Source organism: Budorcas taxicolor, chromosome 10 (assembly GCF_023091745.1).
Source record: "Budorcas taxicolor isolate Tak-1 chromosome 10, Takin1.1, whole genome shotgun sequence".
Taxonomy (NCBI): Eukaryota; Metazoa; Chordata; class Mammalia; order Artiodactyla; family Bovidae; genus Budorcas; species Budorcas taxicolor.
The window spans coordinates 23,268,047-23,387,250 of NC_068919.1; the positions used below are offsets into that span (position 1 = coordinate 23,268,047).

Sequence of the window (119,204 nt, forward strand, 5' to 3'; positions counted from 1 at the left end):
TGCTCTGAGGGACAAGAAATATTAATAACATTGGGACAGAAAGCTAAACGTCTTGAGCTCGGACATTAGAGCTCAGCGTCCTGAAAAGGTCCTTGGAATCATGCATCTATCTCCATCTAGGAAGACATTTCTCAATGCATCGGTTCTTCATATAGTAACTGATGACACGGATGGTATTCTCCTCATCCTCCTTGAACAATGGTCCTTAATCCTTATGCCCTCTGTGCCCGTGTTTGTAGGTGCTCTGCACCAAAGATGCTGAGACAGAGAGACACTAAGGATGCTGAGACAGAGAGAAAAGACAGAAGGGAAAGCAAACTATCTGGGGAGGACAAGAGTGGAGCTGGGTGATCCTGGCAGAAAAAGAGGAGTGAAGAGAAAAGAGCGTAAGGAACCGGGAAGGGAAGAGTTAACCGGGGTGGGAAGTGGGAAAGCAGTGTTTAGGGAGCTACATGGAAGAGGTTAAGGCTATAAGGCTATGATTCCCTGAATCCTTGACCACACGCACTCAACAAAGGATTATAAAATCAAGTTGTCTAAAGATGATGAAAATCTTTTTTTTTTTTTTTTTTTTTTTACTTTTCTGTGGAACATTGATGGAAAGCATAAACTTCCTTTCCTTGATAGCCAGAAAAGACCGCTGTTTCCAAATGACGCAGCCCCCTCTAGTGACTAAATAAATGAACTGCAGAGCTAAACTCCCACCGGATGCCAACCTTTTGAAATGTTTCTCAGACTGAAAGGGGAATATCCCTGGTGTTTCAGTCGGTAAAGAATCCATGTGTAGTGTAGGCAATGGGGGTTCGATCCCTGGATCAAGAATAGCCTCCTGAAAAGGAAATGGCTACCCACTCCAGTTTTTCCGATGAACCAGTGGATGTTGGCAGTTTGATCTCTGGTTCCTCTGCCTTTTCTAAAACCAGCTTGAACATCTGGAAGTTCACGGTTCACGTATTGCTGAAACCTGGCTTGGGGAATTTTGAGCATTACTTTACTAGCATGTGAGATGAGTGCAATTGTGTGGTAGTTTGAGCATTCTTTGCATTGCTTTTCTTTGATATTGGAATAAAAACTGACCTTTTCCAGTCCTGCGGCCACTGCAGAGTTTTCCAAATTTGCTGGCATATTGAGTGCAGCACTTTCACAGCATCATCTTTCAGGATTTGAAACAGCTCAACTGGAATTCCATCACCTCCACTAGCTTTGTCCGTAGTGATGCTTTCTAAGGCCCACTTGACTTCACATTCCAGGATGTCTGGCTCTAGGTGAGCGTGAGTGATCACATCTTCGTGATTATCCGGGTCATGAAGATCTTTTTAATACAGTTCTTCTGTGTATTCTTACCACCTCTTAATATCTTCTACTTCTGTTTGGTCCATACCATTTCTGTCCTTTATTGTGCCCATCTTTGCATGAAATATTCCCTTGGTATCTCTAATTTTCTTGAAGAGATCTCTAGTCTTTCCAATTTTATTGTTTTCCTCTATTTCTTTGTACTGATCACTGAGGAAGGCTTTCTTATCTCTCCTTGCTATTCTTTGGAACTCTGCATTCAGATGCTTATATCTTTCCTTTTCTCCTGTGCCTTTCACCTCTGTTCTTTTCACAGCTTTTTGTAAGGCCTCCTCAGACAACCATTTTGGTTTTTTGCATTTTTCTTGGGGATGGTCTTGATTCCTGTCTCCTGTACAATGTAACAAACCTCCGTCCATAGTTCATCAGGTACTCTGTCTATCAGATCTAGCCCCTTAAATCTATTTCTCACTTCCATTGTATAGTCATAAGGGATTTGATTTAGGTCATCAAAAAGCAAGAGAGTTCCAGAAAAACATTCATTTCTGCTTTATTGACTATGCCAAAGCCTTTGACTGTGTGGATCACAATAAACTGTGGAAAATTCTGAAAGAGATGGGAATACAAGACCACCTGACTTGCCTCTTGAGAAACCTGTATGCAGCTCAGGAAGCAACAGTTAGAAGTGGACATGGAACAACAGACTGGTTCCAAATAGGAAAAGGAGTACGTCAAGGCTGCATATTGTCACCCAGCTTATTTATTGTATATCCAGAATACATCATAAGAAATGCTGGGCTGGAAGAAGCACAAGCTGGAATCAAGATTGCCAGGAGAAATATCAACAACCTCACATATGCAGATGACACCACCCTTATGGCAGAAAGTAAAGAAGAATGAAAGAGCCTCTTGATGAAAGTGAAAAAGGGGAGTGACAAAGTTGGCTTAAAGCTCAACGTTCAGAAAACGAAGATCATGGCATCCGGGCCCATCACTTCATGGCAAATAGATGGGGAAACAGTCGAAACAGTGGCTGACTCTATTTTTCTAGGCTCCAAAATCAGATGGTGATTGTAGCCATGAAATTAAAGGACACTTACTCCTTAGAAGGAAAATTATGACCAGCCTAGACAGCATATTAAAAACCAGAAATATTACTTTGCCAATAAAGGTCCATCTAGTCAAGGCTATGGTTTTTCCAGTGGTCATGTATGGATGTGAGAGTTGGACTATAAAGAAAGCTGAGTGCCAAAGAATTGATGCTTCTGAACTGTGGTATTGGAGAAGACTCTTGAGAGTCCCTTGGACTGCAAGGAGTTCCAACCAGCCCATCCTAAAGGAAATCAGTCCTGGTTGTTCTTTGGAAGGACTGATTTTGAAGCTGAAACTCTAATACTTTGGCCACCTGATGCAAAAAGCTGACTCATTTGAAAAGACCCTGATGCTGGGAAAGATTGAGGGAAGGAGGAGAAGGGGACAACAGAGGATGAGATGGCTGAATGGCATCACCAACTCGATGGACATGGGTTTGGGTGGACTCTGGTAGTTGGTGATGGACAGGGAGGCCTGGCGTGCTGCAGTTCATGGGGTTGCAAAGAGTCGGACACAGCTGAGCAACTGAACTGAGCTGAACTGAACCCACTCCAGTATCCTGCCTGGGTAAATCCATGCACAGAAGAGTCTGGTGGGCTACAGTCCATGGTGTCCCAAGAGTTGGATTCGACTGAGATACACTCATCTTAGTTGCATGAGCTCTGTATTCATCTGTGTTTTCTTAGTTCTATACCACTCCACAAATTGTTTTCATCGTTTCTGGCTCCTTTCTTTGTCACACACCCTCAGTTGTTGACTTCTTTGTAGTTTTCCTTTTGTCTTTTATCTTCCCATATTTAAAGTTTATTCAGTGTTTATAAAGAGAGGTTGGTACACATAAAGCACTCAAGAGTTATCTGTTTTCTGAATGAGTAGATGAGTTGTTATTCATGAACTTAGTGAAAGAAGTTATACTGAACAACTCTTGAAATTATTCCGAAAGCAATCTTTCAATGCTATGGCAGTCAAGTTAAGAAAAAGACTCCAGCAGGATAAATAGAGGGTTATATTTGTGGACAAAATTCAAGAAGAGATAACAAACATTACAAGTCTAGGATGGAGGAAAATTAAACTGATGATATGGGAATAAATATTATTATATATTTATAATTAATAAATAATATTATTATATGGGAATAAATATTATTCCCATATAAATATTTAACAAATATTCATAAATATTCTTTGGTAGTTGTTGTGTGGTGGATCACACACACACAAGTCAACACCTACTACTACTGAAAATAGAAGAACTAAAATAAACTAATTTAAGCTATATAGGAATATATTATTTTACTATATTAGCAAAATGTAGGAAAAAAAATCATTTTTGTTTCTTGGTTTCTTTGACTTTATTGTTTAGAAGACTGTACTAAACATTTCAAAGTGACATTTTAAATAATAACGAAAACTGAAAAAAAAAGGAAACCAAAATATGGAGAATCTAAAAATAAGTTTTTTAGCCTATTGGCTCTTTTCAGAATTTTTAATTTTAGAAGATTATATCTTGACCATATGAGGTGAAGTGATCTTTCTTTGCTTGATGAAAACCAAAATAATGTACTTAATTTACTTTTAAAAAATCAAGAGACTTTGATGAAAGGCTAACGTCTCTGCATGACGAATACTCCCGACAATCCAAAAATAAAAGAGAAATTCCCAAATCTAATAAAGGGTATCAGTGAAAATATCAAAGTCAATATTACTCCCTGCAGGATCACAAACAAGACAGGTACTTCTATTTACTACTTCTATTCACTGTCCTAATGAAGGACCTGGGATCAAACCGAGGAAGGAAATAAGATATGTTAAATTTGAAAAGGAGAAGCAGAACTATTTTAATTTACAGATCGTAAGTTTATACATGTAGAAAATACAAAGTACCTCTGAACAAGCTGTTTAAGAGCTGGAACCTATTAGTGCACTGAAACAGTCACCAAACACAAAAATCAATTTTATTTCTAGATTCTAGCAAAAGCATTAGAAAATGCAATTAAAATGTCATTTATCGAATGCTTGGGAACTAATAAGGCATGCAAGACCTTTTCTTGATTCCTCTCCAGTAACTCTAAAATAGCTTTGATTTGAGAGATAAAAATCACATAGGAGATGAGAAATGTCCTCACTTCTGAGGTCTGGGGTAACTAACATAAATCATGGCCTGGTACTCAGTGGTGACCAGTCCTTGCCGCCTACAGACACTAATGTCATGAAAGACCACTTCCTAAGGCTGCTCAATGAAATAATGTTTTCAAAATCCCAAACAAGAGATTGGTACCACCTGTTTGGCTGTTCAACTAAATCTGTTCTCATATTGACAGGTATCCTAGCTCTGTTCTGGCTATTTCAGAACAGAAATAATTTCTGGCAGAATTAATTCCCTGTATCCACATTTTTCTTAACCCCATTAGTCATAGCTCTGGATTTGATGCTGGGCATTTAGGCCAATTAAGATAAAAAAGCTTTATGAAATAAAAGATAAAATTGTTATAAGCAGCCTTGCTTTCCAGGTGGCTCAGTGGTAGTAGAGTCTGCCTGCCAACCAGGTGGACTATTTTTATTTACACATCATACGTTTGTACCTGTAGAAAATCCCCCTGCATTGGGAAGATCCCCTAGAGAAGGGAGGGCCAAGCCACGCCAGTGTTCTTGCCTGGGAAATCCCATGGACGGGGGAGCCTGGCGGGCTACAGTCCACGGGGTCGCGAAGCGCTGGACACGACAGAGACTAAACAGCAGCAGCGATGCAGCCTCTACAACAGCCTCAACACTAACGACGGAAATGGGAGAGGACCTAGGTTACTGAAAGAAACCAGAGAGGACAAATAAAGAGGCTGCGGACCCAAAGACTCCGTATGCTGAGATGTCAATTGTCCTAAATGAATTCACAAATTCAACACAATCCCAATCAAATTACCTCAACCTCTTGTGATAGAAGCTATTCTATACCTTACGTGGACGTGCAAAGACCTAGAATAAGCCTTGAATAAGACAAAGAAAACAAGACTTGCATTTCCAGATTTCAAAATGTGTATGAAGCCCCAGTAATTAAGATAGAATGGTCTATTGGTATGAGGATAAAATAAAGAATTCAATAAACAGAATCAAGTCCAAAAAGAGGTCGTAATACATGTGCCATCAATTTTTTTTCTCTCTAAAAGTGCTTATGCAGCTCCACTGGGGGAAAGTTGGTCTTTCTAGGATAATAGCTAGAATAATTGGCTATTTGTATTTTTTGGAAGTAGCAGTGCTTTGTAGCTTTCTGTGTATAAGTTCTGTACATGTTTTCTTAGATTTATGCCTAAGGATTTAGGGTCTTTCTTGAGCCATTATAAATAGTATTATATTTTTAATTTAGGTATCCACATGTTTACTGATAGTATATAAAAATGCATTTTACTTTGTGTGTTTACCTTATATATCCTGAGACTTTCTGAACCCACTTACTAGTTGTAGGAGTTTTGAAGGGTATATTCTTTGGGATTTTCTACATAGATATAAAATAGTGGAAATTTGACTGCCTTTCTGGCTTAAAAGATTGTTTATATATTTATTTGCTTTACTGCACTGGCTACAACGTCCAGCACTGTGCTGAAGGAGAGTGATTGAAGTGGATATTCTCCCTTTGTTCCCTTCCTTAGGAACAGACAATCTGTGGGTTCCAGTTGTCCTCACAGTTCAAGTATGACTTTGTTTGTCACAGTGTGTCCATGCTTTTGTCCCCATCAGACTTTCCTTTACAAATGTTACCCTCAGTTCAGTTTTGTTCAGTTCAGTTGCTCAGCTGTGTCCGACTCTTTGCAACCCCATGAACTACAGTATGCCAGGCTTCCCTGTCCATCACCAACTCCCAGAGCTTACTCAAACTCATGTCCATTGAGTCAGTGATGCCATCCAACCATCTCATCCTCTGTCATCCCCTTCCCCTTCCACCTTCAATCTTTCCAGTTTCAGGGTCTTTTCCAATGAGTCAGTTCTTCGTACCTTGTGGCCAAATTATTGGAATTTCAGCTTCAGCATCAGTCCTTCCAATGAATATTCAGGACTGATTTCCTTTAGGATGAACTGGTTGAATCTCCTTGCAGTCCAAGGGACTCTCAAGAGTCTATCCAACACCACAGTTCAAAAGCATCAATGTTACTCTAAGCTGACTTAAAGCGAATTCAGGCTCAACACCAGATATAAAGATAACAGCTTTGTACAGACTCGTCCACCAGCTCTAGCCATTGCCTGAGTTCTAATCCCTAGAACTAACCTCTTATTCTACATCGCTCATGGTTCTGCTTTTCTGATTGCACCCTGACGCAAAGTCTAAGAGGAAACGATAAAGGAAATAGTTTTGATGGTGATTCCACACAACTAGACCCAGTTTTGTGATGAAGTAAAACTGCCAGTTTAAAATATTATGGGGCAAGTTTTCAAATTTAGACAACTTTACACATGTTCTGTACAGTTGATTTAAAGTCAAAAATTCAAGTGGAGAATATAGTAGTAGAAAATTACTCTGGACACCTGTTTCCAAATAACGTAGAAAGTGCCTTTAACTGGAACTAAATCTTCTGATCCAGACCACAACTTAAATAACCACAGGACTATCATTTCTTGTCTGGGTTCTGTGGGTGTGGATTTAAACTGGGGTCCTGCAGCAGGGGGGCTCTCTCTTACTAAGCTCCGGGGTTTTTGTACAGCTTTTCCTATTGCTTCAAGCACTGTGAGTCACGGAGAGCACAGAAGTACTTTGCAGAGTCTTCCAGTTGTAAGGCTGAAATGGTGAGGCTGATGGATTTATCTGCTTTCTTAAAGTTTACAGAGTAGCGGTCTTCCCTTGCATTTATCACTTCTGAACCCTGATGAATAATGTAAGTCATCTGTCCACTGGGAAGTTGCTTGTACCAATAAAGGTAGTAAGCGCTCCAACTTGTTTCATACCGACAATTCAGGGTGACTGACTGCCCCACTTGGCTGGATACATCTGACTGGTCTTGAGTAACTTTCTGGGCCACACAAGATCCTGTGGGAAAAAAAATCAGAAAACAAAGATGATACAATGAATAAAATAGTGTAGGAGTGATTTAGGATCCAAAGACAAAAAATTGATATCCTAAGACGCTTGCTTTTCCCCAACCCTCCTTTCCTCCCCAAGTCCCTGTGAAGCTCCACGTGCCTGTGTGCAGTCCTTTCGCCCTGAACACGCGCACCCATGCTTGCAAGCATCCCTACCAGAGAAGGTGAAGGCCAGGAGCACCCAGAGCAGACTGGAGAGCTGCATGAGGCACGGATTTTCCTGAACAGATGTGCTCAGTTCTGCCTCAAGCTGAGAGTTCAGTGTCTTTGAGTGCCCGGCAGCACATATAACACTACCCAGTACCCGTGTGACTCCCTGGAACAGGAAGTGGGGGCTGTCATGTTCATAGACCACGTGGTCTGTGCATGCATGGGAAAAAGTCTGGCTCACCACAGGCCTTTACTCTGTCTCCTTGTCTTTCCCTGGTCATTAAGTTAGGCAGATCCTGAAAGAAGGCATGAAAAAAGCAATCAGTATTAAAATTTGAATAGAGGAGAACTGAATATTAGACAAGTTGACATACATTGATAATTATTCAGCAAAATAGTTTTGCCATCCTGTTTCAGATATAATTTACTAAAGCCTATGAAACTTTCTGTAATCTGCTAACAGGTCGTTCATTTAGCCTATTCTTACTTTTCTCCATCCAGAATGTAATGACTCTTTTAAAAAACTTGCAGATCTTAGGCTTCTTGGTAAATGGAAATTTTATTCAAAATCATTAATGTATCTCTGTCTTTGTATTGAGTTTTGTGACTCTATTTAGGTTTCTCAATAAATAAAATTACTTCACCACGAAATGATCAAAAAAAGAAAATATCAGTCCATCTGACTTACAGAGTCTATTCAGTTTTAAATTTTGAATGAAATTATACAGGAATAAAATATTCTTTTGAAATTTGAAATTGAGTCTTATTTATTAGACTTTGAGGAAGATCAGGATATTCAGTCCTGTCCCCTCCACAACTAGAATTGCATTTATTAGACTGTGAGTCCTGGAATTGTCCTGATGTCACATTTTCTATGTCATTAGTCCAGTGTTCAGTCTCACTTGTTAGTGACTCATTATTTTTCTCTTTGTAAAATAAATTCAAAACAAGTATGCCAGATCTTTCTGTGACATAATGCTGTAATGTTCTCCTACGAAACCTGGTATCTACAGGCTTTAGACACCTTTTCGTTGTTGTTCACTCACTGAGTCGTGTCCAAACTTTGTGACCCCATGGACTGCAGCACCCCAGGCTGCACTGTGCTTCAGTATCTCCCAAAGTTGCTCTAATTCATGTCCACTGAGTCAATGATGCTGTCTATCCACCTCATCCTCTGCTGCTCCTTTCTCCTTTTGCCTTCAATCTTTCCCAGCATCAGAGTTTTTCCAAAGAGTTGGCTCTTCACATCAGGTGGCCAAAGTATTGGAGCTTCAGCTTCAGCATCAGTCCTCCAGTGAATATTCACGGTTGATTCTATTAGGACTGACTGGTTTGTCCTCCTTGCAGCCCAAGGGACTCTCAAGAGCTTTCTCCAGCCCCACAATTCAAAAGCATCAATTCTTCAGCATTCAGCCTTATTTGTGGTCCAGCTCTCACACCACACATGACAACTAGAAAAACTATAGCTTTGATTATACAGACCTTTGTCGGCAAAGTGATGTGTCTGCTTTTTAATATGCCATCTTAAGCTTCTTGGGAGCACAAATGTTTAAGAACCCGCCTGCAAATGCAGGAGACATAAGAGATGTGGATTCGATCCCTGGGTCAGGAAGCTCTCCTGGAGGAGGGCATGGCAACCCACTCCAGTATTCTTGCCTGGAAAATCTCATGGACAGAGGAGCCTGGAGGGCTACGGTTCATAGGGATGCAGAGCTGGACATGACTGAAGCGACTTAGCCCACCTCCAGGTTTGTCATATCTTTTCTTCCAAGGAGCAAGCATCTTTCAATTTCATGGCTTCAGTCACCATCCTAGGGATTTTGGAGCCCAAGAAAGTAACATCTGTCATTGCTTCTACTTTTCCCCTTCTATTTGCCATGAAGTGATGGGACCAGATGCCATGATGTCAGATTCCTGAATGTTGAGTTTCAGGCCAGTTTTTTCACTCTCCTCTTTCACACTCATCAAGAGGCCCTTTAGTTCCTCTTCACTTTCTCCCATAAGAGTGGTATCATCTGCATATCCAAGGTTTTTGAGATTTCTCCCAGCAATCTTGATTCCAGCTTGTGATTCATCCAGCCCAGCATTTTGCATGTTACACTCCGCATATAAGTTAAATAAGAGGACTGGCAATACAGCCTTGACGTACTGCTTTCCCAATTTGGAACCAGTCAGTTGTTCCACGTCCGGTTCTAACTGTTGCGCTTTGACCTGCATACAGGTTTCTCAGGAAACAAGTAAGGTGGGCTGGTATTTTCATCTCCTTAAGAATTTTCCAGTTTGTTGTTTTACACACAAAGTTTTTAGTGTAGTCAATGAAACAGAAGTAGATGCTTTTCTGGAATTCCTTTGCTTTCTGCATGATCCCATGGATGTTGGCAATTTGATCTCTGGTTCCTCTGCCTCTCTGAAACCCAGTTTGTATATCTGGAATTTCTTGGTTCACGTACTGCTGAAGGCTAGTTGAAGGATTTTAAGCATAATCTTTCTAGCATGTGAAATGAGCACAATTGCATAATAATTTGAACAATCTTTGGTATTGCCCTTCTTGGGACTGGAATGAATACTGACCTTTTCCAATCCTGTTCAAACACTTAGTATATGTTAATACCACAGAACTTAATGATTGAAGCTTTGTATACTATACATGATCGTGAAGTATGTATCTCTCAATCTTCCACTTGGTTTCATCATTTTCATAGATGAATTCATTTAAAAGAACCAAAAGCAAACAAACAAGTAGATAAAGAAGTATAGAAGTACAGTCTCTGTACAGTATTGTAAAGTAAAATAAAGTAAAATTTAAAAAATAGTAAATTTAAAAAAAGAAGTACAGTCTCCAAAACAGTGCCAGTTCTTAGAATTTAAGTCAAAAAGAACTCATTAATGAGTGGTACAGGGAGGAGAGTTTATATGAGGTTGAACCATCTATTCTGTCCCATTTGAACTCTGCGTTCAAATGCAGCTGATGTCCTGGTTTCTAATTATTTACAAGGAAGCAGGGGAGACCACAAATGCCCAGAGCAGTCTGGGGAACAGCAAGATAATACATGTATTATAGGTATCAGTATATTATATTTATCACATGTTTTATGTCCACCTTGTTATGCATAGTTGTGAAATTGATCACATTTGTAAATTCTTATTACCACCACTAAAATTAAGATACAGAACCATACCAGCACCTTAAAGAACTTGCTTTGCCAACCATTCCCACCTATGCAACCCTTGAAAACTGCTGATGCCTTAGTTTCCAATTATTTGTAACTAGGCAGAAGAGACCACAAAGACCCACAACTTGATATTCTAAAATATATATGTTAATATAATAATTACATGTACATACCAGGACATTTATATTGCCAAAATTTTCCTAAAATGCAGATCGCGATCTGATACCTCAGTTTTATATGCACCCTGGTTTTGATGCATAGCTCTGTGAAGCTTTATCACACGTATAGGCTTTTGTACCACCATTAAAATCATGACATAGAATTGTTCCATCTCTCTGAAGAAACCCTCTTTGCACACTCTCCTGAGGCCTGAAATTCTTTACAATCCAGGTCACTACTGATCTCCTTTCATCTCTGTATTTTGTCCTGTTGAGACTGTTGTATAAGTAGAATCACACTATGTATACAATCATAATAATCCAGTAAGTGTAATCATACACCATGTAGCCTCTGAGATAAATTTTTTTTTTTACTCAGCATAACATCCTGAGATCCATCTAGACTATTGCATATATCAATAATCATTTCCTTTTAATCACTACAGACTGTCCCCAACTTAATTTAGGATAATTCAATTTAGGATTTTTGACTTTACAGTAGTGAGAAAGTGGTATGCATTCAGTAGAAACCATACTTGGAATATTGAAATTTTATCTTTTCCTGGGCAGCAGCAGTGAGCTGAGCTCCTGGCCAGCCTCAAAATCATGAGTGTAAACAACCAACACATTTACAGCCATTTCATATCCATTTAACCATTCTGATTTTCACTTTCAGTACAGTACTCGACACATTCACAAGATTTTCATCATTTTAGTATAAAGTAGATTGTGTGAGACATTTTTTTCCCCAACTGTATGCTAATGTAAGTATTGGCCACATTTAAGGGAAGCTACTGCTTCCCTGATAGCTGAGTTGGTAAAGAATTTGCTGCAAAGCAGGAGACCCTGGTTTGATTCCTGGGTTAGGAAGTTCCTCTGCAGAAGGGATAGGCTACCCACTCCAGTATTCTTGGGCTTCCCTCGTGGCTCAGCTGGTTAAGAATCCACCTGCAATGCAGGAGACCTGTGTTCAATCCCTGGATTGGGAAGATGCCTTTGAGAAGGGAAAGGCTACCCACTCCATTAGTGGAGAATTCCATAGACAGTCCATAGGGTCGCAAAGAGTCGGACACGACTGAGCGACTTTCACTTTCAAGGGAAGCTAGGTTAAATATATTTGATGGGTTATCATTCAAAAATTTTTAATATAAATTTATTTATTTTAATTGGAGGTTAATTACTTTACAATATTGTATTGGTTTTGCCATACATCAACATGAATCCACCACGGGTATATACATGTTCTCCATCCTGAACCCCCCTGCCACCTCCCTCCTTCTTTTTTTTTTTTTTTAAGTATAGTTTCTTTACAATGTTAGTTTCTGCAGTGCAGCAAAGACAATCTGTTGTACATGTATACAATTATCTCCACTCTTTTTAGATTTCCTTCCCATATTAAATGAACTTTGGAATTACTATTGTTTCAACTTAAAATGATTTATTGCAAAATAACCCTACTGAAGTTGAGGAAGATGTATAAATAGTATTTCATTGTGTAATGTACTACAGGATATTTATCTGTTCATTCAGTGAAGATCACTGGTTAATTTCCAGTACTAATGTACATATTTTCGTGTGAACATAAAGTTTTCCTTTCTCAAGCATAAATACCCAGGAGTGTGATTGCTGGGTTGTTCAGTAAGTGAATATTTAAGTTTATGTGAAACTCTTGGATTGTTTTCTAGAATGACTGGGCCATTCACCCACCAGCAATGTATGAGTGATCCGATTTCTCTGCTTCCTTGCCAGAACTTGGTATTGTCAGTAATTTTCATTTTAGCCCTTATGATAGATGTGAATTGGTTTCTGTTTGTAATTTTAATTTGGATTTCCCTAATATAATTTTAGGGGTATATTCTTTGGATTTTCTACATAGATAATCATGTTACCAGCAAATAGTGGAAGCTTTACTTTTTCTTCCAACTCTATTAGATTGTTACATCTACTTTCTTTATTGCACTGGCTCCAACATTTAGCACTGTACTGAAGGAGTGACGAGAATGGACACTCTGGTTTTGTTCTCTTTATTAGAGAAAATCATAGTCTTTTACTAGTAAGAGTACCATTAGCTATTGAGGAGATTCCCCACTCTTCTTGTGTTGCTCAGAGTTTTCACCATAACTGACTACTTAATTTTTGCAAATCCTTTTTTTCTGACTAGATTAATATGATGGTATGATTTTTCTTTTCTACCTTGTTAATATGGTGAATTCCATCCATTGATTTTCAATATTAAAGAATCTTGCACCCTTGAAAGAAATTACATTTGTGCTCAGTATATTATTCATTTTATATATCAATGAATTTTACTTGCTAATATATTTTCAGAAATTTGTATCTGTCTTCAAGATAAAAGATATTTCCCTGTAATTTTTGGTTCTTTATGGTCTTGGTCTGATTTGGGTCTCAGGGTAATATTAGCCTCATAAAATGAGTGAAGAATTATTTTCTTCCTATTTTCTGCAAGAAATTGTGTATAATTCAATGTTTGACAGAATTATTCAGTGACACTGAGTTTGTGGATTTTCTTTAAATTAAAACTTCAATTTTTTCATAGACATCATGACTTCATCTATCTCTGGCCCTTGCTCTGAGGAGAGATGAAGAGAGACCGCTGGAGCCCACAGTGAGGTTTGGGGACAGACAGCAGGTGCTTCCAGAGCACTGTGCCTCTGCACAGAAGTAGGTTCCTGCATCTGAGAGCTGGGCAGCAGTGAGGTGCAGGGAGTTGTGCTGTCTGGACTCTCCAAACTGACCTGTCTGTCTCTGCTGCGTCTTCACTTCTCCACTCTTAGTTAATATCATCAAGAGGACAGGACTGCCCCCAGGCCTCTGCTTATACAACTGTAAGCTGCTTAAAATGCTTGAGGAATTGCAGTACATGGTGAAGTTCTCTCCTTCTTGCAGAAGCAAGAATTCAGGAAAATGCTTTATCTGTTGTCCATTCATTTCTGTTCAGAAAAGCAATGAGAAGTAACAGAGAAAGTCTCATTAGATGTTTATTCTCTCAGCTGTAATGGTCTCTTTCATTCTTCTTGTGTATTTTCTCCTTCTTTCCATGTTTCCTTCCCCAGCTCCCTCTATCTCCCACATTTTAGTTGTTATGTTTTTCTCAACATCCTGCTTTCAGTCAGAAAATCCCACTCCTACAGTTGCCTGCAGATAAGAGTCCTTTGTGCTGAATTTTTTGGGAGCAATCAGGGAAACCCCGAACTCACGTGATATTTGTATCCATAAGATCAACACTGGTGCTAACAGTAGCATCTCCCTTTTCTTCCTCTTCAGAAAGAGTTGCTGAATCTGCCTGCTCCTAAAAGGGTTTCCCTTGTATCAGCTTCTTCCAGACCTATAGAAATGTAGTCTATACTGCCTTTAGGAAAGAAAATAGAAAGGAGTGAGTACACTTTGAGACAGCCAATCAGACTTACTACCTTGTATATACCCACCCATCTCCCCCAGGGAGTGTCAATGTTTGCAGATGCTGCCCCTCTGTGACTGGATCAAAAATTGCTGATCCAGTAATACCTGGTAAACAGTGGTTACTCACACATTTGTTGAATGATAAATAAATATGTATGTTTGCATATGTGAGAATTTGAACCCAAATCTCCCAAAGAGCAATTTAAAAGTGCCCTTCCATGAATGTAAAGAGTCAGGAGTTACTTGTAGCTATCTAGAAATGCTACCTTTGGAAAACTGTGTGAGCCCCAGTAGCCCTATTTCTCCCATAACAAATCATCACAAATTCGATGGCTCCAAAAAACAAGAATCGGGTCCCCTCAACCTGGAGGGCAAAAGTCTGACAACAAGGTGTCAGCAGGAACATACTCCTTGCAAATGTTCTAGGAGAGACTCCTTCCTTGCCTCTTCTGGTTTCTGGTGGCTCTATGTGGTCCTTTGCTTGTGACTGCATACCTCCAGCCTCCTCCTCCATCGAGAAGACCTCACAAGGACTTCCTGGTGAGGAAGGAGATGCTTCTCACCTGTGTGTCTCTTAAAAGGACACTTGTCACTGGATTGAGGCCCCACCAAGACAATCCAGTATGATTGGACTTTGATATCCTTTGCTTAATTACATTTGAAAAGGTTCTTTGTTAAATTTAAGTTCACATTCACAGTTTCCATGGGTCAGGATGTGAATGTATCTTTCAGGGCCCGCCCTCCAACACACTATAGGGTCCTTAATGTCTTTGAAGTGTTGCCATGTAATTATATAAACAGTAGAAATCTCAAAACTTCTTTAAAGTCAAAAGTAAATCTGAATCTGAATTACTTTATATATAGAAACAGAAAGAGAAGCAGGTTTAGGATGTAACAAAAACTGAAGCTCAAAGAGTTTGGGTGATTAACTCAAGGTGAAATATCAGGTAATTGGCATAGTAAAAATTAGAACACTTATCTATCTGGTATGGAGCCTATGGTGTTTGGAATCTGTCATGCCCCTATGTTTGTGATATTCTGTAAATATTTTAAATGTCAGAATAATATATTTTAAAAATAATACGAGTTTTCTTGTTGATTTTTGTTCTTTTTTAAAAAATTTTTCTTGATGTCAATCATTTTTAACATCTTTATTGAATTTATAATATTACTTCTGAATTTTTTATGTTTTTGTTTTTTGGGGACAAGGGATATGGGGTCTTAGCTCCCTGAGCAAGTATCAAACCAGCATAGCACCCACTGCATTGGATAAGCACTTTAAAGACAATAAGATACTGTATTAAGATAGAGAGTTACTCTTGGAATAAGGAAAGGCCTGTGCTCTAAGTAAGGTATGGAGGGAGGGCTCCACTCTGACACTTACTCTGCAACACCAGGCAAGGTATTGAACCTCTCTCATGTTCAATTTCCATTTCTGTGAATAGTCAGTATCCTTCTGCTGGGCACTGGGCTCACATTGGCATTCATCGTCGCATTCACTTCTCCTAACAACCCTGCATGGTAGATACTATCAATATCCACACTGCAGATATGTGGGAACTGAAGCACAAAAATAATTAAGTGATACTCCCAAGATCACTCAACTAATGAGTGATAGATCTAGAAACATAATCCAAGTCTTCCATCTCAAGCACTGTTACATTGCCTCCCTAAAGTAGCGTGGACCCAACCTTGAAGGGTTAGGATAAGAAGTGAGTGACAACACACCTGAAAATCACCTTGCACAACACTTTCCATAGCATAGGCACTCAGTTACAGGCAATGCACAGAACGTTGAGGATCTGGGAGCCAAACTCTCAAATTGCAAAGGAGTCTATCCACAAGATAGAGCTTAATATTTTTTGAGGTATATTTGGCAGTTTAAATGGTAGATTTCATGTATTTTCATAAGTTTCCATGGTCTATCATGTTCTTCCTGTTCAGGGAAAATCAGTTCATTAGGGTGTTATATTGAGAGATTGAGATGTTGTTGTTGGAATGAATATACCAAAGCAGTGTTTGCTATGATTCTTTACTTTTTTCCCCATTTTTGAGTCTTGCCCCCATTCTCAGAATATTTCTATACTATATTACAAGAAAGGACAGAGCAGTAGAAACAATTTCACCTACCAGAAGAAGAAGGAAAAAACAAAACCAAAACAACCTTTTGTGCAATAATTCTGAGCTTCCTTTCCAAGGTAGCCTATTTCTTCCCAGTCAAAATCATCACATGCAAGATGTTACAAGAAAACATGAAGATACTTTTTGGCCAAAGGAAAAACAATACCCAGCTGTGGATGTGACTGGTGACAGAAGCAAGATCTGATGTTGTAAAGAGCAATATTGCATAGGAACCTGGAATGTCAGGTCCATGAATCAAGGCAAATTGGAAGTGGTCAAACAAGCGATGGCAAGTGTGAACATTGACATTCTAGGAATCAGCAAACTAAAATGGACTGGAATAGGTGAATTTAACTCAGATGACCATTATATCTACTACTGCAGGCAGGAATCCCTCAGAAGAAATGGAGTAGCCATCATGGTCAACAGAAGAGTCCGAAATGCTGTACTTGAATGCAATCTCAAAAACGACAGAATGATCTCTGTTCGTCTCCAAGGCAAACCATTCAATACAACAATTATCCAAGTCTATGCCCCAACCAGTAATGCTGAAGAAACTGAAGTTGAACAGCTTTATGAAGACCTACAAGACCTTTTAGAACTAACACCCAAAAAAGATGTCCTTTTCATTCTAGGGGACTGGAATGCAAAAGTAGGAAGTCAAGAAACACCTGGAGTAACAGGCAAATTTGGCCTTGGAATGCAGAATGAAGCAGGGCAAAGACTAATTGAGTTTTGTCAAGAAAATGCACTGGTCATAGCAAACACCCTCTTCCAACAACACAAGAGAAGACTCTACACATGGACATCACCAGATGGTCAACACCGAAATCAGATTGATTATATTCTTTGCAGCCAAAGATGGAGAAGCTCTATACAGTCAACAAAAACAAGAGCAGGAGTTGACTGTGGCTCAGATCATGAACTCCTTATTGCCAAATTCAGACTCAAATTGAAGAAAGTAGGGAAAACCGCTAGATCATTCAGGTATGACCTCAATCAAATCCCTTATGATTATACAGTGGAAGTGAGAAATAGATTTAAGGGCCTAGCTCTGATAGATAGAGTACCTGATGAACTATGGATGGAGGTTCCTGACATTGTAGAGGAGACAGGGATCAAACCATCCCCATGGAAAAGAAATGCAAAAAAGCAAAATGGCTGTCTGGGAGGCCTTACAAATAGCTGTGAAAAGAAGAGAAGCGAAAAGCAAAGGAGAAAAGGAAAGATATGAACATCTGAATGCAGAGTTCCAAAGAATAGCAAGAAGAGATAAGAAAGCCTTCTTCAGCGATCAATGCAAAGAAATAGAGGAAAACAACAGAATGGGAAAGACTAGAGATCTCGTCAAGAAAATTAGAGATACCAAGGGAACATTTCATGCAAAGATGGGCTCGATAAAAGACAGAAATCATATGGACCTAACAGAAGCAGAAGATCTTAAGAAGAGGTGGCAAGAATACACGGAAGAACTGTACAAAAAAGATCTTCACGACCCAGATAGTCATGATGATGTGATCACTAATCTAGAGCCAGACATCTTGGAATGTGAACTCAAGTGGGCCTTCGAAAGCATCACTACGAACAAAGCTAGTGGAGGTGATGGGATTCCAGTTGAGCTGTTTCAAATCCTGAAAGATGATGCTGTGAAAGTGCTGCACTCAATATGCCAGCAAATTTGGAAAACTCAGCTGTTGCCACAGGACTGGAAAAGGTCAGTTTTCATTCTAATTGTAAAGAAAGGCAACACCAAATAATGCTCAAACTACTGCACAGTTGCACTCATCTCACATGCTAGTAAAGGAATGTTCAAAATTCTCCAAGCCAGGCTTCAGCAATACGCGAACCATGAACTCCCTGATGTTCAGGCTGGTTTTAGAAAAGGCAGAGGAACCAGAGATCAAATTGCCAACATCCGCTGGATCATGGAAAAAGCAAGAGAGTTCCAGAAAAATATTTATTTCTGTTTTATTGACTATGCCAAAGCCTTTGATGGTGTGGATCACAAGAAACTGTGGAAAATCCTGAAAGAGATGGGAATACCAGACCACCTAACCTGCCTCTTGAGAAATCTGTATGCAGGTCAGGAAGCAACAGTTAGAACTGGACATGGAACAACAGACTGGTTCCAAATAGGAAAAGGAGTACGTCAAGGCTGTATATTGTCACCCTGCTTATTTAACTTCTATGCAGAGTACATCAGGAGAAACACTGGACTGGAAGAAGCACAAGCTGGAATCAAGATTGCCGAGAGAAATATCAATAACCTCAGATATGCAGATGACACCACCCTTATGGCAGAAAGTGAAGAGGAACTAAAAAGCCTCTTGATGAAAGTGAAAGAGGAGAGCGAAAAAGTTGGCTTAAAGCTCAACATTCAGAAAAGGAAGATCATGGCATCTGGTCCCTTCACTCCTTGTGAAATAGATGGGGAAACAGTGGAAACAGTGTCAGACTTTATTTTTTTGGGCTCCCAAATCACTGCAGATGGTGACTGCAGCCATGAAATTAAAAGACGCTTACTCCTTGGAAGAAAAGTTATGACCAACCTAGGTATTATATTCAAAAGCAGAGACATTACTTTGCCGACTAAGGTCTGTCTAGTCAAGGCTATGGTTTTTCCTTTGGTCACGTATGGATATGAAAGTTGGACTGTGAAGAAGGCTGAGCACTGAAGAACTGATGCTTTTGAACTGTGGTGTTGGATAAGACTCTTGAGAGTCCCTTGGACTGCAAGAAGATACAACCGGTCCATTCTGAAGGAGATCAACCCTGGGATTTCTTTGGAAGGAATGATGCTAAAGCTGAAGCTCCAGTACTTTGGCCACCTCATGCGAAGAGTTGACTCGTTGGAAAAGACTGTGATGCTGGGAGGGATTGGGGGCAGGAGAAGAAGGGGACGACCGAGGATGAGATGGCTGGATGGCATCACTGACTCGATGGACGTGAGTCTGAGTGAACTCCAGGAGTTGGTGATGGACAGGGAGGCCTGGCATCCTTCGATTCATGGGGTCGCAAAGAGTCGGACACGACTGAGTGACTGAACTGAGCTGAACTGAAATTTTGTTATTTGAAGTCAATCATTTTTACATCTGGTAGGCAAAGATTAAATACCAGCCAGTTTCCCCGAATCTTCTCTCTCCTGTGATTTCTGCATTGAGACTTTTCTGACTTTGGTTCAACAATGACAGCCCCCATTGTGACTAGCATGCATGCTTACATGCTTAGTCGCTCAGTCTTTGAAACCCTCTGGACTGTAGCCAGCCAGGCTCCTCAGTCCATGGGATTCCTCAGGTGCATGATACACGTGACTAGGCTTCCCCGCAGAGAAGGCAATGGCACCCCACTCCAGTATTCTTGCCCAGGAAATCCCATGGACAAAGGAGCCTGGTAGGCTACAGTCCATGGGGTCGCAAAGAGTCGGACACGACTGGGTGGCCAAGTGGGGCCCGGCTGAGCGACTTCACTTTCACTTTTGACTTTCATGCACTGGAGAAGGAAATGGCAACCCACTCCAGTATTCTTGCCTGGAGAATCCCAGGGACAGAGGAGCCTGGCGAGCTACAGTCCATACGGTTGCTTAGAGCCGGACATGACTGAAGTGGCTTAGCACAATCTAGTGGTAGAACTAACTACAGTTCTGTTAAAAAGTGCTCATTAATTCTGCAATTTATAAAGATGATTTCAGTAGAATGTTTTAAAGCAAGACATATTTGGTACAAAGACAGCACATGAATTTTTTCAGTTGGTAGGGATTATTTCTGAATGGGGCTAAAAAACAGGAATAAGAAAAGGCTTTCTGGCAAGCACTGCCTCTCCTATGGACACAGCATTGCTGAAATATCATATGGACCTTCAACACCTTTGTTTGCTTATGGTTATGGAAAATGGATTGATTGAGAGTGCCAGTTGATATTTGAATGACTTTTTCTTATGCATTTTTCTAAAATGAGGAGAATTCCCACCTCTTTGTAGGGGAATATAGTTAAATGCAATTCTAATTTTTCAAAATATCTGGTGTCAACTACCTTATGACAAACACAAAGTATTAAGAATTTTAATGGAAAAAGAATTTTATATAGAAATAAACTGAAGATTCACGGGAAGAGCTTAGCCAAATGCTTGGGGACATATGTCACTAATAATAATAGGGAAAAAAGAGTAAGGAGAGGAGAGAAGGAAAGGAGTGTGGGAAGAAGGAAAAGAAAGGGAAATAGAAGGAAAGGAGTAATGAGTTTAAGAATAAATATTTTCAAATATATCCCTGTCTTCATTGTGACATTTATGTGATGTTCTTTAACTCTCTCTACCATTTTCATAGAAGATCCAATTCACCCTTTCAATATTTTATTGCATCCCTAGCAATTACTAGTTACTAGCAATTGCTAGTAATATCAGTCATGAATATTTCTTTACTCCATAAATATTTATTGAACACCTACTATATGTTGGGTACTGGGCTGATTACTGAGAATATTTCAATAAACAAAAGGAATGAAAAGATATGTTTCAGGAAAGGTGAAGTGAGGATAAAGGAAGTGAGCTCAAAGGCCATGAAGAGAAGGAAATGAGTGAAAAAGTGACTGGAGGGATATGCCGGCCTTTGGAATGTGGTGCAGCACCTCTCATTGCACTTCCCAAGACTGAGTGCAAGTATCTATTCCCCATCTCTAACTCATGAATCAAAGCAATTTCCAAAGCATGATAAACAAAGCAATCAACATTTAGGTACATGTCCTATGCAGCAGGATAGATTTCTCAGTCTGTTTGGTGATCAAAGAACATTATGTTAGTGATGTCACTCAGATCAAGGACCGGAATGGCAAAGAGTCAGACACCACTGAGCATGCACAAACTGACTTTTTACTATAGGATGATTTCCAGCACACTCTATTAACTGAAAGTCAAAAGGGAAGTTGGAAAAAATTCAAATAAATCCAACTTGCCTGTCAAATTGTGTCCATATGCATCTGCATGTATGTGTAAACATGTATGTAATTGCATACAATTATATGCAAATATATAGATAAATGAAATAGACTGGCATGCTAGCTTGAATGATCAGATTCGGTTTTCTCAGAGGAAGGTGGGAACTAGGCTGGAATGAAGATGATACAGCTGTGGGCTTTTAGTTTTGTCCTGTCTGGGTCTTTTATGATGAGGGTTCTGTGTGTTGTTTAGAGAATATAAAAAACCATGAAAACACCATATAGAGGTAAAACTTTCAGACAAATTGAAGCTAAATTAATATTCACTTAATTTTTGTTTCTAAAACAGCTTCTTCCTGACAAATATGCATGTTTGAGACTAGTAAGAAAAAACATTTGGGGTTTTTCTTAGAAAAAGTAATTTATTTATGCTAAGTGGAACAATTATAAAATTTCACAGTCTGGACTTGCCCTGAGTCCACATGAAAGAAACCTTTGGAACAAGGAGAACTATTTGTATTTTTCTCATTTGTAGGTTGAAACTAACACACTGGAACCAACATTTTATTGACACGAGAAAGAACCATGAAAAATTGCTAATGCTTCTCACTTTTTTTCTAGGATTCTTAGTAGCCCCATAATTCTTCTCAGCTACATCAACTAATGAGGCACTTCTTCCTTGTCCTTTTCTTTTCTTTATGCATCTTCTCCCCTTTTCCTTCCCTTCATTTTCCTCGTCTCTCACTGCTCTCTGACTGTCCTTCGACTCTAGATTTGCTCTCGTGACTGCTCCCCCCGCTGTGTCCCCCCTTCTTCCCACAAGAGAGATACTGCACAGGTGCAGCCACGTCTGTCCCAGTGTGCCTCTCTCAGGGCACAGTAGTACACAGCGGCGTCTCTCAGGGTGACCTGGGGCAGGACCAGGGTGCTGGACTTTCTGTCTGAAGCTATGGTCAGAGAGGCCATGCTGCCATTCACTGTGTCTCGAAAGCCATGAATGACATACTGTGGACTCTGATTGGGATTTTGCCGATACCAATGTATATAGTCATCTCCACTGATGGTAGAGTGGTTACAAGGCAGGTTTACAGCCTCTCCTTCAGCACAATCCATGGAGTTTGGCTGGGTGGTCTTAGCATCAATCACAGTCCCTATGGGTTAAGAAATTAAATTAGCTCCAGAGCACATTTCAGTGTAATTCTATGGATTAAAGGCATAACCCTCCTATAACTGTCTGGCCCTGGTACCTGCTCCAGTGCTTGTATTTATGCCCTGCAAAAATATTATTGGTGTTCATTATTGGATTGCAAGGAGATCAAACCAGTCAATCCTAAAGGAAATCAAATGTGAATGTCATTGGAAGGACTGGTGCTGAGACTGAAGCTCCAATACTTTGTCCACTTGCTGAGAAGAGCTGACTCATTGGAAGATACCCTAATTCTGGGAAAGATTGAAGGCAAAAGGAGAAGGGGGCATCAGAGGATGAGATGGTTACACAGCATCACCGTCTCAATGGACATGAATTTGAGCATACTCTAGGAGATAGTAAAGAGCAGAGGAGCCTGGCATACTGGCATCCATTTGGTCATAAAAAGTTGGATACAACTTAGTAACTGGACAACAACAAAATTATAGAGACCAAAGATACGTGGCAAGAATCAGAGGTTCCATAGGCTTTGTTCCCTGGGTCCTTGCCTTAATAAGCCCAGAGAATTTTTACAGCCTGCTTACTGCTAAGGACTCTTCTGGTATCGTGACTATGATTTAAACTGCAATGTAGAAGAAGGGCCTCTTTAGCAAACGCGCAGACCGTTTCTCGGTTCCATCACGATAATGCGGAGTACAGCACAGGGAGAGGAGCAGAGGGCAAGTGACTCTCTGTGGCCCTTTGGCCTCAAGTCACCCCTTGCAGACACGGAACACTTACCCAAGGTCAGAAACACCGTTACTCCAGTCACCAGCCTCATACTTCAAGGACAAGCTAGACCATGGGCCCAGAGCTCAGGCTTGTGTCTGATCCTTGGCTTGAGGGGGTTCCAGAGAACAGAGGCCACAGCTGTCAGTAAAAACTTGCAACCAGCACAGATACTGCTGTGTTGTTGCCGGGACCTTCTCAGCCAATGATCAAGCAGTTCCTTATCTATGTCTTCCTCCCTGGTTTTAGTCATGTCCCCCAAAGATGGTGAAACATCCCCAGCTCACAGTGAAATCATCTATGAAGTTTAATGTCTGGCTCAGGAAAAGGAACACTGATCACAATGATGTGTCTATGCACAACCATTGCTCTTTCATTTGTTTCTTAAGAAATGGCTGATGCTCCATGAAGCTTGTGGAATGCATGGTTTCATCCCAGAAAAATGTACTGAGCTCTGTGTTGTAAAATGATGAAAAGTTCCATTCACATTCCAGAAAATTAATGAGAGATTTAAAAGTAGGCAGTGATGTACTCTGGGAGACAAGAAAAATTAATAACTTTGAGACTAATAGCTACACATCCTAGAACTTGCAGCAGCTCTTGTAAGGGTTCTTGGAATCATGCATCTATTGCCAACTAGGTAGACATTTTCCAGCATTTTATCTTAATAAATGAACTGATTGACATAGATGGTGTTCACCTCCTCCTTGAACAGTGGTCCTTAATCCTCATGTTCCCTATGCCGATGCTTGTGGATGTTATGCAGCAAGGATGCTAAGGCAGAGGAATCAACAGAAATGAAGGCAACCAAAGTGGAGGTGGGGTGGAGGTGCGTGTGAGTGGTAGAAAAAGTTGGAGGAGCGAAAAAAGGGTATCAGGAATAGAAAGGGGAAGGGATAATCAGAGCAGGGAAATGGGAGAGTGTGTTAGGAAGGTACTTGGAAAGGGCTTAGGCTATTGGGCTAACCTGAATCCTTGACCACACACATTCAACAAGGGATAATAAGGCACAAGTTGTCTAAAGAAGATGAAACTATGTCATTTTCCCTTTTGGGAGGCACATCAATGGAAAATAAATTTCCGTTCCCTTCGCCCAGAAACACTGTTTTCGGATGAATCAGCCCCCTCTTGAGACTGAAGAGAAGAACTGCAGATCTAAATCAGACCAAAAGTCAGCAAGGAACTTTCTGAAAAATCCCTCAAGTCTGCAGGTAAATGGGCTTCCCAGGTGGCGCGAGTGGTAAAGAACTCACCTGCCAATGCAGGAAACTTAAGAGACCCAGGTTCAATCCCTGGATCAGGAAGATCCCCTGGAGAAGAGCCCATGGCAACCCAATATTCTGCCTGGAATATTCACTGGAAAGAGGAGCCTGGTGGGCTACACTCCACGACTTGCTGAGTCAGGCGTGACTGAAGCATCTTAGCACACAGCACACACATCTTCCTTGTAATACCTCTGTACTCATCTGTATTTTCTTTATCCTAAACACTCCATAGCAGTGTTTTAATTATCTTTGACTGTTTTACTGCAGTCATATGATTCTCATTGGTTGATCTCTTTAAGTTTTCATTTGTCTCTCACCTTCCTATATTTAAATTTTACTTCAAAGGCCATGTAATTCAATGTTTATAAAAGAGCTTGGTACACAGTAGACACTCAAGAATTACTTGTATCCCGAATAAGCCGATAAATCATTATTCATGATTTAATGAAAAAATTATGTTGAACAATTGTTTAAATTATTCTGAAAACAATCTTCCAATTTTATGGAATGCATGCCAAAGAAAAGGCTCAAATAGTATAAACAGAGGGTTATTATTGTGAACAAAATGAACAATAAATTGTGAACAAAATGGACAATAAACAATGAATCCAAGTCTAGGATTGAGGAAAATTCTACTGAAGACATGGGAGTAAATGTCATGGTAATCATGCTTTGTTCATTTAACAAACATTCACAAATACTCAATGGAAGTCTTATCATTGTTCAGTCACTCAGTCGTGTCTGACTCTATGTGACCCCATGGACTGCAGCACGCCAGACCTCCCTGTCCTTCACTATCTCAAGAATTGCTCAAACCCATGTCCACTGTGTGGATGATGCCATCTAGTCATCTCGTCCTCTGTCACCCCCTTCTCCTCCTGCCCTCAATCTTTCCCAGCATCACATTCTTTTCAATGAGTCAATTCTTCACATCAGGTGGTCAAAGTTTTGGAGCTTCAGCTTCAGCATCAGTCTTTTTGTTAAATATTCAGGGTTGATTTCCTTTAGAATTGACTGGTTTGGTATCTTTGTTGTCAAGGAAACTCTCAAAGGTCTTCTGCAGCACCACAATTAGGAAGCCTCAATTCTTCGGAACTCAGCCTTCTTCAGTGTCCACCTCTCACATCCATACATGACTACTGACTCTACATGGCTTTGACTGTATGGACCTTTGTTGGCAAAGTGATGTCTCTGCTTTTTAATATGCTGTTTAGGTTTGCCGTAGCTTTCCTTCCAAGAAGCAAGTGTCTTTTAATATCATGGCTGCAGTCATCTTCTGCAGTGATTTTGGAGCCCAAGAAAATAAAATCTGTGACTGCTTACACTTTTCCCCCATCTATTTGCCATGAAGGGATGGGATCAGATCTTAGTTTTTTGAATGTTGAGTTTTAAGTCAACTTGTCACTGTCCTCCTTCACCCTCATCAAGAGGCTCTTTAGTTACTCTTCTCTTTCTGCCATTAGACTGGTATCATCTGCATATTTGAAGTTGGTGGTATTTCTCCTGGCAGTCTTGATTCCAGCTTGTGATTCATCCAACCCAGCATTTCCCATGATGTGTGATGTACTCCTCACACAATGTAAATAAGCAGAGTGACAGTATACAGCCTTGACGTACTCCTTTCCCAATTTTGAACCAGTTTGTTGTTCCATGTCCAGGTCTAACTGTTGCTTCCTGACCTGTGTGCAGGTTTCACATGAGGCAGGTAGGGTGTACTAGTATCCTATCTATTTAAGAATTTTCCAGTTTGTTGTGATCCACACATTCAAAGATTTTAGTGTAGTCAGTGAAGCAGAGGTAGATGCTTTTCTGGAATTCCCTTACTTTTTCTATGATCCAGTGAATGTTGACAATTTGATTTCTGGTTCCTCTGCCTTTTCTAAATCCAACTTATACATCTGGAATTTCTTGGTTTACATACTGCTTAAGCTTACTTGAAGGATTTTGGGCATTACCTTGCTAATCTATGAAAAGAACACAATTGTATGATAGTTTGAACATTCTTTGGTATTGCCTTTCTTTCGTATTGAAGTGAAAACTGACCTTTTCTACCCCTGTGACCATTGCTGAGTTTTCAAAATTTGCTGGCAGAATGAGTACAGCACTTTAACAGTATCATCATTTAGGATTTTAAAAGGTCAGCTGGGATTCCATCATCTGCACTAGCTTTGTTTCTAATAATGCTTCCTAAGGCCCACCAGACTTCACACTCCAGGATGCCTGGCTCTAGGTGAGTGACCATCGTGGTTATCTGGGTCATCGAGACCTTTTTTTTTTCACAGTTTTTCTGTGTATTCTTGCCACCTCTTCTTAATCTCTTCTGCTTCTGTTAGATTCTTGCCATTTTGGTCCTTTATTGTGCCCATCTTTGCATGAAATGTTCCCTTGGTATCTCTAGTTTTCTTGAAGAGGTCTATAGTCTTTCCCATTCTATTGTTCCCTGCTATTTCTTTGCATTGTTCACTTAAGAAAGATTTCTTATCTCTCCTGGCTATTCTCTGGAATTCTGCATTCATTTGGATACATCTTTCCCCTTCTTTGTCTCTTACTTCTTTTCTCAGCTATTTGTAATCCCTTCTTTGAGAAACATTTTGCCTTCTTTCATTTATTTTTCTTTGGAATGGTTTTGGTCACTGCCTTCTGTACAATGTTATAAACCTCCAACCACAGTTCTTCAGGAACTCCGTCTATGAGATCTAATCCCTGAATCTATTTGCCACCTCCACTCTATAATCATAAAGTTCTTGATTTAGGTCATACCTAAATGGTCTAGTGGTTTTTCCTACTTTCTTCAGCTTAAGGCTGAATTTTGCAATAAGGAGCTTAGCCACAGTCAGCTCCAGATTTTCATTTTGTGACTATATAGATTTCCTCCATCTTCAGCTGCAAAGGATATAATCAATCTGATTTCTGTATTGACCTTCTGGTGATATCCCTGTGTAGGCTGGGCTCTCATGTTGTTGGAAGAGGGTGTTTGCTATGACCAGTGTGTTTTCTTGGTAAAAGTCTGTTAGCCTTTGTCCTGCTTCATTTTGTACTCCAAAGCCAAACTTGCCTGTTACTCCAGGTATCTCTTGACTTCCTATATTTGCATTCCAATCCCCTATGATGAAGAAGACATCTTTTCTTGGGTGTAGTTCTAGAAAGCGTGTAGATCTTGATAGAACCATTCTTCATAGATCTCTTTAGGTTCCGGTTTCAACTCATGTTTTCACTGGCACTGAGACATACATTCCTCCTGTTCTGGGTCAAGTCTTCCTCATATCCAAATCTTCTCCAAGGAGCCCTGTAAATGGTACAACCTGGATGACAATAAAGGTTTGAGACTCTTTTCACAGCTTTGAAAGTTGTGTCTCATTTCTCAAAGATAAAAATAATTGGAACAATAAAACCTGTCCCATAGGGTTTTGATATTTAAATTAGATAATGAATAGGAAATGCATCCTACAGTGCCTGACATATAGTAAGATCAATAAATAGCAACTCTTTTATTCTACTAAAACCTTCCTTTCCTTCAACGGCCAGGCTTGTGACCTGCTTTTTCCCCCCACATCATTTCAGTAATGGAAGCTTCTAGGACATTTACTTAATCACTTACTTTCCTAGAGATAGTCACTATTTTTCCTTATCCTTTTGGTGTGATAGCCAGCTAGTTACACTGATACACTCAGGGTGCTGAAAGGACACAGATGGATCAGGTGAGGCTTGATTTGGGTTTCCCTAAAAATAGTAACTCTTGCCTGGAAAATCCCATGGATGGAGGAGCCTGGTAGGCTGCAATCCATGGGGTCACTAAGAGTCAGACACAACTGAGCGATTTCACTTTCACTTTTCACTTTCAAGCATTGGAGAAGGAAATGGTAACCCACTCCAGTATTCTGGCCTGGAGAATCCCAAGGATGGGAGAGCCCGGTGGGCTGCCATCTATGGGGTCGCACAGAGTCGGACACGACTGACGCGACTTAGCAGCAGCAGCAGCAAAAATAGTAAAATCAAGGACAAATTGCACGTTTACTAGCTACTATTGGATATAATATTTCTGAATTGGATCTCCAAGAATTTGCCATTAACTATTTTCACGTCATATTGGTTTATGAGCCCTTAATATATTCTGCATTTGATTCCCGTTTCAGTAACGTAGATTGCATATATAGCCTTCCAGTCACATTGACTTTCCACTCCCTTAGCAGCAATTTTTAACAAAAAAGACAACCTAAAAATATACTTTCATGCTCATAAGAAGCTTCCTTGACAGTTTTGTTTTCTTTATAAACTTTGAGAATGTTTTCCTTTTGTGACTGCCATTGCTTGTGATGAGAATTCAAGCATCATTCTGAATGGTGTTTCCCAGAACACAGCATATTGATTTCTCCTATTAGCAAGATTTTCTTCCGCTAAATTAGACCCTTGGATTTGTCTTCAATGCCTTGCAAACTTCTGCCAAAACCACAGTGGTGAACTTGCAAAAGACTTTATTCACCTTTATGAGCTTTCACATAGCATTGCTCCTGAATAAGGAGCTTGCTTTATAGGAAGTCAAGTACAACAGTGAGTGGGGTTCTTGCTATGATAAAGAGGTTATGGAATGGGTAATAGAAGAGGTAGTTATAAATATCCAATTATAATCTTGTGGTCATTTGCTGTAACAAAAGCTATAAGAGTTATAAAATTATCTTCATTTTACATGCATATATTTATGTTTACATAAACCATTTTTTAGCTTCTCTATCCTCTTTGCCTGCCTGTGGTAAAAGGAAACATGCCACTATAATTTAATCTTACATCTCACTGTGTCTAAGTAGTTAAGATACAAAATTCAATGAGAGAGTGTGATTCAACTAGATGAGGAAAGAACGTCACCTGTAAATGGATAAATGAACTCCGTAGTTTCCTTGAAGGAGAGAGCTTGTTTTGCTTGAATGAAGAGTTATTGCATCATATTAACAGGGAGCATGTTCAGAGTTAAATTGAAGAAAGTGGAGAAGACCACTAGACCATTCAGGTATAACCTCAATCAAATCCCTTATGATTATACAGTGGAAGTGAGAAATAGATTTAAGGGACTAGATCTGATAGACAGAGTGCCTGATGAACTATAGACAGAGGATCATGACATTGTACAGGAGACAGAGATCAAGACCATCCCCAAGAAAAAGAAATGCAAAAAAGCAAAATGGCTGTCTGAGGAGGCCTTACAAATAGCTGTGAAAAGAAGACAAATGAAAAGCAAAGGAGAAAAGGAAAGATATAACCATTTGAATGTAGAGTTCCAAAGAATAGCAAGGAGAGATAAGAAAGCCTTCCTCAGTGATCAACGCCAAGAAATAGAGGAAAACAACAGAATGGGAAAGACTAGAGATTTCTTCAAGAAAATTAGAGATACCAAGGGAACATTTCACACAAAGATGGGCTCGATAAAGGACAGAAATGGTCTGGACCTAACAGAAGCAGAAGATATTAAGAAGAGGTGGCAAGAATACACAGAAGAACTGTACAAAAAAAATCTTCACGAACCAGATAATCACGATGGTGTGATCACTCACCTAGAGCCAGACATCCTGGAATGTGAAGTCAAGTGGGCCTTAGAAAGCATCATTATGAACAAAGCTAGTGGAGGTGATGGAATTCCAGTTGAGCTATTTCAAATCCTGAAAGATGATGCTGTGAAAGTGCTGCACTCAATATGCCAGCAAATTTGGACAACTCAGCAGTGGCCACAGGACTGGAAAAGGTCAGTTTTCATTCCAATTCCAAAGAAAGGCAATGCCAAAGAATGCTCCAACTACCACACAATTGCACTCATCTTACAAGCTAGTAAAGTAATGCTTAAAATTCTTCAAGCCAGGCTTCAGCAATATGTGAACCATGAACTTCCAGATGTTCAAGTTGGACTTAGAAAAGGCAGAGGAAACAGAGATCAAATTGCCAACATCCTCTGGATCATCAAAAAAAACAAGAGAATTCCAGAAAAACGTCTATTTATGCTTTATTGACTATGCCAAAGCCTTTCACTGTGTGGATCACGATCAACTGTGGACAATTCTGAAAGAGATGAGAATACCAGACCATCTGACCTGCCTCTTGAGAAATCTGTATGCAGATCAGGAAGCAACAGTTAGAAGTGGACATGGAACAACAGATTGGTTCCAAATAGGAAAAGGACTATGTCAAGGCTGTATATTGTTACCCTGCTTATTTAACTTCTATGCAGAGTACATCATGAGAAACTCTAGGCTGGAAGAAGCACAAGCCAGAATCAAGATTGTCGGGAGAAATATCAATAACCTCAGATATGCAGATGACACCTCCCTTATGGCAGAGAGTGAAGAAGAACTAAAGAGCCTCTGATGAAAGTGAAAGGGAGTGAAAAAGTTGGCTTAAAGCTCAATGTTGAGAAAACAAAGATCATGGCATCTGGTCCCATCACTTCATGGCAAATAGATGGGGAAACAGTGGAAACAGTGGCTGACTTTATTTTGGGGGGCTCCAAAATCACTGCAAATGGTGATCACCCCATGGACTGCAGCACACCGGGCCTCCCTATCCATCACCAACTCCCAGAGTTTGCTCACACTCATGTCCATCAAGTCAGTGATATCATCCAACCATCTCATCCACTGTCATCCCCTTCTCCTCCTGTCTTCAGTCTTTCTCAGTACCAGGGTGTTTTCCAATGAGTCAGTTCTTCACATCAGGTGGCCAAAGTATTGGAGTTTCAGCTTCAGCATCAGTCCTTCCAATGAATATTCAGGACTGATCTCCTTTAGGATTGACTGGTTTGATCTCCTTTCAGTCCAAGGGACTCTCCCCAGGTCTCCTGCACTGCAGGCAGATTCTTTACCAGCTGAGCCACAAGGGAAGTAGAATAATCCTTATAACTAACCTCTTACTCTACATCACTGGTGGTTCTCCTTCTCTGATTATGCCCTGACACGATCTAAGAGGAAAGGGCTGTATAATAAGTCGCTTCAGTTATGTCCTACTCTTTGCGACCCTATGGACTGTAGCCCACTAAACTCTGTCCAAGGGATTCTCCGGGAAAGAATACTGGAGTGGGTTGCCATGCCCTCCTCCAGGGGAATTTCCCAAACCAGGGGTCAAATCTGTGCCTCTTACGTGTCCTGCATTGGCAGGCGAGTTCATTACCCCTAGTGCCTGGGAAGCCCTAAAAGGAAAGAACTAAGGAAATGATTTTTATGACAATTTCAGATACTATATCAAGATTTGTGATGTGAGGATTTTTAGGTGAAAGTGTCATTTTATATTATTATGGGGCAAGTTTTCAAATTTAGACAACTTTACACATATTCTGTATGGTTGATTTAAAGTCAAAAATCCAAGAGGAGAACGTACCAGTAGAAAGTTACTCTGAACACCTGCTTCCATATGACATGAAAGGAGCTTTTATTTATAATTAAATCTTCTAATCCAGACCACAGATGAAGCAACCACAGGACTACCATTTATTGTCTGGGATCTGCAGGTGTGTATCTCAGCCTGGGTCCTACAGCAGAGAGGCTTTCTCTTACTAAGCTTGGGGGTTTTTGTTCAGCTTTTCCTATTACTTCAAGCACTGTGAGTTGCCAGAGAACACAGAAGTACTTTGCAGAATCTTCCAGTTGTAAGGTTGAAATGGTGAGGCTGGAGGATTTACTTAATCCGTCAAAATTTATAGAGTAGTGGCCATCCCTTGTAAGGAAAATCATCTCTCCACTGGGAAGGTGCTTGTACCAAAAAATGTTGAAACTTCTCCAACTTGTTTCACACCGACAGTTTAGGGTAACTGATTCCCCAACTCGACTGGGTATGTCTGGCGGGTCTTGAATAACTTTCTGGGCTACACTGGATCCTGTGGGGAAAATCAGAAAACAGAGATAAAACAGTGAATAAAACAATGTAGGAATTAGACTCATTTAGGACCACCACCAAAACAAACTGAAATCATAAGACGCTTGCTTTTCTCCAGTCCTCCTTCCCTCCCCAAGTCCTCGTGAAGCACCACGTGCCTGTGTGCAGGCCTTTCACCCTGAACATGCGCACCCATGCTTGGTAGCATCCCTACCAGAGAAGGTGAAGGCCGCGAACACCCAGAACAGGCTGGAGAGAGTCATGAGGCATGGATTCCCCTGCACAAATGTGCTCAGTCTTGCCTCAAGCTGAGAGTGTCTTTGTGCTCCTGGCAGCACATGTACATATAATCTCAGGTCCTGTGTGACTCCTTCAAACAGGAAGTGGGGTTTGTCATTTCCATACATCATGTGGTCTGTGCACAGATGGGAAAAAAAGTCTGGCTCACCACAAACTTTTACTTTGTCAACTTTTCTTTCACTGGTAATTAAGTTAGGCTGATCCTGAAAGGGGGCTTCACAAAAGCAATTAGTAATAAAGGTTTGAGCTGAGGGGAATTGAGGAACAAACTAGGTGACATTCACTGATAATTATTCAACACAAGAATTTTGCCATCCCATTTAAAACAGCATTTGTTTTTTGTTTTTAAACATTTTATTAGAGTGTAGTTGATTTACAGTGTTGTCTTAGCTTCTGCTGTACAGCAAAATGAAATCTCCATCAACAGAGGAGGGGATAAAGATGTGGAACATATGTACAATGAAATTGTTGCTGTTGTTGTTTAGTTGCTAAGTCATGTCCCACTATTTTTCAACCCCATGGACTGTAGCCCTCCAGACTGCTCTGTCCATGGAACTTTCCAGCAAGAATACTGGAGTGGGGTACCATTTCCTTCTCCAGAGGTTCTTCCTGACCCAGGGGTCAAACCCGTATCTCCTGCTTAGCAAATGCATTCCTTACTGCCGGGCCACCAGGGAAACCCATGATGAAACCATTCAGCTATAAAAAAAGAATGAAATAATGCCATTTGCTGCAACATGAACAGATCTAAAATAAAATTTAGTATAAGTTATGAACCCTTCTTGTAACCTACTTGCTAGTCATTTATTTAGCCTACAGTTATATTGCTCCATCCAGATTCTAAGTACTTGATTTAAAAACTCACAGACCTTTGGTCTTCTATGTGAAATGTAGTCTTATCCAAAATTTTTAATGTATTTTTTCTGGGTTTTAGGGCTCTACTTAATTTTTCCAATATGTAAAATTACTTTGACATCAAATGATTAAAAAAAATCAGTCCTTCTGACTTTAAGAGTCTATTCTATTGATTGTGTTTACATGAATTTATGACAGGAACAAAATAATTATGCTTTTGAAACCTGATATTATTATTTATTAGATTTTGAGATGGACCAGAATATTCAGTCTCATTGCCTCCACAAGTAGAATTGTACTTATTAGATCATGTGTCTTGGAATTGTCCTCATGTCACATTTTCTATCCCACTGGCCCAAATTGTTCAGTCTCACTAGTTAGTTGCTTATTATTTTTTCTTCTTGCAAAATACACTTCAGATAAGCATGCTGGATCTTCCTATGCCATAGTATTATAATGCACTCCAACAAAACTTAGTATCTATATTTTGTCCTTTTGAGAATGCTGTAAAAGTAAACTCATACATTATGTATGCAACTGTAATAATATAGTGTGTAAGCATGTACCATGTAGTCTTCCGAGATACTTTTTTCACTCACCATTGAGATCCATCTAGGCTATTGCATGTATCAACAGCATATTTCTTTTAATCACTACAGACTGTCCCCAGCTTATGATGGACCAACTTAGGATTCTTGACTTTATGGTTATGAGAAAGGCATATATACATTCACTAGAAACCATACTTTGTATTTTCAATTTTTACCTTTCCCCATGCTGGTAACATGCTGTATGACGGTCTCTAATGATGCTGAACAGCAACAGCAAGCTGAGCTGTCAGTCAGCCCTGGGATCATGCGGGTAAACAACTGATACACTACAACCATTCTGCACTCATACAATCATTCTGTTTTTCACTTTCAGTACAACACCTTAAGGTTAGGCTAGGCTAAACTCTGATTCACAATGTCTATTATATTCATGTTCTACTTATGATATTTTTAACCTAAATTGGTTTATTGAGACTTAACCCTATTTCAAGTGGAGATAGATCTATAAGTAATATTTTATTGCATGGGTGTACCACAGCATATTTATCTATTCACACAATGAAGAACATTTGGCTGGTTTCCAGCTTTTGGCCACCACAAACACAGCTGCCATGAATATTCATGTACAGACTTTTGTGTGAACACGGTTTTCATTTCTCAAGTATAAATGCTCGTAAAGGAGTATGACTGCTGAGCTGTAAGGTGAGTGAATATTTAAGTTTATGTGGAACTGCTAAACTGTCTTCCAGAATGACTGTACCATTTTCCCACCAGCAGTGTATGAGCGATCCAGTTTCTCTACATCATTGCCAGGACTTGTTATCATCAGTATTTTTCATTTTAGCCATTAAGCAAGATGTGGACTGGTATCTCATTGTGGCTTTAATTTGCATTTCCCTGATGGTTAATGATGTTGAACATCTGTTTACATGCTTATTTACATGCTTATTTCCCTAATACAAAGTTGTTGCATGAAGTGTCTGGGTGAACCTTTTGTTCGTTTTTTGGTTAGATTGCTTGTTTTCTTCCTGCTGAGTTTAGAGAGTACGTTGCATTCTGAATACCATCCTTTGATGAAAATACATTGTGAAAATATTTCCTGCCATTCTGTGCTTTGTCTTTTTCATTCTCTTAATAGTATCTTTCACAAAGCAAGCATTTTTAATTTTGATGAAATAGTTTATTCTTTATGGATTGTGATTTAAGTGTCATGACAAAAATCATTTTGTCTAACAATTGGTCCTGAAGATTTTCTTTTTTTCAAAAAGATTCATAGTTTTATATTTCGCACATGGGGGTATGGTCCATTTTGAGGTTCTCCTTAAATTTTTGTATAAGGTGTGAGATTTAGGCCAAGTTTCAGTTACTTGGCTATGAATATATCCAGTTGTCCCCAAATCATTTGCTTGTATCATTCCTCCATTGAATTGTCATTGCACCTTTGCCAAAGAGTCAGATTTCCCAACTTTCTCCACATCCCCACTTGTGATAACTCAGTAGCATGTACTTGTTAATGAATTTTATTATCCTTTTTGATTTTTATTATACGTTTTATTTTATATTGGAGTATAACCAATTAATTTCACTTTCATGCCCTGGAGAAGGAAATGGCAACCCACTCCAGTGTTCTTGCCTGGAGAATCCCAGGGACGGGGAGCCTGGTGGGCTGCCATCTATGGGGTCCCACAGAGTCGGACACAACTGAAGCGACTTAGCAGCAGCAGCAGCAGCAGCAGCCAATTAATGCTGTAATAGTTTCAAGTGGACACCAGAGGGAGTCTATCTGATTGACACTGTAGCATCTGTATTATTGCTTACTTTTCATTCCTTATAGTTATAATTTGTGCTTTCTCTTTTTTCACCATGATTTTTTTTACCTAGGAATGTATATTTTATTAATCATTTTAGCAGAATTGACTTGGTATCTCATAGTTATTTCTATCATTTTCTATTTTACCAATTTGACATTTTTTATCATGTTCTTGTTTCAGTTTACATTAGTTGTAATTTTTCTTCTTTTTTTGTTGAAAGCTTACATAATTGTTTTCTCAGCCTTTTCCTTTAGCAGTATAAGCATTTAAAAGGATAAACCTCTCCTATGTAAAATATTAACTGTATCTCATAAATATTTGTATGTATGTGTTCTCACTGTATTTTCTTTCAAAATATTTTCTTATAGCCCACTAATTATTTATTTAGTGGGTTTTTAAAGTTTAATGCCTAAATTCCAAATATTTGGGAGTTTCTAGAGATATATTTTTGCTATTGATTTTTTAGGTCAATTCTAATTTAATCAAAGAATAAATTCTACATAATTTCAGTTTTCTTACATGTATTAAGACTTTTTATGCACTAACCAATGTGTGTCTGTGTATTTATCTACATGGCAGTGTGTGTCTGGAACCTCAGCTGCAGATCTGGGTACAGGCTGCAGGTGCCTGGGGAGCACCGTGCACCTGCTGCACAGAAGTAGGTGGCTGAGTCTCCAGGCTGGGAAGTTGTGATGTGCAATGAGAGCTGTTTGGCACTCATACTGAGGAAAACTGTGAGTCTTCCATCTTCCTTTTTATTCATAACTGAACCTATGGCTATCAAGAATACAAGGCCTTTACCAGGGTGTTGACTGTACCGTGAGAAGTAGTCAAATGCACTCCTCTCCTACAGTTCAGAATGGAAATCTCTCCTTCCTGGACTATCAATGATTGAGGGATCTGTTTCACCTGCTGTTGGTCACTTTTTTCCTTCTCTTGTCCACCCACCCTTGTTTACAGAGATAAAAAGTCATTAGGTCCACAAATGAATATTTCCTTCTTAAAGTTCCTGTCTGCATGAATTTGTCCATTCTCCAATTTTCTCATTCCCCCTAATTAATGAGATATCTTAGTTTTCATCCACCACAACCCACAGTCTAATTGAAACCACAGAAGTAAAAATGATGCTCCCAGAATCTTGTCCATTGTTCTTGGCACCAAAGATCAGTGACAACTCAAGTTCCTCTCCTGGTCTCCTCAGCCAGCTAGAACCCTGACTTTAAGTTCACATCTGCTTTCAACAGACCCCATCCTCTTACAAGTGCTTTCACTTAAACCTATCTCTCTCAAAGAAAGTATTCCCCATATTGAGGCTAGAATTGCTGTAAATTAATTTCATTGGGAATCAGAAATACTCTGCTTACGCGTGGGTAAAGAGCAGGTTAGAATTTCTCTCCTGCTCTCCACCTCTTCCTTTTCTTAACACCTCCTAGAAAAACTCACATATCAGGACAGCATGATATGTTAATGGAGATTACATTATTTTACAGTGGGAAAGAGAGAGACTCCCATGAAGTTACAAATTAGTGTGCAGAGGGATATTTCCTTTTTTATTATAAATACTAATTAAAGTCTATTGAAGATACACAGAAGCATAATATAGATCATTACAAGATAAAGTCATGGATCCAAACAGAGAAAATATATAGCCCTTTCGCCATGATGGAACTTCAATTTTGACACAGTCTTTCAGATGTGTCCACATTTTACATGACCCTAAAAAGTAATAGGAAACCAATCAAGTTCAATTTATACTTTTCCTAAAATATAAATTAGGCAAATGGAATATTTCCAAGGTGATCATGGATCCTAAGCTGACATTTGGGTTGCTCAGAATACTTTTGATAAGGGTTGAAGTATAAAAAGTGAGTTTTAAATTATGAATCTGTACAGATTTAAGACATCTGCATACTCTGTCTCTTCCTTCACACAAATCGTTATCACAGATGTCCCTCAGCTTCTAATGTCATTAAGATCACATGACCATTTCTGCTGATATTTTATCAGAGAGAGAATGAAACAATCCACCACCTCTGGATGGTGAAGATGATTCTGGAAAATATAGTGAATAAGAGAAGTAATATCAAGGGTCAAAGAGTAAGAGGTCTGAAGGAAAGGTTGGGGAAGAAATACCCAGGGTCAGGAGAGAAACATGGGTTTGTGAGTAAAAAATGTCCTTCACCACTTAGGGAGCAGAGCAGTGTGAAGATTAAAGCGGATAGTGCTGGGGAAGACGTGTATGCGTGGCTAGAAAGAGATGAGGGCTGGATGGATAGGCAAAGAAGGTTCAAAGACAAACGTGAACATTGGAGAATTTGACTTGAATCATAGCAAGAGCAGTGAAACCTGCAGGACTGTTCCAAGGAGTAAATGTCACAGTGGCTATATTAGACATTGCTGGCACCTTGCTCAACTTTTCTCAGGAACTTCATCTGTGCTCAGCCCCAAGTTCTTTGTGTTTTGCTGCCAGCAGCTTAGATAATAAGTGATTTCTGTGACTATCCAATTCTTTTGTCTAAGTGGTACAGTATAGTCTGATATGTACAAAATCAGGCAGACAGAACATCAGGAACCTCTGAAACCTTCCTCTTGTTTGGCCTTTTCCCTTTCCCTAGTCAGTGGGCTTCCCAGGTGGTGCTAGTGGTAAAGAAGCCGCCTGCCAACGCAGGAGACCTGAGAGACTCCAGTTCAGTCCCTGGGTCAGGAAGATCCCCTGGAGGAGGAAACGGCAACCCAGTCCAATATTCTTGCCTGGAAGATTCCACGGGCAGAGGCGCCTGGCGGATCTTCCTCTCGAGGTCTGAGTCTGAGGCAGAGAGTATTTAAATAATTTGTCCATCATTTTCATTAGTGAAAAATTACACTACTTCTCATAATTTTGCTATCTTTGATATGCTAATATTATATATTATAAAAACCAACACTAATGATGCTTTCTGTTGAAGCATCAAAACTTAGAAGATATGACTGTTAATCTTTATACTATGGATAATAGCTCTAAGTGCAACTAGTGTTTTAAAAAAGATATGATATTCTTGTTTTTCAATAATAATACTCTCAGAAAACATGATTGTGTTAACATGGAGATCCACGGCAGAATTCTATTTGTGGCAGGTTTAGGCTAAAGACAAGAAGACAGCTTTCTTTGTCAATGGAGAAAGCCAATGAATCTCAAAGCAAAGCTCAACTTTTGATTATATTCTGTCTAATCCTATTCTATTTGTGCTAATACTGGGAATAAAAGACTGTACCTTCCAGAATGACTTTGTGAGTTGATTTATGGATACTCTCTCCAAAAAAACAGTTAAAACAGATGAAAATTATTTTTAAGAAACTAAAGCCTCTGGACATAGTCTTTAGGTTATACACCATATAAAAGGTAATAGAGACACATTTATTCATAAAATCTACTAAATCTCCATGATAGCAGAAAGAATCTGTGGCAGTTGTACCATGACCCACTCCCCATCCCCAGCTCAAGATGATGGAAGTTCTACTCAAGGTGGATACAATCAAGAACACAAGGCTTCTTCTCTCTCCAGCTCGCAGTATAGGGTTATCATGTCTCCTACAGAGGGGCTGGCTGCTGTCCTTTCTTACCTCCCCAGGTCTGTGTTACAGAAACTGTGTTACAAACAAGAAAAGCTGACAGATCTATGGCCACTTCTCACCTCACTTATAGCACAGAGGTTCTACGTCAGGCATGGTAGGCTGAGAATACTGGGTTCTCTTGCTCTCATCCCAGCTCATAGAGTGGTGATTTCATGCTGGCAAAGGCAAGCCAAGAAGGCAAGAGGGTACTGCTCCCTTCCATCATGCTTCTCATAACACAGCGATGTCACTCTGAGACAAGCAGCCAACTGTCCCTTATTACAGGTCCAGAGCAGTGGCTCAGGAGTTGCGTCCAGGCAGAGAAGCAGCTGTAAAAACAGAGGTCTCCTTTTGAGAAGACTTTAATTGATACCATCATTGGGAAACCCAAGTTTAAGGGTGTGTTGAAAATAATGGAGATTTTTATGGTAGACAATTAAGAGAAGGCTGGCATCTCATTGACAGCAGCAAGTTAATTCATAGACAACTACTAAAAATGTTAACAGAAAGTACAAGAAAGGGGATAGCTAGGGAAAGTCCTCTCCGATCAGAAGACCTCAAAGAAAAGTTTCAAAGACTGTCTCTGCAAACAGGCTTGATTTAATTAGATGAGACCTGGGAACAAGTTATGCATTCATGCTGCTGCTAAGTCACTTCAGTCGTGTCCGACTCTGTGCGACCCCATAGACAGGAGCCCACTGTCCCTGGGATTCTCCAGGCCAGAACACTGGAGTGGGTTGCCATTTCCTTCTCCAATGCATGAAATTGAAAAGCGAAAGTGAAGTTTCTCAGTCGTGCCTGACTCTTCGCAACCGCATGGACTGCAGCCTGCCAGGCTCCTCCATCTATGGGATTTTCCAGGCAAGAGTAGTGGAGTGGGGTGCCATTGCCTTCTAGCATTGTTGAAAAAAATCAGCCAGCAATTAATGGAGTCTATTGCCTAGGTATAAGACAAACAGAAGCAATACTTTAACATAGCAGTTAGAGAAAACGACTGTCAAAGAGCCTTGTTAACCCACTACTGCATCAGGATGTCTAAGAATGTACCCAAGACTATATCCTCTGAGGAACAACATCATAGGCTGCACAGTGTGGGAAAGATGAACTTAACTGAAATAGTCAAGTCACTAGGCAAATAAACAAGCAGACAACAGCAAGTGCCAGTGTGGTGGAAAATGGATATACAGAGTTGCTGTAATAAATGTGGTGGCCTGAATAAGGACTCCCAAAGTTATTCAAGTCCTAATTCCTGGAATCTAAAAATATGACTGTAAAAGAAACAGATCAATTTCTGGACACACACAGTCTTCCAAGACTGAATGTGAAAGAAAAAGAAAATTTGAACAGACCAATTACTAGTATTGAAGTTGAACCAGTAATCAAAAAACTCCTGAGAAACAGAAATCCAGGGCCATATGCTTCAAAAAGAAATTCAACTGAATATTTAAACAAAAATTAGTACCCACACTTTACAAATTATTTGTAAAAATCAAACATGAGGAAATGCTCTCAATCTCATTCACTGAGGCCTACAATATTCTGATACCAAAACCAGACAAAGAGGCTACAAAAAAGAAAATTCAGGCCAATATTGCTGATGAATATAGACACAAAAATTCTTAACAAAAGAGTAGCAAACTAAATTCAACAAAACATGAAAAAAATCATGCATCATGATCAAGAGAGATTTATTTCAGGTGTGCAAAGATGGTTCACAATCCACAAATCGAGCAAGATGATATACCATGTTAACAGAATAAAGGATAAAAATTACATGACTATGTCAATAGATGCAGACAAAGATTTTGACAAGATTTAACATTCATGATAAAAACTGTCAACATATTTGGTAGAAAGAGAGCATGACTCAAAATAATAAAGATATTTTGTTACAAATCTATAGCTGACATCATATTAAATGGTGAAAAACTAAATCTTTTTCTCTAATATCAGTCACAAGACAAGGATGCAACTCTCACCATTTCTATTTAACATAGTACTGGAAGTCCTAGCCTCAGTAACCAGACAGGAAAAAGAAATAATTGGCATCCAAATTGTAAAGGGGCTTCCCTGGTGGCTCAGAGGTTAAAGCATCTGCCTGCAATGTGGGAGACCTGGGTTCGATCCCTGGGTCGGGAAGATCCCCTGGAGAAGGAAATGGCAACCCACTCCAGTATTCTTGCCTGGAGAATCCCATGAACGGAGGAGCCTAGTGGGCTACAGTCCACGGGGTCGCAAAGAGCCAACACGACTGAGAGACTTCACTTTTACTTTCTTTCAAGTTGTAAAGAAAGATGTAAACTGTCTCTAATTACAGACAGCATGCTACACCATACAGAACACTGTAAAGATGCTAAAAAACTAATAGAAACAATCAACAAAGTTAATTACAAGTTGCAGGATACAAGGTTAATATACAGAAATCTGTTGCATTTCTATACACTAATAGTAGCTATCAGAAAGAGAATTTAAGAATACAATCCAATTTCTAGTTGAATAAAAAAAAATCAAAAGTATCTAGGAATAAATTTAACCAATGAAGTGAAAGACCTGTACTCTGAAAACTGTAAGACACTGATGAAAAGAATTTAAGATAATGTAAATTGAAAAAGGAAGCTGAGAGGGCTACAGTAAACACGAGTCCATGGCTTTTCATTGGCTGAGTCCTTGCCAGGAAATAAGAGGCATCTTTCATCTTCCCTTTGCCCTCCACTATGTCCACAGGTCATGAGAGCTTCCCCTGTCTCCCAACACTTCCCTGGTGGCTCAGATGGTAAAGCATCTGCCTACAATGAAGGAGACCCGAGTTCAATCCCTGGTTCAGAAAGATCCCCTGGAGGAGGAAATGGCAACCCACTCCAGTATTCTTGCCTGGAAAATCCCATGGATGGAGGAGCCTGGTAGGCTACAGTCCATGGGGTCACAAAGAGTCAAACACAACTAAGCGATTTCACTTTCACTTTCTGTTTAATATTTTTTTATACTTTATAGGACACAGACATAAAGATATTTGACTCCAAAAGAGGAAGGAGCTATAGTGAGGGAAGCGAGAAGTTCTAGTGATTCAAGAGGGAGTCACCAATCAAAGAATTTAGTTGGCCTTCCAAAGCTAAAAAAGGCAAGGAAATGGATTATCCCTTACATATCAAGAAGGAATCAACTCTGTCAAGAACTTGACCATAGACAGTGAAATGGATTTAAGATTTCTTGCATCCAGAATAATTTTCTTCTAAGTTACCAAGTTCATACTGAACATTGAGTAAGGTTTATTTTTGATGTTCACTTTGCTGCACTTGTAGGGTGGGATGATGCAAGTGTCTTTGGGATACACTCTGGTGAGGCAGATCTGAACATTCTTGAGTCATCTAACTAATCAGGATAACAACTTTACTGGAGTTATTTTTTTCTTTGAATTCTTTTCACTTTTTACCATTTTTCAGTTCAGCATACGGTGGTTAAATATTTATTTTATTTTTGTCCTCTTATCAGCTATTCTGCTAGTTCCAAGTTAGAAGTCTCTAGTGCAGAAGGAAATATAGATTGAGAAAGGAAGATAAAGACCAAAGTTCATAATCTGTAGGGCCAAAAAGTGTCTGTGATTAAAACTGTACCAGTGTAGGTAAGAAATAATCAACACTGCAAATGCCCTGTGGTGGCTTCACGGTGTGACTGTGCCTGGAGAGGGGCTGAGCCCCGCAGAGGGTTTGTGTAGAGGCTGCAGGTGCCTGGGGAGCACTGTACTGCACAGCACAGAAGTAAGTGCCCGAGTCTGTGGTCTGCGAAGAGGAAATGTGCAGTGAGCTGCGGCGCTCTGTAGGGATTGTTGTGGCATTTAATCTTCCATCCTGCTTTGTTCCTGAAGGAATGTAAATTAGGTGAATGAGGCGGCCGCTGGGGTTCTGAAGATACCACTGTACATTGTTCACAGAGGCAGAAAAATTGCACCTCAGCACGTGGCTGGCTCCCTCCTGGAGACTCAGGGCTGGGGGACTCTGCGCCACATCCAGCCCTTGCACACCTGATGAGAAACAGAAACAGTCACAGGAGAGGGTCATTGTAACTCTGACAAAACCTTGAAAGTGACCCCCCCCGCCCCCATACACACAACTCCCATAGATGATGAGAAGGATAGAAAGTCTGCAGGACTTGTCAGTTCCTCTCCCTCCCTTAATGATACAGCAGCTGCTCAGTCCTTCAGATGCCCCTCTGGGGCAGCGCCAACTTACAGCAAACCTGGGCAAACAAAAGCCCCAGCACAGTGCCTGCTAACCTCTTCATGACGCTGCCTCTTCTTACTGAGACATTTTCACTGTAAGATACTTCACTAAACCCGAAGGGGGGTGTGTCATAAGCTGTTATGAAACTGTTCCTGCTCCTGCAGCCAGTCAGCTCACCCAACAAGTCCTGTTCATGCCCTCACTTTGTGATAGGAAGCCCTGCCCTCCCACCTCAACCAATTCAGAATGGGCTGGAGAGGAGTGAGGAGAGTGGGAAATAGAAAGGTCATTATTTTAGGACTTGAGGGGCATTTCTAGGAACATTGCGAAGAAGGCAGACTCTGATTTGGAATTTGTGGAGGATTTTAGGGAAGCTGCTGCTGCTGCTAAGTCACATCAGTCGTGTCCGACTCTGTGCGACCCCATAGACGGCAGCCCACCAGGCTCCCCCGTCCCTGGGATTCTCCAGGCAAGAACACTGGAGTGGGGTTGCCATAATTTTAGTCTCAGATGGCATGGATGGAGAAAATTCTTGCATAATGATTTTATTATTTCTCAGGAGTTCTTAGGATCCTTTTTTTTTTTTTTTTTTTTTTGCATCTCCTGTGTACTCCCCTGTGATTCTGAAGGGTGCTCACGAATCAGCACAGTATTCATAGCAGTCTTGGCTGGAACACTTTGCAATATTAAGCAGACTGAACCTACTTAAAGAGTTATATTGTTTTTAGTCTCTAGATGGGCATTGAAATTAGAATTGCAAATTGTTTTATTTTTATTAAAACATATAATTTAAAATTTTTTTAATAAAATTTCAGGTTTAAATACATCATTTTATTTACTTTACTATTTTTTTTTTAATTAGAGGATATTGCTTTACATTGTTGTGTTAGCTTCTGCGATACAACAATGCAAATCAGTCATGGTTATATATACATATATAGACCATCCTTCTTGAGACTTCCTCCCCTTTCCCATCCCAACCCTCTAGTTCCTCACAGAGCACCAGTGTGGGCTCCATCTGTTATATCGCACCTTCTCACTATTTGTTTTACACTAAATACATTTTATGGAGAAGGCAATGGTACCTCACTCCAGTACTCTTGCCTGAAAAATCCCATGGAAGGAGGACCCTGGAAGGCTGCAGTCCATGCGGTCGCTGAAAGTTGGACACGACTGAGTGACTTCACTTTCACTTTTCACGTTCATGCATTGGAGAAGGAACTGGCAACCCACTCCAGTGTTCTTGCCTGGAGAGTCCCAGGGACAGGGGAACCTGGTGGGCTGCTGTCTATGAGGTTGCACAGAGTCAGACACGACTGAAGTAACTTAGCAGCAGCAGCAAATACATTTTAATTGTTGATTATTGTTATTTGTATTCTGCTTTTTACCTCTAGTAGGTTATTTTAAAAGAACTAAGTATTTTTTAAAACATGAAAATCAAGTCTGTGTTTTTCTTGGAGTCTATGAATAATAATGGTTCCCTATTATGGATTTAGAGATAAAAGGGATGGAAAATGAGGACTTGAGGGATGGTACAGGGAGGGAGGAGGGAGGGGGGTTCAGGATGGGGAACACGTGTATACTTGTGGCAGATTCATGTTGATGTGTGGCAAAACCAATACGATATTTATTGTAAAGTAAATAAATAAATTTATATTTTAAAATAAATAAATAAATAAAAACACAAGTCAGGCAAAAAAAAAAAAACAAGAAAATGAGGACTTGTATATTTTCACTGAAGTAAAACTGAAGTGATCTGGGATTAGATGAACAATTCGAGAATGTTGCAAATGTTAACAAAAGGAACTGTGAGAAATAGGGTAGAAAAATAAAAATAATTATTATTATTATTGGGCACACAGTAGATACTAGAGAAACAGAATTAGAAGAAGGAAAAGAGGAGAGGGGCAATCAGAGTGGGTCACTTGGAACTTTGCCACAAAAATGTGTTTAACCTAGAATGCCTGTTATAGGGGACCACTGGATAAACAAAACCTTTTTTTCTTTCATATTCTATGTCTGGACATACAAGAAGAGATAAGGAAGTCCACTAGAGGCAGGAGTAGTTGCACCCCACTTCAGGAAGTCCCTTTAGAGCCAGTGAGGTGGCTGTCAGGTGGGTCACTGACTGGCCTGCAGTTCTTCCTGCAACATTAATGCTAAATCAATGAAACCAGGACAGACCTACTTATAATGAGACAGTGTCTCTATTCAGATTTCAACCAGAATTGTGTTGGTTCTTTAGAGGCAGGCGCATGGAATATAGTGTTAGTGATTCCCTGTGAAGAGCATTCCCAACAGGAGAAGATGGTGAAGAACATGAGACTGTGCAGAAAGGAAGCTAAGAGCTGTATCGTGGAAGATCTCCCCTGAGGAGCAGGAAGGAATGTGCCAGAGTGTGCTAAGTCCTATTACAGAGAAATCTGAGATTCAAAGATCCCTGTTCAAGCAAATTATAGTGACTATCAGGATGAAATGCTTCCTTGACAATGACTGCTCCTGGTGTTAAGCCTGTTCAAATGTGTAGCTCAGCGAGCTGAGAGATACAGAAGCTCATAGGAGTGAAATGGAACTTTTGTTGGAGGTGACATTTCCAGTTTATGCAACATCACCCCTGGAGGACAACTGGAAAGATTCCCATCTTGAAGCTTTTATGCCGTATTTCCTCCCCATTCTCACCAGGGTTGAATCTCTTCCCATTTTAATTTGATGAGTGTTTTCAGGGGTTTGCGTATTAAGTTGTTGTTGTTTAGTCACTAAGTTGTGTCAGACTCTTTGAGGCCCCACAGACTGCAGCATGCCAGGCTTCCCTGTCCTTCACTATCTCCCAGAGTTTGTGCAAATTCATGTTCATTGAGTCAGTGAAGCCATCCAACTATCTCATCCTCTGTCACCATCTTCTCCCGCCCTCCATCTATCCCAGCATCAGGTTCTTTTCCAATGAGTTGGCTCTTCGCATCACATGGCCAAAGTTTATTGGAGCTTCAGCAGCAGTCTTCCGAACAATATTCAGGGTTGATTTCCTTTAGAATTGACGGGTTTTATCTCCATGCTGTCCAAGGACTCTCAAGAGTCTTCTCCAGCATCAAAATGCAAAAGCATCAGTTTTTCAGTGCTCAGAATTTATGGTTAAACTCTCACATCCATACATGACCACTGGAAAAACCATAGCCTTGACTAGATGGACCTTTGTTGTCAAAGGAATGTCTTTTCAATATGCTGTCTAGTGTGGTCATAACTTTCCTTCCAAGGAGTAAGTGTCTTTTAATTTCATGGCTGCAATCACCTTCTGCAGTGATTTTGGAGCCCAAAAAATTAAGTCTGACACTGTTTCCACAGTTTCCCCATCTATTTCCCATGAAGTGATGGGACGAGATGCCATGATCTTCATTTTCTGAATATTGAGCTTTAAGCCAGCTCTTTCACTTTCCTCTTTCACTTTCATCAAGAGGCTTTTTAGTTCCTCTTCACTTTCTGCCATAAAGGTGGTGTCATCTGCATATCTGAGGTTATTGAAATTTCTCCCAGCAATCTTGATTCCAGCTTGTGCTTCTTCCAGCCCAGCGTTTCTCATGATGTACTCTGCATAGAAGTTAAATAAGCAGGGTGACAATATACAGCCATGACGTACTCCTTTTCCTATTTGGAACCAGTCTGTTGTTCCATGTCCAGTTCTAACTGTTGCTTCCTGACCTGCATATAAGTTTCTCAAGAGGCAGGTCAGGTGGTCTGGTATTCCCATCTCTTTCAGAATTGTCCACAGTTTATTGTGATCTACATAGTCAAAGGCTTTGGCATAGTCAGTAAAGCAGAAATAGATGTTTTTCTGGAACTCTCTTGCTTTTCCCATGATCCAGCAGATGTTGGCAATTTGATCTCTGGTTCCTCTGCCTTTTCTAAAACCAGCTTGAACATCAGGAAGTTCACGGTTCACGTATTGCTAAAGCCTGGCTTGGAGAATTTTAAGCATTACTTTACTGTCATGTGAGATGAGTGCAATTGTGCGGTAGTTGGAGTATTCTTTGGCATTGCCTTTCTTTGGAATTGGAATGAAAACTGACCTTTTCCAGTCCTGTGGCCACTGCTGAGTTGTCCAAATTTGCTGGCATATTGAGTGCAGCACATCATCTTTCAGGATTTGAAATAGCTCAACTGGAATTCCATCACCTCCACTAGCTTTGTTCATAGTGATGCTTTCTAAGGCCCACTTGACTTCCCATTCCAGGATGTCTGACTCTAGGTGAGTGGTCACACCATCGTGATTATCTTGGTCTTGAAGATCTTTTTTGTACAGTTCTTCTGTGTATTCTTGCCACCTCTTCTTAATATCTTCTGCTTCTGTTAGGGCCATACCATTTCTGTCCTTTATCGAGCCCATCTTTGCATGAAATGTTCCCTTGATATCTCTAATTTTCTTGAAGAGATCTCTAGTCTTTCCCATTCTGTTGTTTTCCTCTATTTCTTTGCATTGATTGCTGAAGAATGCTTTCTTATCTCTTCTTGCTATTCTTTGGAACTTTAAATCATGCACTTTAAATCATGGGAAAAGAGGCTAGAGATATGACTCAATGATATGGCCAATATACTGGTGGGAGTCAAGGTTAGTGATACAGTACCGTCTAGTTAGTTGAGGGAACTACAGTGACTGAAATGCCTGTTAATCTATGTTTCCACTTCCTCCTGATTACTAAAAACACTGTAGTTCATTGAATTTCCCTTTTCCAATCCACACATGGCTCTTCCTCAACCCTGGCCCCAGAGTAGCAGCAGGCAAGGCTTTGGGGATGGGCTGCAGGGGGCTTAGCGGCACTGTGGAGGCACAGAGGTATGTGGCTGAGTCTTGAGTCCTCTGATATACAGGGAGCTGTAGCCCTCCTTAGTATTCAGAGTGACTCTCACTTGTCCTTGCTCTTTTTCATCCCCACTTACACTCACTACAAACAGGTTCTTGGGGGCTTTTTGCAGGTTTCCATCTGCAGCAATGAAATTAAAAGATGCTTACTCCTTGGAAGGAAATTTATGACCAAACTAGACGGCATATTAAAAAGCAGAGTCATTACTTTGCCAACAAATGTCCATCTAGTCAAGGCTATGGTTTTTTCAGTGGTCATGTATGGATGTGAGAGTTGGACTGTAAAGAAAGCTGAACACCGAAGAATTGATGCTCTTGAACTGTGGTGTTGGAGGAGACACTTGAGAGTCCCTTGGACTGTGAGGAGATCCAACCAGTCCATCCTAAAGGAAATCAGTCCTGGGTATTCATTGGAAGGACTGATGTTGAAGCTGAAACCCCAATACTTTGGCCACCTGATGCAAAGAGCTGACTCATTTGAAAAGACCTTGATGTTGGGAAAGATTGAGGGCAGGAGGAGAAGGGGATAACAGAGGATGAGATGGTTGGATGGCATCACCGACTCGATGGACATGGGTTTGGGTGGACTCCAGGTACTGGTGATAGACAAGGAGGCCTAGCGTGCTGTGGTTCATGGGGTCGCAAAGAGTCGGACACAACTGAGTGACTGAACTGAATGGAACATCTGTACTAGTGTAAAGCATAGAAAGAGCTGGAAAGGGAACTGCAGGTGAAATTGGGACTCTTTCCTTCCTGAACACAGTGAAGGAGGATGCTGTTTCACAGTCAAGAGGCTGCTCACTGCTGTTCAGAAAGGCAGGTCAGACATAGAAAATAATTTATCTACAGAGTATTCCTCATCTTCACATCCCCAGATATTAGAACCTGGAGGTGCCTGACTGCGTCCCCCACCTTCTTCATCACCTCCCTGACTGCTCAGAATGTCTTCAGCAGCCCCTGGACTTAGATGAAGCCACAGGATCAGCAATGAGGCTAGAAAAGTTCTCCTCTCCATTTATCCTGAGCAAGTATCCTCAACATGGAAAGTTGTACAACCTAGACCTGTGGAACATTCTGCTTCAGGTAATACGATTCTGCATCTGGTTGCCCAGCCAATCAGAGAGGATAATACATACATGTGCTAGAAATACACCATTTCTGCCCTAGAATCAATTTCCTGTGGCTGAAGGAGGGATTAAACACTGCTTTCTTGAGACCTTCACAAACATTAAGGATATCTCTCACGAACTCATAATGCAAAGAGAGCCTAAACCTTTCAGAGCTGGGTTGCCTTCTGATGGGCTGCTATTATTCAACTTGAGAGAGATTGGAATTGCAAATGTGGAAGGAAACACACTTTGGTTAGGAATCTTTTACATAAAATTTCGATAAAATTTATAAACTTTCAAATCCCAATTTATAAATGTGCACAAATGCTATGTGTTAAATTATGTTTGTGCACACCATTCTAATAGAAAAGTTATGCAATAGAGATACTATTTCCAACTTACAAACAAGAAAACTAAAGCTGAAAGAAATCAAGTAACTAACTTGAGATCACACATATGGTAGGTGGCATAGTAAGAATCACAGCACATGTCTATCTGGCTAAGTAGTCTATAGTGTTTGGAATCTGCCACACCACCTACATTTGTGATAGTCAGTAAATGTGACGTGTCAGTGAAAGTATATTCTAGAAATACTGGGAACCTACTTTGTGGTTATTCTTCCTAATAGCACCAAAATGTGCAACATCTGGTGAATGGATAAATGAAATGTAATTCATTTGCCAGTGAATTGCTATCCATCAATAAATATGAGTGAAATACTAATGTATGTTACAAGATAAATAATTTTTTAATTATGTTAAGGAATAATAGCCAGACACAAGAGTACATATTGAATGACTTCATGTATGTGAAATATTCATGAAAGGAACTTATAAAGTTACAAATGTGGTCAGTGGTTGTTGTGGGGCCAAGCGTGGAAATAAATAACAACTATAATTGGGGATGAAGGATTATTTATTAAAAATTATTAAACTGGAAATTCAAAATGGATGAATATTAGGGAATGTCACTTATACCTCAATAGAGTTGCTTAAAAATAAATAAGAATTTTGTTCTGTCTTGTCTGTTACAGTCCAGGAAGAATGTTAGTTTAATTCAACATGCACATATTTATTTAAACAGTGATTTGGGGCCCACAATTTCCCTAGGACCTTTGAAAATTACAAAAGCAACATTATCTGTGAGCTTAATATGTAGTTGGTAAAATAAAATGCATAAAATTTATTAGTACAGGATAAATAAATAAAATTTATTAGTACAGGATAGCATTAATTAAGACTGTTCAGAATCTGAATCTACTTCTTGGACTCTGGTACTGCAGATTGACTGCAAACCTTCTTTCCAGTGAACAACCGAAATAAGCAAAGGAAACAGCATGGCTGCTGTTCAGTCGCTAAGTCGACTGTTTGTGGCCCCAAGCACACTAACGTCCTCTGTCCTCCACTATGCCCCGGAGTTTGCTCATATTCGTGTCCATTGACCCAGTGATGCTGTCTAACCGCCTCGTCTCCTCTCACCTAAGCAGTATGGGGCAGGGGCTAGAAACAGAGCCGTGCCTTCCGCCTGTGTGCTCACTCGCTCAGCCGTGCCCGACTCTTGACCCCATGGACTGTAGCCCGCCAGGCCTCTCTGTCCGTGGGGATTCTGCAAGCAAGAATACTGGGGAGACTTGCCATGCCCTCCTCCAGGGGATCCTCCCAACTCAGAGGTCAAACCCAGGTCTCTCTCATTGCAGGTATATTCATCATTGTTTGTGCCACCAGAGAAGCTCATGAATACTGAAACTTAAGTCATGTTCTGAAAAGAAAAACAGGATTGGAAGGTCTCAACAGCTAACTCCTGACTTACCTTCCTAAGAAAAGAGATGCAGTTATGGTTAATAAAGGAATATCTGAAAAGTCTCATTAATGTCTTCTATTTAGAAGTATAAATGTATGTTTGGGGAGGGGATGCTAGACTAACAGCAGTGTAATGTAGCGTTAGTGGCTCAGTTGTGTCTGACTATTTGCAACCCATTGACTGAAGGCTCTACTGTAAATGGGATTTTCCGGGCAAGAATACCAGAGTGGGTTACCATGCCCTCCTCCATGGATCGAACTCACGTCTAAACCCTGACCCAAGGATTGAACCCACGTCTCTTATGTCTCCTGCATTGGCAGGCCAGTTCTTTACCAACTAGCACCACCTGTGAAGCCCTGACACACAGAAGTCACCACAAATCGATTTCCTTTTTCTTTTCTCCAGATCACAGCAATCAGCCCACTAGAGGAAAGGATTGTGAGGACATGACTACACCATTCAGAAAACTCATTTGCTATGGAGCTTATTTCTGATGAGACTACTAATTCCTTGATAAATTTACCCACACATTGGAGGATCTGTGTCCCAACCAGGAAGTATAGGCCTCCAACAGCAGGAAGCATTCCTTCAACTAATATGGCAGAATCCAGAAATCTAAAGCTATTGTAATTATCTGAAGTAGAGGCCAAGCCAATTGACCACTAGATAAATTAAATAAATCTGCCTGAAGTGGCTTATAAGGTAAAAGTGTTGACAATCTAGATAAACAAATCAAAATGAGTCCAACTTAATCTTTTATTTTAGAGTTTGAGTAGTGTGAACTCTAGAAATACTTTTTTTGCACTACACACACATATATATTAGCTTCCCAGGTGGCTCACTGGTAAAGAATCCACCTGCAAAGCAGGAGACATGAGTTCAATCACTGGGTCAGGGAGATACCATGGAGAAGGAAATGGCAACCCACTCGAGTACTCCTGCCTAGGAAATCCTGTTGATAGCAGACCCTGGCAGGCTACAGTCCACTGGCTCACAAAAAAGTCAGACATGATTTAATGACTAAACAACAACAGTTATTGCTGAACCATTCCAGGGCCCACTTGCTCATGTGGGTTGCAGTGTAGCAAAATGCAGTTTATCACAAGGCACCAAGCAAGTAATCCATGCAGCCAGGACTCAAAATACTAGAATTCCCAGATGGCTGTGGGGAAAATGTTTTAAAGATAAGATGAGGGAAGGGAGTTATGGGGTTCATAATCAGCTTGTGGACTTTCTTCTGATTCCTTGCTGGTGAGTTAATCAGGAGTCAGCACAATCAAACTTTTGTTTCCAATCAGTCTGAGATCTGGTGCTTCCAGAGTAGCTGAGACAATAAAGCATCCACCTGCTATTCAAGAGCCCCAGGTTTGATCCCTGGAGAAGGAAATGGCAACCCACTCCAGTATTCTTGCCTGGAGAATTCCATGGACAGTGGACCCTGGCAGCTACAGCTCATGAGATCGCAAAGAGTTAGACATGACTGAGCGACGAACATGCACAGTCTGAGGTCTAGTGCTTGTGAGCACATACAGGTAACTTCTTCCACTTGGTAGGGATTTCAGATTCTGCAAAACAGCTCAAAGAACATGGCTCAGAAGGTTACACACAGTCCTTGGGGTGGGGGGTGATCTGAAGGTCCTCGACTTTGTTTAATGGCTAAACTATTGGAGAAGATTCACGAGAGTCCCTTGCACTACAAAGAGATCAAACCAGTCAATCGCAAAAAAAAATCAGTCCTGAACATTCATTGGAAGGACTGATGCTGAAGCTGAAGCTCCTGATATTTTGGCCACCTGATGTGAAGAACTGACTTTTTAGAAAACACTCTGATGCTGGGAAAAATTGAAGGCAGGAAGAGAAGGGGTGACAGAGGATGAGATGGTTGCATGGCATTACCAACTCTATGGACATGAGCTCTGGGGGTTGATGATGGACAGGGAAGCCTGGCATACTGTTGCAGAGTAAGTGTCAGAGTGGAGCCCTCCCTCCATACCCTGCTTAGGGCTGATGCCTTTCCTCATCCCAAGAGTCACTCTCTATCTTAACACAGTTTTGTAATGTCTTTAAAGTGCTTATCACTACCTAAAATTGTCTAATTTTTTTAAAAAACAAAACTGTTTAATTTTTTCTCCTTCTCCTGCAATCTAGGCCTTTTTTTCTTCTTGCTCTTCCGTGTTGCATCCTGCATTCCTGAACAATGCGTAGCACTCACAGGAGACTATTCACCTATCTATCTATAAATAATTGAGCAGGACCTTACGAGGCAGACCACCCCATCTGCCCCTGCAATGTCCTCTCTCTGCCTCTTGTGTGTAGAAAAACTTTAGCTCCTTCCCCAAGTCCCAAAGTATAGATTTAATCAGAGAATTGAGAAAATGCAGAAAGAAAACAATCAAGCAAGACAAAACAATAATCGTTTCAGTTCAGTTCAGTTGCACAGTCGTGTTCAGCCCTTTGAGACCCTATGGACTGCAGCATGCCAGGCTTCCCTGTCCATCATCAACTCCCAGAGCATGGACTTGGGATGAGGAAGAGCATCTCCTCTAAGTAAGGTATGGAGGGAGGGCTCCATTCTGACACTTACTCTGCAATACCAGGCAAGGTATTGAAACTGTCTCATATTCAATTTTATTTCTCTAAGTAGCCAGTATCTTTCTGCTGGGCACCGGGCTCAGCATTGGCATTCATCACTTCATTCGTTTCTTATAAGAACCCTGCATGATAAATTCTATCAATAACCATAGTGCAGAGATGAGGAAATTGAAGCATAAAAATTATTGTCACAATCCCAATGTCACACAACTAATGAATGCTATATCTAGAAATACAGCTTAAGCCTTTGGTCTTAAGCACTTTTCTCCACTGTCTTCCTAAAGCAGGGTGGACACAACTTTGAGGGGTTCCAGTAAGAACTGTGAACACACGTGCAAATCACTTAGTGCAACACCTTCTCTGTCATAGGCTCTCAGCGAGCTGTGCTAATGTACAAAACCTTTGAGGCTAGGAAGCCACAGCATGAAATTCCAGAGGAGTCTATCTACAAGATAAAGCTCAATATTTTTCTGAGGATTGTTTAACAGTTTACAGAGGAGATTTCATGTATTATCATAAGTATCAGCAGTCTATCATGTTTCTTACTGTTAATGGGAAATCAGTTCCCATTAACTGATGTTAACTACCTTCAATATAAGGTATTATAATATAACATAGAAGGAGTATACCAACCTGTGTTTGCTACTACTGTTTATTAGTATTTTCATGATTGACTCTTGCTCCCACTTCTCAGGATATTTCTATACTACAAAAAAGGACAGAACAGTAGATGCAATGTGATTTAATAGAGAAAAATCTATCTTGTGCAACATTTCCAAACTTTCTATACCAGGTAGCCTATAACTCTGCAGCCATAATCATCTCTTATGTTGTATTTGTCATTTGGAATCAATCACTTTCACATGTGGCAGGCAAAAGAAAAAACAAACAGCCAGTTTTCCTGAATCCTCTCCCTCTTGATTTCTGCACTGGGAAGTTTACTGACTGGTTCAGCCTTGGCAGCTCCTATTGTGATTAGGCTTCCCCACAATTTAATCCAAGATCACTGGACGGAGCAGGGAAGCCAGAGAAAGCCTCACAAAATGTTTGAGCAGGGCACCAGGTGGCAGTATATTAGCTTTCATTCTTGCTGCATGCAGTGTGCTAGAGTCCGATTCTCAGGAAAGAAAAACAGATTTCGACAAAGGATTCACAAAGGGGTGACATTTGAGTTGAAACATGAAGGGATTAGGAGGTGCATCATGTTCATATTTAGGGGACAGCATCACTGGTTCAGTGGTAAAGAATCCACCTTCCAGTGGACTCAATCCCTGGGTCTGGAAGATCCCATAGAGAAGGAAATGGCTACCCTCTCCAGTATTCTTGCCTGGGAAACCCCATGGACAGAGGATGAGTCAGACATGACTTAGTGACTAAACAACAGCAAAGCATCACAGTCGAGAGGGGAAAAAAGGGGCACAGGTCTTGATAGGGAAACAAGCTTGGAGTGTTTAAGGAATGAAATCTCATTGTAGCCCTTGTTTTTCCCAGAACACTATTATTACATCAGAAACTTACTAAAGCATCTGGCACTGTGCACTAGTTAGTGGATGCTTTCCTCATTTACTGATGCTGGGACAGTTGAATCTATGTTTGGCATTTTCTTTCTTAGTTTCCTTTAGCTTCCATAAACCAGTAATGTCACCACCACTGAGACATCCAACCACCCAGTTCTGGGGCCAAGTGCTTCTCCAGAGTCCAGACCTTGCTCCTAAGCAGCCCTCTAAAATGCGACAAACTGGCTGATAATAAAAGGTAGAAAAGCTTTTCACAATTAGGAAAGATAGGGCTCATTTCCCAAAGTTGTTTTGTTTTGTTTTTTAAAAGGAAACAATAAAGCCTATCTCTTAGGGTTTTGATATTTAAATTAGATAATGAATCTGAAATGCAAACTACAATGCCTCACATTGAGAAAAGCTCAGTAAATATCAACTTTCTTTTTTTCCAGTAAATCCTACCTCTCCTTCAATGTCCAGGTCTGTAATTTGTTACTGTTTGTTCTTTTCTCCACATCGGTTCAATGATCGAAGCTTCTAGAAAATTTACTTAATCACTTAGTTTCCTGGAGACAGTCATTATTTCTCCCTATTTCCTGGAGTCATATTCTCCTAAACACATTGATAAGCTCAGAGTACTGAAAGAACCCAGATGGAACACTGAGATAAGATATTATTTTCATTTCCCTAATTAATAATAATATTAAGGTTGTTATATATCTGAGTTGGATCTCCAAGATTTTGTCATTCTTTATTATCTGTTTTCCTAATGATTTAAAGGAACTTCTAACATATTCTGCATTTGAATCCTTTTTCAGAAATATGCATGGCAAATACAGTTTATCAGTCTGTGCAATGACTTTCAAAACTCTTAGCAGTGATTTATAACAAACACACAATTAAAAAATATGCTTTGACGTTCATAAGATACTAACTTGAATATTTTGGTTGTTTTCTTTAAGCTCTTTAAAAAATATAATTTGGTGGCTTCTATTGCTTCTCATATGAAGTTAGATATCATTTTAATGATGTTTCCCAGAATACAATGGCTTGCAAATGTCTGCCAAAACCAGAGTGGTGGACCTGCAGAATTCCTTATTCAAATTTATGACTTTCCTCATAGCATTGCTCCTGAATAAGAAGATTGCTTTATAGCAGGTGAAGTATAGCAGTGAATGGAAGTGCTTGCTATGAGCAAAGAGGTTATAGGATGGGTAATGGAAGAGGTGGTTATAAATACCTGCTATAACCATGTGGTCATTTGCAGAAATAAGAACAATAACACTTATGAAAATTTGTTTTTCATTTTTATATAAATGTATTTATGTATTATATTAACCAATTTTGGGAGAAGGCAATGGCACCCCACTCCAATACTCTTGCCTGGACAATCCCATGGACGGAGGAGCCTGGTGGGCAATTTTAACTCCCCTCTCCCATTTGCTACATGTGGTAAGAAGATATGCTAATATAAGTCAATCTTATATCTTTTTATATTTCAGTAGTGAAGACACAGGATTCAGTGGAAGAGTGTGGCTTAGCTAGAAGAGAAAGTACCATCACCCACAAATGGATAAATGAACTTGCTGTAATCTTTGAAGGATGTGTTGAGACTGCTTTGGGTTGAGTGAGGACCTACTGCATCATATTAGCAAGAACTGTGGTGTTGGAGAAGATTCTTGAGAGTCCCTTGGACTGCAAGGAGATCAACCCAGCCAATCCTAAAGGAAATCAACCCTGAATATTCATTGAAAGGACTGATGCTAAGGCTGAAACTCCAACACTTTGGCCACTTGATGAGAAGAGCCATGTCATTTGAAAAGACTCTGAAGCTGGGAAAGATTGAAGGCAAAAGGAGAAGAGGGCAGCAGAGGATAAGACAGTTGGATGGTATCACCAAATCAATGGACATGAATTTGAGCAAACTCCAGGAGACAGTGGAAAATAGAGGAGGCCTTGTGCTGCAGTCCATGGGGTCACAAAAAGTCAGCCATGACCTAGTTTCTGAAGAGCAACAACGACATTACCAAGAAGCATAGTTTTGCTATCTTCTTTATTCAAAAGCTGTTAAAAGAGTACAGATGGATGCCAAATGAACAGAGTGTATTGTAGCAGTCTTGAGCTGCCTTAACTGACTGGAAATGTCTTTCCCAGAATGTGCTTCCTGTATTGTTCTGGCTTAGGGTTGGCCACAAAAGAAATGTGTGTGACATTTGGAAGGTCGTTGTAATGAAGCAGCCACAGCGTTTATGCTTTGGGGGTTGGTGCAGGGCTCCAGGGATTATGGCTACTCACACGTGTTGCTGCTGATCTGACATTTCATCTTATTGTTGACACACAACACCTCCACTTCCCGTCAAATCTCCTCATCTTCTCTTTGTCTTGGGCCAAGTATGTATGTAAGTTCAGGTCAGTTCAGTGCAGTCACTCAGTCATGTCCAACTCTTTGCAACCGTATGGACTGCAGCATGCCAGGCTTCCCTGTCCATCACCAATTCCCTGAGTTTACTCAAATTAATGTCCATTGAGTCAGTGATACCATGCAACCATCTCACCCTCTGTCATCCCCTTCTCCTCCTGCCTTCAATCTTTCCCAGCATCAGGGTCTTTTTCAATGAGTCAGTTCTTCACATCAGGTGGCCAAAATATTGGAATTTCAGTTTCAGCATCAGTCCTTCCAATGAATGTTCAGGTCTGATTTCCTTTAGGATGGACTGGTTTGATCTTGCAGTCCAAGGGATTCTCAAGAGTCTTCTCTAACACCGCCCTTCAAAAGCATCAATTCTTTGGCACTCAGCTTTCTTTATAGTGCAAATCTCACCTCCATACATGATTACTGGAAAAACCATAGCTTAGATTAGATGGACCTTTGTTGGCAAAGTAATGTCTCTGCTTTTTAATATGCTATCTAGGTTGGTCATAACTTTTCTTACAAGGAGCAAGTGTCTTTTAATTTCATGACTGTAGTCACCATCTGCAATGATTTTGGAGCCCAAAAAATAAAGTCCATCACTGTTTCCATTGTTTCCCCATCTACTTGCCAAGAAGTGATGGGACCAGAGGCCATGATCTTATTTTTCTGAATGTTGAGTTTTAAGCTAATTTTAAGCATTGTGTCAAATGACACCCACTTCTCCTAAGGTCATCCACTATTGTGAGACTGAAGGAGGTGAGACGTACACAAGTTTTAGTGTGTCTTGTGGGTTCCATTGTTCTCCTGATTCTAATATGTCCTTATGAGTCACAGTTTGTCCACTCTTCAGTCTATTTCCAGCTTTGTTCTACAACGATTATCCTAGCTGATTAACAATGAATTTATTCTCAACACCAGATACAAAGATTACAGCTTTGTATACACTCTTCCATGAAATCTAGCAATTGCCTGAGTTCTAATCTTTATAACTAATTTCTTATTCCCTACCACTGGTGGTTCTGCTTGTCTAATTGCACCTTAAGTGACATAAGTCTAGGAAGAAAGGATTCAGGAAATTATTTCCATGATGATTCCAGATAACTAGACCCAGGTGTGTGATATGAGTGTATTTTAGTGAAATAGTCACTTAACATTATTACGGAGCTAGTTTATAACTTTAGGCAAGGTTACGCATGTTCTGTATGATTGATTTAAATTCAAAAATTCAAGAGGAGAATGTATTAGTAGAAAGTTATTCTGGACACCTGAATCCAAATGTCATAGAAGAAGCTTTCATTTAAAATTAATTCCTCTGATCCAGATCACAGATGAAGCAACCACAGGACTATCATTTCTTGTCTGAGGTCTGCAGGTGTCCATTTCAGCTGGGGTCCTGCAGCAGGGGGGCTCTCTCTTATTAAGCTCTGGGGTTTTTGTTCAGCTTTTCCTATTAATTCAAACACTGTGTGTACCCAGAGAGCACAGAAATACTTTGCAGAATGTTCCAGTTTTAAGAATGAAATAGTGAGGCTGATGGATTTACGTGCTTTCTGGAAGTTTACAGAGTAGCGGCCATCCCTTTCATTCCTGTCTTCTGAATACTGATGAATGAGGTAAGTCATCTCTCCACTGGGAAGCTGCTGGTACCAAAAAATCCAGTAGTCATGCACATTCCTGCTTATTTCATACTGACAGTTAAGGGTGACTATCTTCCCCACTTGACTGATTATGACTGTCTGGTTTTGAGTAACATTCTGGGCCACACCAGATCCTGTGGAAAAAATCAGAAAACAGAGCTGAAATAGTGAACAAAATACTGTAGAAATTAGGCAAATTTTGACCCAAATATTTACAAACTAAACTTAAATCATAAGATGCCTGCTTTACCCCAATGCTCCTTTCCTCCCCAAGTCCCTGTGAAGCACCTCGTGCCTGTGTGCAGTCCTTTCACCCTGAACACGCACACCCATGTTTGGAAGCATCCTTACCAGAGAAGATGAAGGCCAGGAACACCCAGAGCAGATGGGAGAGCGGCATGAGGCATGGATTTCCCTGCTCAAATGTGATTAAGTCTGCCTCAAGCTGAGAGTCTGGTGTCTGTAAGTGCCTGGCAGCACAGATACATAGCACCTGGGTTCCTGTGTGACTCCCCCAAACAGGAAGTAGGGTGTCATGTTCATCGACCATATGGTCTGTGTACAGATAAAGTCTGGCTCACCACACACCTTTACTTTGTGTACTTTTCTTTCCCTGGTCATTAAGTTTGGCAGATCCTGAAAAAAGGCATGAAGAAAGAATTAATATCAAAGGTTTAAACTGAGGGAAACTGAAGATTAAACAAGTTGACATACATTGATTCAGTAAAATAATTTTGCCATCCTGTTTAAGATATAATTTAGTATAGCCTATGAAACATTCTTGTAATCTACAGATTGGTCATTAATTTAGCCTATGCTTACTTTTCTCCATCCAGAATCTAGTGACTATTTTAAAGCATTCACAGATCTTAGGCTTTCTGGGTGAAAAGTAATTAATGTATCTCTGCCCCCCCCCCCTTTTTTTTATACTGAGTTGCAGGGCTCTACTTAGGTTTTTCAATCAACAAAACTACTTCAACATGAAATGATTTTTAACAATCAGTCCATCTGAAAGTCAGAGGCTATTCAGTGGTTTATATTTAAATGACATTATATCAGGAATAAAATATTATTCTTTTGAAATCTGATATTGAGTTTTATGTATTAGACTTTGAAGGGGATCAGGATGTTCAATCCTGTTGCCTCTAAATGTAGAATTGTACTTATTAGACCACGTGTCCTAGAATCATCCTCATGTCACATTTTGGGTCTCATTGGTCCAGAGCAATCAGTCTCATTTGTCAGTTGCTCATTATTATTTCTCTTTATAAAATAAAGTTAAGATAAACATGCCAGATCTTTCTGTGACATAATGCTATAATGCACTCTTACAAAACTTAATATCTGCAAACTGCAGACACTTAGTACTTGTCAACACCACACAATACAGTACGGTGACTCAAATTCTGTGCACTGTTTCATGTTCATGTGGAATGTAGCTGTCAATCTTCCATTTGGTTTCATTGTTGTAATAGATGAATTAATATAAAAGAACCAAAGGCAAATAAACAAGTAGAAAAGAAAATACAAACAAGGTCTAAAAGAGCGCAAGTTCATGGATCAAAGTAATGCATGAATGAGTGAAGTGGGGAGGTGAGTTTGTATTTATCTGAGACATCTACTCTTCTCTTCCATTTCACATCTGAGTGCTGACAAACAACAAATGCCCAGGCTTGAAATTATTTGTAATTAAGGAGAGGAGATCATGAATGACTACAGCAGCTTGCAGAGCATCATATTATATAATATAGATATATATTAATATAATAATTACATATCTATCAAGAAATTTATATTAATAAAATTTCTTCAAAATACCATAACCTTATAAATCAGTTCCCATATACACTCTTAGGCTTTGATGCATCACTCTAAGAAATTTTATCACATGTATAGGTTCTTGTAACACCACTAAAATCATGACACAAAATCGTTTCATCTCTAAAGAAATCCTCTTTGAATACCTTCCCCATCTCTGCAACTCTTTATAACCCTGCTAACTACTGATCTCCTTTTTATCTTTGTATTTTGTCCCTTTGAGAATGTTGTTTAAGCAGAATCACGCTATGTATCAGTGGTCAACTCTTTGCGACCCCATGGACTACAGCACATCAGGCTTCTCTGTCCATCACCAACTCCCAGAGCTTGCTCAAACTCATGTCCACCAAGTCGGTGATGCCAACTCATCATCTATCATCTCATTCTCCTCCCAACTTCAATCTTTCCCAACATCAGGGTCTTTTCCAAGGAGTCAGTTCTTCCCATCAGTGGCCAAAGTATTGGAGTTTCAGCTTCAGCATCAGTCCTTCCAATGAATATTCAGGACTGATTTCCTTTAGGATTGAATTGTTGGATCTCCTTGTAGTCCAAGGGACTCTCAAGAGTCTTCTCCAACACCACAGTTCAAAGCATGAATTCTTTAGCACTCATTTTTCTTTATAGTCCAGCAATCACATCCATAACAACTACTGGAAAAACCATAGCTTTGACTAGATGGACCTTTGTTAGGAAGCATCACTACAAACAAAGTTAGTGGAGGTGATCTAATTCCAGTTGAGCTCTTTCAAATCATAAAAGATGATGCTGTGAAAGTGCTACACTCAATATGCCAGCAAATTTGGAAAACTCAGCAGTGGCCACAGGACTCGAAAAGGTCAATTTTCATTCCCATCCCAAAGAAAGGCAATGCCAAAGAATTTTCAAACTACCACACGATTGCATTCTTCTCACTCACTATTAAAGTACTGCTCAAAATTCTCCAAGCCAGGATTCAACAGTATGTGAATCGTGAACTTCTAGATGTTCAAGCTGCATTCAGAAAAGGCAGATAAACCAGAGATAAAATTGCCAACATCCGTTGGATCATAGGAAAATCAAGAAAATTCCAGAAAAACATATATTTCTGTTTTATTGACTATGCCAAAGCTGTGTGGATCACAGCAAACTGTGGAAAATTCTTCAAGAGATGGGAATAACAGACCACCTGAACTGTCTTCTGAGAAATCTGTATGCAAGTCAAGAAGCAACAGTTAGAACTGGACATGGAAAACAGACTGGTTCCAAATAGGAAAAGGAGTACCTCAAGGCTGCATCTTGTCACCCTGCTTATTTAACATATATGTGGTGTACATCATGTAAAATGCCAGACTGGATGAAGCACAAGCTGAAATCAAGATTACCAGGAGAAATATCAATAACCTCAGGTATGCAGATGATAGCACGCTTATGGCAGAAAGTGAAGAGGAACTAAAGAGCCTCTTGAAGAAAGTATAAGAGGAGAATGAAAAAGTTGGCTTAAAACTCAACATTCAAAAAACTAAGATCATGGCATCCAGTCCCATCATTTCATGGCAAATAGATGGGGAAACAATGGAAACAGTGACAGACTTTATTTTCTTGGGCTCCAAAATCACTGTGAATGGTGACTGCAGCCATGAAATTAAAAGATGCTTGCTTCTTGGAAGCAAAGCTATCACCGACTAGACAACATATTAAAAAGCAGAGACATTGCTTTGCTGACAAAGATCCATATAGTCAAAACTATGGTTTTCCAGTAGTCATGTATGGATGTGAGAATTGGACTATCAAGAAAGCTGAGTGCCAAAGAACTGATGTTTTTCAACTGTGGTGTTGGAGAAGATTCTTGAGGGTCCGTTGGACTGCAAGGAGATCCAACCCGTCCATCCTAAAGGCAATCAGCCCTGAATATTCATTGGAAGGACTCATCCCAAAGCTGAAGCTCCAATACTTTGGTCACCTGATATGAAGAACTGACTCATTGGAAAAGACCCTGTTGCTGGGAACGATTGAAGGCAGGAGGAGAAGGAGATTATAGAGGATGAGATGGTTGGATGGCATCGCCAACTTGATGGACATGAGTTTGAGCAAGCTCCAGGAGCTGCTGATGGACAGAGAAGCCTGGTGTGCTGCTCCTTGGGGTCACAAAGACTGAACTGACTGATTTCATGGTTAGCTCCATAGTTTTCTTTGTATTTCACCATTTGGACATTTTATTATTTGTTTCTTTCAGTTTATGTTTGGTTTAGTTTGCTTTTCTATCATCCTTTCCTGAAAGCCTTGATAGTAGTTTATCAACCTTTCTTCTTCATTAATATAAGTATTTAAAAAGATAAATTTTCTTCTATGTGTTATTTTAGCTGCATCTCATACATATTTATATAGTGTGCTCTCCCAACATTTACTTTCAAAATATCTTCTAGCATCCATTGTAATTGTTTTAACTTAAGCTTGTTTTAAAGTTATAAGATTTAAATATGTATCAAATATTTTGGAGTTTCTAGAGACATCTCTTTGCACTTGATCCATATCATTTCCATTCTGTTCAAAAAATAAATTCTGTATAATGTCAGTTTTCTTCAATATATTAAGACTTTTCATGCACAAACAAATTGTATGTGTCTGCGTGTGTATTTCATCTACATAGGAGGGTGTGACTGGAGCCTCGGCTGTAGGTTTGGGTACAGGCTACAGGTGCTTGGGGGAGAATTGTGCTCTTGCTGCACAGAAGTAGGTGGCTGAGTCTGCAGGCAAGGCAGTTGTGATGTCCAATGAGAGCTGTTTGGCACTCTTATTTAAGAACACTTCCCTGTGAATCTTCCCTCTTCCATTTCATGTATGGCTATCAAAAATGCAAGCCTTTATAAGGGTATTGCCAGTACCATAGGAAGTAGTAAAAAAAAAAAAACTATAGTCCATTCTGAACTATACAGTTCAAAATGGAAAGCTCTCCTTCTTGGACTGTCAAAGATTAAGGGTGCTCTTTCACCTGCTCTTGGTCACTTTTTCCTTCTGTTGGCCACTTACCCATATTTAAAGAGATAAAAAGCCATCAGTTCCAGAGACATATGTTTATTTCTTAAAGTTTCTATCTGCATGAACTTGTTTGTAACCCAGTTTTCCCAGTCCCCCTAATTAATGAGATATCCTAGGTTTTCTCCTCCACAACTCACAGCCTAGTTGAAGCCACAGAAGCGAAAAGGATGCTCCCAGTATCTTGTCCATTGTTTCTGGCGCCAGTGCTCAGTGGCAACTCAAGCTCCTCTTCTGCTCTTCTCAGCCAGCTAGAGCTCTGACTTTAAGTTCACAGCTGCTTTTATTCTTTCAGTAGGCCCCACCCTCTCACAAGTGCTTTCTCTTAAACCTCTCTCTCAAAAGTAGTATTTCTCATTCTGTGCTGATTTAGAATCACAGAAAATTAAATTCATCAGGAATCTGAAATGCCCCCCTTACAAGGATAAAGTGCAGGATAGAATTTCTCTCACACTATCCCCTTCTTCCTTTTCCTCATAACTCCTAGAAGGTTAAAAATCATGTATCAGGACAGTTTTTAATAGGACTAGAGTTATTTACAATGGAGAAGAGAGGGACTCCCATAAAGTCACAAGATTAGTATGTAGGGGGCGTCTCTTTTTTATTACAAATACTAATTAAAGTCTGTTGAGAACACAACAGGCATAATATATCATTACAAGCAGAGATTATGGAGCAGAACATAAAGATACATAGTCCTTTTGCCCTGATGGAATTTACATTTTAACAACATCATTCAGGGTTTCCACACTTTACGTGATCCTAAGAATTAATAAAATATAATTAGATCAATTTCAATTTATACTTCTAATAAAATATAAATCAGACAAATAAATGTTTCCAAGAATAAGCATGGAGAAAATAAATTGAGAAGCACTGGAATAACTTGTTCTGGAGAATCTTTCATCTCCAAATTGGTAAGATTAGCTGGGCAAATTCTGCAGAATTCAGAAGATATGGAACCATGATCATTCAGTAATGAAACATTTTTGGTATTTCTCACACTGAGTTACATCTTATTCTCACAGGTAAAATACAAAAATGTGAAGAACCAATTTGGCTTTAGAGGTCAACACATCAGGGTATAGAAACAGAAATTAAGGAGCTCATTTTTTTAAAAAGACTTTGTGGTCTCTGTATTTGAGGTCATCTCAGATACTATCAAAGAAAAACATTATCACAGGTCAAAAGGAGACAATAATAACCATTCCTACTCCTCAATCTAATCCCATCTACTCCAGTTCTCTAAGGGAATTTTTTTATTTTTTGTTGAATTTTTGGTGTTTTTTTTTAATTTATTCATTCATCCATGTATGTCTTCAATATATATTTACTAGTGCCTAAAATGGTCATCCTTGGGTCTCATAAAAGAAAAAAACAGAAGTAGCAATCTTCAGTCAACCCACTCCAAATACAAGTACATTCAGATAAAAGCTACTAAAGAGAAATGTGTTTCTATATGATGCACCCAAGAAAATGATAATGGACTCACTTCTGGACTCAGTCAGAGAGTAGTTCTGATGGAGGAGCTGCTTGAACTGGAACTTACATCACCAGTATATTTCTTAGTAAAGAATGGGGTAAGGGAATTCTGGCACTGATTAACTCAGTATGATTGGAGTTTGGGATATATCTGGGTGAAAACATTATAAATTTATATTAGAGAAACTAACATGGCCTTAATGTCAAAGGATAAAACATGCTATTTAAAGAAATATTAATTTTCAAAGCCATATTTTTCAAACTGTTAGACTAAAATATACACAGATACTATTTAGGTGGATGGATGGATACCTACGTACATACAAGAGTCAGAGATGTAAATGGAAGCAAAGTTGGAGATAAAAATTTAATGGATATTTAAAGGATCCTTTCTGGCTCCTTGAAGAATCTGTGTATTTGGGACAAACGTTAATTGTCTCTGAAGCAGTGTTGCCCTCTGTGACCATGTAGAGATATTACTCTGAATGATTTTATATAACTTATTGAAATGGGGAAAAGACAGTTTCTTCAGTAAGTGGTGTTGACCATACTGAACACCTAAAAGGAAAAGACTAAAACTAGAACATTTTCTCACAACATATACAAATATAAGCGCAAAATGGATTAAAGACTGAAATATAAACCTGAAACTTTTAAAACTTGAAAAAGAAAATATAGGCAGTATGCTCAAAGACATTTCTCTTTGCCATATTTTTTTCTGTCTCAAAGGCAAGGGCAACAAAAGGAAAAATAAATAAACGAGACCTAATCAAACTAACATAAATCAACATTCAGAAAACTAAGATCATGGCATCTGGTCCCATCACTTCATGGGAAATAGATGGGGAAACAGTGGAAACTGTGACAGACCGCCGGGGTCCAGCCCTGGTGGATCCAGGGAATTCAAAGCGGGGACGGCATTGGCGAGGAGAACTTATTTATTTATTAATATAGAAATATAAGATTAGATTAGGAAGAAATAGTATGGTAGGAAAATTAAGTGGAGAAAGAACGCTGAATAACTTGGCTTACAGGGAAGGCCAATAAAGTTCCAGACAAGGAGCTTGCACCATCTACATTGGGCCACCGGCATCCACTTGAATATCGAAGGGTGCCCCACCTTAGGCTCCCTTTCGCGTGGGTCTTAAAAGCCAGGACAAGCAAGTAGACATGGCGAGCCGCCCCGCTCCAGATGGGAATTCAGCCTGATATTAGAGTAAAGAGGAGACACGGGGGAAACCAGTCCAGTGACTGGCCCCGGCCTCTATTGTCTAGAAAGGCCTTTTACACCTTTTTGATTGTACATAGAGATCAATGGGTAATACAAAATTATGCAGTGTTAGCAGCCCAGACTCTTATCAAAACCAGGCTTTTCTCTCTGCATGCCTAGTGGTATACACAAGTCTTAGGTAATTTACATCATCTTCCAGCCAAAAGGGCCAATTAACATTTTACAGCCTTTTTTCTGATAAGGGTTTGTCAACCAGAAGACTTATTTGTGTTGATCTCCCCAAAGTCTAGTGCCACTCTCAGAAAGCACTAAATAAAGTTGCATTCTTACATAGCAAAGATACAGCAACTTACAACAAGTAAAAGGAGTACAGTGATTTATAACAAAAGAAATGTAATTAACTCAAAAGTCTAATGTTGCTAACATCAAAACTACTATATATCTTTTTCTACATCCCGATTACATTGATTAACATCCTCCCAGGTGCCTAAAAGATAAAGAATACGGAGGCCTGGCAGTAATCATTGAGTCAACAGTGAAATCCCGTCACCAATATGATTTTTAGCTCTTTAGAAAAGGCTCTGTATCTTTAAGATGCTTTTAAGCTTTGTGCCTCTCACGGATGGGGGGCTGTAAGCAATTCACAAGCTGTAAAGGAGGAACCTGTTAGAGAGAGCTATCAGAGGGGGTTTAACTGAAACATCCCTTTCAAATGCAGAAGACTAAAGCCCTGATTTGACTTTTTTCAGAGAATATCAGAAAAGTGGAAAGCAGGCAGATTCTTATTTTTTGGGGGGGTGGATGCTCAGGAAATTCCAGGGGGAACCCCTGAAGTCTGATCACGTCCTTGCGTTTTGTCAGGCTTCCTTCCGCATGACCTTGTCATGGGTGGGATTCCTCATGCTGGCCCCCGGCAAAAGACTTTATCTTTGGGGGGCTCCCAAATCACTGCAGATGGTGACTGCAGCCATGAAATTAAAAGACGCTTACTCCTTGGAAGAAAAGTTATGACCAACCTAGATAGTATATTCAAAAGCAGAGACATTACTTTGCCGACTAAGGTCCATCTAGTCAAGGCTATGGTTTTTTCTGTGGTCATGTATGGATGTGAGAGTTGGACTGTGAAGAAGGCTGAGCGCCAAAGAATTGATGCGTTTGAACTGTGGTGTTGGAGAAGACTCTTGAGAGTCCCTTGGACTGCAAGAAGATCCAACCAGTCCATTCTGAAGGAGATCAGCCCTGGGGTTTCTTTGCAAGGAATGATGCTAAAGCTGAAAGTCCAGTACTTTGGCCACCTCATGCGAAGAGTTGACTCATTGGAAAAGACTCTGATGCTGGGAGGGATTGGGGGCAGGAGGAGAAGGGGACGACAGAGGATGAGATGGCTGGATGGTATCACTGACTCGACGGATGAGTCTAAGTGAACTCCAGGAGTTGGTGATGGACAGGGAGGCCTGGCATGCTGCGATTCATGGGGTTGCAAAGAGTTGGACACGACTGAACGACCGAACTGAACTGAACTGTGCTCCTTCCCTTCTCCCTGAGTCACTCAGCTTTGTTCAACTCTTTGCAACCCCGTGGACTGTAGTTTGCCAGGCTCCTCTGTTCATGGAATTCTCCAGGTAAGAATACTGGAGTGAGTTGTCATTCCCTTCTCCAGGGGATCTTCCAGACCCAGGATCTAACTCAAGTCTCCCACACTGCAGGCAGAACCGTCTCAGCTACCTGGGAAGCCCCCACTTTGTGCTGCTACTGCACAAACTCTAGACTGTGCTCTCAGTGATATCTTATTGTGGTTTTAATTGTGTTTCTCCAATGATTTATGATGTTGAATATATTTTCATATGCTTATTTGCTATCTGTATACTTCTTTAGTGAAATAGCTCTTTGCCCATGGTCTAAGTGAAATGTTTGCCTTATTTAAATACTGTTTAGCTTTGAGAGTTATTTATATATTCTAGATATTACTTCCTTGTGGAATATATGGTTTCCAAATAATAGTTTTTCACAATTGGTAGCTTGTCTTTTCATGCTCATACAGTTGCTTTGCAGGGCAAAAGATCTTAATTTTGAAGTCTAGTTTGTCATTTTTAGAAAATTTTATAGACTGTTGTTTGTTGTCAAGTCCAAAGGCTCTTGGCCCATACACATATCAAACTTTTGTCCTGTATTTTTTCCTAAAACTTTTTATAATTTAACGTTTTACATTTAAGTCTGTGATCCATTTTAAAGAATGTATGTATGAAGCGTGAGACCTGAATCAAGGTTAATTTTCCCTGCCAATGGATTTCAACTTTCTCCAACATTATCTGTTAAAAGGGTTATCCTTCTTCTATCAAATTTATTTGGCACTTTGCCAGGAAAGGTCAGTTGGGTATATTTATGTGCATCTATTTATGGGTTCTCTGTTCATTTCCACTGAACTGTGTGTTTATCCCTGTACCAGTACCAAATAACCTCGACGACTCTAGCCTGAAATCAGACTGACCGATTGTTCTGACTTATTTCTTCAAGATTTTAAAAAGTATTCCAGAGTCTCTCCCTGTTCATATAAATTTTAGAATAATCTTGCCTGTATTTGTTTTTTAAAATCCTGATGGATTTTAACAGGAGTTTTATAACATGTGTATATAAATCTGGATAGACATGTCATGTTTACTGCTTTGAAACTTCCAGTTTGCAAACTCATGGTGTCTCGTCATCTGTCTTCTTTAATTTCTTTCTTCAGTGTTTTGTAGTTTTCGCTTAAAATTTCTGTACCTGTTTTCTGTACAAAAAAGACCACTCAGGGTCTTTTTTTGAGTCATTGTAAATGGTATTATACTTTTAATTTCGAGGTCCACATATCCATTGCTAATATGTAGAAATACAGTTGATTACATACATTTATCTTATTTCCTATGGTGTTGCTGAACTCAATAGGTCTGAGAGTTTTGGGGGGTATGTTCTTTGAGATTTTCTATATAGACAATCATATTGCCTGGCAGTTTCACTTCTTTTCTGGTCCAAAACTCTCTTTACATCTACTTTCTTTATTGCACTGGCTCTGACATCTAGCTCTGTGCTGAAGGAGAGGGATGAGAGTGGATGTGCGTGCCTTGTTCCCAGTCTTAGGGAAACACATACAGTCTTTTGTTAGTAAGCATACTGCTAGCTATGGAGGAACTTCCCCACTATGCCTGTGTTTCTCAAAGTCTTCACCATAGTTGATTGTTGAATTTTGGCAAAAGTTTATTCTACATAGATTAATATGATGTAATTTTCTTTTTTATCCTATTAATATGGTGAATTTCATCAACTGATTTTCAATTTGAAGTCATTTGCATCCTTGAAAAAAATCCATTTGTGCTTGGTATATTACTCTTTTTATATAGATGAATTTTACTTGCTAATATTTTTAAGAAACTTCATGTCTATATTCATGAAATATGTTTCTTTGCAGTTCTCTGTTATAATCTTTGTCTGATTTTAATTTCAGGGTAACACTAGCTTCATAAAATGAGTGAGGGATTCTTTTCTTTTCTTTTTTTTCCTGGAAGAAATATTGCATAATTCATGCTAATACTTCAAAAGATTGGTAGAATTATCTACTAACACTGTCTGAGTCCAGGGATTTTTTTAAATTAAAAATTCAATTTCTTCATAGATATCGTGACTTCAGCTTTCTCTGGCCCCTGCCCTGAGGAGAGATGAAGAGGAGCGACCCCTGGAGCCCACAGTGAGGTTTGGGGACAGACAGCAGGTGCTTCTAGAGCACTGTGCCCTGCACAGAAGTAGGTTCCTGCATCTGAGAGCTGGGCAGCCGCGAGGTGCAGGGAGCCGTGCTTTCTGGTCTCTCCAAGCCGACCTGTCAGTCTCTGCTCCGTCTTCACTTCTCCACCCTTAGCTAGTATCATCAAGAGGACAGGACTTCCCCCCGGGCTCTGCTTATACCACTGTAAACTGTAAAAAGTGCTTGAGGTATTGCAGTACGTGGTGAAGTTCTCTCCTTCTTGTAGAAGCAAGAATTGAGGAATTTGACTTATCTGTTGTGCATTCACTTCTGTTGAGAAAACGGTGAGAAGTATCAGAGAAGGTCTAATCAGATGTCTATGCTCTCAGCCCCAACGGTCTCTCTCATTCTTCTTGTGTATTTTTCTCCTTTCCATGTCTCCCTGCCCAACTCCCTCCGTCTTTCCACTTTTTAGTTTCTGAGTTTTTCTCAACATCCTCCTCTCTATCAGAAAATCTCACTTCTACAGTTTCCTGCAGATATATTCCACTGTGCAGAATTCTCTGGAAGCAATCAGGGAAACCCCAAACTCACGTGGTATTTGCATCCATAAGATCAACACTGGTGCTATGAGCAGCATTTCCCTCTTCTCCCTCGTCAGGAAGAGTTGCTGAATCTGCCTGCTCCTAAAGGGTTTCCCTTGTACAAGCTTTTGCAGCCCCACACACCTTTCTGTGGTCTACACGGCCTTTTGCAAAGAAAAAACAAAGCAGAGACTGCGCTTTGAGACAGCCAGTCAGACTTAACCCCTATTTTACTCACACATCTTAAAAAGCAGGGCGGGTTTGCGGATGCTGCCCCCCTGTGGCTGTATCTAAAATTGGTGCCTGGGCTTCTGCACAATTTGACCCAGGATCTCTGAGGGGAGCAAGGAGGCTAGTGTAGCCCCACAAAGTGTTTGAGTGGGACGCCAGGTGGCAGTGCTCCAGCTTTCATTCTTGCTGCATCCACTGTGTTGGAACCTGATTCTCTAGGAGCGAAAATAGAAACATTTAGATAAAGCATTCACCAAGGGGTAACATTCGAGTAAAGATGTAAGGGAAGTTCAGAGATACACCATGTAGATGTTTTGGGTAATAGCGCCACAGTAGAGAGGGCAAAGGCAAGGGACACAGGTCTTGATATAGAAACATGTTTAGAGTGTTTAAGTAATAATATCTCTTCTTTCTCTGTAGCCACTTATTCTTCCTAGGACACTATTGCATAAGAAACTTGCTAAAGCATTCAGCTGAATATTCATTGGAAAGACTGATTCTGAAGCTGAAGCTCCAGTACTTTGGCCACCTGACGCCAAGAGCCAACTCACTGAAAAAGACTCTGATGCTGGGAAAGATTGAAGATGGGAGGAGAAGGGGACAACAGAGGACGAGATGGTTGGATGGCATCACCGACTCAGTGGACAGGAGTTTGAGCAAACTCCAGGAAACAGTGCAAGACAGTGAAGCCTGGCATTCTGCAGCCCATGGGGTCGCAGAGTCGGACACGACTGAGCAACTGAACAACATCAAAGCATCCAGCACTGTTAACTGGTTAGTGGGTGATGTCCTCATATACTGATCCTGGGGCAACTGTATCTATGGTTTGGCATCTTCTTTCCTGGTTCCCTTTAACTTCCAGTTTTAACCGGTAATGTCACCACCATTGAGACATCCACCCAGCTGGGGTCAAATGCTTCTCCATACTCCAAGTCTTTCTCTTTAGGAGCCCTCTAAGATGTTACACGCTCCCTGGCAATAAAAATTAGAGATGCTTATTACAGCTGAAGAAGTTAAGCTTAAAATGGAAGCAGATGAAAAGAAAAAGAAGAAAAAGTAACACAAACTCTGAACTAAAATTTATTAGGCTATCTCCTTTTGTAAAGGATTTTGAAATACTGTAGTTGGCAACATTAGTTGCCTTATCCATGAGATGTAATACCCTTGATCACTTTTTTCTGAGTTTGTGCTTTATTGCAGTGTTAATATAAACAACTGTTCTTTATAAATTATTGTATTGTCCATATGTTTTTTGAAAAATTTTATACTAGAGAGTGGTATATATGTGTTTATATGCATTGTATCTAATCTATTCCAGGCAGGTTTTACATAAGCATGATTTTAGGGGTAGTTTTTAGGGTGGTTTAGACTTTAAATATCAGAGAAGGTGATGGTACCCCACTCCAGTACTCTTGCCTGGAAAATCCCATGGACCGAGGAGCCTGGTAGGCTGCAGTCCATGGGGTCGTAAAGAGTCAGACACAGCTGAGCGACTTCCCTTTCACTTTTCACTTTCATGCTGTGGGGAAGGAAATGGCAACCCACTCCAGTGTTCTTGTCTGGAGAATCCCAGGGACGGGAGAGCCTGGTGGACTGCCGTCTATGGGGTCGCACAGAGTTGGACACGACTGAAGTGACTTAGCAGCATCACAGTTAGAAAAGTTATGTCTCATTTCTCACAGATTAAAAACTTGGGAACAATAAAATCATAGTTTTGATATTTAAATTAGATAATGAATCTGAAATGCATCCTACATTGCCTGAAATGTAGTAAGCACAATAAATATCAACTTTCTTTTTTTCTAGTAAAACCTACCTTTCCTTCAATGTCCAGGTCTGTAACCTTCTGCTCCTTTTTTTCCCCTCCATATCAGGTCAGCAATGGGAGTTTCTAGAAAGAAATTTAATCACTTATTCTCCTGGAGACTCATTACTCTTCTCTATACTTTTAGGGGTATATCTACTAGCTACACTGATGCACTGATACTCTCAGGGTGCAGAAAAGACACGAAAGGAACACCCAGAGGAGGTAGGTATTATTTTGATTTCCCTAATGAATAATAAAATCAAGGTCATTTTTGTCTGTTTACTGGCTATTGGATATGATATTTCTAAATTGGTCTTCAAGATTTCTCCATTCAATTTAACTATCTTTTCTTTTTGATTTATGAGCTTTTCATATATCCTGCACTTGAGTTCTTTTTTAGAAATATGCATTGCAAATATGGTCTACCAGTCTGCAATTGACTTTCTATCCTCTTGGCAGTTATTTTTTTTTTAATAAAGACTCTTTTTTTTAATTTAAATTTTTATTTTTACTTTATTTTACTTTACAATACTGTATTGGTTTTGCCATACATTGACATGAATCCACCACAGGTGTACATGCGATCCCAAACATGAACCCCCCTCCCACCTCCCTCCCCACAACATCCCTCTGGGTCATCCCCGTAAAAATACATTTTCATGTTCATAAGAAGCTAGCTTGAAAGTTTTGTTTGTTTTCTTTAAGAACTGTAGAACTGCTTTCTTTTGGTGACTGCTATTGCTTCTGATAAGAAAACAGGTATCATTCAAATGGTGTTTCCCAGAATACAATATATCACTTTTCAGGGGGTATTGGCAAGATTATTTCCACTTAAATAGATCCTGGGATTCTTCTTCAATGCCTTGCAAACTTCTGCGAAAACCACGATGGCCCACTTGCAGAATTCCTTATTCATCTTTATGGCATTTCACGTAACATTGCTCCTGAATAAGGACCTTGTTGTGGAGGAAGTCAATACAGCAGTGAGTGGAGGTGCTTCCTATGAGCAAATAGGTTATGGAATGGGTAACAGAAGTAGTTATAAATACCAGCGACACTTATGTGGTCATTTTCAGTAACAGAAAAGTAAAATGTTATTAATGTTTTTCATTTTGATATGAATATATTTACACATACATTAATTATTTTTAAATCCCCTGTCTCATATTCTTGCCTGTAGTAACATACAATGTGCTAATATAAGTTAATCTTATATCTCATTGTATCTCAGTTATTAAGATACAGGTTTCAATGCAAGAGTGTGGTTCAGCTAGAAGAGGAAAGAACATCACCTCAAAAAATGGATAAATGAACTTGGTATAATTTTGCAGAAGGGAGTTAACTTATACTGGTTGAATGAGGAATTATTGCATCATATCAGCAGGAAGAATAGTTTTCCTGTTGACTTTATGACAAAGTTGTGTTGTTAAAAGAGGTACTGATGGATGCCTAGTTAATAAATCAATTAAATAGTTAAGCTATTGCAGTAACTTTGTACTGCTCCAGCCTAACTATCTAGAAATCGATTTGGAAGGCACTTGTCAGCAGGTAGCCGTATTTTTATATTCTGCTGGCTGGTGCAGGGCTCCAGGCACTGTGGCAACTCACACATGTTGCTGCTGATCCACTACGTCATCTTACTAGTGACACACAGCTCTTCCGCCTCCCACCAGATCTCCAAATCTTCTGTCGTCTTGGGCCAAGTATGCATGTAGCATAACAGCAGGTGACACTCTTCCCTCAAGATCACTTGTTCTTGTGAGACACTAAAGGAGCTCAGAGACAAGCTTTGGTGTGTTATGCGGGTTCCATTATCCTCAGGGTTCTAATGTGTCCTTATGAGTCACAGTTCGTCCATGCTTTTGGCTACACCCAACTTTCCCTCAAATGTTACTCTTTCTGGCTAGCAGTGAATTCAGTCTCAGCACCACATACAAAGATAGCAGCTTTGTACAGACTCCTCCAGCTCTAGAAATTGCCTGAGTTCTAATCTCAATAACTGATCTCCTATTCGACACCACTAGTGATTCCGCTTTTCTGACTGTAACTTCAGTGACACAAAGTCTAAGAGGAAAGGACTAGGGAATGATTTTCATGATGATTCCAGATAACTATAACTAGACCCATGTTTGTCATGTGAGGGTCTTTAGGTGAAGCTGCCACTTTGACATATTATGGGGCAAGAATTCAACTTTAGACAACGCATGTTCCATATGATTGTTCTATGGTATGGGGAGGGAAGTGGGAGGGGGGTTCAGGATGGGGAACACGTGTACGCCTGTGGTGGATTCATGTTGATGTGTGGCAGAACCAATACAATGTTGTAAAGTAATTAGCCTCCAATTAAAATAAATAAATTTAAATTAAAAAAATATAAAGTCAAAAATTCAAGACCGAGAAAGTATTAGTAGAAAGTTACTCTGGACACCTGTTTCCAAATGACATGGAAGGAGTTTTTGTTTAAAATTAAATCTTCTGATCCAGACCACAGATGAAGCAACCGCAGGATTACCATTTCTTGTCTGAGGTATGCAGGTGTGCATTTCAGCTGGGGTCCTGCAGGAGGGGGGCTCTCTCTTATTAAGCTCTGGGGTTTTTGTACAGCTTTTCTCATTACTTTAAGCACTGTGAGTTCCCTGACTGCACAAAGGTACATTGCGGAGTCTTCCGGCTGTAAGGCTGAAATGGTGAGGCTGATGGAGTTCTGTGCTCTCTGAAAGTTTACAGAGTAGCGGCCATTTCTTGCATTCGGGCCAGAAGATTCCTGACGAATAAGGAAAGTCATCTCTCCACTGGGAAGCTGCTTATACCAAAAAAGGTAGTGCGTGTACTCACTCCAACTTACTTCATACCGACAGTTCAGAATGACAGATTGCCCTATTTGACTGGTTATGTATGGCTGGTCTTGGGTAACTTTCTGGGCCACACCAGATCCTGTGGAAAAAATCAGAAAACTGAGCTGAAGTAGTGAACAAAATAATGTAAGCATTAGACTAATTTGAGACCCAAAGAAAACCCAAACTGAAATCATAATAGATATGCTTTCCTCCGATCCTCCTTTCCTCCCCACGTCCCTGTGAATCACCACGTGCCTGTGTTCAGGCCTTTCACCCTGAACACTCACACCCATGTTTGCAAGCATCCTTACCAGAGAAGGTGAAGGCCAGGAACACCCAGAGCAGACTGGAGAGTGGCATTAGCATGGAATCCCCTGCACAAGTGTGCTCAGTTCTGCCTCAAGCTGAGTTCAATGTCTTTGAGTACCTGGCAACCCAAATACATAGTACCCAATACCTGTGTGACTCCCCCCAACAGGAAGTGGGAGTTTTCATGCTTGTAGACCACGTGGTCTGTGCACAGATGAGAAAAAGTCTGACTCACCACAGGCCTTTATTTTGTCTACTTGTCTTTCTCGGGTCATGAATTACCTGATCACTAATGACCTATGCAGTATCTGAAAGGGACCTGAAAAAAGCAATTCTCATGAAAGGTTTGAGTTGAGCAGAACTGAAGGATAAACAAGTTGACATACATTGGTAATTAATCAGCAGAATAACTTTACCAGCCCATTTAGAACATAATTTAGTATATGCCATGAACCCTTCTTATAATCTATCTACTGGTCATCATTTAGCCTATGCCAACTTTCCTCCATCCAGTGTCTAATGACTCTTTTAAGAAGCTCATAGACCTTCATCTTTTTTAATGAAAGGCAATCTTTTCCAAATACTTAATATATCTCTTATTTACTGGGTCTAGAGCTCTAGTTAGGTTTTCCTGTAAATAAGTTACCTCTAGATCAAACAATAACAGATCAGTCCTTCTGACTTTCAGAATGTATTCCATTGTCTATGTTTTATGAAATTATAACAGGAATAAAACATTTTTGTACAGCTTTCCCATTACTTCAAGCACTGTGAGTTCCCAGACAGCACAAAAGTATTTTGTGGAGTCTTCCAGCTGTAAGGCTGACGTTGAGTCTTACTTATTAGACTTTGAGAAGGATCAGGATATTCAGACCTGCTGCCTCCCAAAGTTGAATCATGCTTCTTAGACCATGTGTCCTAGAGTTGTCCTCACGTCACGTTTTCTATGTCATTGGCCCAAAGAGTTCAGTCTCACTTGTTAGTGGCTCATTATTTTTCTCTTTGTAAAATAAAGTCAATAGAAGCATGCCAGATCTTTCTGTGACACAATGCTATAATGCACTCCTGCCAAACTTGGTATCTACAGGCTGCAGACACTTAGTACCTGTCAATACCACAGAAGCTGGTGACTGAAGTTCTGTATACTGTTACCAGATCATGTAGAATGTAACTGTCAATCTTCCATCTGGTTTCATTGTTTTAATGGAAGAATTAACATAAAATAGTCAAAGGTAAATAGACAAGTAGAAAGGAAAGTACAGACAAGTTCTCTGAAATGGTGCCAGTCCTTTAACTTTAGGACAAGGTAACTAGGGATGCAGGAATAAAAGTGTGCATTTAGTTGAGATGTCTACTCCTCTGTCTCATTTCACCTCGGAGTGCGGACAGGCAGCCGATGCCCTGGTTTGCAATTATTTATAACTAAGTAGAAGAGACCATGGATGCCCACAGCAGCCTAGGCAGTAGCATGATAAAATGAAATATATATATTAACAGAATAATTACAGACATAAATATAAGGAAATTGATACTGATAAATTTTTATCAAAACTCAGAACTTACTCTGATTCACCAGTTTTTACAGGCATTTTTTGATGCATAAGTCTATGAGATTTTATCACATGTGTAGGTTCTTGTAACTGTCACAGAAATCACAATACAGAACTGTCCCATCACTCTAAAAAATGTCCCTTTGCACATGTTCTCACCCCTGCAATCCCTGATCAACCCTGGCAGCAACTGATCTCCTTTTCATTTCTATATTTTTCCTTTTAAGAATGTCATGTAAGTAGAATCACACCTTATGTATGGAATCATTATGGATCATAACCATACTATCCAATGTGTTATACATCAAGTAGCCTTCTGAGATAGACTTTTTTCCACTCAGCATAACACTCTTGAGATCAATCTAGCTGATTGCATGTCTCAGTAGTCTGTTCCTTTTAATCACTACAGACTTTTCCCAACTAAGGATGGTTTGACTTACGCTTATTGACTTTATGGTGGTGAGAAAGCCATTCAGTTGAGAGCACACTTTGAATTCTGATCTTTTGCTGGGCTAGCACCATGCAGCCTGATATTCTCAGGTGATGCTGGGAGTGAGCTGAGCTTCTAGTCAGCCCCAGAATCAGGAGCATAAACAACCTTTCTGCACCCACACAACCTTTCTGTTTTTCACTCTCAGCTCAGCAGTCAATAAATTACATGAGATTTTTCTATACTTTACTGTAAAATAAACTTTGTGTTAGATGATTTTTCCAACTGTAAGTTAATGTAACTGTTGAGCATAATAAAGCTAAAATAAGATGTTCAGAGGGTTAGATGTAGTAAATGCTTTTTTCTCCTTAATACGATATTTTCAACTTACAATGGCTTATTAGAACATAACTCCATCATAAGTTGAGGAAGATCTATAAATAATATGTCTGTTTATCCATCAGCTTACCCACTGAAGATGTTTCCAGTTTGGGGCCGTCACAAATAGAGCTACCATGAATATTCATCTACAGATTTTTGTATGAACAAAAGTTTTTTTTATTTCTCAAGCATCAATACCACAAGTGTGATTGCTGAGTTGTAAGGAAAGTGTTTGTGTAAAAGTTTGTGTGAAACTGATGTACCGTATTCCAGAATGACTGTACCATTCACCCACCAGTAATGCATGAGTGATCCAATTTCTCTGCACCGTTGCCAGAACTTGGTATTGTCAGTACTTTTAGTTTTAGCCTTTATGACAGTTGTGGAGTGCTATCTCATTCTGTCTCTAATTTACATTCCCTAACGGCTATTGATGTTGAACATTTGCTCATATACTTATTTATATGCTTTTATCCCTACTACATATCCTCTTTGGTAAAGTGCCTGTGTTAGTCTTTAGTTCATTTTTCAACTGGATTGTTTGTTTTCTTCCTGCTGAGTTTAGGAGTCCATTGTATTCTGAATACCACTCTTTTGATGGAAATATAGTCTGCAAACATTTCCTGCCATTCAGTGGTTTGTATTTTTCATTCTGTTAATAATAACTTTCACAGAGCATCGTTTTTCATTTTAATGAAATCTAAGTTTTTTTTATGGATTGTGCTTTTAGTGTCATGTCAAAAATCTTTTTGCCTAACTGTACATTATAAAGATTTTCTCTTATGGTTTCTTCTAAAATATTTATAGTTTTACATTTGAATGTATGATCCATTTGAGACTGAATTCAATGTTTTGTATAAGGTGTGAGATTTAGGCCAAGTTCCAATTATTTGCATATTAATATCCACTTGTCGCAGTATCATTTGCTGATAAAACTGTTCTCTGTTGAATTGTCTTTGCACCTTTGTCAAAAAAATCAATTTTCTCCACTTGTATGGGTTGACTTCTATATTCTTACTCAGTGACATGAACTTGCCAATGATTTTTTAATTATCCTTTTAGCATCTGTACTATGGTTTACTTTTTCATTCTTTATATTCATAATTTATGCTTTTTCTCTTTTTCCCTTGATACTTCTACCTAGAAACAGATCAGTTTTATTAATCAGCTTTCTCCTTGTGTGAGTCTACTACTATAGTATTACCCAGTGGCAAAAATTTATTAATAATATTGCTTAATTACCATTTTCACACTGCATATGATTTTCTCATGTGTATAATTCATATTTTCTTTTATTATATTGATAATTTCCTTGATAATTCTAGCTAGGAATAGATCAATGATATTAATCATTTTAAGAAAAGTAACTATATTTAATGATTATTTCTATTGTTTGCTTTAGAGTTCACCAATATGAATTTTTAATTTTACCTTTCTTCTAGATATATTGGGTTTTATATTTCTTTTTCTATCTTCTTTTGTTGAAAGGTTAGATAATTTTTTTCAACCTTTTTTCTTTGGTAATAAAAGTACTTAAAAGAGATAAATTTCCTTCTATGTATTATTTTAGCTGTGCCTCATGCATATGTCAGAGAAGGTAATGGCACCCCACTCCAGTCTTCTTGCCTGGAGAATCCCAGGGACGGGGGAACCTGGTGGGCTGCTGTCTATGGGGTCGCACAGAGTCGGACGTGACTGAAGCGACTTAGCCGCAGCAGCAGCAGCAGCAGCAGCAGCATACATATGTATATGCTTGTGTTCTCTCTATATTTTCTTTCAAATACTTTTTAACAGTCATTGTAACTGCTTCTTAAACATACATATGAGTTGTTTTAAATTTAGTCCCTAAATTCCAAGTGTTTGGGAGTTTTTAGAGACATTTTTTCACAATTGATTTTCTCTATCAATTCCAATTTGGTGAAAGAATAAATTCTGTATAATTTCAGTTTCCTTATATTAGGACTTTTTATGCACAAACATGTATATGTGTATATTTCATCTGCACAGCAGGGTGTGTCTGGAGCCTCGGCTGCAGGTTTGGGTACAGGCTGCAGGTGTCTGGGGAGCACTGTGCACTTGCTGCACAGAAGTAGGTGGCTGAGTCTCCAGGCTGGGAAGTTGCAATGTGCAATGAGAGCTGTTTGGCACTTTTATTGAGGAAAACTGTGAGTCTTCCATCTTCCATTTCATTCATAACCGAACGTATGGCTATCAAGAGTGCAGGGCCTTTACCAGGATATTGCCGGTACCATGGGAAGTAGTCAAACAAACTGTTCTCATAACTACAGTTCAGAATGGAAATCTCTCCTTCCTTGACTGTCAAAGATTGAGGGCTCTGTTTCACCTGCTCTTGGCTGCCTTTTTCCTTCTGTTGTCCGCTCACCCCTGTTTAAAGAGATAAAAAGTCATTAGGCCCACAAACTGATATTTCCTTAAGTTTCTATCTGCATGAATTTGTCCATACTCCAATTTTCTCACTCCCCCAAATTAATGAGATATCCTAGGGTTTCTCCATCATAACTCACCGTCTACTTGAAGACACAGAATTAAGAATGATGCTCCCAGCATCTTGTCCATTGTTCCTGGCACCAAAGTTCAATGACAGCTCAGGTTCTTCTTCTGGTCTCCTCACCCAGCTAGAACTCTGACTTAAGGTTCGCATCGGCTTTAATTCTTTCAAGAGGCCCCACCTTCTCACAAGTACTTTCAACTAAAGCTACTTTTTTCAAAACAAGCACTTCCCTATTTTCTCTGTCTTAGACTTGCTCAAAATTACTGTCATTGAAAAGCAGAAATCCCCTCCTTACACATGGAATATGCTTAGTTTAGAAGTTCTCTCCCCTTTCTTCACATTTCCAAGAAGGTTAAAAATCATGTATCAGGACAACTTGATATCTTAACAGGGATTACATTATTTTACAAGGGAGAAGAGAGGGACTCCCATGAAATCACAAGATGAGCTTTTCTCTCTCTTTTTTTAATTACAAATACAAATTAAAGTCTATTGAAGATATCAGTTCAGTTTAGTCACTCAGTCATGTACTACTCTTTGCGACCCCATGGACTGCAGCACACCAGGCCTCACTGTCCATTACCAACTTTCAGAGTTCACTCAAACTCATGTCCATTAAGCCAGTGATGCCATCCAACCATCTCATTATCTGTTGTCCCCTTCTCCTCCTGCCTTCAATCTTTCCTGGCATGAGTCTTTTCCATTGAGTCAGTTCTTCTCATCAGGCGGCCAAAGTATTGGAGTTTCAGCTTCAACATCAGTCCTTCCAATGAATATTCAGGACTGATTTCCTTTAGGATGGAGTGGTTGGATCTCCTTGCAGTCCGAGGGACTCTCAAGAGTCTTCTCCAACTCTACAGTTCAAGAGCATCAATTATTTGGTGCTCAGCCTTCTTCACAGTCCAACTGTCACATCCATACATGACTACTGGAAAAACGATAGCCTTGACTAGATGGACCTTAGTCGGCAAAGTAATGTCTCTGCCTTTTAAAATGCTGTCTAGATTGGTCATAACTTTTCTTCCAAGGAGCAAGCATCTTTTAATTTCATGGCTGCAGTCACCATCTGCAGTGATTTGGGAGCCCCCCAAAATAAAGTCTGCTGCTGTTTCCACTCTTTCCCCATCTATTGCCCCATCTATTTGTAAAGTTAAAATAAATAAGGAGCACATGTTTTAGAAGCCCAGAATTTTGTCTCTGTATTTGATGTCATCTCAAATTCAATCAAAGAAAATATCATTACAGTCCAACAGGAGAAATAATAAAAGTTCTCATTCTTCAGTCTAATCCCATCTACCCCAACATTCTAAGGGGAAATTTTATTGTTTGTTAGACTTCTGATATGTTTTCTTTTTCATTTATTCATTCATGAATGCATCTCAATATATATTTAATGAGTGCTGCTAAGTGACTACTTAATATTCAATACTTGGATCTCAAGAAGGAAAGAGACAGTTCCCATCTTCAGTTAACTGAGGCCCAATACTCAAGTACAGTCAGAAAAAAGCTACTAAGGAGAAATGTGTATCTCTAAGATATGACAAAGAAAAAAGTAATAAACTCTGCTTCTCAACTCAGCCAGATAACAGTTTTAATGGAGGTGATACTTGAACTGGAACTTACACCACTACTACATTTCCCATAAAGATGGAGGACTGAACTCCAGGCACAGATTAACTAAGCGTGGTATACATTTATATTAGAGAAGCTAAATGTGGCCATATGCTCGAGGACAACATGTATCATTAAGAGAAGTGTTGATTTTCAAAGCCATATTTTCAAAGTATTAGACTACAGTATACATAGATACTACCTAGGTAGATGGATGAATAGATAGAAACATACATACATTCATACATGATTGATAGATGTAAACAGAACCATAATAGGAGATAATAATTTAGTAGATTTTTAAGGGATCCTTTATGGCTACTTGAAGAATATGTGTTTGTGGGACAAGCATTACAGTAATCTCCAAAGCAGCATTGCCCCTTTGTGGCCATAGTTAGAAGTTACGCTGAAAAAATGTATATAGCTTCTTAAAAATTCATTTCATCACCTATGAACATCTATCAGAGCACTGAAATAAGTAACCAAGTCTTCATCTTGAACCAGTGATTTCTTGAGACAGGAGGAGATTTTGCCTTGTTGAAATATTGACCCTCAGACTGAATCAGTGTAAGGAGTGGTCTTTTTTCCCATAATGTCAACATCAAATCAAGAAGAGCCCTTTATACTGAAGAGACCATGTCTTTAAATAGATTCTAAATTAGAAAATTGTGTTATATATTTTGCCCACACTTAATACTGCTGTCTTTTTATTTTTTGTCTGCACACTGATGACATGAGTTTAGCTTGTTTTTGGTTTTGCACTATTTATTGAATCTATTATTGAGACAACAACTGTAAAGAAATATTTAAGACCCCAACAGAATGAAACAATAAGCAAGTGAACTAGAACTATTCTAAAAAGACCCTTTGTAATCCTACATCATGATCATCTAGGATTTATTCCAGGTATGCGAGGATGATTCAGTATCCTCAGATCAATCAATGTGATATACCACAACAACAGGATGAAAGATAAAAACCACATAATTACTTCAGTAGATGCAGAAAAAGCATTTGACAAAATTCGATATCCACACATGATAAAAGCTCTCAATAAACTTGATATGGGGAAAATGTACTTCAAAATAATGAAGGTTATTTAAGACAAACCAACAGCTAACATCACAATCAATTGTTTTAAAAAATGAAAGCTTTTTCTCTAAGACCTTAAACAAGACAAGTCTGCAAATCTCACCAATTCTATTTAACATAGTACTGGGAGTCCTAGCCATAGCAATCAGATATGAGAAAGAAAGAAAAGGCATCCAAGTGTGAAGAAAGAAACTGCCACTATTTGCAAATGACATGATGTTGTGTATAGAAAATTGTAAGGTACCATCAAAAATCTATTAGGATAAATAAATGAAAGTAAAGCTCAGTAAAGTGGCAGAGTATGAAATGAATATATAGAAATCTTTTGCATTTCTATATAATAATAATGAATTATAAGAAAAAGAATTTAAGAAAACATCCAATTTACAATTGAATCTAAGACAATAAAATAATTAGCAATAATTACAACAAAGGAATTGAAAGACCTGTACTTTGAGAACTGTAAGAATTGATAAAAATGATTGAAGACAATACAAATAAATAGAAAGATATCTCGTGTTCATGGACTGGAAGAGTTAATATTGCTAAAATATCCATACACCCAAAGCAATCTACAGATTCAATGCAATCCTCATCAAGTTACCCATGGCATTTTTCATAGAACTAGAAAAAATAATCCTAAAATTTGTATGGAACCATAGAAGACCTCAACAGCCAAAGCAATTTTGAGAAAAAAGGAGAAAAGTTGAAAATACTACACTCTCTGATGTGAAAATATGCTACACAGTCACAGTAATCCAAAATTGTATGGTACTGGCACAAAAACAGACATAGATAAATGGGATAAAATAGAACCAAAATAAACCCATGCACTTATGATCAATCAATCTATGACAAAAGAGGCAAGAATATACAGTGGGGGCAAAGACAGATTCTTCAATAAGTAGGTTTTGAACAAACTGAACAGCTACATGTAAAAGAATGAAACTAGAAATTTTTCTCACAGCATGAATAAAAATAATTCAAAATGTTTTAAAGACTAAAATGTAACAGCTGAAATCATAAAACTCCTAAAAGAAAATATAGACAGTATGCTCTGTGACATTCATCTTTATAATATTTTTTATAATCAAACTAAACTCTTGCACAGAGAAGAAAACCATTAACACAAAGAAAAGGAAATCTGAAAAGGAAAAGATATTTGCAAGCAACATGTTGACAAGAATTTAATATCCAAAATATATAAAGAATTTATGCATTTAATATCAAAAACATAATCTTATTTTAATTTAGGCAGAGGACTTGTTTTACCAAAAAAGGTATACAGATGGCCAACAGGCACATGAAAAGATGCTCAATATCTTTAGTCATCAGTAAAACGCAAATCAGAAAAACAAATGAGCAAATCACCTTACTAGGGCTGTCATCAAAAAGGCAAGAAATAACAAGAGTTGATGAGGATGTGGAGAACAGGGAATCTTTGTGCACTGTTGGTAGTAATATAAACTGGTACAGCCTCTGTGGAAAGCAGTATGGAGATTCTCCCCGCTCTGCTCTCCCCAGATTAAAAGTGGAATGATGCCTGCGACCTGGAGGCTTATCCTTCCGCAGTTGCTCGGAAAGGAGGCAGCACCTTTTGGGGGGAGAGATAGAGACTGGGATCCTATCTTGGTGGCTGTAGTGGGAAAGATAACAGCAAACTGACTGACAATTTTTTAAAAAAAAAATTAAAAATAGAACTACTCCATGATCCAGAACTTCCACTCCCGGGTGTTTATCCAAAGAGAACAAAAGAGATAGTTCAAAATATATAGTCGCCCCAGTGCTCACAGAAACATTATTTACGATAGTGAAGATACTGAAGACATCTCTGTGCTCATTCGTATTGTAGATGAATGGATAAAGAAGAGATAGATGATAGACAGATAGATAGAGCCATATAGATAGAAATAGTGAAATATCACCATAAAAAAGTAAAATCTTGCCATTTGGGACAACATGGATAGACCCAGAGGGTATTATACTTATTGAAATAAGTCAGAGTGAGACAAATAAACCGTATGTTTTAATACATATATGTGGAATCTGAAAAACAAAACAAACAAATATAACAAAAGAGAAACAGACTCACAGACACAATGAAACAACTAGTGGTCACTGGATGGGAGAGGAGTGAGTGTGGGAGTGAACTAGGTGGAAAGAATTAAGAGGCACACATTCTCAGTTATAAAATAAATTATGTTTGTAATGTACACCAAAGGAAATATGATCAAATTTTATAATAATTTTGTATGGCATGTAATTTATCAAAAATATCAAATGACTATGCTGTACATCTGAAATTAATATAGTATTGTAAGTCAACTATGTTTCCATTTTAAAAGTTTTTTTTTTTTTTTTTAGACTATCGGAGAAACTTAAATTAATCCATTTCTAAAGTGTTTTTTCTGTGTGTGTGTATTTAGGCCATTATAAATTTCTTTTTTTTTAATTTTATTTTTACTTTATTTTACTTTACAATAGTGTATTGGTTTTGCCATACAATTTTAAAAGTTTTAATTAGATTAAAATGTGGCAAAGTAGACTTTGGGTGTGGGATTAGTTGCAGGATCTTGATATGAATTATTCTGGATTATCTGGGTAGGTCCTATACATAACCATGCATCCTTTGCTGAGATGAAAAAAAAAAAAAAGACTATCAGATATTTCTCTAGAAAGATGAGTTTATTTGGGATCAGCAAAGGATTGCAATTTGGGGTCTGCAACCATGGCAACCTTCATGCAAGCCCCCACAGGATGAGAGAAGAACAGTCTTATAGAGAAGAAAACAAGTTGGGAGGGCTACTGCAAACAGACATTTACATTTGTTTTTATTGGGATGTTCCTGGTGGTCCAGTGCTTAAGAATCTGCCTTCCAATGCAGGGGATGTGGTTCAATCCCTGGTAGGCAACTAAGGCAACTAAGCCCGTGTGCCTTAACTAGAGAGCCCATGTGCTGCAACTACTGAGCCCATGCACTCTAGAGACAGTGCTCGCAACAAGAGGGGCCCCTGCACACACACACACACACACACACACACACGCACACGCACACAAAGTGAACAGAGACCATGGTTTTTTACTGGCCCAGTGTTTGGCTGGAAAAGAGGTGGCATCTTTCTTCTGCCCTTTAATCCTGTTATCTTCCCAGAGTATGAGAGCTCTCCCACTCTCCCAACTCTATTAAATGAGTTTCTGTTTATTTACTTATTTCCTACACCTTAGAAGCAGAAGAGTATTTGACTCCAGAAGAGAAAGGAGCTGAGGTGGTAGAAGTAAGAGGCTGCAGTGATTCAAGGAAGGGCTATGACCCAATGAATCAAGTGACCTCCAGAAGCTAGAAAAATGCAAGGAAATGGATTTTTCCTTAAACCCTCTAGAAGGAATCAACCAGCCAAGATCATGACTGTAACCAGTGAAATTGATTTCATACTTCTTCAACCCAGAATTATAACAGAATTCATTTTTTTAACTTATCAAGTTCATATAAAACATTGAGCAAACATTTTTTGTTTGCTTTCCACAGTGGTAGGATGGCATGTAAATATTTGCAGTGTCTGTTGGAACACTTCATGGTGAGACAGATGTGAACATTCTGGAGAAGGCAACTAAGCTGGATAATATCTTTATTGGAGTGATTTCACTTAATTCCTTTCACTTTTTAACATTTTTGAATTTAGCAAGCATGCTCTGTCATTCAGTCATGTCCAACTCTTTGAGACCCCATGGACTGTTAGGCTGCCAGGCTTTTCTGTCTATGAGATTTTCCCAGTATTTCCCAAGAATACTGGAATGGGTTACCATTTCCTCCAGAGGATCTTCCCCACCCAGGGACCAAACCCATGTCTGCGTCTCCTGCATTGGTAAGCAGATTCTTTACCACTGAGCCACCTGGGAAGATGTGGTTAAATATTTATTTTAATTCTATCCTCTTATCAACTACTCTGCTGGTTCCCAGTTAGAAGTTTCTAGTGCAGAAGGAGACACAGAATGAGAAGGGAAGATAAAGACCAAAGTCCATAATCTGTAGGGCCAAAAAGTATCTGTGGTTAAAACTGTACTGATGTAGGTGAGTAACATTAAGCACTGCAAACGCCCTGTGGTGGCCTCACGGTGTGACTGTGGTTGGAGGAGGGGCTGAGCCCGTGGAGGGTTTGTGTAGAGGCTGCAGGAGCCTGGGGAGCACTGTGCTGCGCAGCACAGAAGTAAGTGCCCGAGTCTGTGGTCTGCGAAGAGGAAATGTGCAGGGAGCTGCGGCGTTCTGTAGGGACTGTTGTGGCGTTTAATCTTCCATCTCGCTTTGTCCCTGAAGGAATGTAAAACAGGTGGATGAGGCGGCCCCCAGGGTTCTGAAGATACCACTGCACATTGTCTGCCAAGGTGGAGAAATTACACCACAGAGTGGAGCTGGCTCCCTCCTGGAGACTCAGGGCTGGGGGACTCTGCCCCACATCCATCCCTCTCACACCTGATGAGAAGGAGAGAAACAGTCACAGGTGAGGATCACAGAGCTCCTGCAAAACCCGGAAAGTACACCCCCAGCCCCATAAGGGTAGAAAGCCTGCAGGACTTGTCAGCTCCTTTCCCTCCTTCAACAAAAGAGAAGCTGCTCATTCCTTCAGATTCCCCTGTGGGGCAGCCCCAACTCACAGCAAACCTGGGCAAACAAAAGCCCCAGCACAGTGTCCACTAGCCTTTTCATGACTCTGTCTTGTTTCTGGGAAATATTCACAAGATACATAGCAAACCCTGGGTGGTGAGTGTCATGACTTGTCTGGATGATTCAGCTCCTGCAACCAATCAGCTCAGCCAAGAAACCCTGCTCAGCTGACACTCTGTGACAGGAAGCCCCACCCTTTGGTCTCAACTGAACTAAAAACAGGTTAAAGAGGGTGAGAGTGGAGGAAAAAGGTGACATTCAATGTTTTATACATAATTTTGAACTTGTGAAATGACATTCATATTTTCTCCTGATATATATTAATAAATAAATCTTAGGCAATAAAAGTGGAAAAAAGTCAGAAAAAGCTGGTATCTATACTTCAAAATTTTCCATCTAACCTTTTGTTTATGACTCCCTGTTTGATCCAGGGGACTTTCCTGAGAGCTGTGGATAAAGATAACAACATAGATAAAGATAATAACAATCAATACAAATACAGCTATTTTGCATTGTGGTCATAAATGTCTAGTGCTTGAATCAAGGAATAAGGCAGAGCTATTATTGAAAGGAATATTCATCAAAAAGCATGCTTCTTATATGACGATAATGATTTAGCTTTTCTTCACACAAAATTATTCTCCTTTATTATTACTAATCCCCATTTGAAAGAGTTTTTCAGGGGATGGAGTGGTAAAGAATATACTTGCCAATGCAGGGGACGAAAGAGATGGGGGTTTGATCCCTGGGTCGGGAAGATCCCCTGAAGGAAATGGCAACCAGCTCCAGTATTCTTGCTTGGAAAATCCCATGGCCAGGGGAGCCTGGTGGGCTATAGTCCACAGGATGGCAAACAGCAAGACCCGGCTGAGCACTCGAAACCTCAGGATGAGTTTCAGAGGCAGGAGATAGACGGGCCCCTGGGCTAGACAGCTGGCATGTGTCAAGCAGAGTAAAATTCAAGCTTTGTTTTCCCTACACACTCCAAGCGCTGAGGGAAGGACCAATTCTACCTGTTAGAACTGTTCCTTTGACTTTCTTTTCGTTGCTTTTGTTATTATAATCGTGCATAATGGACTTCCTCAGAGAATCAGCCCCTCTGCCTGACTGCTCAAGTGCTTTTTGTTCATGACCTGTCCACCTGTGGATGGTAGGAAAGAAGAAATTGATACATCCCCTGCCTGAGGCTTGCCATTCCAGGAGATGTTTACAAGATCAAGTTTGCCTCTTCAACGTGTTTCCTCACCTTCCCCTTCCCTGTTCTGTAAAAGAACCTGGCGTCCAGACCCGGACAGGATGACTACTTGGGACATTAGTCTGCCATCTTCTTGGTCAGCCAGCTTTCCGAATGAAGGCCTTGCCCCAACGCCCCGGCTCTCAGAGTCATTAACCTGCCATGCTAATTAGCCTGTCAAAGGGAGCTCAGCCTCAGTATCTAAGACAATTAACAGCAGGAGCTGAGCTCTGCTAGAGTAAAAAAGTGACCACTTCTGAGGTCAAAAGGTCAAGGAAAACTGCACAGGCACAGAAAGACTCCTTGGAGCTCAAAAAGGAGGTGGTACCACTTCATAACAGATGATGCCAAGCAGCCCACACAGCTCTGTGCTGGAGTCCATCCTTGTGAAGAGATGCACATTCATCACTCAGGAGTTCCCTGAAACAGGTCTCCTGTAGGAAAAGGAGAGAGATATCCAACCAAGAATAAACACAGGCCCAGAAGAACTGCCCCGTAAAGATGATTTAACCACCTCTTCACGGCTCTCCTCATCTTCCTCCTTGTTAAGGAGGATGCCCTGTGTCTCCTGCATTGGCAGGCAGATTCTTCACCACTGCACCACCTGGGAAGCCTATTATTGGGGACTGATGAATAAAAGAAGCCTTCTTTTGTTTCACACTATATTGTCTTTGGAAAGGTCACCCATATACATCCTTAAGTGCCAGCAGTGATTAGCTGCACCAGTCCCAAATGCTTTAGTCAAAGAGTTGAAGTCCTTTAAGGAAAGAAAATGCTTAGGATACTAGCAAAATAGTCTGGAGATAATGCAGTTAGAAATAAGCCATTGTCCTGGGTTTTTTTGTTTGCTTGAGAGATGAGATTAATATTGTAAAGCAAATTCTCTGACTTATGTTGTATCAAGTCACATGGCCAACCTCAAGCTATTATATTTCAGCCCATCACTATTCCAAATGACACGGGAGTAAGTAACTTTCTCCAGCTTGTTGAAAATTCTACGGCCTCATTTTCTCTAGAGTTCTGATTCTAGAGGACAAAAACGCCAAATTTCAGAAAACAGGAGTCTTTCCTTTGTAAAATGATAAATAAAAAAGACTAGAAAAGACAAGAAAAAATGAAGAAAAGAAAAATCTAAGATGCCCATGGGAACCAAACACTTCCAGGATTCTGTATTGCCTGTACTGTTTGCCTTCACAGAGCATGCCAACTTCCTAAACATAACAAAGATTGAGCTACGGTGTCCCAGGAGGTTTGTGTTCAGCTCCTCCTGCAGTCCCAGGCACTGTGTCACTCAGCGCACAGAAGTACTTGGCCGAGTCTTTCCAATGAGCTGGCATTTTCCTCAGGTGGAAGGACTTCTCACTCCTCCTAAATTCAGCCTCAAAACCTTTGATGCCCGAAACAAGACTGTCTCCAGACTCGTACTTCAGGAGAAGCTGGAGTCCTTGGTTGGGGTACTGCGCGTACCAGGAGAGGTATGGTGAACCAGAAGATGAGCAGTTGCACTTGAGCTCCAGACGGGCTCCTTCAGAGACAGTGATGTGGTCATCAGGCTGGGTCACTGACTGGGCTCCAGCTCCTGCTGAAACATCAATGCTGAATCAGTGAACTCAGCTAAAACAAAAAGTCTCTCTTCAACACGGAGCAATATTCCACGTGTGGACAAAGGAGAAAAATGGAGTAGTACTCACTGAGAAACAGGAGCATCTCAAGCATCAAGGTGAACACCAGGGTCATAGTGGAGCAGTGAAGTGGCAGTGAGCTCCTTTCTAACAGGTTCCCCACAAATAAGCCCGAAGACTGGCTGACTTGAACCCAGGTTTCTCTGAATAAGAATGACAAAGGATTTATATTTCTTCTGATGGAGGTTGTAGGGAGGTTTTTAGGAAGAGAAGCTGTCTTAACCAAATGCCTACCTCTGGTGTCTGAGATGCTTTAAGTCTCACTGTGTGAAAAATGGTCAGAATATCTCTTTAAACCATTGGGATTTTCTGAGGTTCTTCTGGTCTTTTACAGAAAAGCAATTTCCAATTTAAGCAGCAGTGCCCTCCAGAGGCCAAATAGAGAACTATGGAGAAGTTCACTGTTTTCATTAACATGCCCCACCTTTTACTGCCTTTCTGTGGTTGAATTTCAAAGCATTATGATTATGTACAGAAGAGGATTTATATGTTGTCAGCCTTGAACTGTATTAAATTTGGGTTTAAAAAAAAACACAGAATTGTGGTTTTAAAATTCCCTGTGTTACTGGATAGCACAGGGAACTATATTCAATATCCAGGGGTAAACCATAATGGAAAAGAAAATAAAAAAGAAAGTCTATATATGTATAACTCAGTCACTTTGCTGTACAGAAGAAATTAGCATAACATTGTCAGTCAGCTATCCTTCAACTTTTAAGTGTTGAATACAAAATAATTTTTAGAATGAAACATAAAATCACAATGTTACGATTTTTTTAGTTTCCAGATTTAACTATGCACCAGAAGGAAATAATCCAATATATTTCAACTGCAGAAAGAGAAGGGCCATTAATCCAGAAGCCTTCACTAGTAAAGACAAAATTGAGACATTCTCAGATGAAGGAAAACTAAGAAAGTGGTCACCAGAAGACCTATCCTTATAATGTCTAAAGGAAGCTCTATAAATAGAAATAAAATTATAAAGGAAGGAGTCTTGAAACAACAAGAAGGAATAAAGAATACAATAAGCAAAAGTATGGATAAATACAGTAGACTTCAGTTATATTTGGTGAAAATATAGCATACTATATATGTTATATAATAATATAATATAATTATATATCTGGAAATAATTATAACATTGTCTAATGAGGCTCTAAACACACATGGAGGGAATACTAAAGAAAATTATTTTATGAATGGGGAGAATAAATAGGTGTAGAGATAGGCAATATTTATACACTTAATTCAAATAGATAAGATAATATTACCAATAGACTATGTTATGTATAATGCAATAACTGGAGCAACCATATAAAAACATCTATACAATAAGACACGTCTAAACACTATAGGAGCTTCCCTTGTGACTCAGACCGTAAAAGAATCTTCCTACAATGCAGGAGACCGGGTTCAGTCCCTGGGTTGACAAGATGCCTGCCGGGGTCCAGCCCCAGTGGATCCAGGGTGATTCGAAGGTGGGGGGATGGAGCCGGCGTCTTTGGAAAAATACATATTTAATCACAGATATAGAGAGATTAGAAATGGATAGTGTAGTAGGAAGATTAGTGGAGAAAAGGAGGCTGAATAACTTGGATTACATGGAATAGCATCCATGCTCCAGATGGGAATTCAGCCAGAAAAATGGGAGCAAGAAAGAAGCAACATGGGGGAATCAGTCTTTCCGGAAACTGATCCGATTTCTTTATTTTTGGGTTTGCTTATATACCTTTTGTTGCACATAGGGATGAATACAGAGTCACGCGGGGGTCAGCAGTCCTGACCTTTATCAAAATCAGGTGCTTCACATAAATGTATAAAAAAGGGTCTTAGGGATATTACATCATCTTCTGGCCATGAGTGAGATCTGCTGACATTTTATGATCCTTTCTTTCTGATAACCAAAAAACTTATTTTTCCCAAGTGTGTTTTTTCTCAAACCAGGCACCACCCTCCAAATAAAGCTGCATTCCTATAGGGTGAGGGTGTAGTGAGTTACAATCAAGAAAGGAATTTATTTAACCCAAGGTTAACAGGGTTAATCTTAAAGGTTAATACTTATTTCTCCTATATGTTAGTTATATTCATTAGAAGGGTAGGGAACATGGAGATTTAGCAGCAAACATCAGCCCAACAAATGAAAATCCTTTCACCAATGCTCCCCTTAAGATCTATTTAGTCTTAAGATATGATAAAGTTACATTCTTACATAGCAAGGACACAGTGATTTATAACAAAGTACAGTGATCTATTACAAAAGAGAAAATCCATTAGCTCAAAAAGTCTAGTATTGCTAACATCAAAAACTACTGTATTTCCTTTTCTATATTCCAAATACATTGATTAATATATTCCCAAGTGCCTAAGGATATGGAGGCCTGGCGGCAATCATTGACTCAACAAGAAGAAAAAGCCCTATGCTAATTAAGACTCTCAAAATACTCCAAAACTCTGTGCTGTTTATGGTTAAGAGGTAGTAAACAATCATGTGGCAGGAGTATGGATAATCCTGTCACACAAGCTAGTCTGTCAGCAGAGAGGTTTGACCTGAGACATCCTTGTCCCACCCAGAGCAGGGAATTAGCAGCAATTATTGACACAACAAATGAAAAAACCCTGCACCAATATAATTCCTAACCAACCCATTATACTAATAATTTCTAACTCCCCAAAATAATTTGCCTTTAGGAAGTCTAAAACATCTCGTGCCTCTCAGATTGGGAGGCTGTAAATCACATGTGGCCGGACTAACCTATACAGGTGGGCTAGATAACCTTCAGAGCAGTCCGTAAGCTGAAACACTCTTGTCATGCCCAAGAATTTTTATTGCCTTGGAGCTGCACGTTTACTCCTTCTCCGAGAGAAACGGTTATGGGGGAGAGCCCCCCGTAAAGTCAGAGGTGTAGGTGAGAGCATAAAACAGACTCGGGTTTTGGGGTAGATGCTCGGGAACAGGGGGTTTCCTGAAGCTTGATCATGCCTTTGCGTATGCCAATCCTCCTTCCTCATGACCTTTGCCATGGGCAGAGTTCCTCACGCTGGCCCCCGGCAGATGCCCTGGAGAAGGGAATGGCTACCCACTCCAATATTCTTGCTTGGAGAATTCCATGGTAAGCTACATCTATGAGGTCGCAAAGAGTCAGACACAACTGAGCAACTAACACACACACACACACACACACACACACACACACACACACAGCACTGCAGATAAATTGAAGTATAATCCTAGAAAATGTGACTAACTCACAAGAGGTTAGAGGGAAAAACATAGGGAACAAGAAAAAAGCACAAACAAAATATCAAATAAAATGGAAGGCTAAGCCCTAAAATATCAAGACATTAAAAGCAAGTGACCTACACACAAAAACTAACACACAGAAGTTGACCTGAACACACCAGTGACAAAACAGTTCAGACAAAAAGTGGATTAAGAAACATGACCCAACTATAACTGTCTGAAAGAAATCCATTTCAAATAAGACATAGTCATCTTGAAAGTAAAAGGATGGAAAAAGATGTATTATGCAAACATTAATCAAAGTATAATGGCTATACTAATATCAGATAAAGTGGACAGACTCCTGAACGAAGAAAACTACCAGACAGAGAAACACTATCTGCTGGTGAAGAAGGTGATTTACCAAGAAGACATAGCAATCCTAAATGTATGTGTACCAACTAACAGAGCTGAAAAATAGATGGAACAAAAATCAGAACTAAAACGAAGAGACAAATCTAGAAATATAGTTAAATACTTCAATATTCCTCTCTCAACAACTGGTAGAATAACTTGCCAGAAAATCAGCAGATGTATAGAAGAACTCAATATCACCATTAACTAGTAGGATTTAATAGTCAGCTATACAACACTCCACCCAACCAGAGCAGAGTATACTTCTTTGCAAGTGTCCATGGAATATACACCAGGTGAGTCCAAATTTTGGGACCTAAAAAAGCTCAACAAATCTAATGTAAAAAGCTGAAATAGAAAGAGTATGTTCTCTAACCACAATGAAATAATAGTAGAAATAAATAACAGAAAGATACAGGAAAATTCCCAAACATTGGCAACCAAACAACACACTTCTTAATAATTTGTGGGTCATAGAGAATGTCTCAAGGGAAATCATTGAATTTCTCATGACTTGAGTAAAAACAAAAATACAACATACCAAAATTGGGGGGACACAGCCAAAGAAGTATTGAGAGTGAAATTTTAGCACTACATGCAAATATTAAAAAAGAATAAAATCTCAGATAGATTATCTAAGCTTCTACCTGAAGAACCTAGACAAGGAAAAGATAAATTAATCCAAAACAAGCATAAGAAAATAATAAAGGTAAAAGGAGAAATCAATAAAATTTAAAAGAGATAAACAATAGAGAAAATCAATGAAACAACGAGTTAGTTCTCTAAGAGAATCAGTAAAACTGGCAAACTTCTAGCAAAACAGATGGGTGGAGGGGAGTGGGAAGAACAGGGACAATGTCAGCAGGCTAATTAGCACTATGGCATCTTATGTGACTGGTTAAGGATGAACATTTGCCTTTCTCCAGTTGGTCCTGGACTTCCCTCATAGCTCAGCTGGTAAAGAATCCCCCTGCAATGCGGGAGACCTGGGCTTGATCCCTGGGTTGGAAAGATCCCCTGGAGAATTGAAAGGCTACCCACTCCAGGATTCTGGCCAGGAGAATTCCATGGACTGTATAGTCCACGGGGTCACAAAGAGTTGGACACGACTGAGAGACTTTCACTAACTAACAGTTGGTCCTGAGTTGAATGAACTTCCGAAGTATTATGCTAAGTAAAATAAACAATGCAAGAATGCCATGTGTTGTATGATTCCATTTGCATGGAATACATAAAATAAGTAAATCCATGGTCAGAAAGCAGTTGGTGGCTTCCAGGGACATGTGCGTGGGGAGCATGGGGAGTGACTGTTTCATGGGTGTGTGGTTTCCTCTTGGGGTGACGACAAGGTTTCAAATCTAGGTAGAGGGGATGACTGTGCCATGTTGTGAGTATAGCAGATGCACACTTAGTTGTTCGTTTAAAAGAGTGAACTATGTGAAATGTTACTTAATCTCAACAAAACTACTATTTTTTAACTTTTTATTTTACATCAGAGAATAGCTGATTAACAGTGCTGTGTTAGTTTCAGGTGTGCATCACAGCGATTCCGCTATGCACATACATGTATCTATTCTTTTCCAAATTCTTTCCCATTTAGATTGTAAAACTATCATTAAAATTGAAGCTGATGAAAATCTAATGATCAAAGAATTCACAATATAATTTTAGATCATTTTATCAGATTTTAAAACTTTTTATTTTAATTGGAGGGTAATTACTTTGCAATATTGTGATGGTCTTTGCCATACATCAACATGAATCAGCCACAGGTATACCTGAGTCCCCACCATCCTGAACACCCCTCCCACCTCCCCCGCCACCCTATCCCTCTGGGTTGTCCCGAGCCTGGGCTTTGGGTGCCCTGCTGCATGCATGGAACTTGCACTGGTCATCTGTGTTACCTATGGCAATGCACATGTTTCAGGGCTATCCTCTCAAGTCACCCTACCCTTGCTAATTGCCTCTATCTGGAAGGAAAGTCAATATAGGAACCCCTTAATGGAAAAAGTTTCCTCAGCGCCAAGACAGGACGTGGTTGGAACCCCATCTGCAGTTTGAGTACTGGGAACAGGTTCCCTGGGTGCACTGTGCCTCACAGCACAGAGGTAGGTGGTCGAGTCACTGTGCTGAGAAGTTGCAGTGTATAGAGCACTGTGTCTTGATGATTTATCCAACGAGACTGTAATTCTTCCACGTGCTTGCTCTTTCTGGTTCGCCTGAATTGACAATAGAGATGTGAGCCCTTTCCCGGGATCCTGCCTGAACCACTGAAGGAAGTACAGAGCGCTGTCGGTGTAACTGCAGTTGAGAACCAAGCTGTCTCCCTCTCTCACGCTCAGAGCTTCAGGACTCTGACTCACGTCCTGTTTACTGCTCGCCCCTGTTCAGAAAGAGAACACAGAGACAAGCTGGTAAGCTGCTGATTATTCTTTGGAAACTAATTTTAAGTTTACTTTTTCGCTCTCCACAGGAACTCCCAGAAACCACGCAGGTACAGCTCCCTGACTTTCTCTCTTCCCTGGAGAGGAATATGCGGGAGTTGCCCATTCTTTGCCCTGTTTCCAAATCCCTCTAAACTCACAGTCTAGTTGTAACCAAAGGATGAGCAGGCTCAGGGATGTGTCCATTCCTCTGTCACGTAGACTCACTGAGAACTGAAATCTTGTGTCTGTAAAATGTTCGAGGACTCACAGGATAAAAGATACGCTTTGCTGCCTCTTGTGTCCAAAACTTTTTACAGGAAACAGCGTCAGCCCAGCCAATCAGAGCAAGTCGCACAGGCACGGAGGAGGACTGTGCGGGAAGTCCAGCTGCCAAGAGTGGGAGGTTGCCATGGAAACACCATCACCTCAGGACCGAGCCCAGCCTTGCCAGAGACTTGCTCATCTCTTTCCCTCCTCTTTCTCTCCTGGGGAAAACAATTTTTAACACATCAGATTTGTAGAATGTGGCTAAGTATGTACTTAGAGGGGTTTCTCTGACGGCTCAAACAGTAAAGAATCTGCCTGCAATGCAGGAGACCCAAGTTTGATCCCTGGGTGGGGAAGATCCCCTGGAGATAGGAATGACAATCCACTCCAGTATTCTTGCCTGGAAAATTCCATGGACAGAGGAGCCTGGTGGGCTACAGTCCATGGGGTGGCAAAGACTCAGACACTACTGAGTAACCAATACACATAGGTACCTAGAGAGAAATGTAAGCATAAATGCTTATGTTAGAAAAGAAGAAATCGTAAGTTTTACTGCACAGCTGCAGCTGAACCTCTTCAGATTCCTGTAACTGCTCCCTCCTCTTGCCACTTCAGTTCTTAAGAATTGTTTTCTTTAATTTACATTTTCTTAAAAATCCCTTTCTATCATTTCTCAGCCATCAGGTTGCAAAAAGAGTTAAGAATCATAATATTCACATTCAATGTGTGTGATAAATCAGGAAATGGGCACTTTCACATCCTATAACTGAAGTATAAGCTAAATAAGATTCATAGGTGCTATTTACATATCATTGGCCAGAAATTCCACTTGTCTGAGAATTTTTTAAGAAATAGCCTTATAAATACATTATAAAATTGCATATTGTATGCAGCAAGGATATTTAAATATCCTTCAATACAAATATTCAATATGTTATGATAGATCTGTATTATAATATACTATACAGTTGTCAATGGAGAAGGCGATGGCACCCCACTCCAGTACTCTTGTCTGGAAAATCCCATGGACGGAGGAGCCTGGTAGGCTGCACTCCATGGGGTTGCGAAGAGTTGGACACAACTGAGTGACTTCCCTTTCACTCTTTCCTTTCACGCATTGGAGAAGGAAATGGCAACCCACTCCAGTGTTCTTGCCTGGAGAATCCCAGGGATGGGGGAGCCTGATGGGCTGCCGTCTATGGGGTCACACAGAGTCAGACACGACTGAAGTGACTTAGCAGTAGCAGCATACAGTTGTCAAAAGAGTAAGTAGACTTATTTCTGACTTGCAAAGATTTTTTGAACTTATTCAAACTGGTTATTTACATTTTAAATTAATTCTTGTTGGAGCATAACTGATTTACAATGTTATGTTACTTTCTGCTATATACAGAATATTTTTGAACTGTTTAACTCTGGAGATTTTATTTTTTAATTCTCATTTTATGTTGCCTGCAGCATTTATCTTAGAAATCCCTTCATCTTTAAACATGTTTAAGGCTCAGTTGCACTCATCTCACACACTAGTAAAGTAATGCTCAAAATTCTCCAAGCCAGGCTTCAGCAATACGTGAACCGTGAACTCCCTGATGTTCAAGCTGGTTTTAGAAAACGCAGAGGAACCAGAGATCAAATTGCCAACATCTGCTGGATCATTGAAAAAGCAAAAGAGTTCCAGAAAAACATCTATTTCTGCTTTATTGACTATGCCAAAGCCTTTGACTGTGTGGATCACAATGAGCTATGAAAAATTCTTCAAGAGATGGAAATACCAGACCACCTGACCTGCCTCTTGAGAAACCTATATGCAGGTCAGGAAGCAACAGTTAGAACTGGACATGGAACAACAGACTGGTTCCAAATAGGAAAAGGAGTATGTCAAGGCTGTATATTGTCACCCTGCTTATTTAACTTATGTGCAGAGTACATCATGAGAAACACTGGACTGGAAGAAGCACAAGCTGGAATCAAGATTGCCGGGAGAAATATCAATAACCTCAGATATGTAGATGACACCACCCTTATGGCAGAAAGTGAAGAGGAACTAAAAAGCCTCTTGATGAAAGTGAAAGAGGAGAGTGAAAAAGTTGGCCTAAAGCTCAACATTCAGAAAACTAAGATCATGGCATCTGGTCCCATCACTTCATGGGAAATGGATGGGGAAACAGTGGAAACAGTGTCAGACTTTATTTTTTGAGGCTCCAAAATCACTGCAGATAGCGATTGCAGCCATGAAATTAAAAGATGCTTACTTCTTGGAAGGAAAGTTATGAGCAACCTAGATAGTATATTCAAAAGCAGAGACATTACTTTGCCAACAAAGGTCTGTCTAGTCAAGGCTATGGTTTTTCCAGTGGTCATGTATGAATGTGAAAGTTGGACTGTGAAGAAAGCTGAGTGCTGAAGAATTGGTGCTTTTGAACTGTGGTGTTGGAGAAGACTCTTGAGAGTCCCTTGGACTGCAAGGAGATCCAACCAGTCCATTCTGAAGGAGATTGGTCCTGGGTGTTCTTTGGAAGGAATGATGCGAAACTCCAATACTTTGGCCATCTCATGCGAAGAGTTGACTCATTGGAAAAGACTCTGATGCTGGGAGGGCTTGAGGGCAGGAGGAGAAGGGGAGACACAGGATGAGATGGCTGGATGGCATCACCGACTCGATGGATATGAGTTTTGGTGAACTCTGGGAGTTGGTGATGGACAGGGAGGCCTGGCGTGCTGTGATTCATGGGGTCGCAAAGAGTCGGACACGACTGAGCGACTGAAATGAACTGAACTGAAGGCTAAATTTCCTTACCTGAGGATAGATCAATATTAGTTTGTGTGTTTTAGATTATAAAAAGAGTATCTAAAGTGCTCAGTAATGGACTTGGCATATGGTAGTGGTTCAATAAATGATAATAAACACTCTGATGTTGAAGATGAAAATGACAAAAAGACAGCAGGCAGAATAAGAATCTCATGATAATTCTCTGGTCTATTCCACTGAAGACATTGGGCAGACTATAAAGCTATAAACCCAAAAGATTAAAACTGAACAAAACCAGATGATATGGATAAGAATACATTGTCTCTCTCCTTGAATCAGGAAGCTTCCACTTCTTCTTCCCTTCTTTGCAAACCTCCCCTCTTCTTCTACCCACAAAGGAGGAGTAAGGAGGGCTGATATTGTCATTCAGAGTCCATTTCTGAGTAGGAGATTGAAAAAAAAAGTGAAAATGCTAGGCGCTCATTCATGTCCAACTCTTTGCGACCCCATGGCTGGCATCCTGCCAGCTTTCTCTGTCCATGGAATTCTCCAAGCAAGCATACTAGAGTGAGTAGCCAATCCCTTCTCCAGGGGATCTTCTTGACCCAGGGATTGAACCCGTGTCTCCTGCACTGCAGGCGGATTCTTTACCATCTGAGCCACCAGAGAAGCCCAGAAGATCAGTTCTCAGTCTAACTTAAAACACAGGGCTGCAGAGTCCACTTATTCTGCTTATAGCTCCTGCATTTTGAAGTCTTTGCCTACCTGTGATAATGCATTTCTATAGAGGGCTAATTTAGTGCCCTGGGAATGGCTGCCTCTTCTTTCTCTTTCAGCCCAAATGCCTGAAAAGTAAATCAACTCTTGGCCAATTTGAGGTGTGTCCTATCTTTCCATCTCATCCTTATAGGAATTCTGAGCTTGCTATTCTGGATTCAGAAGGAAGTAGGAAACTCTACTTAGGCATGAACCTCAAACCCACCTTTCCTAGAGGTAATCAGAGGACCAGTGATATTAGGTCCTGGAGGAAATTAGGTCCAGGGGTCAGCTAAAAGTCCTTCTTCACTTTCTGTTTGGATTAAGCTAATACATACAGCATCTTCAGGAATCTTCCCAGTGGTGAGCAGGGCAGGATTTGGCCATTCTTAGGTCCCTGACAATATCACCATAGGATATTAAATCCCCACTTCAAATGGAAATATTTTAGTTGAATAGTAATGAATATATGAAATATCAAAACATGTAAGATGCAGCAAAACAGGACAGGAAGCCCCCGACTTACGGTTTTCCAGCTTTACAATGGTACAAAAATAAGATGGGTTCAGTAGGAACTGCACTTCTAGTTTTGAATTTTGATCTTTTCATGGGCTAGTATGATGCTGTCTTTTAATGCTGAACATCAGCAGCAAGCTGCAGCTCCCAGTCAGTGACTCGATTGCAAAAACAACCAACACGCGACCATCCTGAACCTAGACAGCCACTCAGTTTTTCATCTTCAGTACAGCACCAAATACATTATACAGGGCAGTCAGCATCAAATTATAAGGCAGGCTTTCTATTAGATAATTTTGTCCAACTGTTGGCTAATGTAAGTGTTCTGAACATGTTTAAGATAGGCTAGGCTGAGCTATGATGTTCAGAGTTCAGGTGTATTAAATGAACTTTTGACTAAAGATATGATCAGCTTATGATCAGTTTTTGGGCACATAACACCATTGTAAGTCAAAGAATATTTGTAATTAGAGACAAATTTATGAATTTAAATTATATTTGTCAGGAAAGAAGAAATGTTGAGAATTAATAGGCAAAGTTGCAACTGAAAGAACTAGAAAAATATCAAGTTAAAATAAAAGAAAGTAAAGGTAGCAAATAAGAAAACATGAGCAGAAAAAAACAATTTATCAACCATCATAAGAGGAAAATAAATATGTAAAGAACCCTTTATCTGTTAAACTAACTGAATCCATAATTTAAGGATTATTAAGTTTCTCCCATAACTTACATGGCCTCACTATAGTGAACTTTCTGAAAATTGTTTCTAAATCATTAAAAAGCCTACACAAATTCTTCTATAGGTACAAAAGGAGCCATAAATTGCAAGTTACCTAATAACCATTACAATCTTGATACCAAAATCTGACATTAACATGGAAAAGAAAAAGTTGAATACTAGTATCATTCAGGAAAATGGGGGGAAAGTGCGCAATAAAATAATAGCAAATCAATGTTTCATTATGTAAAAAGGACAAAACAACATTCCTAAGAGCACTTAACTCTAGAAACGAAAGTTGGTTTCACATTTAAAAATCAATTTAAATAAATAAAGAATATTTATCAAAAACACTATAATAATTAATTACAGTGAAATATTGAATGCTTTACCTCTGAGTTTGGGAATAAGAAGAATTCTATTCAACATTTTATAAGTGATCTTAGCCAGTTAAGTAGGACTTGCTATATCATTTGTGGGTTGCAGTTAAAATGAAAATGCAGAATGCCAAGTGGGCTGGGGAGTCACCTGGTAGGACCACTGCCCAGACCCCAGACCTACTGAAGAGCTTTCAGTCGGTGAACACACAGACGTGCTGGGTGAGTGGTCTCTGGAGAGGACGCGGAAGCTCTACAGTTCCCCTCACAAACCTGACCCTACACGCCTCTGCCATCCAGATATTCACCTGTATCCTTTATCATAGCCTTTTATAATAAACAGGTAAAAATAAGTGAAATATTTCTCCTAATTCTGTGAGTCACTCTAGTGAATTAATTGAGCCCAGGGTTTGGTTTGGTTTGGTTTTGTCTTGTTTGGGGAATCTTCTATCTACAACCTTTTGTTCAGAAGCACAGTTGATCACTTGGGCTTGTGACTGTCATGCTTTTTTCAAGTAGAAAGTGTCAGAACTGACTAGAATGATAGGACACTCAGGTGGGATTGCAGAGAATTGGTTGGTATGGGGAAAAAAACACATTTGCTGACCAGAAATGCTTTGTGTGAGTAGTAAAGGTCACAGGAAAGAAGGGCATAATAGGGCAGAGCTGGGTTTTTCCCTACACAAGAAGGAAAAAAAGTCTGTGTGTGTTTTTTTTTTTTTTCCTCACACACAGCTTTTTTCACAATAGCACAAAACTGTAATCAATCCAAACAACCCAAATATCTACTTCTGGGAGGATGGATAATTAAATTGTTAGATACTCATATAGAGGAACTCTACACATCAATTAAAAAAACAACAAATAAGACATAAGCAAAACGACACCAATGAATTGCAAAGATATTATCTTGAGTGAAGAAAACCAGATATAATATATATACTATGCATGTAGATATTAACAAGGGTAAAAGTTCATTGAGTTCTAAGCTTCAGTTTTATACACTTTATTGTATGTGTTGTACCTCAGTTACAGAGAGAGAGAGAAGAGAAAGCCAAGGATCATTTTGAATGTTGAGATAAATGTCAGTGTCATCACCTGAGAATAAAACGTGGTTCCTCTGGGGAGGCAAAAATAGACTATGTGGAAGAGAGAGAAGAAAAAGAGAGTGCTGTTTGATTATGTAAATAAATGAGAGTATTATTTTGATTAAGAAAAAGAAATTTTATTTTTAAAAAGGATGAGAAAGTGAGAATCTCAGATGAGACGAGGTTAAAAAATAATCATTGGCTTTATCACCACCAAAGCCACTGGTTTAAGTGAGACCATCTCTCAGAGTAATGCTCACAGAGGTCAGGTTCAAGGAGGGGAGGACTGGACTTGCAGAGATGGAGACAGTAAGTCTATACAGTCAGCTGACTGATTATTAAGGAGAAGAGAAATGTAGTAATAGGGCTGGTAAAGATATGACCTTCGAGAATGTATTAAAATGGGAAAGATTCTCTTACAGACATGTGGCCAGATTATTACAAGAGAATGTCAGAAAATTTATTTCAGGGAAGAAGGTACATTCCTGTGGCATCTTTTCAAGGGGCCAAGACTCCATATCACCACTATCCCTTTCGAATCTACACGAGGGGAGCTCTGGGCTGTTTGAAAGAGCAGACTGACCCATGGGCACATGGGGGTACTGTCTAGGATCCTGGACAGAATGCCCAGTAATCCCTGATGTCTGGCTGCGTCACAAGAGTTCGTTCTCCATGGGACCACTTGGGAAGAGGCTCTGGGTGCTCAGGAGGAAGGAAAACAGCAAAGACACCCTTCTAGAGACCCAGCTTCAGGGTTTGGGTACAATCTGCAGGTGCCTGGGGAGCATTGTGTCTCCACAGCACAGAGGCAAGTGGCTGAGTCTTCGGGTTTGGGGGCTTCGATGTGCAGAGAACTTCCCTTCTTTAACAAGGTGGCTCTCAGTCTTTCTTCCTGCTTTTCATCCCCAGCTGAGTAAAGAAGGAAGAGGAGTTCAGGGCTCTTCCTGGGATCTTGTCTATACCACTGTAGCCGGCTAAAACCGCTGACAGTGTAGCTGCAGTTGAGACTGATACTGAGCCCCTCCTGGATTCTCAGGGTCTGAGGACTCTCCTCCACTTGGTCTTCACCTCTCAACCCTGTTCAGGAAAACAAAATCAGAAACAACACAAAGCTTTCAGTTCAGCAGTACTTAAAAGTTCCAACACAAAGCCTGGGATGAGCAGTGTCTAAACTCCCCTCTCTCTCCTCCCCGTCATTGGGAAAATGTGCCCGTAGGGTCCCATCTCTTAACCTGCAACTTACATCCAAGCTGCAGCCACAAGACTATGAATGCACATTCCAGCATATTCTCCATCCTGCCATCTCACTCTTGATGCAATCTTAATGATTCAAATCTCCCCTGAGGAGCTGCTCCTGTGTCTTAGTTCTTCTCTAATGCACAGGAGAGCCTTTCTGTTCCGGGCTCAGCCAATCATGAGCAAATCCTCTAGTAGCTGTCATGCTTTTGACTTTTAAGGCACTGGAAAAATGAAAGGAATGGAATCACTGCCACCTGGTGGTCACAGACACAAACATCTCACAGGACCAACTGTGCCACCTACAAAGACAAATATTGAGGGAGGGACATCTTTTATGTTGGTGGCCACAGTACATAGGTCTAACTCAGTAATCAGAAAAGCCTTCTCTGCCTGCAATTTTAATCATGTCATTGTTCCTTGAATGTACTTTAAAGGTAAACTGCTATCAAGGGTTATAGGAGTTGAGCCCAAGCATCAGTGTAATGAGGCTTACCAGGTGGCACTACTGGTAAAGAACCCATCTGCCAGTGCAAGAGATGCAAGAGACATGGCTTCAATCCCTGGGTCAGGAAGGTCCCTGGAGGAGGGCATGGCAGCCCACTCCCATATTCTTGCCTGGAGAATCCCATGGACAGAGGAGCTTGGCAGGCTACAGTCCGTGGGGTCGCACAGAGTTGGACACGACTAAAAGGACTTAGTAGCAGTGGCATAGGTGTGATGGATTGTGTCTCCCTCTATGGTACACAAGAATCTCACAGTGAGACCGTAAAGAGACTAGAGTGCTGAGGGAAGCAGAGGGAGAGAACAGCTGTGCATCTGACTGGAAACCTGTTTGGCAGAGAATTGGGAATATAAGTTAAGAAATCCATTTCTTCAAATAATTTTATGACTGGCTTCAGGGACCAGGCATAACTAAAACTCGGGGTCAAGAACTTGATAGATCTTGGAGGAACAGAACGGGCGATCATGGCAGAGGGAAAGAAGAGCTCTCCGATACAGACATCAGACAGGTCAGAAAGTCGCAGGGCAGAGTGGGTCGCAGAAGATAAGTACAGCAAAACTAGCGTTGCTTAATGTGCTTGGGTCTAGGACACCCACTGGATTTTGTCACTGAACGTGTGTCTGTGTTGTGGACTTGACCACCGTTTATAGGAGCTCTCTTAAGACTTGTCTGAACAGCACGCTCTGCCCCAAGCCCACCAGCTTCAATGTGGAAGAAGAGCATCAGCTCTCACCCGCACTGCTCTGATGTCACTTGACCCTTTACCCACTCAGCGACAAGAAGGAAGAAGCAGCACAGACGTTCTTACAGTGACAGTGTTTGGAGTTTGTTGTTCTTGGACTTTTTATTTGAAAATTTGGTAATTTCTCAGTGATTTAAAAGTCGTTGAACTAAATTATATCCATTTAGCATCCTGTGATTTAATTCATTTTAACCACACTTAGCAAGCTCTCTTACAATCATATTTAGAAGGCAGATTTTCTTTGTTTCTGAATGTGTATGTCAGAAAGAAGATGAGAAAGATAACTGCAAGATAAATGCAGGAGCACTTTGTAGAACAGACACTAACTGAATCCAGGAGCTGGATGAGAGATGTGTAATGAAGCTCAAGAGGTGATTTACAGTTGTGAACATTATAGAAATCGCATGCCATTTTTTAAATACTTTCGATTTTGAATCACATGACTGAGTGACTGAACTGAATAGATTCATGGAAGTTTCCAAAATGTACAAGGAGGCTCTGGGTACTCTTTATCCAGTCTCCTCCATGGTATCTAAACCAGGAAATTAACATTAGTAAAATCCACAGGTTTCAGTTTTTAGATTTCCCCAGTTTTGCATACAGTCATTTGTGCGTGTGTGTGTGTAGCTCTAATTCAATTTTACACACGTACAGATTCACATATTCGTGTATATCTCATGTATAGGTTACACAAGTACAGATTCACGTATTCATGGATATCACATGTAGGTTCATCACCACAATCAAGATGCACGACTGTTTCATCATAGCAAGGCTTCCGAGGCCATGCACACCTTTGCAGCCACACTGACCCCCTTCCCTAATCACTAACCCCACACAATCACTAGTCTGTTCTTCATCCATACAATTTTGTTGTTTAGTAATGTCATAGAGTGGCTTCCCTGGTGGCTCAATGGTAAAAGAATCTGCCTACCAAGGCGGGAAATGCAGGCTTACTCCTTGGGTCAGGAAGAGCCTCTGGAGAAGGAAATGGCAGCCCACTCCAGTATTCTTGCCTGGGAGATCTCATGGAGAGAGGAGCATAGCGGGAGTCCATGGGGTTGCAAAAAGTCAGGCATGACTTATCGACTAAACAACAACAATGCCCTAGAAATTGAATTATATAGAAGTAACCAACGAAATTTTTTTCACTTAGCATAAGTACTAAAATCATGAGATCTATCCAAGTCACTGTATGTGTCCAGCATGTTGGCCTTTTTATTTCTGAATAGCATTCCATGGTATAGATGTGCCACAGTTTGCTTAGCCAGTAACCCCTGAGGGACACTGGGTTGTTTCCATATTTCGGCTGCTGTGAATAAAGCTGTTATGAATATTCAGGTACAAGTTTTTATGTGAATAAAATATTTTATTTATTTAGAATAAGTATCCAAATGTGTGATTCCATGTTTAGCTTTATGAGAAACTGCCAAGCTATTTTCCATAATGCCCGTATCATTTTATATCTTCATCAGCAATTTGTGAGTGATTGAGTTTTTCCCACATGTTTGCCAGAATTTTGTGTTATCACCATTTTTTATTTTAGCCCCACTGAGATTTGTGTAGTGATATTTCATTGTGGCTTCAATTTGCATTTCTCTGATGGTTAATATTGTTGAACATCTTTTCAGGTGCTGATTTGCAGTCTGTATATCCCCTCTTTGGTGAAATACCTGTTCGAATCAAAGGCTCGTTTTCTTCCCTCATAGCTCAGTTGGTAAAGAATCCACCTGGAATGCGGGAGACCTAGGTTCGATCCCTGGGTTGGGAAGATCCACTGGAGAAGGGAAAGACTACCCACTCCAGTATTCTGGCCTGGAGAATTCCATGGACTATAGAGTCCAAGGGGTTGCAAAGAGTTGGATTGAGCAACTTTCACTTTCACCCCCAGCTCTGTAACTTATCTTTTCGTATTTTAACATCTTTTACAGAGGAAAGGTTTTTAATTTTGATTCAGTTTGGTGTGTGCATGTGTGTGTGAGTGTATCATGCTTTCAGTGTCAGATCTAAGATTTACTGAGCTGCAAGCCTGAAGTTTTCCTTTTATGTTTTTTTTTAGAGTTGTATAGTTTTATATTTTACATTTAAGTCCACGATCCATTTTGAGTTAACCTTTATAATGTATATATTTTTAAATAATTTTTAAAGGGGCTGTGTCATCATCTTTGTTTCAGCCTTTACCTATTTGCTGTTATCAAGTAACTAGTTCAAAGCAACATAACCAAAATGTGGATTGAAGACTTCTCATAGGGGAGTGAGAAAAAATTTGTTCTTTGAACCTGTGACTTTTCCTTTTTATACTTACTGTGATTTCTCTACCTAAAGAGTAAAGTTAAAATTGTAGTGAAAAGCCAAGCCCTTCTCAATTCATCGCCTCTGAAATCCTCTATCATGTATTATAGGGCAATGCTTTCTAGTATAAATTCAGATAACGGTTACATCTGTCTTATGATTGAAGATAACTGTAATCTCTTCCAACATTCACATTTCTTTAACTTTAAAGTTAAAATGCCTGTCAATCTTTAAGTCATCAAACTGACTAAAAGTCAGAATCTCCTTTCTTGTCTATAACTTCTTTCCTATAATTGAGCATGAGTTTCTTGAAGAAGAGAATATTCTTCACAAATTGTCCCAAGAATGAAAATTCCCTCTTTCTGTTATTACTTTTTGAGAAAATTACAGGCTTCCATGGACCTTGTTTTCACAGACAGCATTCCAAGGTCAAACAGCTCATTTCTCCAAGGATGTAGTGATTCGTCTTTCTACTGTCCCAGGGGCAGAGTCTTTTAAATGCCAGTTTTTTAAATACAAATATTACAATTGAGGATAACACTTTTTAAAATTTTTCTTAAGGGTTGGGAATCCAGGAGCTTAAAATTGTTCTTGATCAAAATAAGTCAGGCCTTGAAAACAGAAACTAGAAAAACAGACAAGACATTTTTCCTGTCTTAGGCTAGGACTCCCAGTGGTAGGAGCGTTTATCCCTAAACTAAATCTTTAGATTTGAAAGAGAAAATATGCAAAGAAGCAGTACAAGTCCTGGCAACGGTAAAGGTAAATAGAGACAGATAGTGTGACACCATCCAGTTGTACTCATGGGCGATATCTAGTGTATGGAGAATACCTGCTACACAAAGTCATTTCCTTTGAACCCTGGAAATTACGATGGAAAGGGAAAGTATTGGGACTCAAAGAGAACTAAGGTAACTATGACTTCCTTTCATTCTGGACCACTGCTCCCTCCTTGCCCACTACCATCCTTAGCTTAATAGGATTCATATCTTTAGCCACAGCAAGTAAATATTCGAGGTTAAAATTCGAAGATTAAAAAGTCTAGAGATGAAAGCAGAAAGATATAATACAGGGGTACATTAACATTGGCTGAAACCTAGAAGAATCACTGTGAAGAGGGACTTCCAAGTTTACAAGAGAACAAGTCTATATACCTTACTATAGACTCACTCAGGGGATTAAGATGGCTTTGTCTATGCCAACAGGAGGGAAACCGTTTAATTTAATTGCAAGCCTGAAAATAGTACCATATGAAGAAAACCTGTTCAAACAGAAAGGGAACTTATGACACATATAAACAGAAGTATTCTTATGGTGATGAGAAATGAACTGCAAGAAATAATATCCTCAATTACCTAACAGCATCCAAAGGGTAGAAGCTCTATATCTGTTGATTTTATGAATTAATTCTTCTTCTTCAGTCAACCAATATTTAATGTGTAACCACTCTGTGCTATGTACTGTGTAATGTACAATGCATTCACGTTTCCTGACCCTATGGAGCTCACAGTTATAGTCATAACAGAGACATTACTTTGCCAACAAAGGTCCATATAGTCACAACTATGATTTTTCCAGTAGTCATGTATGGATGTGAGAGTTGGACCATAAAGAAGGCTGAGTGCCAAAGGATTGATGCTTTTGAAGTGTGGTGTTGGAGAAGACTCTTGAGAGTACCTTGGACTGCAAAGAGATCAAACCAGTCAATCCTGAAGGAAATCAGTCCTGAATATTCATTGGAAGGATTGATGCTGAAGCTGAAGCTCCAATACTTTGGTCACCTGATGTGAAGAACCGACTCGTTGGAAAAGACCCGGATGCTGGGAAAAACTGAAGGAGAAGGGGATGACAGAGGATGATGGTTGGATGGCATCACTGACTCAATGGACATGAGTCTGAGCAAGCTCTGGGAGATAGTGAAGGACAGGGAAGCCTGGTGTTCTCCAGTTTATTGGATCACAAAGAGTCGGACATGACTGAGCAACTGAAAAATACAATACATAATTATAAATATAGATGTAAATACACAAAAGCATATTAATTGCAGCATCCCTTTTGTCTTGGGCTTTGAAGACAGCCTGCAGTACATGAGAACACATGGAGAGAGACCACAATACAAGCTTGAAGATACTTGCAAAACATATATAAGCCACTCTAACTTTCCTTAGCCTATTCTGCACAATAATGATACATGAGAAAACTGATAATCCACTAAAGAGTTAGAATAAATAGGGACTATTTAGCCACAGGTGGTACAGTGGCTAAGAATCTTCCTCAAGTTAGAGGAGATTCAAAGGATTGTCTCAGAGAGTTTGACATATTCCCCTGGAGTCTGGAGGATTTTGAAGCTCATGTTAGGTTGCAATGACAACTTCTCTCACTTTACTGTGGTAAAGAATCTGACTGCCAATGCAGGAGATGCGAGTTCAGTCCCTGGGTCGGGAAGATTCCCTGGAGAAGGAAATGGCAACCTGCTCCAGTATTCTTGCCTGGGAAATCCCATGGACAGAGGAGCTTGGCGGGCTATGGTCCATGGGATTGCGAAGAGTCAATTCTAAGATACATTTTTTTCTTTCACGTGTTTGATTTATTCCTTGAAACTGCTTACATCTATTTTCTTCATTAAAAGTTGGTCTCTAGATGACTTTACTTCCTTCTTTCCAATACGTTTTACAAAATTCAACTCTTCTAACTGTTAATTGCTTGATGACTTAGCTATTAAGTCTATTGTCTCTCTCTCATCTCTCTCTCTCCTTCACACACATGTGCGTTGCACACACACGCACACAATTATACTTTCTTTTCTGGAAAGTTGCTCTTTATTGAGATTATTGTTATTTGTACAATAGGGATAGAAAATCCTTGCACAAGGAAGAGTATCTTCCTTTTTGGAACTCCAGATGAAAGCAAATCCACTAGGTTAATTCCCACCTAATATCACCAAGCAATAGTGCAGAGACTTAACTCTTTTAGATGTTATACGCCAGCTACTCTGCACATGAGTGGTGCGGAATCATCCAAAATTGAAGCCATCTGGAGTTAATTGGGACTAAAGTATGAAGCAAAGCCTTCGTATAAAAGAATTTTGTGAAACAAGGAAAATATGACTGTTTAGTAATTGCAGAGTGAAAATGCTCTATTCTCCAGGGTCACAGAAATGAGCAGGGAGCCACATCAGAAAGATTCAATGGTAAACTCCTATTAAATTCCTAGGAGTCGTCAAGAAAACCACCAAATACCTTTGTGTTTATTCCAGTATTGTTTACTACAGTGAGTAAAACAATCTAAAAAGCTAGTAAAATGGAATTAGCCCAAAAGTATGATAAAATCACACATTGGAATATTGCCATTAGAACGTGTGATGTTGACCTGTAAATATGTTGTGAAATAATTAATTCACAATATACTGTCAGGTAAAAATTCAGACTAGAAATATCCTATAAGGTATGAATCTCTAATAGAGTTTTTTTTTTTGACTAGTAAAATTGGTGAGTTATTTTGTTTTTAGCATTTCTTCTTTGCATATTCTTTTTTCTACCTTTCACATACATAACTTTGTAATCACACATAGGGAATGTGACCAGGTGATGAGGTTAGTTCTGAGCAAACTGTAGGGTTTCATTTCTCCTTGGGGTGAAGATTTGTGGTAACAGTTACTCTGTGCACATCATTCCAAGTCATTCACGGCACAGGTGAGGCAGGGCACAGGGAGGGTCCAAGAAGTGTCCTTTCAGAGATATTTCAGATCCACATGATGGCCAGACTTAGCAATGCATAAATATTTGTGCAGTGAACCTAAAACTCTGACAACTCAGGTGCAGATTTAGTCAAATTCTGTTGAATTTTTAAAAGCCAAATTTCATACTTTAATAAAGTCACTGTTTTAAAGTTTTTTTTTTTAATTTTGGCAAACAATCTTCTGCAAGATAAAGAATTGAAGATAAAGATATTTTTGATGAATGACACTTTAAGATATGCTCTCTGAGCCAAAGATAGCATTTTCCTTACAGTGAGGTTTTCACTTCTAACCCCTCTACCTTCTCCTGTCGTTACCGAGAATCTCACTAAGCTGTTCATAGCTGGGGGACTCCACATGTTAACATCTGAGGTTTCTGTGGGGCTCCCTCAGGCAGCGGCATCACTGTGGTCTCTCAGAGCACAGAAATACACGGCGGAGTCCTCGAGCTGTAAGTCTGAGATGGTGAGGCTGATGGAACTCATTGCTTTCTGGAAGTTCAAAAAATACTGACCTTTTGTTGTATTCAGCTCATTGTAAGACTCCTGATGAATAAGGAAAATCATTTCCCTACTTGGTGGTTGCTTGTACCAGAATAAATAATAAGTATAACTATTAGCTTCATATGCACAATTCAAGGTTACATCCTCCTTCTCCAGCACAGAAATTTCTGACCGATTCTGAGTTACTTTCTGGGCCATGATGGATCCTAGAAAGAAGAAAAAAAAATACATATATATATATGTATGTATATATATATGAGAGAGAACAAGAGACAGAAAGGAAGAGGCTGATTCTCCTGGGGGAACTCAGAGGGCTTCAAGGAACAGAGGATTAAGAGTTCTCATTCCTCTGCCAGTTAACCAACTCTCCTAAACCCCAACAGACAATAATAACCTGCCCTACCTCTACACATGGGAGCTGAGCAGAGCTGAGTGTTTGCGGTCGTCCTTACCAGCCTTACCAAGGCAGACAGAGGCTATGACAGCTCTGAGCAGGCCAGGGAGCCCCATGCTGGACGCTCTTCCTCTGAGTGAGATGCTCTGTGTTCTCTCTCAAATCCGGGTGGAGATGCCTGACCTGTGCCTGCCAGGCACATGCACAGTGACTGAGCTGTGAGGTGCTTCTGCACCAGAGCAGGAAGCGTAACTGGCTGACGTCAGCTTGCCTGTGTCATGCCGTGGCTCGTTGATGTGCTTGGTGACTGTAACCTGCCCATTTAGACTTGAAAGTCACTTGGTCATATCTGACTCTGTGATTCCATGGACTGCAGCCCACCAGGCTCCTCTGTCCATGGGATTCTCCAGGCAAGAATATTGAAGTGGGTTGCCATGCTGTAATTAAATTAACAACAATTACATCAGGGCTGCAGGCATATTCATGCATCTAGGATAAACATACGTTTTGTGACAAAAACAATTTATTATGATTATAGTGACCTCTGAGAACAAATAGTCATCCATTTTTGTATAGCTCTTTTTTGGGGGGAAGGATCTGCAGCCCAAATCTACAGTGAAATAAGCTGGCAAGTTTTTCTTTCATACAGGAAGATAAAACTGTTTACTCTCAATCATCATCACTTTTCTTCCTACCCTCCAAGGCATGGGTTTCTGGGGAAATTTGCACTGGATAAAGTTCCTTGTCTGTTTAACACAATCGTAGCAAGTTTCCTGGTGGACAACCTTTGTCCAGCTGTATGTGTCGAACAGTTATCAATAATGCGTGCTAAGATAATCTTGCTTTTAAATATCCACCCTTTAGTCAAAATGAGTACGAGCTCACCAGACCATGTATTATTTCCTCCTATCAGAAATGTAGCCCTAGAGGCTGCGCGCCGCACCTACTGAGCCCGCACGCCGCCTCTGCTGGAGCCCGCGCCCCTGGAGCCTGTGCTCTGCAGCGAGAAGCCACCGCGGTGTGAGGCCCCCGCGCTGCAGTGAAGAGTGACCTCCACTCACTGCAGCTGGAGGAGCCCGAGTGCAGCAACAAAGACCCAGCTGCACCAAAACTAAATAAACAGATGAATAATACAAGAAACACAGCCACTCAAAAGTCACAAACGCTTTTTCATCCCACGGCTGCAGCAGCTCCAGTTCAAAGGCTTCCACTGGAAACAGCACCTCAACAGCGTTATGTCTCAGCCATATGCAGACTGGTGTGTGATTTGCTTGGTACCTCTGTGTTGGTTTATGATTATGATTCAGCTGATGCAGCTTTTAACCATCTATTTCTTTTCTCTAAATGAATTATTAATTCTGTGGCATCTAATATCCATCTTACTTTATGAGAAAAATAGATTTTTTTAAAAAGTCAGTCTACAGAGTGAAGTAAGCCAGAAAGAAAAACACAAATACAGTATACTAACACATATATATGGAATTTAGAAAGATGGCAATGACGACCCTGTATGCAAGACAGCAAAAAAGACACAGATGTGTATAACGGACTTTTGGACTCAGAGGGAGAGGGAGAGGGTGGGATGATTTGGGAGAATGGCATTGTAACATGTATACTATCATGTAAGAATCGAATCGCCAATCTATGTCCGACGCAGGATACAGCATGCTTGGGGCTGGTGCACGGTGATGACCCAGGGAGATGTTATGGGGAGGGAGGTGGGAGGGGGGTTCATGTTTGGGAGCGCATGTACACCCGTGGTGGATTCGTGTCAATGTATAGCAAAACCAATACAGTGTTGTAAAGTAAAATAAAGTAAAAAAAAAAAAGTCAGTCTAGAAAAAAGAGGAATCTTTCCGGCTGAACAGGGGTGCTTCTGGGGATTGGAGCTTGGGTCTTCTCTAAGACTGACATCCACCCTTTTATCCCTGTAGAGCAATTTCCAACCTACTGAGTTTCTAGGATTAGACTGAGCTTGATTGGTTTTCCTGAAAAACTCTAAATGTAAACTAAATTCTGATCAAGGAGAGAATACACCTCTTCCTGACTTCAGCCTCCTGCTCCCCTGGGGTTTGTGCTTGGCTCCCCCGCAGCCCTGTGTCACTGTGTCACTCAGAGCACAGTAGTACACAGCCGAGTCTGATGCTTGCACTGCCCGTTTCTGCAGGTGGAAGGACCTGTCACTCCGAACAAGAGTGGCCTGAAAACCTTCATGCTCTGGCCTCTGGTTTGTCGTTGAGCCCTTCAGGAGAAGTTGAGGAGCTTTGTTGAGATGCTGGACATACCAAAAAAGATAGGAATCTGAATACGTGGCCTGGTAAGTGCAGTTCAGGGTCATGAGCGCCCCCTCTGAGACAGTCACTGGGCCTTCTGTCTGGTTCACGGAGTCACCATTGGTCCCTCCTACAAGAGAATCACTTTGTTATAGTAGAAATGTACAGGAGGAATTTTCAGCCAGAGAAGAAAAATACAACTTACCTGTTATCACAGGAAAATGAAAAATCGTTTTACGATAAAATGCTACTTACCAAGTATTAAGAAGATGACAAGAACTGAGTGAGTGGCAGAAAGCATTCTGGCAACAGTCCTCGTTCCCTGGAAACATCAAATCTAACAAAGTTAGTCTCCGGCTGGATGTTACAGAAGCTCCTCACTCAGAAACTGGGAACCCCTTTCTGCATAGCAGCAGTCATCTGTCTTGTGGGTACAGAGTAGGCAAGTCAAATCAGCTCCTGAATACAAAAAGGAATCGCATCTGAAGGAAGCCCCGCCCTCTGGTGGTGATCTTAAAGATTACACCACAGTCATACCTGACAGTTCAGTTCAGTCACTCAGTCGTGTCCAACTCTTTGCGACCCCATGGAGAGCAGCAGGCCAGGCTTCCTTGTCCAACACCAGCTCCCGGAGCTTGCTCAAAGCCATATCCATTGAGTCGGTGATGCCATCCAACCATCTCATCCTATGTCATCCCCTTCTCCTCCTGCCTTCAATCTTTCCCAGCATCGGAGTCTTTTCCAATGAGTCGGCTCTTCGCATCAGGGGTCCAAAGTATTCGAGCTTCAACTTCAGCATCAGTCCTTCCAGTGAATATTCAGAACTGATTTCTTTTAGGACTGACTGATTTGATCTCCTTGCATTCCAAGGGGCTCTCAAGAGCTAAGGGGCTCTCTTTTGAACACCACAATTCAAAAGCATCAATTCTTCAGCGCTCAGCTTTCTTTTTGGTCCAAGTCTCACATCCATACATGACTACAGGAAAAACCATAGGTTTGACTATATGGACCTTGTCAGCAAAGTAATGTCTCTGCTTTTTAATATGCTGTCTAGGTTGGTCATAGCTTTTCTTCCAAGGAGCAAGTGTCTTTTAATTTCTTGTCTGCAGTCACCATTCGCAGTGATTTTGAGCCCTATAAAATAAAGTCTGTCACTGTTTCCATTGTTTCCCCGTCTATTTGCCAAGAAGTGATGGGACTGGATGCCATGATCTTAGTTTTTGAATGCTTAGTTTAAAGCCAGCTTTTTCACTGTGCTCATTCTGACCTGCTCCTGGCCTAGTCCTCCTGATGATGGTTGTCGGGTGCACACAGGAGGATGGGACAGGACTCTAAGAGGAGAGTCCTAAACACAAACATGCTTTGGGAAACGTTCCATTATTACATCCATGATTTTCTGTGTGGTATGGTATCTCTAGCTTTGCAAATAATGCCAGTTAACAATTTTTAGGTAGAATAGTGAGAGGGTTTTTTCTTTACATATGTGTCCATGATTCTCATGGGTCAGGAAAGGACCCCTCTGCATGGAAAGCGCTCCCTCCTCTCCCTAGACCTTCACCTGATTCGCTCTATTCATCCCCAAGACACAGCCCACATGCTGCTGGAATGCTGGAATGCTGCGTAATGTTGGAATCATTATTTCAGTCAGGTCTCAGATAACGTGCGGCTGAGTGACCAGTGACGGCCCTGCGCCCTGCCCTCTGCTCAGCTCTCAGTCGTGTCTGACGCTGTGGCCCTAGAGACTATAGCCCGCCAGGCTCCTCTGTCCACGGGATTTCCAGGCAAGAATACTAAAGTGGCTTGCCATGCCCTCCTCCAGGGGATCTTCCCAACACGGGGACTGAGCCAGAGTCTCCTGCATCTCCCGCATTGCAGGTGGACTCTTTGCACATCTGAGCCACCAGATCATTCAAGGCAGATCTCATCTAATGTGTGGTTGAATGAGCAGGGTATTACCCCTATCCACCATAAAATGTCATATTTGTAAAATTAAAAAGTAAATTGCTGTTACTTCTTTTTACTGATAAAGGTAGAGTTGACTTCCAACTAGAAAACTGGACAAAATATGTGAAACAAGTTGTGGATCTTGGACATCAGGTGGCACAGAGATGAGGAAAACAGGTGAGATGAGCCAGGACATCACCCACCCTTCTTCACGGAGGCAGCTTCTAGGCACCAGTGCATGAAGCATTTAACAAAAATGGCCCAACTGTCTCACTGTGAGATGGGATAATATTTTGGGGATCCTGAGGAACCTAGAAATTTGTGGACCAGTGTACCAGAGAGGAGGGATGTGGGCGAAAGAGAGAGAGGGAGAGAGATGAGGGCAAAGAGGTGGGGGGAGGCGTCACTGTGAATCTTGGACTGAGTACTGATCTGTAAGTAAAGAGAGAAGACTCAATGAGTTTGGTAAACCTCCCTGAAGGGGCCTCCTTTGGGGCCCTGGACCCTACTTGGATGAGAAGCCATCTTACACCCCTAGCCTCATGAGAAACAGGTGACCCTACTTAGGTAACCTGGTTCTTGAAGCATCTTTTTACCTCTTGTCACATTCTTGCTTTAATTCAACTAAGCATTTCTTTAGAATGTCAAGTTTAGATGCTTAATACATCAGCCAGGCACTCTTCATTCCTGAGGCCTGTGTGTGGTGTTTATCTGCCTTCTGTTTGTTTGTTTGTTTTATTAGGGATTCAGGGATCTCACTGGAAAGAACTGTTTGCTCGGTGTCTGCCAGCCTCTTTGTCTAGTTTCTTGTGCAATTATTTGTTCTAGTGAAGTGAACCCAGCAGAGGATTTAATGGGGTCATTTCATAGCTTGTTCTTTTCTCTAGGATAGGGTTTATTTTATGCAAAATCTGACTATATTATGGTAAAAATTGTTGCCATTGTTCTTTGCTGACATACACCATTCTAAGGCCTGGGAGCGTGTGGCTGCAGACAGCTGGGAGGCTGCCTGACACGGGCTCTCAGGGCCGCGCTGTCCATCCAGTAACAATGGCTGTGACTCAGTCAGATGAACTCAAGAACAGTCTTCTTCAAATGGGCCTTTTTCACCTACAGAGACTTTCTCACCTGTTAAAATGAGTTTTGTTAGTTCTTACCAAAACTGGGATAACTTTTAATGCACATGTGTTTGCTGAGCTGTTCTTTTTCTTTGTTTTTTGTC

The 119,204-nt window shown here is 40.0% G+C and overlaps 1 pseudogene and 9 gene segments (V, D, J or C); all 10 read right to left on the bottom strand.

The window, feature by feature from the left end:
• Nucleotides 1-7,079: 7,079 nt before the first annotated feature.
• Nucleotides 7,080-7,654, bottom strand: LOC128054696 (T cell receptor delta variable 1-like). The segment is given in 2 exon segments: nucleotides 7,080-7,396; nucleotides 7,606-7,654. Coding segments are annotated over 2 exon segments (366 nt in total).
• A 14,124-nt stretch (nucleotides 7,655-21,778) lies between these two features.
• On the bottom strand, nucleotides 21,779-23,366 carry LOC128054697 (T cell receptor alpha variable 26-1-like). The segment is given in 3 exon segments: nucleotides 21,779-21,839; nucleotides 22,262-22,550; nucleotides 23,327-23,366. Coding segments are annotated over 3 exon segments (390 nt in total).
• Nucleotides 23,367-43,134: 19,768 nt separating this feature from the next.
• Nucleotides 43,135-43,822, bottom strand: LOC128054698 (T cell receptor alpha variable 22-like). The segment is given in 2 exon segments: nucleotides 43,135-43,553; nucleotides 43,762-43,822. Coding segments are annotated over 2 exon segments (471 nt in total).
• Nucleotides 43,823-59,336: 15,514 nt separating this feature from the next.
• LOC128054699 (T cell receptor delta variable 1-like) lies at nucleotides 59,337-60,051 on the bottom strand. The segment is given in 2 exon segments: nucleotides 59,337-59,785; nucleotides 60,003-60,051. Coding segments are annotated over 2 exon segments (498 nt in total).
• Nucleotides 60,052-75,932: 15,881 nt separating this feature from the next.
• On the bottom strand, nucleotides 75,933-76,725 carry LOC128054700 (T cell receptor delta variable 1-like). The segment is given in 2 exon segments: nucleotides 75,933-76,462; nucleotides 76,677-76,725. Coding segments are annotated over 2 exon segments (579 nt in total).
• Nucleotides 76,726-81,001: 4,276 nt separating this feature from the next.
• LOC128054701 (T cell receptor alpha variable 23/delta variable 6-like) lies at nucleotides 81,002-81,612 on the bottom strand. The segment is given in 2 exon segments: nucleotides 81,002-81,420; nucleotides 81,561-81,612. Coding segments are annotated over 2 exon segments (471 nt in total).
• A 6,717-nt stretch (nucleotides 81,613-88,329) lies between these two features.
• LOC128054702 (T cell receptor alpha variable 22-like) lies at nucleotides 88,330-88,952 on the bottom strand. The segment is given in 2 exon segments: nucleotides 88,330-88,718; nucleotides 88,901-88,952. Coding segments are annotated over 2 exon segments (441 nt in total).
• A 2,424-nt stretch (nucleotides 88,953-91,376) lies between these two features.
• LOC128054703 (T cell receptor alpha variable 8-3-like) lies at nucleotides 91,377-91,881 on the bottom strand (annotated as a pseudogene).
• Nucleotides 91,882-113,257: 21,376 nt separating this feature from the next.
• Nucleotides 113,258-113,881, bottom strand: LOC128054704 (T cell receptor alpha variable 19-like). The segment is given in 2 exon segments: nucleotides 113,258-113,577; nucleotides 113,824-113,881. Coding segments are annotated over 2 exon segments (378 nt in total).
• Nucleotides 113,882-115,785: 1,904 nt separating this feature from the next.
• Nucleotides 115,786-116,339, bottom strand: LOC128054705 (T cell receptor alpha variable 18-like). The segment is given in 2 exon segments: nucleotides 115,786-116,168; nucleotides 116,294-116,339. Coding segments are annotated over 2 exon segments (429 nt in total).
• Between the last annotated feature and the right edge of the window lie 2,865 nt (nucleotides 116,340-119,204).